The sequence below is a fragment of the Paramisgurnus dabryanus genome, chromosome 14, assembly GCF_030506205.2.
Source record: "Paramisgurnus dabryanus chromosome 14, PD_genome_1.1, whole genome shotgun sequence".
NCBI classification, from domain to species: Eukaryota; Metazoa; Chordata; class Actinopteri; order Cypriniformes; family Cobitidae; genus Paramisgurnus; species Paramisgurnus dabryanus.
The window spans coordinates 37,571,521-37,715,699 of NC_133350.1; the positions used below are offsets into that span (position 1 = coordinate 37,571,521).

The 144,179-nt window shown below is 39.2% G+C and overlaps 3 protein-coding genes and 2 long non-coding RNA genes across 10 annotated transcripts; 4 read left to right on the plus strand and 1 right to left on the minus strand.

Moving 5' to 3' along the window:
- The first annotated feature begins 14,856 nt into the window (after positions 1 to 14,856).
- LOC135758158 (kinetochore protein Nuf2-like) lies at positions 14,857 to 53,342 on the plus strand. Of its 4 annotated transcripts, none has more exons than XM_065273018.2 (14): positions 14,857 to 14,988; positions 15,424 to 15,554; positions 15,857 to 15,931; positions 16,059 to 16,135; positions 16,224 to 16,285; positions 16,398 to 16,495; positions 16,690 to 16,763; positions 16,896 to 16,989; positions 33,255 to 33,317; positions 39,366 to 39,503; positions 39,657 to 39,797; positions 43,755 to 43,930; positions 48,234 to 48,369; positions 52,286 to 53,341. In XM_065273018.2, the coding sequence occupies exons 2-14, from the start codon at positions 15,432 to 15,434 to the stop codon at positions 52,391 to 52,393; spliced, it is 1,365 nt and encodes a 454-aa protein (XP_065129090.1). In that variant the 5' UTR covers positions 14,857 to 14,988; positions 15,424 to 15,431; the 3' UTR covers positions 52,394 to 53,341. The 4 variants fall into 4 exon arrangements, with proteins under 4 accessions (XP_065129090.1, XP_065129091.1, XP_065129089.1 ...); XM_065273019.2 differs by having other exon boundaries at positions 14,870 to 14,988; positions 15,430 to 15,554; XM_065273017.2 differs by having other exon boundaries at positions 14,973 to 15,075; positions 15,430 to 15,554.
- A 5,883-nt stretch (positions 53,343 to 59,225) lies between these two features.
- Positions 59,226 to 70,647, minus strand: LOC135758151 (ras-related protein Rab-43-like). Of its 2 annotated transcripts, none has more exons than XM_073811773.1 (3): positions 70,371 to 70,647; positions 61,042 to 61,219; positions 59,226 to 59,521 (listed from the first exon to the last, which is right to left on the minus strand). In XM_073811773.1, exons 1-3 carry the CDS (start codon positions 70,557 to 70,559, stop codon positions 59,268 to 59,270), a joined length of 621 nt encoding a protein of 206 aa, XP_073667874.1. In that variant the 5' UTR covers positions 70,560 to 70,647; the 3' UTR covers positions 59,226 to 59,267. The 2 variants fall into 2 exon arrangements, with proteins under 2 accessions (XP_073667874.1, XP_065129083.1); XM_065273011.1 differs by having other exon boundaries at positions 61,042 to 61,225.
- Positions 70,648 to 82,909: 12,262 nt separating this feature from the next.
- On the plus strand, positions 82,910 to 85,273 carry pdrg1 (p53 and DNA-damage regulated 1). 2 transcript variants are annotated; one of them, XM_065273013.2, is made up of 5 exons: positions 82,910 to 83,411; positions 83,480 to 83,552; positions 83,751 to 83,825; positions 83,911 to 83,966; positions 84,161 to 85,273. In XM_065273013.2, the coding sequence occupies exons 1-5, from the start codon at positions 83,154 to 83,156 to the stop codon at positions 84,197 to 84,199; spliced, it is 501 nt and encodes a 166-aa protein (XP_065129085.1). In that variant the 5' UTR covers positions 82,910 to 83,153; the 3' UTR covers positions 84,200 to 85,273. The 2 variants fall into 2 exon arrangements, with proteins under 2 accessions (XP_065129085.1, XP_065129084.1); XM_065273012.1 differs by having other exon boundaries at positions 83,265 to 83,411; positions 83,911 to 83,991.
- Positions 85,274 to 89,827: 4,554 nt separating this feature from the next.
- Positions 89,828 to 92,594, plus strand: LOC141280729 (uncharacterized). Its single transcript, XR_012335056.1, has 3 exons — positions 89,828 to 91,211; positions 91,398 to 91,634; positions 91,821 to 92,594. It is a non-coding gene; the product is annotated as an uncharacterized lncRNA (long non-coding RNA).
- Positions 92,595 to 100,757: 8,163 nt separating this feature from the next.
- On the plus strand, positions 100,758 to 112,263 carry LOC135758166 (uncharacterized). The gene is made up of 5 exons (XR_010536472.2): positions 100,758 to 109,644; positions 110,178 to 110,268; positions 110,615 to 110,725; positions 111,086 to 111,356; positions 111,975 to 112,263. It is a non-coding gene; the product is annotated as an uncharacterized lncRNA (long non-coding RNA).
- The last annotated feature ends 31,916 nt before the right edge of the window (positions 112,264 to 144,179 follow it).

Below are 144,179 nucleotides of genomic sequence, written 5' to 3' on the forward strand. Positions count from 1 at the left end.
GATGGCGCGGATTACACATTGCACTTCTCCTGTGAGTCTCTCTGTGTCTGGTAATCATCGTGAGGAGATTGTGTTGCACGTCCTTCATGCTTCTCTATCTCCTATTATTTTAGGGCATGGATGGTTAGCGCAACACAATCCTCACGTTGATTGGCAGCATAGTATTATCTTGTCTTGGTCCCAGTCTTGTCATGTGTCATGTCTTGGTTCTGCTGTTTCTGGTTCTGTTCTTTCTCTTCCTCAGGTTCCGGCGGTCGATTTGACCGGGGTCCCGGCGGAGTATGCGGATATCGCGCAGGTGTTTAGTAAAGCCCGGGCCACCTCCCTGCCTCCACACCGGCCATATGATTGCGCTATTGATCTCCTCCCCGGCACTTCTCCGCCTAAGGGTAGACTTTATTCGTTATCGGGTCCTGAGAGAGAGGCTATGGACCAGTATATTAATGATGCCCTGCGTGCCGGTCTCATCCGTCCCTCCACCTTGCCCGCAGGGGCGGGGTTTTTCTTTGTTGGCAAGAAAGACGGCTCCCTGCGCCCTTGTATTGATTATAGGGGCTTAAATGACATTACTGTTAAGAATAGGTACCCCCTTCCCTTAATGTCTACTGCGTTTGAGCTCCTGCAGGGGGCGCAGTTCTTTACTAAGCTAGATTTACGCAACGCCTATCATCTGGTGCGAATAAGAGAGGGAGATGAATGGAAGACAGCCTTTAACACCCCTACCGGACACTTTGAGTACTGCGTTCTGCCGTTCGGCCTTTGTAACGCCCCCTCTGTCTTCCAAACTCTGGTTAATGATGTGCTGAGAGACATGGTTAACAAGTTTGTCTTTGTGTACATAGATGATATTCTCATCTTTTCTCCCTCTATGCAGGAACACACTCAGCATGTTCGCCGAGTCTTACGCCGGCTGTTAGAAAATAAGCTGTATGTCAAGGCGGAGAAGTGCGAATTCCATCGTAAGTCAGTTTCGTTCCTGGGTTTTGTTGTTGCCCCCGGTGAGATCCGTCCCGACCCTGCCAAGATCAAAGCGGTGGCCGAATGGCCAGTCCCCGACTCCCGTAAGGATTTATTAAGATTTCTGGGTTTCGCCAATTTTTACCGGCGATTTATCAGAAATTATGGTCAGATTGCTCAACCTCTTACTGCTCTCACTTCCACTAAGGAGAGGTTTGTCTGGAATTCCAGTGCTCAGGAGGCCTTTGATATTTTAAAGTCTCGGTTTATCTCTGCTCCTGTTCTCTCTATTCCAGATCCGGCTGCTCAATTTATTGTGGAGGTGGATGCTTCGGATGTCGGGGTAGGCGCCGTTTTGTCTCAGCGGTCTGCTAAGGATGGCAAGGTGCATCCCTGTGCCTTCTTCTCCCATCGGTTAAACCCAGCAAAGCGAAATTATGACATAGGCAATCGGGAGCTGCTGGCGGTCAGACTGGCTTTGGGTGAGTGGCGTCACTGGTTAGAGGGGACCTCGGAGCCCTTCCTGGTCTGGACGGATCATAAAAACCTCGAATACATCCGTTCAGCCAGGAGGTTATCTTCTCGTCAGGCTCGTTGGGCGCTCTTCTTTGACAGATTTAACTTCACCCTCTCGTACCGGCCCGGTTCCAAGAATACTAAGCCCGATGCTCTCTCTCGTTTGTTCGAAAGCCCCGGTTCCGCTGGGGACGAAACCATCCTCCCGGAGGGGCGGGTGGTGGGTGCCCTGCGCTGGGGAATAGAACAACGGGTGAGACGGGCCGGCCGGGAGGGGGAAGTGCCAGAAGGGTGCCCAGCGGGTCGATTGTGGGTTCCGAATGCGCTTCGCTCCGAGGTCATCCGGTGGGGTCACGAGTCCAAGTTTGTTTGCCATCCGGGGGTTCGGAGAACGTTGGCTACCGTACGTCAGCGTTTTTGGTGGCCCTCTATGGGCCCCGATGTCAGACAGTTTGTGTTAGCCTGTCAGGTTTGTGCCCGTAATAAGGCCTCTCATCAAGCCCCTATTGGTCTGCTTAAACCACTACCCATTCCCTCTCGTCCTTTGTCACATATCGCCATCGATTTTGTAACCAATTTGCCTAGTTCTAAGGGAAACACTGTAGTTTTGACCATTGTCGACCGCTTCTCCAAGGCGGCTCACTTTGTCCCTTTGCCCAAGTTGCCCAATGCCAAGGAAACTGCCCAGGTTATGATCGAACACGTCTTTCGCTTACATGGTCTGCCCACAGACGTTGTTTCAGATAGGGGTCCTCAGTTTATTTCTCGTTTCTGGCAGGAATTTTGTAGACAAATAAGCTCCACAGCTAGCTTGTCTTCAGGGTATCATCCTCAGACCAACGGGCAATGTGAACGGGCTAACCAAGATTTAGGTAGAGCTCTCCGCTGTCTGACATCGCAATATCCGAGCTCCTGGTGCCAACAGTTACCCTGGGTTGAATACGCCCATAATTCTCTCCCTGTTTCTTCCCTTAACATGTCCCCTTTTGAGGCGTCCATGGGGTTTCAGCCACCTTTATTCCCATCACAGGAACCCGATGCGGTAATTCCGTCTGCGCTGGCTTTTGTCCGTCGTTGCAAACGCACCTGGAGAAAGGCTAGATTTACATTACGTCAGGTTTCCAGACGAACCAAAGCCGCAGCCGACCGTCACCGTAGAACTGCGCCCCGTTTTATCTGTGGGCAGAAAGTATGGCTTTCGTCCAAGGATTTACCTCTCCGTGAGCCTTCTCGCAAGCTGGCTCCACGATTCCTTGGGCCATACAGCATTGTTAAGGTCATTAATCCCGTGACGGTTAGGCTCAGATTGCCCCCAGCACTCGGTCGGGTTCGTCCAGTTTTTCATGTGTCTAAACTGAAGCCTGTGTATTTTTCCCACCTTAACCCTGTTCCCTCTGCCCCCACCCCTCCCACCCCTCAGCTTATAGATGGTGCCCCTGTGTATTCGGTTAAGTCGTTACTGGATATGCGTCGCCGGGGTAGGGGATTTCAATATCTCGTTGACTGGGAAGGATATGGTCCGGAGGAGAGGTGTTGGGTACCGGCCCGGGACATCCTGGACCCTGGGCTGATAGAGGATCTCCGCCGGCGACGGGGTGAGCCCCCTCATGGACCGCCCGGTGGCGGTCGTGGGGGGGGAGTCCTGTCATGATTTCGGTCTTATTGGCCGCTTTGTCTTTGTTTCACCATGTGTTGTGTTGTGTTTATGTTTTGACAGCTCCACACGTGCACGCCTTCCACCTGGTGACCTCATTATCTCCGACTCTTCTCACCGGCGTCCCACACCTGATCCTTATTATTTGCCCATCCGGTTTGATTTAAATTCCCCTCGTTTCCTCTGTTCCTTGCAAGTTCGTCTTTGTGTGTTCCTGCCCGCTAGCTCTGTCTAGTTCTTGTCGAGTCCAGTTCTTGTTGTGTCTAAGTTTATTCAGTATATTTTCACCGTGCTCTCTGCTGCCTTTGCCCCGTTAGATTCCCCGCCCTGCTGTCACTCTCTCTCGTTTGGTGTGGCATCTGTCAAGTCTTCGGATACTCTCGGTCAGAGGAAACTCCTAGCGATATCTACACCTTACGCTGTCCAGCCGCAGTGCGCTCATGTGCGCGTAATTCTGCTGAAGACGCTGACAGCCGCAGTGCACTCTTGCGCGTAATTCTGCTCTTCACCCTGACTGTCGCAGTGCGCTGTCCAGCGCGCGTACTGCTGAAGACTCTGACCGCTTCTCTCTCTCTCTCTGTGCCCCGCCAGGAACTCGTCTATGTTGACGGACTATTGTGGATGTCTTGCAGTCCGGCGGAGTTTTCCCACACCTGAGCCCATCGAGAGGATATCACTGTGTTTCACCTCTCCAGTGTTTCCAGTTCCCCGCACCTTTTCACATGGACACAGAGTGTTTTTCTCTTATACATTTTGCATAATATCTGAAGTCATTGAGTGTTTGTCTAATATACATACTATTAAAAACCCTCTGCTCTGGGATTCCCCGTGTTGTGTAGTTCCTAACAGTATTATGGTGCAAACAACAAAACGTGATATCACACGGTGTACAGGGAACATGCATGGTATGAAGTTAATCACTGTTCAATGTCAGTGCATTACATATCGTAATGTAATGCACCAATAATCTTTTTTTATTACTTGCACAGTTATAATGTAGATTTGCACTACTGGTCCGTTCAATACACTACTGGACTGTCTATTTCATACTCCCTGTTCATTTGCACTGCTGGACTACTTGAATTGCATCGTTTACACCCCTGTACTATGTAGTGAATATTAGAATAACTATTCACTGCACAATAACTTATGCCATTGCACTCTTAACTGACTAGTTACAATCCAAATTCATTCATGCACTACCTAAATATTAATTTCACTCCTGTTCTGTATAGTTTAATTTATTATGTATATATCCATTTGTAAATTTCTGTATATTATGTTCATGGTACCACCCATAGTAAGTTTTTACATCGTATTACATAATCCTGCACCTATGCAAATACTGATATCCTGCACTTTTTATACTGCTTTTGCACTTCTGGTTAGACCTAAACTGCATTTCGTTGGCTTGTACTTGTGTAATGACAATAAAGTTGAATCTAATCTTATCATATAGCCCACACAGCTATGTATTGTTATGTTCTTATATATTTCACGTTACCTTCGAAATTCAGTCGATGTTGTGAGGAACTCCGACACCTTCATAAACCTCCACAGCCTCGATGCTTCCTTGTGTGTTTACCTGTTCCACGTGCTCCACAAGACCATTTTGTGCTTGAGCGCCACCAAGTCGTGTTTTACTGGAACTTCAGCAGCGCCAGGCACGTGAACAAAAGCGGCAATCTCATTGGTAGGCCAACTTTTAACGCGCCGCGTCAAACCAAAAAACGCGTCCCAGGCGATTTTCTGAAAATGACGCATTTGTGCCTCGCGTTTTACGCGTGGGTGTGCGCACTCACATTGGCGCACATTCTTAAGTCACGAAACATTAAACGTCGACGATAAACGCGCACGAAAAACGTCCCGGTGTGTAAAGACCTTTAGACAACTGGAGGCCTATTAGTCTTTTAAATAATGATGGCAAAGTATTTGCACATATATTTGCTAAATGACTGAAGCATGGGTTAAATGACATTGATGAAGAACAAAATGGATTTATTCCAGGATGAAATATTAGTGATAATATTAGACTTGTACTAGATATGGTAGATTATAATGAGTACATTTTGGATAATAGTCTTATGTTATTTATTGATTTTCTTAAGGCATTTGATACATTTTTGTTTAAAGAGCCCCTTTCATGGATTTCAACTTTTTAACTCTAGTTACAGTATAATGTAGCAGTTTTGAGCATAAAAGGGATGTGCAGAGTTACAAAGCTCACAGTCCAATTCAAAGGAAGATATTCCCTTTAACCGAAGGCATTTTTAATATACTACAGTAAACGCCTGAGATGTAGTTCTACAGTTATTTCCGTGACCTGATGACGTGGACGTGTGCATTTGAATAATGCCCGCCCACTAGCTGCTTATACCCGCCCACTTGCTGTTGTCAAAGAGCCCAAGTCTGTTTGCTAACGGTATTGCGGAGTTATTGATTCATGTCTAGAAGAAGCTGTTTTTTATGTGAGGGTAAAATAATATTGTACAGTATGAAGAGTAAGTGAAATAGTGGTTACAGTTTATGCAATAAACAGTTGCAATGCAATTCATTCGCACTGTAACCAGAAACTATTTCTCCTCTCGTCATTTTTGTGATCACTGCTTCCTTAAACATGTAGAGGTCAAGGCTGTTCCTAATTTGTAGTGCTTTAGGATCACATTCACAACCAGTATACATTATTATGTGTATATTTATTAGTTGTGTACGATCGCATTGCTGTGGAAAATATAACAAATAGTTAAAAATAATTAAATAAACTGACATCCTATATGTGAATTTTTCACGCGTATTTGCGCCATGATGTGTGGATAATTCATTAAATCATACAAAACTATACAATGTTACAATGTAATCGTTTCAAATCATGCAGTGTAGTGTTACATTGTAAACTTCAGACTAGGACTGTAAAATAGATCGTCTCTTGTGCGTGCACGTTAAATTAAGCCTTTTAACGTACTGTAGCCTGCTGTATGTCTAAACTCAACCGCTGTTTAAACCTGTATAGCTCTAAATCGACAAGCAAATGCATAAACAATTCGTTTTATTCGGTGTATAAAACGAATGAAGCAGTTCTCGCTCGCTTATACAAACTCATTTGACAAGAGCCGCGTGCCGCGGTAAAAGTGTGAGTAGTAAGTGGAGAGAGACGGAGCTTCTATAAACCTCATAACAGCTCTTACATTTATACTCAGTGCTGTGTTTCTCAATAACGTTGTTTTTAATTAAACATAGCGTGCTATGAAGACTTTAAAACCTTTTTTACTTACGATTGTTAGCGGCTGCTGTCCATGGGAATGGTGCTGAATTGGTAGACAGCGATCTTTCTGGATCCATATTTCAAACAGGCATGTTTATACATATATTCATACTTATTTATAGATAGATTGTCTATTTAAAGAAAGTAAAAAATATTTTGTATTCACTGCGCCTTTTTTGCAAGAAAGTATTTGGCTACTTTCATAATAAACTTGACGTTGTACAACAACAGTAGGCGCGAAACTATCTGCACGTTGTGTTAAATCCCATGCGCAACACTCAGATAAATGTAGTGTGTTTACACGAGAGAGTTTGGTCTGCGCTGCGGAGAACGCGTGTATGGTATTTTATTTGAGCTGTTTAGATGTTTGGTGTCTGGACATCGACTGTGTTTATTATTATAAAGAAATTCTGCACCAAGGTTTGCCGTCATGCTTTTACACAGTGAACGAAAGTAACAGGTTATTATGTGACAGACAACTAGTCCAGTTCTCTTCATTAGGCTACAGCAGAGCTTCACCGAAAATTACAACAAGTGACCACGATCAGACTAAAAAGCCCCGCTGTGACATAAAGCGGGTTTACATTACAGACACTAAATATCTATTATATAGCCTATGCAGACCCTTAAATGAAGAATTGTAATACACTGATTATTTACTCAGGGGGTTTACCTTTATTTCTGAATATGGAAAAAATTACAGAGGTCTGAATTTTCGTGACCCTGTTGTTGCAGCCACAACACAGCCGAAGTGTAAGGTGGTTACAAATGTAGCATTGTGAAGCATCCTGCTCAATTCGTCCTTGGGAAGGAGTATCTGTTAGATTTGTTTCTTTCCGCAAACTTTCTAAATCTGATTCAGGCTCAAACTGCAAGGCAATAGCGATGCAATAGCCTACTAGAGGCAGTTTGATTAATCTGTACACGCATGAGAAGCCTAAACCCGATATGGTAATGCTACAAGGATTGACCAATCACAATCGTTTAGAATCCCTGACCAATCAGAGTATACTTGGCGTTTGTGGGGGTGGGGCTTTGAAGAGACGCCCTGCAATCAAGCGTTTTATAGAGAGATGTTGCAAATATCTATATTATGAGAAAAATAATGCGGTTTTTTGAACTTTAATTCAAACAACAGTATTGTGGTAGACCACAACAATAAATATATAAACTTTTTTGTGGTCATTTTAGTGGCTCTTTAAAACAATTGAGTTTTTTGGATTCTGCGATTATTTTTTAAAGGCTGTTAAAACATTATATAAATGATGCAACAGTTCTGTGAAATTGGCACAAGGAACATCTAATAGATTTGATATTAGCAGAGGAATAAGACAGGGGTGTCCGTTTTCCCCTTTTTGTTTGTATTAGCAACCCAAGTAATGGCTAATCATCTGAAGAAAGGATATTTTCAAGGTATTACAACTATGGGGAGGGAATTTAAGTTGTGTCAATTTGCGGATGACACAACAGTGCTTTTTAAAAGATACACATGAAGTCCATAAAGCTGTTAACTGAATAAATAAGTTCTCAGCTGTATCAGGATTGCGAATGAATCCGAGTAAATCTGTTATTTTTCCTTTAAAAAGCTGTAATTTATCAGATATTTGTGGGATTCCAATCAAGAATACGGTGACTTATCTAGGAGTAATTATATGTAAAGATGAAAATACGCGTGGTAAATTAAACTTTGACCCAATAATTAGGAAAACTAACAATAGATTCAACATGTGGTTACAAAGGGATTTATCATTACAGGGAAGAATCCTTTTGTCCAAGGCTGAAGGAATCTCCAAATCAGTTTATGTTTCCTTGTCACTTGATATGCCCTCTAAAATAACTAAAGAATTGGACAAATTACTTTTTGATTTTATTTGGAAGAGGAAAGCACACTACTTGAGGAAAGAAATATTGTGCAATTATAAAGATAATGGAGGCTTAGAGGTATTAAATTATGATACACTAAATAATGTATTTAAAATTAATTGGATAACACAATACTTAAAAAAAGAAAGATAAAATGTGTGGAACGCTTTCCACAAATTCTTGTTTAAGTTGGTGGTCTGGAATTCTTGTTAAAATGTAATTACTCTATTGATAAAATTCCAGTAAAACTTGCAAGATTTCATCAACAAGCTCTCATGGCATGGACATTTCTTGACACAGAGTTTCTTGACAAATTTAAAATTCCAATTAGACCCAGAGAATATGCAATTGTAATGGATGCTGTACCTAGGAAAGTATTATTTCTTCTTAAAAATGAAAAGGAAAACCCTTACTTTGAAAATCTAATGAATACACTGTTTGTTGGAAATAATAATATATTAAAAGACAACATTTCAAATAACTCTATTAGGAACCTATACATGATGTTACATATCCTCCAGCTAGATTTTTTTGGTCATCAATATTTGGAGATTTAAATTGGCGCAAGGCTTGGAGAATGGTTGATAAATATTTGGTTAATAACAAAGTAAAGCAAGTTTCATTTAAAATAATGCACAGAATTTACCCAGTAAAACATGTATTAGAGAGGTTTAAATTAAATATTGACTATTCATGTGAATTCTGTAATAATGAAGAAGAAACAATTTTTCATTTATTTTATCATTGTATTTATACCAAGATATTTTGGGTTGATATTGAAAATTTTATTTCAAGAAAACTTAATACAGCTGTTAAATTGGATGGGCCGGATATAAGACAGCGCATCCGATGACTTTCTTAAAAAGAACAAGATGTACTTCAAAGAGGACCTCACGTTTAAAGACAGGGCTACGCGGAATCTCATTTGGCCTTCGATCGACAGAGCACGGAAAGAGGGTAAAAAGGCCTTCTTTGTGGGAATCCAGGCAATCGTAGATGGTAAAGAAATTAAAATGTAAACCTGCACTACTCTCTTTACTTTGTGATCTGAATCTTAAATGACTATGAAATGTGTTGGAAAATGTGTTGGCTTTAGGCTTTTATTCTTTAAAGACTAAAACTAACTATACGTTTATTTATATTGCTTCTATTCATTAGTACACAGCAAAATCAAATCAAATCACAGCAAGCAGGATTTTTTAAAAATGACTACGAATGTGACTGATTTTCGAAAAGATGAGAGTAAGATTATATCCTTTATTATACACTCTCAACACTTTCAACCTTAATTTGCTTATTGTTCACCTTATTGTTCTATTAAGGTGTTCTTTCATTCTTGTTCGAGTTCATGTCAATAACAATATTTTTAGTTAATGCCAGGGGAATACGAGAGATGTTAAAAAGAAAAGCTCTGTTCTTGTTTTGTAAGGGTAAAGAAGCAGATTTTTGTTTCATTCAAGAAACTCATGCCTGCAAAGATGACGTTCTTTTTTGGAAGAATCAATGGGGTTCTGACATTTGGTTTTCTTTTGGTGCCTCAAATAGAACAGCAGGGTTCGCTATTTTAAAAGACAAACTTTCAGGGAAGGTTCTAAATCACAAAACAGATAATCAAGGTCATTGGGTTGCTTTACTTATTGATATTAACAAAGTTAAAGTTATTATTATAAATATATATGCCACTAATAATAAAAAAATAAACAAGTTGATTTTTCAGGATATTGAAGGCCATATTAATCATTTACATTCGAAGTGCCCCTCTGCTGAGATCATTTGTGGTGGTGACTTTAACACAGTGTTTGATGGACAACAAGATCCATGGCCAGGGGCGTAACTATCGGTAAGCAGGGTAAGCGTTACTTACGTGCCCGGACCAATCAGGGGCCCGCCCGACTGGAAGAATTTGATTGACAGTCGGCGGGCCTATCACATATTCGTTACTCTCCGCTATTCCCAGGCTTTCTCATGGGTTTTCAATAGGCTTGTTCGACTTCATGCGGCGCCACAAGAACCCGCAGCCGGATGATGTCAAAGTTCCGCGAGAGCAATTTAAGAGCAAACTCCTCCGTATGGTTTCGCGAATCACTTTCGCGGTAGTTTGACGACACCCGGCTTTTTTTGACTGCGTATACTCAAAAATGTTTTGGGTAGATGTATCTAACTTCATTTCTAGGTTGTGTGAAATATGTATACAAATTGATCTATATGATGTAGTTTTTTCTTTGTACAGGACATTGTTGATTCCAAAAGTAAGATGTTTTTCCTTATCGAACTTTTTATTTTACTTGGAAAATATCATATTCATGTAAAAAGCTGGACAAAAGCTAAGCCAAACTTTGAACAATTTTTAAAAGAAATTAAACAATATGGTATTACACTGGACAAAATCAAAAACAAAAAGGCAAGAAAAACCCATAAAACTCTTTATTATTTTAAATTGTTGTAACTTACCACTGGCATTTTTTCTCTCTTTCTTTTACTTTTTATTTATTTCTTTAACTACTTTATAATCATAATCTATGTTTACTTGATCTTCAATTGTTGCGAGTTATATATTTTTTATAACTCCTTGTATACTTTTTGAATTTCTGAAAAAAAAAATTGTTTATGACAACAAGAAACGACTCTTTTGAAAGGACGGAGGAGACGAAGTATTAAGTGTAATGATATCCTCTTTTCTTTCTCTCTTTACAAAGTTTATTCTCTGCTATTAAATTATCAAGTGCATTAAAAAACCCAAATATTTAATAAAATAAAGTTAAATACATACTTGAGTTATAGTTCATATCCTTTCTACATTAAAATCAAGACATTCTTAAAAGTGCTGTAAGATTAATATATGTGTCTATACCACTGATCATTTATAGATCGGTGGTTTAAACATAAATATTAAATAAAGAATCTGAAACGAGTCTACATTTACAATAATTTAATGATTAATAGCATGATTTATGTGTGTTTAATGACGACGTGAAAGGGGGGGGAGATTTATCCGTGCCTCAGGTTTAGTTGATAAAACACTTCCGCATAGTATACATGATTGTAGCTGTGTCCCAATTCAGGGGCTGCGACCTTCTAAGCATGCGACCTTAAATATGAGCACTCGGTCTTTCAAGGTGGCAGCCTCAGAAATCCGCGAAGAGAACTGAAATGAGACGGTCTAACCTTCGGACGACCCATAATTGGCGTCACCTGCTGCGCCTGTCAGCAGGACATAGCGGAAACGTTTCTGACTTATTAAAATAAATATGAAATCAGAAAAATATTAATTTAGTTTAGAAAATATGACACGTTGATGTAGATTAAACTATTCAACAGTATATTAAATTAAATTAATCAACCTTAGAAATATATGCATCATAAAAATAATAATATTAACACAAAACATAACTTATAATACTAAAACAGTGACAAACTTTTTTTGATAAATACACACTTTTATTTAATGAAGGTTTTAATTGTTTATTTTAGAATATCCAGCTGCCGTTGCAGCCGCGCAATGAATCTTGGGATATCCTCGGCTGTTAAGGATCCATTCGTTCTATCCTTAACAGCGCGGAGAAATGAGGACGCATTTTGAGGCTTCATTAAGCATCCTTCGAATTGGGACGGCCTTACCAGCCTGAAGTCGCGCTGCTGTGACGCAATCGGTCTTAAAATACGTCCTTAGAAGGTCGCAGCCCCTGAATTGGGACACAGCTTTCGTATCATTGCCAAAGAGTATAGAAGCCCAAGAGGTGTAACTAGTGATGGTCGTTTTCGAAGCACTGCTTCATGAGGCTTCGAAACATTTACGAATCTTTTGTTTCGAATCAGTGGTTCGGAGCGTGTTTCAAACTGGCCCAAGTCACGTGATTTTAGCAAACGAGGCTTCATTACGTCATAACTGTTTCGAAACGTTTCGAAAATCCGATGTTTCACCACTAGGGGGAGTTGATCACATGACCAGTGTCTAATATGTTTCGGTGAACTCGGGTCAGTTTTATTATAAAAGTTCATAAAACATTTATCCTTCTGACTAATTACACTGCCATTTTGTCTATTTATTGTTTATAGACAGATTTAATGACAAAAATGTCCATAATTAAAAGGGTAGTTAGTTTTAATGATTTGTTTGCCCTAAATAAAACAAAAAACACATAATACACTTTTAACTATGTCTTAATTAAGTTAAATAATTTTTTTAAACATATTTTAATAAAAATCTTGCTATTTTTTGTAAAAAAGTCTAAAATGTTTGGCCATATCTGCTTTACACTATTTTGACCAGCAGGGGTCGCCAGCATAGGTCGCCAGCGTGTGTGCTGTTTCGAACTGCTTCGAAAAACTGAATCAATTTTCGAAGCAATTGGTTCATTTGATTCGAAGCTTCGAAAAGCTTCGTTTCTCCCATCACTATTTACGACAACAATTATATAATATGATGTCGTCGATATGAACAAATTAGTTTCTATAATTTAACGTCCCAGTTATTCAGTTGGGGTGTGCAGTAGGTTTGGCTCCCGCGAAACTGACGTTTCGACACTGTGTCGAGATCCCGAAGCGTAAATGTTTCGAAATACTGCTCCGAAATGTGATTCGAAACACCCATGTCACGTGATGAAGTGATTCGAAACACCAAGCGGTGCATTTCACAAGTATTTCGAAAGGTGGCGTACCTGTCGAATCTGCTTCGAATCTTAAACTGACAGGGTAGAAAACAAAACTGACAATACCTCATAGATGCGTTTTTGGCTAGATCAAATACTATAAATTACTGAAAAGAAGTAATTTTTCCTCATAGGTATGTAACACTTAGGCTACTTACAAAAAATGCATGCCAGCAAGTGTCCCTTGTGTGAGAATGTTTTCAAAGGCTGGAGAAATTATATGTAAAAAAGTAGCTGGTTGAGTTTATCAACACAGAACAATTTATATATTTGAATAAAGATCTTTATATATAAACAATGTGGCATATTATGGCTTGATATATTTTATGAATCTCTTATTATTTATTTGGTATATCTCTATTCTATTTTTTTTTTCATTAAATAGACCCGAATAGCCTATAGTTATCGACAATTGTGAGCCTAAAAGCTCATGTAGTTGTCAAACAGATGTTAAAACAACAACAAAACTATTTTATTATGATGACGTAGAGAAAACAGGATACGCACATCCAAAAGTCTTGACCAGGTGCCAGATCAAAAATGAATCAAAGAACAGAAAAAGATCTGCACACTGTAAAAAAGTCCCTTTATTTAAGTAGTTAAAACTGCAACGTTTCGGTCAAAGACCTTCGTCAGGCAAACACACACACACACACAAACAAGGATCATTATTAAACAAGAGTTCACAGGTTCAAACAGTTTCAATTAATGTTTTCAATTAACATTGGTACATCCTAAAATCTGATCCTCCCCTTAGTGATATCTTTGAAAAAACACCAAGATTTGTGTATAAACGCTCTCCCAATATACGTGATCATCTTGTAAGGGCTGATGTCAGTTTACCTGAACAACCCACTCACTTTTTATCTATCCCTTCGGGTAATTACAGCTGTGGTCGTTGTGCCCAGTGTAATTTTACCATCAAAACAAAGGTCTTCTCTCATCCCCATTCAGGGAAGGAGTTTGAAATTAAGGGTGTCATCACTTGTACCACCAAAAATGTTATTTACATGATTAAATGTCCATGCGGGGTGGCGTATATTGGTAAGACACAACGAGCTTTAAAAACTAGAATTGCAGAACATCGAAGTAGTATACGCACAAATGATCAAAAAAAACCAGTAGCAGTACATTTTAATTCAAAAAGACATAATCTTTCTACACTTAGATATATTGGAATTGAACATGTCCAAGTGCCTAGAAGAGGTGGTGATGTTAACAATCTCCTATTAAAAAGAGAAGCTTACTACATTTACACACTAAATACTCTTTCTCCTAAGGGATTGAATTTAGAACTTGATTTTAATTCATGTTTCTAATTGATATCTTTTATACCTATGAGTGAGTTTTTTTTTTTTTTTTTTTTTGATTTAAGTATTGTTTAATCTTGTTTGAAGCGTATATCAGAAAGATGATGGGAGAATGTTTGGGTGCTATATGATGTTTTGAGGTGTTACTTCAATGAGACTACTTTAGCAGCTTACTTGAGTGACCTTGATTGTTAACAGGTGTCATTAATTGAAACTGTTTGAACCTGTGAACTCTTGTTTAATAATGATCCTTGTTTGTGTGTGTGTGTGTTTGCCTGACGAAGGTCTTTGACCGAAACGTTGCAGTTTTAACTACTTAAATAAAGGGACTTTTTACAGTGTATTATGATGACGTAGCACATACATTTCCCAGGTTCGATCCTAAGATCTACGAATGAGAGTCGAGAGCACCATCCACTCTCCCATTCTATCACTTGTGTGTCAATCAAACAACATGTGGGATACAATTTGTCAGCGCTCGTCTAAAATCTTGTCAAGGCTGCTTCATGTAAAGACATGCAAACGACCGCTAGGTGTCACTGTGGAGGCGGTTTCGGATTGATGTTTCGAAGCCTCGAAACATACGGTACAATTGATTCAACTGTTTCAGTGTTTCACGAAGCCTCGCTCGCTCTGCCCACCACTAGTGTGCAGCATGAAAACTTTATCCTAAAACGTGACGTAAGCGAACGACATCCGTTTGCCGGAAATGACGACGGAGGCGCTAAAAGTTTAAATTTGCTCCAGCTGACGGCGAAGGACGAAAGCGTAAACCTGGTTAGTGAAAGTGTATTTTGATTTCGTTTAACTTTACAGGCTTTGTTACATTTTCAGTAATGGCGGCGCAACAGTATGAAAAAGAGGGTAATTTAATTTTCTGTCGTTGAGGTTCACGCGTTCGTGTAACGTTCAAGTGTTTGTTTTTACAGCACCGTTATGGTGTCGCTTTGGCTGAACACTGCATTAAACCTAACGTTATTTGATTTTCCTCTATATTTTAGTCTATCTGACTGAACGTGAACATGCATGTCTAACATCATTGAATCTTTTAATATTATCTTTTTATTCTGTTCGCAGTTAATAACGAACGGTTTTGTTGCTATGCAAACATGATGGAATGCTTGTACTCTTGTTATTGCATGTAACGTTAAAGTTATATTTGGTTTTGTTTTGTCTTGTAGAACCTTTGTGTTTATTAATTTATTTTTCAAGCGGCAGGTATGTCTCGAAACACTTTTCCGGTGTATAAGGTGGATGCCATTGTGCAGTTCTACCGAACTGAAGTTTTGACCGGACAAGAAGCCAAACATTTGACAAAAAATGATATCACTCCCAATCCAAAGGTAAATTATACTGTCTACAGTCTGATGTAAATAACCTTAGTTTGGTCATTGTTAGGGTGAATAACTAAAATAAATATTTTAGTGATTTTTTTTAGTATGGTTAAAGTGCTTTTTTTGTGTAAAGGCAGAATTTCCTTTCCTTTTTTTGCACAATCGGCCCCCATGTATTTATATAGTAGGATCAGTTGAAAATAAAATCAGTTCAGTCCTAAAATATTCAACTGAGAGCATTTTTCTTTGTAAACTGTTGTAAGTACAATAGTTAACAGACATTTGTAAAATTACCCTGTTTTCAATTGCAGGCAGAAACTATTCAAAGACTCTACATGAGAGTATTGGAGCTTATTTTTCGGATTAAGCCCGAGTGCTTTTACGCAGTGAGTGTTGCTGATCTGCTGAGTCAACGTTTTATCAGATGTTTGACATTTACCAGATGGTTGACATTTAGCATCTTTAAGTAGTTTTTGTATATTTTGACATAATCATTTTATAAACTTTATACAGATGCCATTGTCTGAAAATGTTCAGTACCCGATGCTCTATGAGTGGGTTACGCCAATCATGAATGTATACACGCGCATGTAAGTATTGCAGTTTTTGTCTTAAGAATTTGGTAAATTACATAAATGTCTATATCGTGTCACTGTGTTTGAAATTTGTTTCTTTCAGGTGCCAGTTCTTACCGATTTGTCACGTGTATGACTTTTCTTTGAATGATGTGATTAGCCCCAGTAAGCTTTTATTTTTCATTTTCAAAGTATTGAATAAGCATTTTTAGCGATTAACTACATTGACGTTTAGTTTATTGTGAGTGATGCAAAATGATTTTTATCACTCTGGCAGAGGCAAAGCGAACAATCATCATACTGAGTGCAATCCAAAATTTCTTGATCTTCAGAAAGCAGAGGTTGGAATCAACTGCTGCCCAACAGCAAAGTTTTGTAAGATGCATTTTATCTTTATTATTTAAAGAATGTTAATTATATTTTCTTTTTTTAAGTAGAAAATGTTTGTTAAACCTGTTATCTCCAGTTGTATGAATAGGGTTTGATTACACAGATTTAAATTTCTTTGTTTCTGCCACATTTCTCTCAATTTTAACATTTGTGTATAAAACATTTATTTCTTTTCCCAGAGGTCAGATTTGGAAAGACTTCAGGCATACACAAGAGAAATAAAAGAAGCTGAAAAGAAGATTGAGAAACTTAGGTAAGTCCAATACTTGTGGTGTTTTAATTTCAGTTTAAGTGATGCAAAGCTTATTATAATGAATGCTTATAATAATGAATTATTAATATAATAATTATTATTATAATAATAAAACCTGTTTTCTCTGTGCAGTATCATTCCTCCTGAGCAACAAGCAGAGGCTAAAGAGCTGGCTGCTGCCCTGACAGAGCTGACAACTAACACACAACATGAGTATCAGGATGTGGTGAGCTCGCATTTTTAGTAACAATGACCATTTTATCAGCTTAAATGTCCAAATCAGTGGTTTTTGACCTTTTCAGCTCCATTTTACAAATTTAAACATGAGCAACAATACTAACAACAAAAACAAACGGCTTTCGTGAATCAAACGTAACGTCTGTTAAACTTCACAACAATGGAGTAGTTTATCAACCAAAGTAAATAACTAGGGCCCGGTTCCCCAAAACGTTCTTATCGCTAAGTAGTTGTTAACCTATTCCTTAACCTCTCTCTTAACTCTATGGCATGATTCCCAAAACGTTCGTACGCTAAGTATATCTTCTGTAAGTCACACTTTCGTAAGGTTGATCTGGACCATTCGTAAGCTCTCTCTTAGCGTTGTTTGAGCGCAAAACGCTATCGTCGCAGTCTTTAGAAATCAGCGCAGCGCAGTGCAAGTCAAACTATGGTATGCTGACAATGATTTTATGTTATGGACATTTTTAAGACTTTAAGACTGTTTTTAATACAGGACTATTTATGCAGTTGACTTTATTTGGTATAAGAACTAATGAATCAAAGACGGCGCCGGTGTTTGTTCCTCATTGAAGTCTGTTCCCTCTATGTTTATAGCGTTTTCATCACGTTACATTTATAATTTATTTAGAAAGATTAAAGATTTCAATTGGTTATACTAAAAAGCAATAATATCATGTATTCTATTATACAATTTATTAAATATTTCATATGTGACAGTTTTATGTCTTTTAACATAGCCTGTCTTTTTCTTTTCTTTTTTTCTCTCTACTGTTTGTTTTAAAACTGTTATGTTTCCAAACATAATAAATATATATTATACATATAATATGATTCATACTGTAAAAATAAATGACTTACAATCAAGAACAGTCAAGATACATTACATAAATGCACACATATACATCTCAGTAGCCATTAAAACTTTCAATGTATATAAATAATAAACGTATAATGTGATAAAAATGCTATAAAATCAAATCAATCAAATTCTTTTATTCAGCCATGATATTGTTACAAACACAAAATAATCTCATACACAACTAAATAATATCTTCTAATGCTGAATAGGAGCATGAGGAAGACATCGTCTTATAAATTCATGCCCCTTTTCCCAAATATCTAGTCTAGCACAGAATATATAGCTCGTATTGCTCCCATTCTCTATATCAAAGTGCAATTTTACTTCGCATGTGTATATAATTAACAATTCCATATTTATTATAAATTGATTTTTAAATTTCACTTTCTTCATATTTTCGAAATACCTTTTTTATATATATTTTTTTAAATTGAACAATCGTATAGCATGATCTTTCCTCATTATCCAAAGAGTTCCATAAATTGATCCCAATTACCATAAACCCTTTTTGTTTTTTTGAGGTACGTGAATATGGTACACAAAAGTTGCCTTTTCTTCTATTTTTACTATCTATAATTAACTTAAATTTATTTTGAATATGTATTGGCACCATATTATTTTTCACTCTCCACATAATTTGCAATATTTTAAATTTGACCAAATCATAAAATTTCAAGGTCTGCAATTTGATAAACAATTCTTATTGCTTTCTTCTGGAGTAAGCACAACCTTTCTGTATAACTGGTGCATGCATTACCCCACACCTCAGTACAATAAGTTAAATATGGGACAATTAAAGTTAAATATAAAAGCTTTAATGAGGCTTCATCCAGTATATATTTAACTCTGTAAAGAATACCAATGTTTTTACTTATTTTACTTTTGATAGGATCTATATGAGACTTCCAACTTAGTTTACTGTCTAAAATAACCCCTAAGAATTTGATTTCTGAAACACGTTCAATGTTTACATCTTGAATAACTAAATTTGTACATTCTTGTTTTCCCTCATTTCCAAAAACCATATAATTTGTCTTATCCCAATTCAAAAACAATTTATTATAATCAAACCATTTCTTTAATTTTGACATTTCTCTTTCAATAGTAACCATTAATTTATTTAAATCTGCCCCACTGTTGTGTCATCTGCAAACAATAAAAAATTCATGTCTTTGGAGGCCTCAAATATATCATTAATAATATAACAATATAAAAAGCTTAGGACCAATTACCGAACCCTGAGGAATTCCACATACCACCGTTTTATGATTTGAATTATAGTTTTTAAATTGTAGATACTGACTTCTATTACTTAAAGGAACAGTATGTAAAAAAATTATATAAATCAATCATAAAATGGCCCTGATATGTCACTAGACATTAAGAAATCATTTTCATTTCAAATACTTATATCACTGACAACAGTGGTCCGGCCAGGATATTGTCTTTTAAAAAGTGGAGTTGCAGCCCTCAACTGATGTTTATGTCATGTTGTGTATTAGCCACCAGTTGTGTGATTGCAGTACCAGTTTTAGCCACAAGTTTTGTGATTGCAATATCAGTTTTGGCCACAATCCTACATACTGTTCCTTTAAATAACTTTCAAGCCATTTATATACCCGACCCCTTAATCCATATTGTTGTAATTTTGACAACAATAAATTATGGTTGACAGTATCAAACGCTTTCTGTAAGTCCATGAATATACTTACAAGATACTGCTTTTTATCCATTGCAGCTAGAATTTCATCTGTTAAATGAATTAATGCAACAGCGGTAGATCTATTAGAACGAAATCCGTATTGATACTCAAACAGTAAATTATTTTTTTCCAAAAATAAATCCAATTTATAAATAAACCATTTTTCTAATATTTTTGAAAACTGTGAAAGTATTGAAACCGGTCGATAATTAATTATTAAACTCGTGTTTGTCACCCTTCTTAAAAATAGGTATTATCTTCGCAGTCTTCATCTTTTGAGGAAAAACACCTGAACTAAAGGAAAAATTAAAGATATAAGTTAAAGGTTGGAGTATACAATTTATTGTTTTTTTTTACAATGGTTCTATCTATTCCATCCCCATCACAAGAGGTTTTAGTTTTACACTTCCTCACAATGTCTAAGATTTCAGTTTCAGTTATTTCGTCAAGAAACATTGACTGTAAGATTCTACTACCTCCTGTCACACTATTACCTACATGATTGGAATTTTCAATTCTTTTCGCAATATTTGATCCGACATTGACAAAGAAGGAATTAAACTCATTTGCAATATCTATTCCATTTTTAATAACCTTACCCTTGTGCTCAAAATACTCCGGTAAATTATTGTTCTGAAAGTTTGGCTTCATAACCTTATTTAAAATTTTCCAAGTTTCTTTAATATTAGTCTTGTGTTCATACAATTAATTTTTATAATAAACTTTTTTTGCCTGTCGCATTATAGTTGTTAACTTATTCTTGTATCTTTTATATTTAAATTCATGATCACGAGACTTATATTTAATAAAATCTAGGTATAGTTTGTTTTTCTTTTTACAGGCCTTCTGTAACCCGCTTGTTATCCATGGTTTTTTTTCAAACTTATTTACTTTACCCATTTTTAAGGGGCAATTTTTATTATAAAGGGTTACAAATATATTCAAAAATGCCTCATAAGCCTTATTAACATCCTCAACCAAAACTTTACTCCAATCATAATTAATCAAATCCTTCCTAAATGAGTATTTCCTTCTCTGTCCGACTACGAATATATTTAACTTTATCAACCTCTCTTGTCTTCTTACCAAGTTTTAGGTCACAGACCATGAAAACTGGTAAGTGGTCACTAATATCACATAAAAGCAGACCACTATAAAAGGTAATATCAATATTATAAAAAAAAATATTATCAATCAATGTTGAAGTTGTCCTTGTCACTCTACTGGGTTGTATTATAACTGGAAACATACCTTTACTATACATTTCGTTTAAAAAATCATTAGTTGCTGGTTGGCCTTTTGTCTTCATTAAATCCACATTAATATCACCACATAGTCTTTTTTAACATTGAACAATCCACAAGTGCAGTGAGTTTATCCTTAAATACTTCTACATTTGAACCTTGTGCTCTACACACAAGCGATAATTATTCTTTGCTTTGTTTCCAACTCTATCTCCACTGCTACACATTCTAGAAGTCCTTCTATAGCCACAGACATTCTTTCAACAATCGTACTTTTGTATGTTTCCTTAACAAACACTGCCACACCTCCTCCTCGTTTTCCCGGTCTGGCAACATGATACAGACTATATCCTTCAATTCCCAAATCATAACCTTTGTCGGCATTTAACCATGTTTCTGAAAAAGCAATAACATCAAACTGGCTTTTTAATGTATTTAAATAATCTATAATTTTGTCAAGATTTGTATAAAGGCTTCTGCAATTAAAATGGACAAGTGAAAAATGATTGTCTAATTTCACTTTAATTAAATTCATCCTCACTATAATATTTGCATGAAATTAAATTTTGGTTTCGTACATGCCTTCCTGAATCTAAATCTACATCTAAATCCTATATTTTGTATTCCCCATTTCCTCTCATCTCTAATGGGTTAATTTGTTCAACCATTAATCATTAATGAAATATTCAAACATAAATACACAAGACGAAACTTAATTCTCAGCATTTCCATTTTTCTTGTCAAATCAGCCCCTTTAAAATAAAAACTTAACCTTGTGCACGCAGTCCCTTCTTAATTTCATTGTCCATAATTGCCCATTATCCCAATCTTGAAATGCTCCGAAACCCCATGTCTTTAACATGTAGTTCCTGTTAAATGAGTATTGTCCAACAGTGATTTAACAGCATCTACTAAGTCGCACACCGCCGTTTTCCTTCTGCGAGGGCCAACCGTTTGCCAACCTGCCGCACACAGCGTTGTCTCCAGATCTCGTTCCTCCTCAGGTAGGTTCATGGTGATACCAAACTCAGATAGGCCTCGCATAGCTGCCGCTGAGTTTTCAAAGGTTTTTGACATTACCGTCTTCACAAAAGATTTTCAATTTAGCAGGGAATAATATGCGATATTTAATCTTCCTCTCGCGCAACAGCTTCCGCACATCTTTATATTTCCCCCTTTCCTTGTAGACAGCTGGAGTAAAATCTTCGTCAAAGTAAATCCTATTACCATTCACTTGTATGATTTTCTTCATCCACGCTGCCTTCAGCACACTCTGTTTTGTGGCATATCTTTGAAATACCACCACAATAGACCGGGGACGCTCGAGTTGCCCAGGCCGCTTTGGCACGTATATCCTGCGCGCACGTTCAATGCGAAGCTCTGCGGTAACACCAAGTTGTTCCTGAATCAAATTCGACACAAAGTCAATCATATTAATTCCCTCACTTTTCTCGGGCACTGAGTAAATCCTGATGTTATTCCTTCTTGAACGACTTTCCAAGTCTTCACATTTTTCTTTGAGTAAAACTTGTTGCTGTAACATGTGAATCATTACTCGCGTAATATTCCTCTCACTGTCAGACATCCTCTGTTCTGCAGTGTCCATTCTTTTTTTAATATCTCCAAGTTCATTTCGTAAGTCGCTCACTTCTTTCCTCAGTGCCACAAAATTTCCCGACGTCTCAATGCGAAATGCTTTTATTTCATTAAGTATTTCCGCCATGCCAAACATAGCTGCGTTACTTTCCTCATTCCCATTGTCTGTATCAATTTGTTTGGTTTTACCTTTTGGCTTTGTCATTCTCAATTTTCCAGCACAATTCCCTTTATTGGGATGTTCTTCTTGGTAAAACACTTAGATTCTTATCCAAAATACACTTATCACAATAATCACTTCAATTCAGAGTCGTTTACCAGCCATATACTCCGGCGGCCATCTTGCTCCATGCTCCATGGAAAAACACTACACTAAAGGGAAACATAGGGGAAACAGACTTGCACACAACACCGGCCGCGTAACTGTTAAGTCCATGCAAATTTATTTATTCTTCAACCCTTAAACCTTTTGACATTTTGCCTGACGAGGCTAAATAAAAAAATCGCCTTCCAAGACAACTCATTATGGAGCTGCTAGATCTTCTTAGACCATATTCTCTATCTAACTAGGTTGCTTTTTATTGAAAACATTAATGGTAAGCAATAGCCTACCGCATTAAACAGAAATACTGCAATCAATTCTGATTCTTAAGTACCTTAACAGTCGTATAAAAGTGTATTACATATTTTTTTAAAGTCAAAACCCATGTCAAGAAGCGGCACAAGTGGCACAACGGGATAAGGAGGGTGGATAAAGAGCGAGGGATACCCGGTTCGTCTACCCGTATTACTGACAATTTGATCATTTAATTAATTGTCTATATTTTACGGATAACTTAAACTATGTTAAAATAAATGTGACTGGAATAATTTGAGTAATGTTCCATTTGTATAGACAACACGTTATTTCTTAACGTCGTAATGCACCTTCGTGTGAAGTGGAAAATCGATCCCTGAGTGATCGATCGCAAATAATTCAGCACCTTCACTTGGGACAGCGCCATTGTACGTCGTTCTTAGAGGCAGCGTGTTAAGAAGCTTCTTACAGGGTTCCCGCGGGGTCTTAAAAAGCCTTAAAAGCATTGAATTTATGAATTTGGAAATAATACCTTAAAAAGACTTTAAAAAGTCTTAAATTTTGATGTCTGGGTCTTAAAAATTGTGCTGTATGTAACTTCTCCATATTTTTCCTTAAAAGTTTTTGTCAACCACATTTTGATTAAATCAGGGATGCAAACACATCGCTTTTCGGCGCCTGCGGCTTTTTATTATTAATGGCATTTTGGTTGCGAGCACATCGTGTCTCTCCCGATGAGTCTGCTGTACGTTCACGTGCTCGCTGTTTCTCGATGAATTGGGTGCGACATGAAGCGAGTTCAGCGTCACATGTTTCTGAACTTGAGCAGAGTTGTATTCATAGAGGTTTTCACGGAGGACCAGGTCCGATTAACATTGTGTAAAACCCGAGGCGATTGGAAAACGGCCGTGATCCGAGTCAGTCAGCGCTAATGTTCACGTGCAGTTTCAAGCTGCGTGCCTCCGTTTCTATTGCGATAACAACTGGCTTGGTTTGAAAGTCACGACCACGCGCTTTCTTTCTCCGTCCCTTTGTTTAATAATATTATTATTAATGAATATCTAAAAAGTTTATATATATATAAGATCACAGAGATGGTAGCAAAAAAGAATTGTGAATGTCAAGCCCATTGCACGAGCTCAAGCTGACTCTAGATATAATAATCTTTTTTTTTTTTATTAAGGACACTCTGTCTTGGTACATAAAACAACAAACAACAGATATACACACATAGACACATACAGTTACACTTACTCATGTACATATAAACTAAAACGCCAATGATTCCACATCCTTGAAAAGAACCTGACTGAACTCTGTGCCAGGTTTGTCAATAATAAAACTCACTCACATAATATAAAAACTCACTGGGACAGCAAGTAGACTTTTGAATCTAAAATAATAAGTGGATAAAGCTCTTTTAATCCGCAAGAGAGGAATTAAAAGAGGCACTTTTACTGCTTCTGCTCTATCTAAAAAGGAAAGAAAACTACATAAACCATAACACACCAATTACATTTATAATCTCTAGACCTGCACTTTCTATCATTAATATACTATACATATTATTGTATTCAAAAGAGTTTGATAAAAGGGGTCATCTACACAAGTATTGCTTCATATGTCAGTGCAAAAACAGTAAAGTGTTTTGTGATGCTTTGACAAACATTGTCAGCTTTGTTCATTTATGGTTGGATTTATTAAATATAATGTGAAATTAATATAAATTAATGCAGCCAGATGGAAGGCCCTGGTTACGTTGCAGGAGGTGGCCAGGAAGACGAGGAAGGAGTAAAGCAAGAAGAAGTGCTAGATAGTTCAATAAGAGTTTTGGTTTAACATAAAAAAATAAATTGAATATTCCAAATTAATGTCGGCGTCTTTTGATTTTCGAATTTCATTTTACTCTATATACCTAGTTTGGTAGGGATGGCAGGGGTCGGTGGCAATGTAGCCTAAGTATCTGGATATTTGCCTGGGTGTGAGGGCATAGATTACCTTTCTCTTTTTTGAACATACATGTGTTTGCATCTCTGTTTGTTTAATAACGTAGTATAAATAAAGAGTGGCGGATCCAATAATTGAGAACGCAACACAGTCCCGGGTCACAGTACAAAATACTGCGAACACGTGATACCTTCAGTAAATGAAGATCACCACAACCATAGACTGCAACACAACACAGCAACAGGCAAAGGAGAATTTTTTTTCACACCTGCTTGGCTTATCATCTTTTACCCATTTCACATCGGAAAAATAAATGAACACAAGTTCAAGGATTTTAGTTTTTCTTTGCTGGTAGGGACGTGAAATGGGTATTAATTTTTTATATAAATGGTCTTAAAAAGGTCTTAAAAAGACTTGAATTTAACTTGAAGAAACCTGTAGGAACCCTGTTCTTAAGAGACACTTCGGGGAACACACTTAGGAACATCAACAACTTTGGTAAGATATATCTTTTTGAGTCTTCTTAGCACGCTAAGAGTGAACGTTATCGGGGAACCGGGCCTAGTATATTACCTTAGTATGAGTCAGGGTTCTGTGTCTCTGCAGAGTTTAGCTCCATTTTATACTTGTGTGTATATAACTAAAAAATACCTCGATGAAAATGAACCATGCTTTTACTATAGTAAAAGTGTAGTAACCATGTTTCTTTGGTTGGACTAATGAAGTTAACATTTGTACAGACACAAGCTGTGTCCCAATTCAGGGGCTGCGACCTTCTAAGGACGTATTTTAAGACCGATTGCGTCACAGCAGCGCGACTTCAGGCTGGTAAGGCCGTCCCAATTCGAAGGATGCTTAGAATGAAGCCTCAAAATGCGTCCTCATTTCTCCGCGCTGTTAAGGATAGAACGAATGGATCCTTAACAGCCGAGGATATCCCAAGATTCATTGCGCGTCTGCAACGGCAGCTGGATATTCTAAAATAAACAATTAAAACCTTCATTAAATAAAAGTGTGTATTTATCAAAAAAAGTTTGTCACTGTTTTAGTATTATAAGTTATGTTTTGTGTTAATATTATTATTTTTATGATGCATATATTTCTAAGGTTGATTAATTTAATTTAATTTAATTTAATTTAATTTAATATACTGTTGAATAGTTTAATCTACATCAACGTGTCATATTTTCTAAACTAAATTAATATTTTTCTAATTTCATATTTATTTTAATAAGTCAGAAACGTTTCCGCTATGTCCTGCTGACAGGCGCAGCAGGTGACGCCAATTATGGGTCGTCCGAAGGTTAGACCGTCTCATTTCAGTTCTCTTCGCGGATTTCTGAGGCTGCCACCTTGAAAGACCGAGTGCTCATATTTAAGGTCGCATACTTAGAAGGTCGCAGCTCCTGAATTGGGACACAGCTACAGTATTACTACAAATAAGTCAGTGTGGTTAAGCTCCTCCCTCCCGCACGCAATGGTTGTGGGCAATATTAGCCGTTAGAGTGTGCATTGATCTGCACTTCGAATTCTAACCGAAAATAGTAGACCATCCGGGTATCTTTTGGGTAACTCATTTCAACATACTACGATTTGGGACGTACTAATTCTAGTTTCGCATACTATTAAGGATGGATAGTATGCGAATTGGGGCTCAGCATGAGTCTTCGGTATTGGATCAGCTGAAATTAGTTAGTTCAATTGACTCAGAGTTAAAGGGACACTTCACCCATTTGCATTAAACTTAGTATAGTAATAACCCCAGTCATGTTTTTGAATGGTCATGCATCATTTCCTTAGTTGCCGCTGAGACAGGAGAAATACAGATTTCAGTGTTGCACTTCCTTCTTTCAATGATGTAAAATCATCATTTTGCATCATTGAAAGAAGGAAGTCCAATATCTTTGTAGACGGAGTGAGACTACAAACACCATTTTTCTCTGTCAAATAGGCCCCAAATTTTAAAATGTATGTTACATTTTGATTACAAATATGACACACTTTCAATAAAGATTAATGTTTCTATGGGTGAAATGCTCCTTTAAGTGCGTACACAGCCACTATAAAAAGCCATCATCAATGGAGCTCCGATATTATGATTCCCCATGGCAACAGCATGTTAAATAGAAGTCTGAATCCTTTTTACTACTAAAATTGAAAGTGTTACTTTAGTGTACAGCAACACTGAGCGTATATTTTAAAGAAAAAAGGTGTTGGAAATTGCTAATGCATACATTAAATTTTTCATCACAGTTAAAATATCAGAAGTAAATAAATTGAGGAGGGCTGTACACTATGCACATTATACAGGGTTCCCGCGGGGTCTTAAAAAGTCTAATATTCAGAAAGTTCAATTTAAGGCCAAAAAAATCTTAAAAACGGCCAGATTTTCATCCTAGGTCTTAAATTTAATTAACCCAACTCTTACATTTCTTACCTCAGTTTTTTTCCCAAAAGCGTTGTCCGCAAAAATAAAATGGTAATTTAAAATGCTGTAGAACTAATCAGTGACGGAGGAAGAAAGTATTTGATGGGCGGGCCTTCAAAGAAAAGTTCTGCACTTCGTGCGTCACTGAATTGCACTTTAATCCAGTTTTTAATCATAATTTTATAAAGAGGATACAAATGTAGGCTATTATAATCCACGCAATTCATGCCATAAGCTATATTTCGGGTGATCTGACTGTATACTGAAGTTTTTGCTAGAAACAAACCTTAAATGCAGTTTTGTATAAGCAAAAATCTTTTCTGTGTTAATTTAACCAACTAGCCCGTGGCTTACCTGAGCATTTGCCAGGTTCTGAAACAGAGGACCCAGAAGCGAAAAAAATCAGCACTGCTTTATTGAAAATCCACTTAAAGCGTAACTAAACCCTGAACCAACTTTTTTTAGTTAATGATCTGTAAGAATGGGGATTTATTAGTGCTGTTCATTAGTTTTAGTAAGTTTTTTTGACATTTGGATATAAAGTGTTTCAATACTACAATATATGGTGTAAAAACGTCTGCCCTCTTCAGGTTGAACTGTGGCTACTGCAGTTGAATTTTCCTATTGGATGTTGGGTCCAAAAAATGACTCGTGACGTAAGGAGGTTCAAGATCACCACGCCCTTGTTACTATCTCACCATATATTGTCCCCTATATCTCCTTGGGATCTGCCCACTTTTCTTGCATTTTTCAAATATTGCCAGTTGGTGGAGTCAGGCTCTGACCAGGGGTTTAGTTACGCTTTAAACAGTCAGGCCGTCGAGTCCCGAGCCACCAACAATGAGTCAACTTTAGTGTTACACAGTTTTTACTTAGGAAGCTTTTGTTTACCTCACTGCTCCATGCGCGTTTACTCCCTAGACTTTAATCTGCTAATCTTGATGACATATACAGCCTACAAATGCAACCTCTGGAGGCTACAGCCTTCAGATTTAGAAACGGCCTTCTTAGCAACACACAACAAACCACGAACAGCCTTTTAATTGTAAATTTCATTTTCATTTAATTAGAGAGGTGAATAAATGCGATGCGGTATAGTGCATATTTATGCATATAATGTATGGGTGGAGAAAGTGTAAAACATGTAAACAAGGCACATATCATCAGCTGACCATACTGATCTTCCCATATCAGTGGATTTTATTTGTCAAAAAAAAGATATAATAAAATAAAAAATGTTTTGAGAATTTCTGAGATCATTGTGTCGCCTTGGTCTTAAAGTCGCAATGAAAAGTAAAATAAAAAAACTAATTTGTTTTGTAATATTGTGGTATTTTTTTTTTTTTACAAATTATTTATCTGTGAGCTTCATTAATTTAAAAAAATGAATGTGCCCTCATAATCTTTAATCAAAAATGCAAATCTCCTCCCCTCCTAAAAACGATCTCTCTTTACTTCCGGTCAAAATGTATGGCAGGTGGGCGGGGTCCGGGAGAATATCGCTGCGATTAGCAATTAGTAACACGACTCAACTTCAAATTATCCAGTCAGATCTCGATGGACATATTCAAATCCAGCCCTGCCTTTTTTCATTCAGAGGGCGGTTTTACTCTGATACACGTCACCACGGGGAAAATTAGGCAATTGATACTTCCGTTTCATGGCGACTTTAAATTTCACTCATAATGGTCTTAAAAAGTCTTAAATTTGACTTGGTGAAACCTGCAGCATATTTATTTTCATGCAGATACAATCCCATGGACAAAAAGATGACAGCAGCAAAAAATGAAATTAGGCCTAAGACTTGCATAAAAGGCTATGAACTTAAATGTTTGTCATGAATAAAACTGAAATATGCCAAGCCAGTATTCAAACTCAGATAGTACGTCTGCCCTAACCCCTGCGCACAACACTACCCACTAACCAGCGACTCTGATGAGCAGATTCATAAGAGAGGCTGAACTGTTCAGATGTAACCGCACAGCCACAAAGACTGATATTAGTCATGTAAGGATATTTATATAACTAAAATGACTAAAGAAAAGTAATACCACTTACATAAACGCAAGTGGATATGACACAAAGCACTCTGGGTCTCAAAGTCCTCTCGCAACATAAATCTAAAAACTTCCTACAAATGAATGCAACATCATCATCTACAGGATCCTCTATAAAAGTACATGACATTTTAAACACTTAGACGGTTTTATGAAATTAATATAAATGTTCAATATATCAAAGTATTGGGTTGTGGTCACGCATAACTAGTTGTTTGTCACACGTATCAGGGCTCAACATAAAGGACTGCCCGGTGGCCCGGGGCAAGCGTGAGAGACTTTCGGGCCAGTAAAAAGTATTGTCACTTGCCCTATCGGGCCAGTGCTTCACCCTCAGTCACTAAAATATATGCTGTGACTGTCAGTTTACACTTAAAGCAGAAAAGTTGGGAGCCTTTTTTCGTTGGAACATGTCTGTTGTATATGTATACAATTATATTTGACTTTTGAATTATTATTTTTAAATATGTGACATTGACACTTTTTTTTTTATTGGGGCCAGTGAAATTTTTGGCAGGGCAAATGAAAACCTGAACCACTGGCCTGACTGGGCCAGTATAAAAAATTATTTGCGTTGAGCCCTACGTATAGTAGACAATGGTTAATGATTGCCTTTTTCATCGTCTACCACCACGAGTACATTTCAGATATGTGGGAATTGGGAAACACTGCTTACTAAATAGCCACCAAGTAGGTCTTGTACTTTTAAACTATTGGTTAGACGGCGGGCGCAAAGGTGAACCTAGCACAGTGTTTCCCAAGTGTGCCGTGGAAAATAACACTACCACAGTGTTTGGAAAAAGTACTTGAAACTAGCTAACAGGTTGCTGAGTTGGTCACAGCTGCGATGACACTGTCATCAATTCTAGCCAGGATATCATTTGTGTTCATCAAAACAAGATCAAGTTTCACATTAAGTGTAAATACTACGTTAAATACAGTATAATATTCCAGTTTATCAAGTAATTTAAAGCTCCACTGTGTACTTTTTTGAGTTAATTCTTAGCAAAAACCCATGTTTTCTTTCAAAAGTATGTGCTCATTTATGTGTAATTACTTCCACCCACTAATCAAAGTATTCTTGCAAGTGTAGAATCTGCTATTTAAAATACATACGGTCGAGTCCCTCGACTGGCTGAATCCATGTTGTGCTCCGTTCACAGCTCACCCCTTGCTTTTGAAATGCATAGAGAAGCTACGGTAGCCACCACCAGACAAACATGTCATGATTGGAGACAACGTAATAAAAAAGTTTGTCCGTTAAGACTGTAGAAACATGGTGGCACAAAATGGCGACTTCCATGGAGGGGGACCCTCGGTGTATGTAGATAAAAACGTCTCATTCTAAAGTAATAAAAACATAACGGTTCATTATGAAAGGTCTTTATACACCCCTGATAATATAGTTTTGTATATTATTTTGCATTTCTGTCAAGAGATCCTTCTAAAAATTACACACTGCACCTTTAAGCATTGCAATACAGGTTTGTGCAGATCTTTTAATGCTTATTGTGAAAGTGGTGTGCTGTATGATTTTTTTTTTTGCTTATCAAAACTGTGCCATGGCAGAAAAAGGTTGGGAAACACAGACCTAGCGGCTCAAAGCAGAGAGTGGAAAATAAATATGGCAGGAGTTGAGACGAGCGGGGAAACGTCAGTGACCTACTTGTGCCTAAAAAGAACAGTACATCTGAAATATATATTTTTAGCTTTAATTAGGCAAGGCAAGGCAAGTTTATTTGTATAGCACATTTCATACACAGAGGTCATTCAAAGTGCTTTACACAGAAATGAGAAAACGATATATAAAAAAGAAAATGTAAAAATAAGAGCTACACGATAAAATCACAATAAAAACAAAGATATATATATGAGAATTTAAAATAACAATTAAAGAAGATAAATGTGATTTTAATAAAAACCTATAAATTAGACTTAATTACATCAGAAGAATATGTATTGATGCTATAAAATAGCGTTTTTTCTAGGGAAGACGTATTGCAAGACATACCGTTATCACAATATTCAACAGCAGCATCGCATAATGCATATTTTCTCAATATCGTGCAGCCTTATTAACAAGTTCTGATTTTGTGGTTGTTTTAGTTTGTTGTGATTTGACAGCAGCTTAGCTTAGCCAGAGATGTTTGAGCTTAGCTGGCGACTGGCGTATTCCTGTGCAGGGTTTCCCACAAAAAAATGTGTTATAGGTGGTAGGGTTGGGCGGGGCCGGGGGCGTGGCAATTAAAGGGTTGAAAATTATGATGAAAATTAAAAAAAAAAAATTTTAAACACTCAAATAAAACTTCATTTTGAAGAAACTATGACAGAAAATCAACACATACTAGTTTATTAATGAATTAAATGTTTTTACCTCTAACAGGAATAGCTGCGTGATGAAGTGAAACTAAAGGGTTAATAAACACAAACTAAAGCAGATGTTGTAGAACGTCTGGCGAATGATGATGGATAGCGCAAAAATGGTAAAAACTTATTATTTCCCACAATTAATTACATTATCTTAAAAGAGCGTAACTACTGTAGCATGTAAAAATGCACATAAATGACGTGAGCAGAACGCACAACAATTACAGTTAATCAACAGGCAACCTAGCTAGCAGGTTGCTCAAACAACAAAATCAACTGCTAACTGCTAACTTACTTTAAATTTGCAAGAACTAATACAATAACAGGCTTAAATAAACCCAAAACATAAGTCCACTTACAGTTCTCACGGACACGTGTTTTATCAACTGGCTATCCTCCAGACATGACGGACCACGTCTTAATCTCATTTCGGTCGTGTGGTGTGCGTGCACACTTGCGGTGTGAAGCGTGTCCACGTTATTCTCAGAGATGTTTTATCAACTGGCTAGTTATCCTCCAGACAGTGACTGTCCGGGCCACATCTTTCTCATTTCGGCCGTGTGGCGCGTGTGCCCGCCCGCTCGCGATGTGAAGAGCCTCTGTGCTATTCTCTGAGATGCACTTGACTGCCTTTTTTGCAGCTTTTTTTAAGGACCTAGTTAAGGCGGTAGGTTTCCCAGTTTAGGCGGGCCGTCCGAACTGAAAAGTGCTGCAGGGAACCCTACTGTGTGGACGGAGTTTAGTCAAAAACTCCTATATTGACGTCATATATCCAGAAAGTAGAGGGCTGCAGTCCAAAAATAGCCATTCTCTGTAGTCGTAAAAGCGAATTCTGTTAAAGTATATCACTTGGCATTGAACTTTGAGCTTTAACATTTTGTAGACATTATTTATGCTCTAACATCACGAAAAACGTCAGCTTTATAACAATTTGAAAAATGAAACCATCAGAGCGGCGCGTGAATGCCAGAGTTACTCTTGCTCTGACGGTAGCTTATTTTGCCAGAGAAAGCTAATATGGTAAATTAATATTTCTTCAGAAGAATTGCTGAAACGTATTACTTTACTGACGTTTCATTAGTCCTACAGCTTCCATGCCATGTCTACTTTATTTTCAGATGTTGAGTACTTGCAGTAAAAAATTCCCATTCCTAATATTTCTGTGTACTGTGTCCAGTTGCATAAACTGCTTAGACTTACAATTTAATAATCTTCTTTCTTTATGACTAGTCATATCTTTTTACAGTCAGGTAGTTACATAAAAGGTGGACTGGCTTAATTTGAGTTTGCAAAGTATGATTGATTTGCCCTAACTGTGTTTATATGCAACTACATGTTTATTTGTTCTAAAGCAAGAAAATATACCTGGACCAATTCACTTAGACTTCTTTCCTGCAGGTGTATGTTTGTCACAGGTGATGTTTTTTTTTTTCCATGTCTGATTCTTTCTGTATTTGATTTTGATCTTTTTTAGAGTGCAATGAATGAAAAGGTCGCACAGTGCAAGACAGGAATTGCAGAAATATCGCAGAAACTGGTATGTATCAGTACATATGACTATTTATCAGACTTTAAAGGTCACATAACGCACACTGTTTCTGTTAATCTTATGTTAGTCTTGAGTACCTATAGGGGCGGTTTCCCGGACCAGGATTAGCTTAATCCAGGACTAGGCTTTAGTTGAATTAGGAAATATAACTAGTTTAAACAAACATGCCTTACTATAAACATTACCTGTGTGCATTTTAAGGTAAAACAAAGGGCACTGATGTATTTTAAGATATGTAAGTGCAAGTTGTCTTCCATTTGGAGAGCTTTTAAAAGTGTTTAAGTCTAGGACTAGTCTAATCCCTGTCCGGGAAACCGCCCCGTAGAGTAGAATTGCATCCTCTCTTTATTCAAAGAGTTTTTAGTTTAATCAGATTTATAAAAGACAGTTCCGCTGTACTGCTACTTTCTAAAAAATAGCTGAGCCCCCTGTAGGCGTACCATGGGCGGAGCGACGCACGAGCATGCAACACACAAAACATTATCCCACTATCTCTGTATAACTTATGACTCACTGCATGTTTGTGTCGTTTATATTCTATTCACTTTTGTGTGGCCTGCCAACAAAACAGAGATTTGAAGCAGTTTTACTTGGCACCTGCGACTCATGAACTAGTTGTTTTATCACTGGGACCACCCCATTTTAACAAAATCCATCTTAAACACACTTGCACAACTCCACTCCTACCCAGGATAAACCAACCGTATCTCAGTGTTTCCTCTAGGATTTTTCCAGCTATGGCAGCAGGTGATTAAATGTACATTATATTTTTTAAATGTAGAATATAGGCTACAGTAAACTAACATGTGTTTTTTTTTATCATTTTTATGCTGTCATTTATTATTCCTTAAATTTAGCATATTGCTTTTTTAAGTTTGTATTAAAATGCATTTTCTTTAAAATACGTTTTACTACATATCTTCGTATGCATCTTTCAGTGTAGTTTTAATGTTGTGTGCAAGTTCGTGCTCGTGTTTAGCGTTACAGTTCCCTGTTGCAAAGTAATGCACAGTCCTGTTTGATCATCCGCAGTGATTGACAGAAAACCCGACCAGTTATCCGACATCAGCAGCTATTTTATTCCACACCCGGCCCGTTTGACAAAGACTGTGACCCTGACCCGGTCACATCACCAAAAATCGCACTGTTACATAGAAACCTTTAACCGTCTTCAGACATATCTTAAACACAAAAGGCACAGGGCCATTTAAAAACTGATCGGAATCTAGTCGAAATGGTTTTGGATGTTAGACCCGTCCACTTGCCTATTGAGTCCCGACCTACATCTACAACTAAATGACATGTTAATATTATTACACCCGCGGGTACCCCGACTCTGCTGTTCCGTCTGAAAACATATGAAACACAGTCTCACCGTCTGGCTCAAATTGTTATTACCAACGTCCTTCTTTCCACAAGAAAAATGTATGTTTCCTTTCAAACAGATTAATGTAGACTATTAATGTCTTGCAGTCCCATGTAAGTATTATTCAGTTGTCAGCCCACCTTTTGTTTTTGGACAAATCCTTTCATTTAATGAGTGTCGATCTGAAGCACAGCAAGATTGACAGCTGAATGGTCAACCGTGCGCTGTGCTTATAGCCTATATTTTGAATAACTAATAGCCTGATAACTTGATTATGAGTACAGCGAATACAAATTAATGTCCAAAAAACTCGTAATATGTTAAATCAAAATTATACTGTCTTTTCTCGCAGCCCTGCGCTGCGTCCGTGTATATGCGCCGATGAACAGCATACGTGTGATGAACTAGTTGCACCTTAAATTTCCCTAAATTTATGGCCATACAGATAAAAATAAAACAACATTCTAAAGGGTAAATTATGTACTTTTATTTGTGTACACTTACAATAAGGGGAAAACGCTGTGCTTATTTAAAATCATCTAAAAACATGACATGCTTTCTGCTGCTTTGGTTTTAAAGCGTGTCACAAAATAACAGAAACTTAAATACTTTATTACTTGTTTTGTCCATCTGCTAATTATTTAAGTGTAACATTTCTTGTTGGCTTATTTAGCCTAGTTTGTTTTTCTCCAAACAGAGAAGTAGCCTAATCATCATGTTCTGTTGATTTAAATCTATTTGTATTTGCGCATGAAACTAAACCCCTGGGGAAAAATGAAGGGTTGTTCCAATACCAGTATCGGAAATGTGACCGATACCACAAAAAATTCTGGCATTGGAATCGGTGAGTACTTGAACCCATGTACCAATTCGATAAATTTTTATTAAACCTAGTAATGGCCGTTATAGCTAAAGCTAACGCTGCAAAGCGAAACTCCTCTCTTCACTGCTCTGAATGCAATCACCAGGAAGTAACCACACGCGTGACATAATCACTGTTTACTTAGTGGCGAAGAAATGAAAGCGCGCAGCAGTATGACCGCTGTTTGTTAGTATTTCAGACTAATAAAACGTTGACATGTCTCGTATGCCATGCTGCATTCTCAATGGGTTGCACAAGTATTAATAACTTTAAAACAAGTAATTTATTATAGCATTTGAAGACCCTTCACCCCAAAGACACGATGGTTACACTCAAGCGTCTTATTATTTCACTACATTGTGGCTAAACTAGTGTTTTTAAAGGAGCTTTATTTTGCTTTTGTTTTTAAAAACTGAAATGCCTTTTGTTTAACAAAACTGTTTCTGGACTTAAGTTTTAAACTGAAACTAAAATACCCTTTGGTTTTACGGTGTTGGTCTAACCCTAACCCTTAGAAAAAATAAATATTACTGTCAAATGTCTTTCAGATAATAAAAATACTTTAGTTCACTGTATAACTTGTTTTATACAGGAATAAGTCTAAAGCACATCATAAAACCGTTATATCCATTCATACAGGGCTAGTAGTATGTACAGCTGTATATTATACAGATAAACACCCAGGTATCGGATCGGTACTCAGTTTCGGCCGATACCCCGAGCTCAGAAATCTGTATCGGGAAGAGAAAACCGTTATTGGAACATCTATAGAAAAATGTGATATTTTAGGAGATTTATTTATAAATTAAACGCAAATCCAGAAAGGAATGTATTTCTTTAAAACAGCCAGTCTGGCAGGGTGGACATTTTGGTAGCTTTATTTTGCGAGGGTTTTGTTTAGAAGGGATACAGCAAATGCAGAAAGTTAGGATTAGATTTGAAGGTAGGATTAGGAGAAAACAGCAGTCCTGGCTAAATGAGATACAAATAGACCCTAAATCCTGTTAAATGTTGTGTGTAGAGTTAGGTTTGGGTGAAGGGTTAGCATAAAACAGTAGGCTACTCAGCCGAGATTTCGTTTGCTGTATCCCTTCTATTCACAACCACAGGGGTGGCTGGAATGTTTTACTGACCATCAAGCTATCCGACATGTTGGTGACTTTTAATGCAAGTCAATAGATCTGCGACTTTGAGAACTCGATAGCAGATATAGATGTGATCCTTTGTGACTCCTGGTGACCCAATAGCATCTTTGTGAAGCAAATTAATTTTTTTTTTTTCAAGAAATGTAATGTATTTGACAATTATTAAGCGTTAATGCGGTCAAGCCTCTAGCCAACACGAGCGCAAACTTCTTGTGGGGTTTGGTGATAGAAGCAGTGAAAAGCAAAGAAAATCGACGGATAGCACAACATGATGGCATAAGCGGCTAAATTTGCAACGGCTATGAATCAACATTATAAGCGAGCGTATTAAAAATGTAACGTATAGAAGAGGGTGCTAAGTTGAGCCCAAGAAGGCTGCCTCCTCGGGTTGAAAAACCACATAGGAGAAAAAAAATCCTGGGCTTTTTAGCCGGGGAAATAAAAGTCCTAAGAGGGAAAAACCCTTGGGAGAATATACATATACATGTAAACGGAGATTAAGCGGGTTCTGCCGGTGGTCAGACATCACCTGGGCATCACGTTGAAGGACGGCCAGTAGATCAGAGGCGTGCCAACTTTCACATTTACCGGAACTGGGTCTGTTTGTCTCATTGAACTTTGAGTTGAGGACATGATTTTTTTTTAGTTTAATGCACTTGATTATTTGAAACCGATAAAAAACATTGTAAGGAAAGAAGATATAATTTCACTTAATATTTCGTCTCCTCCGTCCTTGGTTCTTTCTTCGCTTGCATCCTAGGAGGGTGGAGCTAAGACGCAAGGAAAGGAAACGAGGATGCACAAATAAGAACTGAAAAGCACCCCTTAACTGCTTCACTTTAAGTGTGTGTACATGTGTACGTACCTCAAAGTCCATATTAATGAAATTTGACTTCATGAAGGTTGCATTAATGAAGGATTGTTTACAAAGTGTAGTTGCCAGTTGGTTTACAAAAGATGTGTTTTTAAAGTAACACACCCACTTTTTGGGAATTTCCCCATATCCCCCAGAGTAAGAAGTCAATATATATATACCTTTCTCATCTCCCTGCCTGCTGTTCCCCTGTCTGACGCAGCCCCAGCTAGCTTAGCTTAGCATTAAGACTGGAAGGGAATGGCTCCAGCTAGCATACTGCTCCCAAAAAGTAACAATAACGCAAACATTTTCCTATTTATGTGTTGTGATTTGTATAGTCACACTGTCTACAAATAACAAGGTCATATGAGAGACAGCCATCTTTTAATAGTATACTGCGCCGCCCAAGTAGCAGTGCTTCGCCTTCTTAAAATATAGTTCCCAGTATGTATACGGTATGTAAAGGAATATTCTACTTTCATAAAAATAAAATCCCAATAATTTACGATGTGTTTAGTCGAGAAGAAATTAAGTGTTTTTTGGTTTTTTTATTTATTTATTTATTTTTTGAGGAGAACATTCCAGGATTTTTCTCAACATAATAGACTTTATTGGAGTTTCAATGCAGTTTTAAATGCAGCGCGACCTTTGGTCGAAAGCATGTGCATCTCTCATGTGAAATGCACATTTGCGTATCATTTTAAACAATAAACTGACACAAAGACATTTAATTCATATCATTCCACATACAACAATGTCAGAACGATCCTCTTTCTCCACACTTGTAAACATTTTGGTGGTAGTGTAGCATACGTCATGGGTGACCTTTCGTCATGATTATGCGATATGTAAGTTTGCGCTGGCGCGTCACATGAAGTTGTGGTTTAAAATCTCGTTTAGAGCCTTTTGAAGCTGTGTTGAAACCATAAACTTGTCCAATAAAGCATATTAAAATGAGAGAAATCCTTCCTCAGAATGCTTTCCTTAAAAAAATATAATTTCTTATTGACTGAACAAAGAAAGACATCAACATTTTGGATGACATGGGGTTGAGTTGTTTACCAAATTTGCACAATAAAAAGGTTGTGTATTTAATCAAATACAGTAACAAATGCACTGCTCACGGTTAGTTTATGTTCGTTAATACATTAACTAATGTTGACAAATGAGACCTTATTGTAAAGTGTTACCACTTTCTGAGTTGCTAACACGTTAGAACCACTGGGCAACACCACCACTTTCGTTGCTAAAATGCATCTGCAGGTTATTTGATCATGTGCGCTTTAAAATGGTTGTTTTCTTCTCTCAGTCAGTAGAAAATGTGGTTAACATCCGATCATGCATTTAAAAAAAATCATATAAAGTAAAACTGGTATAAATTTTTTGGTCCTACTACCCAGCACTACTGAACAAGCATACATTTTCCTCACAAACACCACCACACTTATTTGATGATGTTGGTTTGGTGTCTTACAGTCCTTTGTGTATGCTTGCTGTGGTTTCGTGTGTGGGAGTTTTTTTGCCTTTTTTTATTTGATCTATGAGGGTAAAAGTCATTGCAGAAATAAAGGGCTACAAAATGTAAAGGGATAGTTTTGTAGTGTACATCGAGGCATGTGCACCGTCAGTCCTAGCGTTATAGAAGAAACATGTTGACATGGAATGTATAATCATCCGTCATTATTTTCCAACAAAGTATGCACACAGCACGGTAGTATTTCATGCATTTATTATGGCACATGCATTTTTATTTTTATTTTTTAATGACTACACTTGGGATATTCCACATGTGTTCTACACTCTACAGAGTCAAAGGAGAGTGGAAGTGGCAACACTGAAAGATGAGATTGTCAAGCTCAAATCTCAGATTGTGGAGTCACCTGAAGAACTTCGAAATGAAATGGAAAGGATGAAAGAGACTGTGAAAAACATCAAGACGTCAAAAGTATGTATGACTTACAATGCAAAACAGAAGGTTTAGTAAATGCAAGTGCTGAAGCACAGTAAGCCAATCAATGCAAATAAACCTCTAACCCCTGACTGATTTCTAGTAGTAATGGATTGATTTGTTGCCTGTCTGCTGTTGTGTATGTGATAGGACCTGGCTGATGAGAGGCTGGTGGAGCTCCAGATGCGGGTGCAGTGTGCGGGTCAGGTGGAGGCAGAGATCCAGGTTTTACTCAAACAGCTGCAGGACCTGCAGGACATCATTTGTCAGACCAACCAGCAGAAGGAGAAGGTGTGAGGGGTTATATACATGTTTTAATATCAGTAATCAATAAAAGGAATCAGTTGTGAGTCAATATCAGTAAAATTGACAGAGTACGGGGGTGTCAAAGATTGAAATCAAACTTTAATGCTCCTAATCTCGTCATTAGATTATGAGACTAAAACCTGGGCAGGGGCACATTATTTTTATGTATTCTATAGAAGGTACAACAATTATAAAAGATTAAAACCAATCACAACCATGTTTACCTCTACTGATTTAAATCATTTTTCATAATGATTAGTATTAAAATCTAGGGTTTGTTTTGAACTAATAGTTCAGTATAGCTTTTCCAAAGTCATCCTGAAAGCTGCTAGTTATTTTACATTGAATGTATTATGGAGAAGTAAAATGTTAACTAATATTAATTTCTTATTTGTGGTTCATGACTAGGGTTGTATAGGTATGAAATTTTCACGGAATGATAATCGTCTTCGAACGCTATACAGTATTAAACCATTATTATCATCATCAGCTACAATGACCCTTAAATGAATGAAAATGGATAGCATTTTTGGTTAAACTTATGGTTGATTATATCAAACCTTGTTTTTTACTTTGGGTGAAAAAAGAAAATAAAGTTGCACATTTCCCATTTGAACAAAATAAGGAATACTTTATTTCTCTTTAGAGGCTTGTTGTATTGTATTGTTTTGTTTTTATAATATGGCCTATAAATAATCAACTTAAAATTGACTTGTAATATAAATCACTTAAAGGCGCAAAAGAGGATGTTTTTCGCCGACTGAGAATCCAAAAACGGTTACTGAGTTTTTTAAATGAGCGCATGCGTAAGAACAGCCTCCCTCCTTCACAGCTCATTTCAAGGGAACTCCTTCCAAAACTCGTGCACGAATATTTGAACGAGTGTTTGTTTACCACCGGCATATGCTGTGTCGCGTCAGTGGATTCATTATGTGAAATGATATGATAATAAACACACAAGACGTAACGTTAGATCAGTCGACGCTACTCCCATTTCAACAAACATGTAGCAGACTGGTCACTGCCTTGCAACTACAGTACAAGAACAACGTCAATATACCTGAATAACAGTACAACAATAATTATTCCCCAAAGAAAGAATAATCACTGTTACCTGTCAGGAAGAATTTTGCGAACTGCGCGTCTGTCTTGACACCTCTCTGTTCCTTCATTGCTCTCCAGTGTTGAAATGTTTCTCCAATAACGACTCTGTTTACATTACGTTCTTCTGACAATTTTCTCCTATTCCCAGCGGCTTAAAAAGTCTTTCTTTTGCGTCCTCCTTCGCGTTATGCGCATGCGTCACTCGTGTAAATTTACTGGAGCGCGCACGTCTCTCACAAGGATCGTAATAGCAGTGATTGACAAGCCAGAGGGCCAATCGCTGATGCGATGACCGCATGAGCAATTGGCTGATGTTTTTAAGGCCCTATCTTGTGCACAGATGACGTATATTAGTATTATTACTTTCAGTGCACCTAATAAATAGTCTTTTATCATTTAGTAAAGACAGTTTCAAGTAATATTGCAAAAATGTATTAAACAAACATCCTCTTTTCCACCTTTAGATGTGCTTTATGGGTTCGTGAGAAAGAGATTGAGGGTGAGAGAGAGAGAGAGAGAGAGGGGTTAACAGAGAGACCATGTAAACAAAGCAGCCATACTGCGCTTTATCAGGCACTTTAACTTGAGAAAAGTCTTGATGGCAGTTCCCTTCAGAGGCGCATTCATATAACAGCTTTGTGTCCATAATACAGATCGGCCGGAAAATAAACACAACAGATCTGATTTATGGCTGATTTTCATAACTGGATTTCAGATTTCTGCATCACGGAAATAATACTGCTTTAAATTATAAACGGAACACACCTTTATCTGCACAGAGGGATGGTGTTTGTGAACGTGGTAGCACATGTTTGATGTATTTCCTCCTTTTGCAGCCACTCTTTGTTCACATTTCTTGAAGGATATGCATCTTTAAGGACAACCCCTCAGTTCGTTTTTCGGATACCCAAAGTATTCCCATACTGCAGATTTTAACTTCTTTTTTTTTCGGTGGGAGATAGAGATTAGAATTTGTAGTCGCTGGCGCTGACATTTTCTCTGCTGTACATAAAAATCTCACCTGCGCATATGCAACTTCATTCCATGTGACTGCTAGCCTCCACTCATTTGTTTCAAAATTGTAGATAAGCAAATGTTCACGGTATGATAATCGTGTAATACCCCGATATACTGGTATACCATTACAAATCCTATTCATGACACATTCGGTGTATTCATGACTTATAAGGGTGCTCTAAGCCAGGGGTTCCCAAACTTTTTTTCCTGCGCACCCCCTTCTATGTCCCAACCGGGTTGGCGCACCCCCAATCCCCGATCAAAAAAAAAAAACCCGCTAAAAAGATTTGTTTTTAAAGACTCCTGTTTAATCATGCGCAAATAACCAGGGGCCGGTTGCAACAGCCGGACGTTAAGAAGTTGGGTGTAAAGCCCGTCCTACGTTGAGCTTAGCTACGTCTGACATTGTGAAAAATATTTACGCGTGTTGCACCATCTGAAACTACGACCAGACGCAGCTACGCTCAGCGTAGATGATGCGCGCCCCCGTGTATGCTATTAACCACTGTGATATTTAGATGCCATTCAAGTTTACTATGGTAAAAAACGTACACTTACTGCCGTCAGCTAATAGATGATATATGAGAGGTTTCCTCATGTTTACCAGTGAATTACGTGCAGACCCATCATTCACGAAAGCCTTTACTGTTCGAACAAAAGGTGTATAATAGTTTGCAGATTCGTTATAACAGCTCAAGTTTAAAACAAAATTAAATGAAAGCTTTTAATAAGTTCCCTACAGTGTCTTTTTCAGTATTTATGTATTTTATTATATAATTCATTGGCGGTCTCTTTACCATGCATGAAAACACAATGCTCGTGTATCCTGTGCATTATCCTGCACCCATCTCGTCACATTTCATTATTTCTATTTTTGCCATAAAGTCTCTCTCTCTTGGTCCCTCTCCTCCTTCGTGACTAACAACTTTATCATAAGACATCCCACACTTGACAGTTTCCCTGATTTCAGCCAGTTAAGCATATTTATAATATATGGAATGCATGAAACGAGTTGGCACGCATAGCGGCTGCAGTGCATAACAGAAGAGCAGTGCGTAAAAAAACCCAGCAGCTGTCTTCTACGTTTCTATCAAAAACTAATTAATTATAGTTTTTTATTTAAAATAAAAGCGATTACAAAGGAAATTTTTTTATTTATTGTATGGAAAATCCCACTTAAAGAAACAGACCGCCATTACATATTTCCTCTCGCGCACCCCCTGGTGGCAGCTCACGTACCCCTGGGGGTGCGCGCACCACACTTTGGGAATCCCTGCTCCAAGCGAATTCACGCATTTTAGGCCATAAAACATTTTTTGTTTCATACAGTAAACATCTCCTCACTATCTGCTAGCTGCCAGTCCCCTGAACACACTGTAAAAACGCGGTCTCTGTAGACAGCCCAGGCTCCACAAACTGCAACAAAAACAAAGTGGACAAACCTACCACCACGAAACATAAAGTGTTCCAGCCAAGAAACGACAAAAAGGATTTGGGAGTGGGGGATCCCATGACTCTTTCAGAAAGCACAGAAGGAAGGATATCAAATGAAAGAAAAGAAAGTGTCATTCTACCTTCATTTGTGCTGTTTTTATGACCCCTCAAATATGGGTCGTTTCCTTGAAAAATACAAATATTTGAGCAAAAAGCTAAGATAATTGGATTTTTGTGAAAGACTTCTGATAGAAATCAGATTCAGAGCGATGATCAAAACATACACTGAGTTTGAATTGTTTGATGTAAGGATATAGTGTGAGCTTAGGATCTAAAGCTGTTTGCTATCAGCTGTGCCAAATGTAATGCTGTTATTATTCAATGCAGATCCAGGACTTAGTAGCTCTAAATGAGGCACTACAGAAAGAGCTGAGGAGTTTAAGCACTGAGGAGGCCCAGCTGAAAAGAGTTCTAGCCATGAAGCTTGACAAGGAATCCAAGCAACAAATTCGTCGACTGAAAAAGAAAGAAGTAAAAGATCAGCAAGTCAAAAACATATATGGGTAAGGGAAGAGCGATCTAAAAGCAAAGAGTTTTTACTTCACAGAGTGCCTGTGCTGTTTGATACTAATTTCCATTTGCATTTCCATTTCTCAAAAATAGTACAGTCTCTCTACCATTTAATGTACATGCATATTTACATCACGCAGTCAGTCGAAAGAGATTTTTAGGGTGCAATTCTTTAGATTAGATTGTGAGTTTCTGTTTAGTAATTGTTTAACTGGACTGAATGAATTCAAGGAAATTCAGGCATTTTCATCACAGTAAACATGTTAGATAATATCAGTACTGTCTGATAAAATATATTAGTTTAAAGATGATTTTACAGCTTAATATACTGCTGAAAGTTAAGTAAAATATTGCTGCATGGGTAAGTAATAATGATGAGTGAACTTTGAGGACTAATTGATGTGATGTTAACAACGGGGTTATCAGGACCCCGATGCAAAGTGGATTATGTGGCGACTTGCCACGAGTAAACTACTGGACACGAAACCTTGATTAGAAATATTTTATTAGCTTATTTTTTGCTTGTCTCCGCCTATGCGTTTAACTGCAGTGATTGAGACGCCATTTGCGTTACTATTTTAAAATTAACTTGCTGCCATCAGCTAATAGATGACAAATGAGACTTATCCCTCCTCTCACACGTTTGCCAGTGCACTCTCCCTCAAGATGCGTGCGTCACGTGCAGACCCTTCAAAAACAAACCTGCCCTTGAAGCATTTCTAAACCATAACTAAAGAAGCATTTCCCGTTTGCACCATATAGGTAAAATTTGCTGGTTATCATCGTAAGTTCTTTACTCTGTCTTTGGAAATATCTTCGTATTATATGTTACTTAATAATTTATTGATGCGGTCTCTCTCTATGCCATGCATGAAAGCACACTGCTGTTGTGTCCTGTGCATTTATATGAGCTAATGTCTCAATAATATTTTTTATATTTTATGGCAAAAATGTCATTGTTTTGTCTCAAGATGCACACCAGTAATGTATTTTGTAAGGTACATTTCTAAGAAACTTAAATGTCCTAACTAGGGATGCTCAGATCAATTGGCCGCAGATCAGTATTTGGCGACAACGGCATTTAGTTTATCAGTACTCGCTAATGCGCTAAAATCTCATGAAACGATCTTTCTATTTACTTTTGTCATCATAGGGCTCCTGAATGCGGCTGCGATTAGAGATTGTTTTTTACAGTGCAAGCATTTGAAGAACTGATTGCTCATGTGCGACCTGCAGATTTGGATTTCTCTCTCTGCCTTAACAGAGATATGTGTAGTATCTTTTTATGAGGATGCGGTCCTAACAGCATGATGTGTCTTTACATCCCTATCAAACAGCGTACACAACACTATCGCGGACATTGCATCTTCTTGACGACGAGAGTTTATTTGCATGTCTTTTTAAAGTTATGACCGTTTAAACTTTAAGCTGCTCTTGTCTGTATTCATTGACGCGCATGCGCACTAGGGGTGTGACGGTCATTATATAACCGTGAGACCGACGGTTATAGTTGAACACCGTCATTAGAACTCTATAACCGCCAAAACCGTGTTATTAAAATAAAATTAAATTATTAAAAAAAATTTTATCAAAGAATTTTTAAATACTAATTAAAAACAATTGTTAACAGTGTGTTATACGCCCCCTCACGTTCTCACGCAGTGAAAAATACAGAGCGGAGCAGACACTGACAACGCGCTGACATACAGGACAGACCAGGTTACTTTTCGGTTACTTTTGAGATTTAACATATATTTAACAAAGTCTCACCTTTCAAATCATCTCTTCCTTCTAGTTAATTTATAGCATCAAATAAACATGAATGACCATGAGAAGGAATGTTGTTTTAACCGCGGAAAGGCGTCAGTACACTCCGCTTTTCAAGTTCAAATCCTCCCATGCTAATCTACTAACTCTCTTGAACGCACATTCACTGCTAGTTGTCTTGCTGTTAATTTTAAAGAAACGTAGAGCAAGTAGCTAATCAGTGTCTAGTTTATTCAAACGCCGGGTGAGCACTGTGCAGCGCGTCTGCGGAGAGTGTTTGCTGCGCGTGGCCATTGTGCTTTTACACCGGCTGCGTTTAATAACAATCTCAAGTTCATATTACTTTCTTTTACCTGCGCTTTTTTTTTAACAAAACCTCTTCAATACGCTTTTAATCCACATTGTTTTCGTGCTGTTCTGGTCCGTGTAATGACAGATATAGACACAATTGCAGACATAAAAAGCCCAATGCACAAATCTGTTTCTCCGAAGATTATTAAAATAGATGATAGATAGAGGATTAATTTATGCTGGGCAGAGAGTGACAGCGCAGTCTTCTGGCAACAGTGTGTTTTTTTTTTTATATTTCATTGCTTTCTGTTAAATTGTTCAAAGTTATTACTGTTTAAAACACACTTGGCATCACATTCATGATTTTATGGTAAAATGACACTTTCCCGTCAATCCACGAGCATTTAAACGAGCAAAACGCCCCCCCCACTGACGGTTATGTGACGAACCGTCACATTTGACTCCCGTCATAACCGTCATCACCAATTCTGAAACCGGCACACCCCTAATGCGCACAGAAGTTTCTCATTCAGCGCACGAGTACAGGGCGATATCTTGCGTCTTAAAGCTACAATCTGCTACTGTTGTACTTTATACAAATGTGTGTATATTTAATTCATACACTGAAGACTGTGAAGTGTTTTATTTTCATTAATTTTAACAGGCATAAGCCTTTTTAAAGGCATATTAAATTGCTCTTTGTAGAAGGAATATTTGTTGTACATATTTATTTGATTTTCTATTAAAACAATAATATAGGCTACCTAATTACTGCAAGTAATATAACAAAGGTAACATCTGTGCTATTACTTTATCTAGAAAAAATATTAACAGTTACAGTCATCAAAGAGCTTGCATAACAGCTTGAAGAATCCGTATCGGGCATTGGTATCGGCCGATCATGAAGACAACAAATCGCTACTTTGCTTTGGCTGCAAAAATCTTGATCGGAGCATCCCTAGTCCTAATAAAAATAAGACCTAGTCCTGGATTAATATAAACCCTGTCTGGGAAACCTCCCCCCATATATTTTAAAATTTTGTTGTTCAATAAAACCATGTGTTTATTTGGTTTTGATACTTTATTTAAACCAATTATTGTCTCATCATTTTTTGTCTTTTAAAATGCTTTTGCCCACTTAGGTCTATTTTTATCAACAAAAAATCTGATTACTTCATCATCAATTAACAAAATAATTGTTAGTGAAAACCCAAGTTTGGTTAAAACATTTAAACCGTTAAATAAGTCACAAGTTTCATCATTGAGTATTTCTTAAAACTTCGTCCTGAAGTCTCAAGGTTAAAAAACTTGTATAGTATCAACATTAGAGTGCTGTGAGTCATCTTGATTGATAAAACCTGCAGATGTATTTGAAGGTCTCCACTAAGTCAAATTTAAGACTTTTTAAGACTATTATGAATGAAATTTAAAACCAATATCACAAAAATGAAATCTAATTTTACAGTGAAAAGTGAAAATGCGTCCAGTTTTTTATAGTCCAGTGTACATGCGTACATGTGTTTAAGACCTTTTATCTTTCATGACAAAAAACAAGATTGTTTGTACTTTGTTAACATTTGACTCACTTTTATGCTGCTTCTGCCTAGCCATTCATTTCATTTGTACAGAGAGTCTGGCCACGCTCCATTGCAAAGCGTAACTTCCGTTAAGGAGGGTGTTGAAGTTTAAAATGATTGGATCTGCCCAGAGTCACTCTGAATCTGCCATAACCAATCGCTAAAGTTTGGTCGTGACTCGTGAAGTACTGTCGGTGCTGCGACGGCAAAAGCCCAATCTCCTTTTTGGTGTAAATGTGTCCTCTGTATTTTCAGTAGGTTATTATTTGCTGATCTCAAAGTACGTCCGGGCTGATGTTCAACTAAAAGCTCTGAAAGATAGGCCGGTGTCAGTCCATGCAAGGATTAATACACCAATAAAAGAATTTTCAAATCAATTCTGTAATAGACTGGAAGCCAATTTAAAGAGATCCAGGTGGGTGTAATATGCTCCCGATCAAAATGTATTCTATCAAAATTAATTGCAGTGAAAATTGCTGTTTGTCAAATATGAACTGAAAAATCTACGGAAATTGATTTGAAAAAGTCATTATTAAATGGTGGGTCTCAGGCCTGTAGAAGTTTTGTTTGTTTTTTAATACTGGTTGAATCATGCTAAATGTTACTGTATTGGTAAAATTGTGTATGAACTCTGGTTATACTAAAATACATTTTTCCTTAGGCAATATGACAAAATCCACGAGAAGCGGGAGGAAGTTGTGAAACTAATAGAAGAAAAAAATCACGAAACTAAACAGTTCAACGAAAAGATACACATGCTGAAAGAGAAGTGCAGCCAGCGTACACAAAAGGCCCAGGTGTGCTTTCCTATTAGTTACTGGAATGGACATGTTTTTTTTTTATATTGTGTGTTACTTGTATTAATCTTGTGGTAGAGAATTACTGCATAACTCAAAGGGAACCTATTATACAAAATCCACTTTTACAAGGTGTTTGGGCATACACTCGCTTAAAGGGTCATTAGGAATGCCTGTTCAATTTCTCATTAATGCGATTATCTAATCAACCAATCACATGACAGTTGCTTCAATGCATTTAGGGGTGTGGTCCTGGTCAAGACAATCACCTGAACTCCAAACTGAATGTCAGAATGGGAAAGAAAGGTGATTTAAGCAATTTTGAGTGTGGCATGGTTGTTGGTGCCAGACGGGCCGGTCTGAGTATTTTCTCAATCTGCTCAGTTACTGGGATTTTCATGCACAACCATTTCTAGGGTTTACAAAAAGATGTGAAAAGGGACAAACATCCAGTATGCGTCAGTCCTGTGGACAAAATGTCTTGTTGATGCTAGAGGTCAGAGGAGAATGGGCCGACTGATTCAAGCTGATAGAAGCGCAGCTTTGACTGAAATAACCACTCGTTACAACCGAGGTTTGCCGCAAAGCATTTGTGAACCCACAACACACACAAACTTGAGGCAGATGGGCTACAACAGCAGAAGACTCACTTTTGTTCACCAAAATTGGATAGTTGAAGACTGGGAAAATGTTGCCTGGTCTGATGAGTATCAATTTCTCTTGAGACATTCAGATGGTGGAGTCAGAATTTGACGTAAACAGAATAAGAACATGGATCCATCATGCCTTGTTACCTCTGTGGTGGTGTTGTAATGGTGTGGGGGATGTTTTCTTGGCACACTTTAGGCCCCTTATGGCCCTTTTCCATTGCATAGTACGGACGGTTTAGTTTAGTTTGGGTCGGGTCAGCTCACCTCACTTTGGCGTGGTTAGCTTTTCCATCGAGCTTGGTATCACTTCGTAGTGGGAGGGATTATAGGCGTGTCCAGGGTTCTAAATTACACCCGCCAAATGCCGGTTAAAATTCATTTTGGCGGGTGTTAATAAACTTACTAGCCAGTTTGGCCGGTGATGCATGAGGCATTGCATGCAAGATACATAAAGCTTCGTTCTCGGACATTTATCCCTCTGGCAGTACTTCCTACATTTCCCATGAACACTGTGCCTTTGATGTTGATACGCCAATTGGCTGCGCGCAGTTTGCAGCGAAACCAGCGTGAGAAACCATGGAAACGAACTGAGCGCGTCCACCAGAAAACAAAAGGAAGGAGAAGAACAAACGGGCAGAGCATTGAGGATAGACTAAAAGACAGCGGTGTCCCCACACCCCTTTACTGGGGCATGTGCTCCAGTGTAAATCTTTTGTGCCCATGTGTAAATCTCAAGTTTAAATTTTAGCAGTTAACTAGTGTATTCCTTAACAAAGATAATAGCGGCAAAAACAGATCTATATGCAATGCAGTTACCCAATTTACGCTTGTAAAGCGACGAAGCAGTCGCTCTGACGCGTGCACGCATGTATCTTTGTCCACGCGCGTCTTTGCGTTCCTCCGCGCGCGCAACTGCATCCAAAAGGGGACGCCACGCGAATGTGTAATTATGAAAACATGACGAGAAGTAAGTTTCTAAATCATAATGCTAATCTTATTTTTACTCGATCAGTATTGGCTTCTGTAGATGGACATCAGAAATGTTTTGTGCAAAGCAGGGATAGGGAAGCAGAAAGGAGAGATGATGAGTTTAAGGGAGGTAAGACAAACTACATCCTCACCCTGTCAGGTCTCAAACATCAGAGGAAAAATCTTAGGAAAACCTTTTGTCAAGTCTATAGGATTGCATTGTTGCTGAGAAAATCAACAGATGTATGTGTTACACTGTTCTGTATTTGCAGATATGAAATTAATATTTAGTTTACTAATATTTAACTCTAGTACACTACATAAACAGTTAGCAGTAACTGTGACTGAAATTATTTAGCATAGCAGTCATAAAATGACTGGTTTCTTAAAATATTCTTGTAAAAATAAGTTATTAATCATTGCTATCATTGTATAATGTAGAAATTATTTCTCTGCTGTCATTATTTTCAAACATGTTATGCCAAGTATGCCTCCAAACATGTTAATGTTAGGTATGATGAAGATTACACTTAAATATTTTTAAATACATATTTATCTTTCGCAGTACCTGTTGCACTGTAGAATAGTGGGTTAAGCAATGGACATTGTATAGAAGTGTTGCACACTTCTTGCACACAGCAGGCTTTCAAAAAATGGGGGGCCTGTGCCCCAGTAAAGCTTTATGTCTATCAACAGAGAAATTAAGAAAGCTTATGTTTCATCACAAAAATGTTGTCATGTTTTGTCAGGATTGTTGCATGCTCGTGAAAGAAAAAACGAATAATTGTTGGATTCAGTGGCACACATAATTTCTCTTATTTTCACCGGAAAAAATTTGGCTAGTGGAAATGCTGATTGGCTGGTGACTTTAGAAAGTGACCAGCCACTTTGGCTGGTGGTCAAAAAAGTTAATTTGGAACCCTGGGCGTGTCGTTTTATTTTTGTGCTGCCTACTGCTGTGACATAATACAAGTGAGAGCATCGTTGTACATTCCCATACATTTATTTATTTCTCAGTCTGCCACAAAATTAAAATTGGCCACCACAAATAGATGTTTGCTCATCGCGTTTTCACGTCCTCTGTCTCACATGACAATTTCTGTTCAAACACCCGTGGGGTCAGTAGTTGACGCACTCCGCTGAGCCTCATTAAAGTTGCATTTATATATAATATATAATTCTAATATATAATTCTGACATGCTTGTCACAAATGTTCCGCCACAAACTGCAAGTTTGGGAAAAAACTGTTATGGTGTCCCTGATTCTCAACCTGTGGATGTTTTTCATCTCTAAAAGGGAGTTTGGGAACTTATAGCAGAGCACTGATGACAACATGTTGGCTCGAGCGCAAGCTAGCCCTTAGGTAAAGCTAATCTTTACATTATAGTGATGGCGCGTAGTGACGATTCTCTCAGACCAATCAGTGATCTACTGTGTTTTTGCGTCAGGTTTGGTTTCAGCTTGGGTCGCTTGGAACCCCGAGGTGGTACGAAAAAAGTATCGGGTACCACGTACTGCACCTAATGGAGAAGCTCCCAAAAGTAATCTGACCCAAACTAAACCAAACCGTGGGGTACTATGCAATGGAAAAGCGCCATTAGTGCCGATTATTTGGCATTGTTTAAATGCCACGATCAGAAACAATTCTCAGGTAGGCCATGTCCATCCCTTTATAACCACCATGTACCCATCCTCTGGCTACTTCCAGCAGGATAATGCAACATGTCACAAAGCTCGAATCATTTCAAATTGATTTCTTGAACATGACAATGGGTCTCATTCACTAAGCATGCGTACGCGCACATTTGTTCGTGAAATGTGTGTTCGGACGTTTTAACTAACAAATCATGATTCAACTGAAACTTTCATACTAAAATGTATACAAAAAAAAAAAAACTTAAGAACAACTTAGACCACACAAATGCAATAATCATGAACAAGGAAAAATGTATAAAATATATAACACCGATATATATTGTAGGGTTCTTTTTCCTTGTTTGTGATTATATAATGCGTATGTGTGGTCTATAATATATATCATTGTTATATATTTTATATTTTTTCTTTGTACATGATTATTGCGTACATGTGGTTTAAGTTGTTCTTACGTTTTTGCATACATTTAAAATAACGCGTCCGGACGCACATTTTACGAACAAATTTGTCCGTACACATGCTTAGTGAATGAGACCCATTTATACAAGCGCACATATTATGCACATCTATTATGGTGAGCTCCTGCTGTTCTCATAAACTCATATGCTGTGTTAAAGCACTTGTTTGTTTTTTTTCTTAGGAGATCTATGATCATCTTCTTACTACTTTGGAGCAGTACAACAAGCGAATTGAAAGCATTGTTCTGGAGACCAATGCTGATATCTCAAAAATGAAATCCAATTTCTAGACTGTTGCATTGCTTTATTTTTGTTAATATTGAAAGTTTATAAATAAAAGTTTTTTGATGTGTTACTCTGAGGGGGTTCAGATTTTTGGCATGTACTGACATACAAAAATTCACAAAACAAATTAGCTTATACAACAATTTTATTTTTCACTCAGTGCTTATATATATGTGACCCAAAGAAAATGAATAAATTGAAAGTCAATGGGATGAAGTCCACTTAGTGTTTCAATGTTCATTTTTGGAGTGATGATAAAGATGATAATGAGATGAGGTTTAACTCCACAAGGATATTTGAGTGCGATGCAATGTTGATTATCAGCAGTGAGAGAACCAAACAAGAACCTCCAGCTTGCTTTACACTGGGCTTTGAGCTCTCCCAGCAGCACTAATTACGAACACCATGATGAGACATAAGTGACATAAGAAAAAGAATAATACTGAAAAGTCCTTTCTAGAAAAAAACAAATAACTAACATTAGTGTTATTTTTACACAAACAAAAGAGCAGAAAAAAACCCAATCCATACTTACAGTTGAGCAGAAACTCAAAAGTTCTCAACAAGGACTCAGTAAAAATGGAAAGATAGCTTGAGTGGAAACCATGAGGCTTCCCTCTACCAAACAAATTCACTTCTTCTATGGTAGCTCAGCTTATATGCTGGTTACCTCCAGGCACTAGCAGCGCCCTCAAGTTGCTCCTAGAGGTACTACACTACTTTGCAGCTATCCCTAAGAAATCCCCAAAAATAAAAGAAGCAAAAATAATACATAAAAAAAACAGGTAACATCTTGTCTGTTACAACTGTTTTGAGTTTCTTGAAGTTTGTCAAATGTCTTTGTTTTTGTCTTAAGTCTTTTTCCTTGTAAAGTAATTTCTTTAACTATAACCATAATAAATAGAAACACTTAGTAAACTTCCCTAAGTATGCCAACAATTGACTTTTAACACCAGTTTTATACACCTTAGAGCCATGGTTCTTAACGTTATTCCTGGAGGCCCACTGCCAGGGCTGGACTGGGACAAAAATTCGGCCCTGGCATTTTGGCCCAAACTGGCCCACACTACATACACTGCAAAAATTGATTTTCAAGAAAAATGTTTCTTAGTATTTTTGTCTTGTTTTCAGTAAAAATATCTAAAAATTCTAAAATTAAGATGCTTTTTCTTGATAAACAAAACGACCCAAGAAAATAAGTCTAGTTTTTAGACCAAAAATATCAAATTTAATTGATTTTGTGCATTAAACACTAAATGCAAGAAAAATGTGCTTACCCCATTGGCAGATTTGTTTTTGCTTGTTTTATGCACAAAATCACTTAAATTTAAAATGTTTGGTCTAAAAACTAGACTTATTTTCTTGGGTCATTTTGCTAGTCAAGAAAAACCGATTTATTTTAAGAATGTTTAGATATTTTTACTGAAAACAAGAATACTAAGAATTTTTTTTCTTGAAAATAATTTTTTTGCAGTGTATAATTACAAATACCACCCATCTTTGCACGCCTTTAAATATGTATAGCAATAGCAACTCCAATTCCATAAAAGCACTAAACCCATTTAATAGCAGGAAGAAAAGAGTGAGAGTTGACACAACAAACACTTCTAGAACGTGTTATTTATTAATGCAATAAAACTGTATAATCCACCCTTATGAATCCTAAAACAAGCTTCATGCAATTGGCAAAATGTGCCATTGGATTGCTGACTTATTACAAAATACAAGTGCTGCTTACGTTATACATTAATATTGAAAACTGATTATTACTTGCAGTACTTACAGGAAAGTATGCACTACATTCACTGAAGAAAACTTGTGTGATTATTACAGTAATAGAGATTTTTAACATTATCTGTCAAGTGTGTTGTTATACAATAAATATATATCTTTTTCTGTAAGCAGATCTCCTGGATTGTTTGATTTTGCTTGAATTATACGTTTTGAAACAGACAATCAACGAAAAATCTACTAATCAGATACACTCTCGTAGTCACAGAGCAAAGAGTGCAATTATTTTATTGCAGCTTTATCACCATATTTTGTGTTTTTGATTCAGTTTTATCAAGGGGTACCCATCTAAACTTGTGTTTTGAAAGCAGTTCTGCTTACCGCAGTCACTACACTCACTTCTCCCTCGTCTCTCTCCCTCTCCTCACTGAGACTTTGCGTGCTGATGCTGCCAGTGCCACCACCGCCACCATCATCGTCATCATCATCACCAGCGACGCGAGTTGAAGGTCCTGCTGCCGCAGAAAATATTTGTGTTTTTTAACACATTTTGCAGCGTCTGCCTGAAGAGCCTGCTTCTTTTTGTCGCGCAGTTTTTGTGCGCCTCCATTGCGTTTTTTCTCTCTCTCTATTTTGACACGTGAACTGACCGACGATGCACGCTCGCTTGCACAGAGACCAAAGCGGTGATTGGGCCAGCTTAATGTCATTCAAAAAAAAAAAACAATGGGCTGCTGCTTAAATGTGAGTGGGCCGGTCTATCTAGGAAAAGAAAGGATGATGACTGTGCTGGTCAGTCATTGGGCCAGCTTAATGTCGTTTAAAAAAACAAACAACCAATGGGCTGCTGCTTAAATGTCAGTGGGCCGGTCTGTCTAGAAAAAAAGACGTTAACTGGTCTGCTCAGACAAATTATGAGATGTAACGGCCCAAAAAGTACGTCGGCCCACCGGGAAACTGCCCGGTTTGCCAGATGGCCAGTCCGCCCCTGCCCACTGCCCTGCACATTTTGTATGTCTCTTTTGTCTGACAGACTCCGTTCAGTTCATGGAGATCGCTTCTAATGTGTGAAGAAGGTGTGTTAAATAAGGGAGACATACAAAATGTGCAGAGCAGTGGGCCTCCAGGAATAACGTTAAGAACCACTGCCTTAGAGTACCCACTGAATTAGTGGATGTAGATTGTGACTTTCCTGGAAACTTAACTTGCTGTAAAATGTAATTCCAACTGGACAATGTATATCTGTATTAGCTGATTGTAGTTTTACTCTGTTTGTGTGTGCAATATATAAATAAATCTCAAGGTAAATTATGATATTGACTAAAGTGAAGAGAGAGAGTTGACCGGGGTCAATGGGTACAGTATCAAAAACTTCAAATACCTCTTGTTACGGTCGTCCAGGGTCTTTGGCCTAAATGTTAATATAAACTAATTTATTGTATCTTATGGGAAAGCTTTTAGCAGGGTTCCCGCGGGGTCTTAAAAAGTCTAAAATTCAGAAAGTTAAATTTAAGGCCATAAAAAGTCTTAAAAACGGACAGATTTTCATCCTAGGTCTTAAATTTAATTAACCCAAGTATTAAATTTCTTTCCTCTGTTTATTCCCGAAAAGCGTCGTCCGCTAAAAATAAAATATTAATTTAAATTTATTTTTTTATTTATTTGATGCAAAATTCATCAGTTTATTGGAAAAAAGTACGTTTTAAAAGTATGTTCCATGATGTTTTCTTTTTTTAACACAATGTTCGTATACCTTAGCCTACATTATTTGGCAATAAACATGATCTATTTCGAAACAGCCTTGTTAGCAACACAAAACAAACCACGAACAGCCTTTTAATGGTAAATTTTCATTTAATTATTGTGGAATTAGAGAAGCGAATAAATGCGATTGCGGTATAGTGCATATTTATGCATATAACGTATGGGTGGAAAAGTGTAAAACATTTTAACAAGGCACATATCAGCAGCTGACCATACTGATCTTTCCATATTAGTGGTTTTTATTTGTAAAAAAAAATGATATAATAAAAATAAAAAATATAATGTTTTGAGAATTTCTGAGTTCATTGGGTCGCGTTGGTCTTAAATTTTACTCATAATGGTCTTACAAATGTCTTAAGTCTTAAATTTGACTTGGTGAAACCTGCAGCAACCCTGTTTTAGACTCTGATCAAACCAGAGCATTTGGCGTAATGTCAAATAAACCAATCAGAACGTCATCCAACATTCCCTTTTAACGCAAGTGCGCAAGTTCCATGGCGGGTTGGTATTATTATGACGGATTTACCAGGCGCACGCCAGGAGCAGTTTTACAGCCGAGGAGACCGACATTCTTATAAGAGCAGTCAAAGACAGAGAAGTTGTTTTGTATGGGGATAGGAGAAACCCGCCCAAATCAGCGTAGGTTAAACAGGCATGGGAGGAAATAGCCGCAATTGTCTCATCAGCTGGCATCCCCAGGACGTTGCGCCAAGCGCTTCAATGATGTCAGGAGACCGGGGAATCCCAAGCTTGCCAGCATAAATCGGGCACGCCGTGTAACGGGAGGTGGATCTTCCTCTACACAGATGCCAGCAGAGGACATCGCTGCGTCCACCTTCACCGCTGAAAGCCAAGAAACGCAAGCAGTCCAACCCCAAAGTACTCTTACAAATCATTAATATACATTAAGGTTTCTTATGAAAACATTTTAATTATTATTTACGTAAAATAAATATAATACAGCCACACAACAAACTTATGAAAATATTTTAATCGTTATTTGCATGAGAATTTTGTAACGCAGCCACACAATAATTAAAAACTATCACCACGATGCTCAATACAATGATTTCCCTTATCTCGTGTATTAACATTAAGTGTAACAATTTATGATTTGCAAAAATAACTCTTGCATCTGTGTAGATTAGAAAGCAAAGTGTGTGCGCGTTGTGCACGCTATAAATTATGGTCAAGCATGCGCCCTTGAAATTGCATAATGAACAACGCGCCACTGACTTTAAACTTTTTTTGAAACTGCAAAATAGAATCAGGGATGGTTTGCGCCGGAACACGCCTCTTTTTGCGCTGAACCGCCCAGGAAGTGCAAGGTCATTCCCTAGTTTGCCGACGTGCGTCTGTGGAAGGAAAAACCCGCTGTGCGCCGGTGCAAAATACGAATGAAACATGTGTCACTGACAAAGTCAATTGCGCTGGGTGCAAGATAGGGCTAGATTTTGCACTGGAGTGTGAACCGAATGATCTGCCACAATGGGTAAATGTACATTTATGGTTGCTGGCTTGACAATCCTGAATATAAAGACTGACTGGCTAAGGATCCCAAAATGGTAACGAAAGCTAAATGCAAACTTTGTGTAAAATCCCCAACATGGCTGAGACGGCAATTGTAAGCCATATGAAAGGGAAAAAGCACGGCCTCTTGTTTGCAGCATTAACAACATTCATGGCCCAGACCATGGACATAATGCAGGAAGGCAGTTTTGAAGATCGATAAAGGTGTAAAAGACCAATGGAGATTTGACTTGGCTAAGCGAAATTAGGAAGATTTGCAAGCCTTTCAGTTCGTGGGCTAAAAAAAATCAAACAGCCAGGTAACTTGCATGTTTTTGCAAAGACGTTTTACAACTGTATTTTGGGGTAACATTAATTGATTTGTCCCGTAAGTAAACGTTTTTGACTGCTACACTGATCTAACCACTGGCTGATACAACGGGTTTGTTAAACTCACGGGTAAACTTCATGTGGCGCCACAAGAATCTAGAGGCAGGCAGATGACATCAAAATCCAGTGAGAGCGATCCGAGAGGACGGTGCGATCACGGTACTTTGATGTCATCCACCTGTCGTTCTTGCAGTCGCATGTTTGCACGGTCACAAAATCTTAACGTTTGTACATGTTTGACCGCAGTTTAATATAAATCCATTGAAACACAAACAACTGTGCTTTGTGAGGCCCTACAATGGATAGAAATCTGAGAGGAAGAGTTTGTATGAGAGGAGGTCGGGGTGGTCAGCGAAGACAAAAATTTTTTAATATCTGATGAAATCAGAGCTACTGTGATTGACCATGTTCTGCACAAGATTTCTGTTTTGTCTTTTTGTACAAGTGCTAAATGCACAGTTTTTTTGTTGTTTTGCAACATGCATTTAGCCTACAATAAACATTTCTCAAGCTTCATGTCCTGAGCATTGTGTTTTCTATTTTTCTGGGTAGTGTTTAGTGACTGTTCCGTAGTGTGTTTAATTTTGATTGAATCCATTTTGACAAATTTCTGTAAAAATGGGTTTTCTATACCAAGAAAGTGACGAGATGAAAACCACTATTTTCTGTTACAAACTTTCACATAGCATTTCATATATATATATATATATATATCGGATCGAATAGGTAAAGTATTCCTGAGATTAACTAATAAGTTAAATTAAATAGATAGGAACAAGATAGCAAGGAAGAGAGGATTTTTCATGCAAGCACATTTAACCCTAAACAACACAATCTCCATTCACCTCCACCATCTAGACCAGTGGTTTTCAACTCCGTTCCTGTAGGCCCACTGCTCTGCACATTTTGTATGTCTCTCTTATCTGACAGACTTCGTTTAGTTCATGGTGAGCTCTACTAATGAGCAGATGATTTGAATCAGGTGTGTTAAATAAGGGAGACATAGAAAATGTGCAGAGCAGTGGGCCTCCAGGAATAACGTTGCGAACCGCTGACAATCCCGAACATCTTCAATACGCCTCAACTTCACCATCCATCCCTCCCATCGGGAAATGGACCGTCGCAGGTTGGAGACAAGCTCTGACCAACTCTGAAGTTAAGCTCAACTTAACAAGCTTTACATTTCTTTGAGAAAAATCAACATGTCCATCTAAAGTCATCTTCCAAATCAAGTTTCGGTTCCCCTCAAGCTTCAAAACTTAGCAGACCATCAGCAAGTCTGGGCCACGGCCTAGACTCAGCCGTCTCTCACACTGCACTGCCTTTCTTCTCCTTCCAGCCAATCAATGCAAGATCTTTGTTTCCAGCAATCCAATCAGCTACAGGCATGATTTCTCAACCCTCTGTTTTTTCTCTGGCTGCACACGCTGGCATAAGGATTTACATGACCAAAGCTTTTATTGCTTCATGAGAATGACTAACTAATCAACAGCCACATCCCCATCCCTCACTGGTCACATCCTTACTGTTCAGTTTGAAGCTATCTGTTACGTTTTCATTGAACATGGGCCCGCCATGTCGGAGGATGAGCTCTGTGGCCATTTTGTTAAATGCCTCTTCCACATTACTAGAGTCCTTGGCTGAAGTCTCGATGGCAGTCACAAAATCCAGCTGATGAGCCATGGTCTGTGCATCTTCAGAGGGCACTTCACGCAAGTCAGTCAAATCCGATTTATTACCTGACATGCAAAAAAAGATTACATATGGTAAATGATTTAGTCATGACGACATTCTGTCATTTGTGGGTCAATTAAATAATGCTTCTAGTTGAATAACTAGTAAAAAAATTCAATTTAATCCAACACATATTTGTATTTTTGTGGAGATTAAAGTAAAACTTGTTTAGGGCTAGGTGCTGTAACTGTCCCGAGAGTGTTTTCCTGTAGCTCAGTTGGCAGACCATTGCATTAGCAAATTACATGTTCAAGTTCAAGGTGACACACATAATGATAAAATGTATAGCCTGGATGCAGCAGAATCAATGAAAAAATGAAAGCTGTCTGCCAAATGTAAAAAATAAATAAAGGACAAGATTATAGGCATGCAAACATTACTGATACTGGAAAAGAATTTGGTGAATTCAGGTAGACATATCAATACTGTCAGTCCAAATCCGATTTTAGTGAATTTCAAATTGGAATCCAATCACATTTAGAATGCGTGAATGGCCACAAAAAATGCATGAAATCCATTTTTTTCTAAGATGTTTTAGGCTACATCCAGAGGTTCCATCCATTTTCGAAAATCCATATCAGTCTGAACGCTCTGATCGCATTTGTGTAGCTTTTTGGTTACGTCATGTTGTCACGTCAGGTAAACGGACACAACCTCAGGGCAAATTTCTGACTAAATGATAGGGGTGTTTGGGAGAGTCCATTTATTGGGGAATATAGTTTCTACAATGTCAGACGTCGAGGCAGATTGTCGTTCCAGCACAATGTCATTGCCATAGAAACAGTGCAGATATGGACTGACGGTGTGAACAACGAGGCTGTTTACACTTGGCATTAACATGTGTTTTCGTTGATCGGATCACAAGTGGAAGACACTGCATCTTGGCGCATCTCTAACTCTCGCCCATGTGCAGAGAGCTGCGCTCTGTCCGAAGTCAGATCACTAGGTAGTAATCCTGTTTATGATATGCATTTCAAAGAGTTGAAGCAATACAACTTAATTTCGATCGATTTATATCTCACAGCACTTTGTGACAGTCAGGAAATATTTTATTTATTTATTTATTTATTTATTTGTGTTTATGGGCACGGTTTTCCTCTTTTTTCGTGTTGCTGAGCACACCTTTCAATTTGATGTATTTCTAAACTAACTTTAAGGGTCGGGGTTTGGGTTAGGATGTATGAAATCTAACAGTAAAAAAAACCTATGACAAAGAACCTGAGACACAGAAAAAAACATATGCAAAAACACAAAAACAAATTAACACAAAAAAATTGATCTCAATTTCATGACTATATCACAAAATGAGACTAATTTATGAATTTTGCTTGTTCATGTCAACTAATGCAGTTAAGTAATGTTAAAAGAATATTATTGTGATGTGGTTTTTACTTGATGGTAACAATCATAAATATTTTAATATGACATATGTAGATATTTCAATATACAGTATAAAATCAACACATACACTAATAACATGCTACAACATACATTCTAAGAACTCTGAAAATGTGTTTGTACTCACCAATTAAAAGAGGAACTATGTTGGAACCACCATATTTCTTCACATCCTCCATCCACTTGGGCACAGACATAAAAGAGGATCGCTTTGTGATATCATAAGTGATGATGGCACCATTGGCACTGCGATAGTAACTCTGTGTGATGGTGCGAAAACGCTCCTGTCCAGCTGTATCCCATATCTGTAACTATAACACAAAATCATAAACAAAACATATCAAATTTAAAGTATACCTTGAATGTTACTTTGAATAAAATTGCCATTTCTGGACCGTTCTAAATACCATTTATGTTACCATTATGCCTGATTGCTCGAACAGAGACTAACATCACTGCATCTATTAGGGATGTGCATGAATGTCATTTATTCATTTCGATTCATCCATAGGTCTGAAAAACTAGTACTCGATTAACTGGGGGCAGGGCAATCACATGTGCGTCATGGTGAAAATAAAATGATTTTATAAAAAAAAAACTCAAATAAAACTTAATTTTGAAGAAACTATGAAAGAACAATGAACACATGCTAGATTATTAATGAATTGAATGTTTTACACAGAAACCTCTAACAGGAATAGCTGCGTGATGAAGTGAAACTGAAGGGTTAATAAACACATTCTGAAGCGCTTTCTTTATAACACATAATATTAAGTCCAGGGGCGCCACTAGCAATAGGGCTTGGGCGCCGCGTTGCATTCTGGGACGTGGGGGCCATGTTGATGGCCTCGCCAATGTAAACATACAGCAAGTCGAACGAGGAGAAGCAGCAGAGTTGGGAGAATTAAAAGAAAGAAAAAAGATGTTAAAATCCAGAAAAGGATGTGGAATTTACTGGGATACGTTAAACAGGGAAGCAGGGACCGGTATGTGGACAAAATCGGAACAATTAATGGTTTGGATCCATATGAAGAAAGAGTGAATAAAGAGCCTTTTTAAGATAACAGTGTGGTTGTTGTAAGAGCACGATTTCATGCCAATATGTAAGCAAAGTCACGTACGACCTAGCTTCACAACTAGTATCAGATAATGCAGTAGTTTTTGTAGTAAAGCTGTTTTTGCTGTCAGCAGGGGGATAGCAACAGAAAGATGTTGAAATTTTCCCGTATTTTGGGCGAGTAAACTGGGACATTTCCCTTATTTTCAATGTTCAATAATGACTTAAACTATATAAATAAATATTCAGATGTTATACTTCACTGTCGTATATATAAATGTCATTTTTATGTCATGTATGAGGTATACAAATTACTGGGGGTTGAGGTTAATGTTTGGTTTCCCACATTGAATAAAACATAATCAAGTGTTGTCCTTATCTGTCATTTTTAATGTAAATGACTTTTAATGTGTTACTATATACAGCAACGGTTTACCATGGTTGAAAAAATAACGAAAAATTAATCAAATTAAGACACACGATTGAGAGAAAGTATGTCTATAAACAGAGCGCAGCAGTCCGAGTAGCAGTAAAGGAGGCAATCATCATGGCCGCCATGACAAGTAATGACGTCACAATGCCCAAACCTTATTCTGGGCCCTATGAAAGAATATGAGGTTGGGCCCCCTATCACTCCCATTTCCAAATACAAGCCAATCTAGCTATCTAAAATCTTTGTCTGCTGCAAATTAATAATGCAAACCTATTACGTTTGCTATTGTTTTTCAACACTATAATCAGTGTTTAGTCTGACATAAAACGAGTAGACTATAAAGTACTGAGTAAACACGACCCAGTCACACCTCGTGTTTAATCCAACCAGCTGTCCCTTTAACTCTGGTGAGATCCTGATACACATATTATATTTTTATATTAAAATGTGGCCACGTTTAATTAATTCGTTCCCTCGTTTAAGTTAAATCGTGGCCACGTTTTATTAACTCGGTCCCTCGTTTAAGTTGAATCGTGGCCACGTTTTATTAATTAGTGCCCAGAATTTCATTTAAACCATCGGGAAATTAACACAATGCTAACACTAGGCCTGTTGCCTAGGTTTATCATGGAATGTAGATTTCCTGATCTTTTGCTTCATTAAAGGGATGGTTCACACAAAATTAAAATTCTGAAAAATGTTGTTCTAAACCTGTACGAATTTCCATTTTCTGATGAACTCAAAAGAAGATATTTTGATAAATGATGGTAAGCACACAGCTGATTGTAACCATTGACTTCAATAGTAGGAATAAAAACAACATGATGGAATTCAATGGATATACCATTAATTGTGTGCTTACCAAAATGTATCAAAATATCTTATTTTGTGTTTATCAAAATAAAATAAACTTATACAGGTTTAGAACATAAGGGTGAGTAAATGGTGACAGAATAATCTTTTTTGGGTGAATCCCTTTAACAGAAATACAGCAGAAATGTTTAAAATTCACCCTTATTATGTTTACATCCTAAAATGCATTCATACATGCTTTCTTGATACACAGTTACACATAATTTTCTTTCATGGACTATGGACCCCCTGAAATAGCTTTGGCCACCCCCTGGCCTGAAATCACTGATACATCCTTTAAAGTATATAATTAAGAATGTTTTTGGCATTTATTTGAGATACATTATGTTTTTTATTAATCAAGCAACAGAAACTAATCATTCAATTAATCGTCAGATTAGTCGACTAATCGGAAAAATAGTTGACAGATTAATCGTTTAATAAATAGTCGTTTACCCCAGCTCTAGCTAACACATCTATTAAAAGATTAAATTCACTATACACATACTGAAGCTTATTGCAGCTCAATGCATTAATACATTGCTATTAAGGATAACATTTATACACCTTATGTATAATTAAAAAAAACACATCGGGACATTAACATGACGCTTAACGCATAAATACAGTGCTATTTTAAGATCAAGTTTGCCTTAACACAACCTAAGGGACATTAACATGACGCTTAAAGGCGTTCCAAGCGAATCTGTGTGTTGATTTTTGAAATTAGTTTTCAAACAAACTGAGCGTAGTTAACTCTTCCCCCTCCCCCTCCCTTCCGTGCTTTCATGAACACGCCCAAACCCAACCCCCAAATCCTTCTTGGCATTTATTGGTTAGAATACTTTGTTATGGTTTCTGCTGTAGGTTCGGCCAGTTTGTTATTATTGCAGTTTGTGGAGGCAGGGCTGTCTACAGAGATTGCGGTATTTTTACAGTTTGATCAGCGGACAGGAAGCAAGCAGATAGTGTGGAGATGTTTGCTGTATGTAACAAGAAAATTTTTATGGTCTAAAACGCGTGAATTCGCTTAGAGAACCTTTAATGCATGCTAATGCATTAAACACAGTGCTATTAAAAGATCAAAATCACTATATACATTATTATTTAGTCATATACATATACGTTTTATTTATTCCTGCCCAAAATTAAAAAATATATTGGGACATTAATGTGATGCAGTAATTAATTAAACTAAATAATTCAGTGGCTTAAATATCACTAAAATAAATAATTAAAATAACTTAATGAAATCTCTTTTTGTCACTAGGGTGATTTTTTTGTTGGACAAACCAAAATAAATGACTAAAAAATAAACAGATATTTTGTGTAAAATGTACAGATATTATTTAGGTGTATACATCAAATAAAATAAGTATTTAACTAACAGATTGTTTCTAATAAATATACTTAATATTTGTTGTAAATTTGAATCAATATATTTGAAAATGTCACCCTTATATATTTTCGTTTTTAAAACTGTAATAATTGCTCATTTCAAGTTAATATATGTATTTATAATATATATAATATAATATATAACTAAAAAAAATTAGAAAGTTTAGTAAGTAAGTTTTCTAACTTATGATTTACTCAATATCCTTTAGTATAGCATTTTTATCACATTATACGTTGAAAGTTTCAATGCCTACTGAGATGTACAGTATGTGTGCATTTATGTCATGTATTTTTATTGTTCTTAATGGTAAGTTGATTATTTTTACAGTAATCATTTTATATGTATAATATTTATTATGTATGCAAACATAACATTTTTAAAACAAACAGTAGAGAAAAAAAAGAAAAAGCCAGCTATATATGTTAAAAGACATACCCTAATATAAAACGGTAACGTATGAAATATTTAATAAATTGTATTATAGAATACATGATATTATTGCTTTTTAGTATATACAATTCAAATCTTTAATCTTTTTAAATAAATTATAAACGTAACGTGATGAAAACGCTAATTTTATTTCCGCTGATTTCTAAAAACTGTTGCACAGTGGCGCCGCGATAGCGTCTTGCACTCAACCAACGCTAAGAGAGAACTTACGAATGGTCCAGACCAACCTTACAAACTGTGACTTACAGAAGATATACTTATCGTACGAAAGTTTTGGGAATCGTGCCATAGAGTTAAGAGAGAGGTTAAGGAATAGGTTAAGAACTACTTAGCGATAAGAACGTTTTGGTGAACCGAGCCCAGATCCTCATATAGCACTCTATCAATGAGTCAGCTCACGTTAATGTCCCAGTTTTTTTTATGAAATTCTGGGCAGGAGTTAATAAAACTGTATATACACGACCCATAAGGTGTATGAATTTTATATGCATTGAGCTGCGATAAGCTAGCCTGGGTGCCAGCCGATCTTAGCCCCGCCCACAACATTTTGAGGAACGGGAAGATCGGTCTGGAGTTTCACCGTTGAGTTGCTACTATGCTCGACCCAAAGCTGGTCGAACCAATCAAATTGTCAGGGCGGGCTTTATATGATGATGGACAGATGATCAGTAACGTAAATCAACCACGTCACCAAAGAGCGCGTGTGTTGAATCTGTTGTTTACAACGAAATGGCTGCCGCGGTAGAAATCAGATGTGTGGACTCTGACATTGAGTCTGTTCTAAAAGATATCGACAGAGCATTGATTTTAAAAGAGGAACAGAGAAACGCGAGCAAGGCATTTGTTGATGTTTTTGCCGTCCTACGGGATTCGACAAAAGTTGTCGCACTTATGAAAGATCAAGTTAAAGAAGCAACTAAAATGGGTATCACGGCGATGCAACTCGGTGTGCACGACGAGATGGATATAACAAGCAAACGTAATGGGTATCGTCGTGGATGAAGTTCAACTAATGTACAAATGGTAAGAGATAGTCTTACTGTATGACTTAATGTGATATAAATGAAATGTTGTAAACATAGTAGGTGTTGATGTACGTTCGCAAACTCAGACTTGTAGTGTGTGTCGTAGCGAAATAACTAGCAGTTCGGTCAAGCTGCAAATACGTCATTTCAACATACGTCTCACACCCCGTTGCTCTGATTGGTCGTAGGTCTATCCAATTGAGTGCAGAGGCATTTTTCGGTTGAGACACGCCTCATAATTATAGCTCAATGGAGCGGTATCAGACTCAAATTCTGACTAGAATTGAGTATGACAACGTCAGGCTAGCGATAAGCATGTTCCAATGATTTTAATGAAATTCTGGGCAGGAATTTATAAAACTGCATTTAGTATGCGTCAATTTACAACAAATATTAAGGATATTTATTAGAAATAATTTGTTAGTTAAATTTTTATTTTCTTTGATGTATACACCTAAATACTATCTGTACAGTTTACACAAAATTTCTGTTTATTTTTTAGTCATTTATTTTGGTTTGTCCAACTAAAAAAAAATCACCCAAGTGACATAAAGAGATTTTATTAAGTTATTTTATTTTAGTGATATTTAAGCCCCTGAATTATTTAGTTTAATTAATTCCTGCGTCACATTAATGTCCCAATATGTTTTTTTAATTCTGGGCAGGAATAAATAAATGTATATGACTTATTAATAAGGTATATAGTAAACTTGATCTTTAAATAGCACTGTATTTATGCGTTAAGCGTCATGTCAAGCAAGAAAATAATTACAAGAAAATATCAAAACGACGGTGAAAGACGGTGTCGCGGTGGGCAAGTGATCTAACCGGTGAAAGGCTGAAGCACCGGTAATCACCGTTTCACTGACTATCGCAACAAGCCTATCATCAGTTATTCTCGTGTTGTAGGGCTGTGCAAAAAATCGACTGCGATTATCATGCGCGTGTCATCAGTAAAGCCGGTTCCGTGATTAGAAGTAAATCGCCATCAGCTGCTTTCAGATGGAGCGGCATTTATTAAACAGACCCGTAGTTCACCGAGAAGCTAGGCAAAATCGCATAGAAAATCGGAATCGATTTTCCTCGATTATGAACCCGATTTTGCCTAGCTTCTCGGTGAACTACGGGTCTGTGTAATAAATGCCGCTCCATCTGAAAGCAGCTGATGGCGAATTCATACTAATCACCGAACCGGCTTTGACACTGATGACACGCGCATGATAATCGCAGTCGATTTTTTGCACAGCCCTATCGTGTTGTTACAAACATTTACAAATGTTTTCTTTGTTTTGCTGAACACAAAATAAGATATTTTGAGCAATGATTGTAACCATGTTTTTGAGCACCACTTACTTTCTACTATGGAAGTGAATGGTGCTCCTCTCTGCTTGGTTACAAATATCTTCCTGTGTGTTCATAAAACAAAGAAATTTATACAGGTTTGTAACAACTTGAGGGTGACTAACTAATGATAAAATATTTATTTTGGGTGAATTATTCCTTTAAGGCATAAAAAGAGGACTTGTGAAGACTCATTTTCAGATGAACTTTATTTGAATCATTAGTCAAGAGTTTTGTTGTCGCATCAATCAAACTCCCAAATCCCAGGCAGACCTATATAAAAGGGTCTGACTTTTAAAAATAATATAGCAACAGGACTCCAAAATGGGCTCTAGTTTAGATCAGAAATTGTTTATAGTTTGAATAACTGCTAAAAAAAACTTTGACCTCTTTATCGATCTCTTCAAGCATTTTCACTTGTATTTTCTCCACGTCATAAGTGCCAACGTTTAAAGTTAAAAGACCTGACTCCTCCCATACAAACACTTACTACGGTTACTACGGTTTTTCACAAATCAGTTCGATCACAAATGTTACTACTAGGAAAAATACCATGGTAACTTGTCACTATGATAACTTCGTATTGCCTTGATATGGAAAGGAAAGAATCCAGCTTAAAACTGTTAGAAAGCACAGTTTCTCTGCATTTTAATTACATTAATTTAATAACATGTGTTTTTACAATAACTGCATAAACTATAATGAACTGAAAAAAGTACAGAATATATAAAATTCTCTAGTTCATTTCTGTGTAAACTTTGTCACCAAAGTGCCGTAAAACTGTTAAAGGATGGTGATCTTTGCAACAGAGGCATAACATTTTAAGGCAAAGATTTGAAAGTGAATAAATGTTAACTAACTATACGCTGGATAGCACGGCCTACAGCCAGGGCAGGACTTAACAGGGTGGAGGCCCCTGGGCTTGAATAAATTTTGGGCCCTACACTATCAGAACAAAAGCTGTCACTGGGACGGTACCCTTTAAATGGTTCGTAATATTGACCATTTAGGTACAGATATAGGCACATTTGTACCCATTATATGCACTCTTTAGGTTACAAAGGTGTACTACTTGAAAGGGTACCACCCCAGTGACAGCTTGTGTAAATTATCTTCTGAGAGTGCACACATACAGTAAACAACCTAAAATAAAGAATATATCATAGAACTATATTTTAGGGAAGTTTCCCGACATGGTTTAGATTAATCCAGCACTAGGCCTATTGCTAGGTTATATTAGGGCATTCAAGTAGTTTTTACAAACAAACCTTACAAAAAACATGATTGGTGTGCGTCAAACATGCATTTTAGTCTGGGACTAGGATAAGACCTGTCTAGGAAACTGCCCCTATGTCTCTATAGCAGAACATAAACCCAGTCTAAAATTAAATCATGTATTTTTAGGGATGTTACAAATCCAGATTAATCATGCACATTAAAAAATACCCCATAACAACATTTAAAATCATTGTGTAAGAAAAGAATGATATGTCTTGATAAACATTCACCTTATTACAAACCATATAATGTTATAAACATAATCAACAAGTGTACTTTGTGCATATAGCCTAAGTGGTGCAGTGTTTAAGAATGAAAAACAAAAGATTTTAGGATGTTATTTAATAATTATGACAAGACCATCATGTAATATTAGACACCAAAAACCAAAGTGGAGAAGATGATCATTAATTAATTTTTGCGTCTGATATGAACGTAATACATTAAAACCTTGAACGTAGATATAAAAATGAACACTTTTCAGAAGTTTAAACTGTGATTCTGTTAGCAAACATGCTGAAAGAGAAACTACAGGAAAGTTAGGCTAGCTAGTGGATTATATCAAAAACCATCAGGACATCAACATGGCCATAATTTAGTGAATCCTCACCTCCAGATGAAGTAATAAACTGGACTGATGATATAAATGTTGACATAATCATGTGCGTTGTTAACTCTCCGGATTTTGTTATGTTTCGTAGCTCTGCTCCACTCGTTTATTTCTCCACAGGCACTGTTTGGTGTCGTGTGAGCTGCAGACTGCGAGCAGATTGGATTTCATTTGGCGCTACGCAGACCGCTTGGTGATGTCAAAGTACCGCGAGAGCGATTAGAAAGCAGACTTCTCTGTGTGATTTCTCGAATTGCTCTCGCGGTACTCTGATTTCATTCTTTTGGCTGTTGTTAAACAACATGAATACACCCGTCTGCTTTACAGTCACTTTTGCGATTTGATTTCATATGATGATCGGATCGCGCAGTGCCGCATGAAGTCACATGCACCAAATACCTAATAGCCGACTGTATATGAGGTTAAACCCGCCAAAGTAGCAAGTGAAGCGTGCGAATGGTGAGTGATTCAGATGTCAATTTATGAATGAAAGTGTCAAAGGTTTGTCACACACTGTAAGTATTTTCAAGCTTTTTTAAATGGGTATATGGAAATCCTTGACCATTAGTGGGTAAATTGCGTATAACGGCGTATCACGTTAGATTACTAACAAACAAGAAAAAACAGAGTTACAAGACCATAGCCTACTCTAGTAATCTTTTTCATACTGAGCGCTTCATTTTCGCGTTGCTCTTTCTCATTATCTGTAAAGCTCATTCATGACTCCCATTTCGCGTATTTGCTATTATACTAGCATTTATGGTTTTCAAAAGCGGTAAACTCAGCGCATCATATTCAGCACCAAGATGACTGACATATATATATTAACGAATTAAATGCAGCACCAAACAATTCCGCACCAACCAATAGGCTGTAAAATAAAAAATGAAAACGACTGAACAAATCAAACGAACGCAAGCAAGCAAGCACGGAGGCCCCTATTGGCCGAGGCCCCTGGGCTCAAGCCCAATCAAGCCCAATGGTAAGTCCGGCCATGCCTACAGCACTAACCTTCACCCTTTTCCCCTGTATTTCCAGCGTCTTCATAGTAAAATCCACTCCAATTGTGCTGCCCTGTTTCTCCATGAAAATGCCGGTCTTAAATCGCTGAACCACACAAGTTTTTCCGACACCGACATCTCCAACCAGAACTATCTTGAAAACAAAATCGTAGCTGTCATCAGACTCCTGTAATGACATAGCTGTGCGGTGAGCTGAAGATGATGACTGTGATTATTACTGTGACTGACGTGGAGAAACACACAAACACAGACAGCACCTGTAACATGCCAATGGGGGGGCTCAAGATGGCGGCGTGAGCAGTTGTGTGTTTTGGAGCTGAGAAACAAAAGTAAGGTTTACTCATTTCTAAAAACATAAAATGTTGTAAACTGGCAAAAATCAACTGATTAAAGCAACAACCAAGGTACAAGGCGTTTGTTGGAAGACATGGTCATTGAAAATTGACACAAGGTAATATTGGGATACGGTCGCGTGCTAACTTTGGAAAGACGATACAATGCAGGACTTTCTTGAAATTGAGATGGAGTCTGCTGCAAAGGAAAAGAGGCAATTACAAGACGCTCACTCATATGCATGCAAAGTGAAAGATGGAGGTAACTGCACATCTGACCCAAACACGCCAATTAAACAGTCAAAAAAGAAGTCCAGGACCAATGAAGGAAATGAACCGTCTCTCAGTGAACTACAGGAAAACATCATCCGAATCTTGACTGCGAAAATTGACGAGAGAGCTGATCAAACAGACAAGGCAGTGCAACAAAATACTCTCCAAATTGAAGGTATTAAGAAGTCACTTGATAGCTGCCATCAAGATGTAGCCAACTTAAAAAATGAAAATGCATGCCTCAAAGCACAGTGCACAGAATTTCAGAAAAAGATTTCAGAATTTGAGCAACAAATAAATGATGCTGAACGGTACAATAGACGATGGAATCTGCGCCTGTACGGGTTACTTCAGAAACCAGACGAAAACATCAAAGAGGTTGTGGAAGATACATGCAGAGAGGTGTTCCCAGCGGCACAACACAGTTCTGTAATCGAAGCCATAGATGTAGTGCACAGGATCGGCAGACTTCAAGATTTAAAGAACAGCAATGCCCCAAGACCCGTGATCATCAGATTTCTCTCCCGGTCTGCCAGGGATATGCTGTGGAAGCTCTCAAAAGCAAATGATCTCCTGTTCAAGAAGCATCTTCGTTTCAAGGAAGACCTGACTTTGGCTGATAAAGAGGCACGTAGAAAATTATGGCCACTTGTGGAGAAGGCGAGAAAAGAAGGAAAACGAGCGCATTATGTTGGTAACAAGGCATACATTGATAACAAAGAGGTCCGTGCAACCTAATGATAGACCGTAACATAATTTGGTTACCAAATGTAACCTAACATGTGAGATTATTGTCTTATGTTGCTGTTGCAATTTAGTTCAAGTAATAAGGTTATCTAGCTGTCTTACAGAAAATATAAGTTAGTTGATACTGTTGTTGTAATTACTGTTTATATACTGTTAAAAAATGAAAAGGTATTTTTGCAAAGAAAAGCAGAAATGAGTGACCATACTAGTTTAAGTCTCTAGTACTTACTAAGATAAGCGATTGTTTAAAGTTTATGTTATGTCTGTTTCAATTTTTTCAATCAATGCCAGGGGTTTACGTAATCTTTTGAAAAGGAAATCTTTATTTTTATACTGTAAAGGTAAGGGTGCAGATTTTTATGTTGTGCAGGAAACTCATTCATGCAAAGAAGATGAAAAGTTTTGGAGAAGTCAATGGGGAAATGATATTTGGTTTACTCATGGCAGCAACAGAGCAGCAGGGGTCGCAATACTCAAAGGGAAATTTAAAGGTCATGTTCTTAGCCATGAGAGAGATAATTCTGGAAGATTTGTGATATTGCAAATAAGCATTGATCAGTCACGGTATGTCTTGGTGAACTCTTATGCCACTAACAACAAACAACAAAATGCTGTGTTTTTTAAAAACATTGAATTAAAATTATTACAAATAAGGAATAAATTCACTGATACTAAAATAATATGGGGTGGGGACTTTAACTCTGTACATAATGGAATAATGGATAGATGGCCATCAAAACATGATGTTAATGCTGAAATAAGCAATGTGTGCTTTCGTTTAGGTTTAATAGATATTTGGCGCCGTAAAAATCCAAACCAAATTATGTATACATGGAGTAACAAAGATCAGTCCAAACAGTCACATATTGACTATTTCTTAATTTCAGACACACTGGAAGATTCTGTTCAATCTGTTTCCATAGAGCCTTCAGTCTTGACAGATCAAAAAGGAATAACAACTGACATAAATGAACATGGTTCAAGCAAATTTAAAACAAACAGAGGTTATTGGAAGCTCAATAAGACACTTTTAGAAAATGAAACATTTAATTTGAAAGTAATAGAAATTATTGATCGGTATTGGGCTCAGGCTAAAGTTATGAATACATTTGGTAAATATTGGGAACTCACTAAATATGAAATAAGGAATTTAGCCATTTCAATAGGGAAAACACTTGCTTCTGCTAAAAGACAGAAAGAATGTAAAATTATAAAAGAAATTATGGAACTCTCTTGTAAAGGAACCTTGAATGCCAAAGAATTATTAAAATTATCATCATTACAAGTTGATTTGGATACTATTTATGAAGAGAAAGCAAGAGGAGCATTTACAAGATAAAGGCAAATGTGGCTCGAACAGGGAGAAAAGAATACAAAGTATTTTTTTAACCTAGAAAAGAGAAATGGAGAAATGTCTTCAATTAATAGACTATTAATAAAAAATACCGTGTCAGAGGATTATAAAGAAGTATCCCAACATGTTACTCAGTTTTATAAACATCTCTACACCTCTAATTTAGTCACTAATGATATGGATACATTTCTGGCCAATGTGGGTCAAATAAAAACTATTAGTAAGGATTTCAAATTATTCTGTGATGAAGAAATACAATTGGACGAAATTAAAGAAAGTATTGGAAATTTGAAAGATAATTGGTCTCCAGGTAATGATGGACTTCTTAGTGAATTCTATAAGGTTTTTAGAGATAAATTAACACCGTTTTTGCTTGAAGTAAAGAATCTATAAATAAAGGAGAACTGCCAGACTCGCTAAGACAAGGTGTTATTACTCTTATTCCAAAACCAAATAAAGATATCCTTCACTTAGACAACTGGAGGCCTATTAGTCTTTTAAAAATGATGCCAAAGTATTTGCACATATATTTGCTAAAAGACTGAAGCATGGGTTAGATGAAATTATTGATGAAGAACAAAATGGATTTATTCCAGGACGACATATTAGTGATAATATTAGACTTGTACTAGATATGGTAGATTATAATGAGTACATTTTGGATAATAGTCTTATGTTATTTATTGATTTTCATAAGGCATTTGATACGATAGAACATACATTTTTGTTTAAAACAATTGAGTTTTTTGGATTCTGCGATTATTTTTTAAAGGCTGTTAAAACATTATATAAAGGATGCAACAGTTCTGTGAAATTGGCACAAGGAACATCTAATAGATTTGATATTAGCAGAGGAATAAGACAGGGGTGTCCATTTTCTCCTTTTTTGTTTGTATTAGCAACCCAAGTAATGGCTAATCATCTGAAGAAAGGATATTTTCAAGGTATTACAACTATGGGGAGGGAATTTAAGTTGTGTCAATTTGCGGATGACACAACAGTGTTTTTAAAAGATACACATGAAGTCCATAAAGCTGTTAACTGAATAAATAAGTTCTCAGCTGTATCAGCAGGGATGTGATTTTTCCGGATTAATCCGGAATTCCGGATTTTCCGACCTGAAAATGTGACCTACGTGAATCATGCAGATATGTAAAAAAAAAAAATAAGGGGGGAGGGGGGTATCTCACAGCCGTCGCCATGTTAACCAGGGAAGGAACCACAATCGCCGTCCCCGCGCAACAGGGCCACACCGGTGGCAGATGACAAAGAGATGCATTTTCCTTCCTTTCCAAGTATCAACAAGGACGTGTTTCTGAACGTTCGCAAATGGCGGATGGCGAAGTATGATTGTATTCACTAATTAGACCCGATCGTTTCTCTCTTCTCCTCATTTGCGACGTTTGGCTGTCACTCGCGTGACGCGAAACAAAGCGGCAAACATATACACGTCGGTTTACTTGGTGGATTTGGAGCAGCAATTTTCACAGAAATGAGAGGAAAAACGAACGCCATTGCATAAAATCCTGGTGGCGACTGAGAGAGGGACGATGCAACAATATTGGTTCCGAAAAAAGGCAAGGAAATAAGTTACCTCATCGAGCCTGGTTTAACCTAACTGAGCATTGCTTTACATTCGTGCATGAAACCTGATCGACGAACACGGAGGGGCGGGAATCGCGGGACGGAGTGGAGTCTAGTGATGTTTCTTCAGGCTCCGGCGTGAATATAAATGACAGACACTTCAACCGTGTTTTCATCACTGCGTTTTCTCTTCTAAAGTTCGGTAAAAACACATAAATGGCTTAAAATCTTGTTTAAGAATCTGTTTTATAATGAGAATCTCTCTTTCAACGCGCCTCTGTGTGTGTTTGCGCCGCGTGACAGCCGATTTTAATCTGACAGAGTTCGTCACTGTACAGGTACATTAAAAATCCCACACGAACATTACAGCGTAAATGCAAGGATTAAGATTGATTTTATATATAACAGATAATCTAGATACATTTACCCTAATAAGTTTTTAAAAACATGGTAATGTTTTAATGTTTTGCTTTAGTGTTTTAATGCCAGACAATCATTGAAATGAGGGAAAAATGAAGAGAAAGGCAGCAGATATAGCATTCTTCTTCAGAAAGAGTAGCAAGAAGCAGCCAAACAAATCTTAGTAAAATACATTAAAGTAGCCTTCAAAATTCACATGATTTTCTGGTCTCTAGTTTTTTCAGCAATGGGAGATATAAATTCTGGTTTCAAAGTAAATTTCAAAAGTTTTATTTGATTAAATAGTTTAAAAAACATGGAGATTGAATTATGACTATAAATTGTATGTTAATCTCAATTCATTTTAATAAAAATTAAAGTATTGTAGCAATTGTATCTTATACATTATTCTGATTAACACACTATAATACTTAAAAGTATTTTAAGGTTGGATGATAGAGATTTTATATGCCACCCCAGAGTTACTGCTGGCCCCTGCCTGTGGCCACCCCTATGAAAAATCCCTGACTCCGCCACTGATTAGCAAAACACAAAAAATACATTATATTATAAATCTTTACCCGGACAAGTGACTTTTGTGCATGGACAAGTGAAACACAAATTTACTTGTCCAAAGGACAAGTTCCTTAAAAAGTTAATGTCAAGCCCTGATAAACATATTACAACAATTTACGATTAACTAAGAATAATAGTAAACTTCATTATTGTTAATATTGTGACTCTTGATGAGTCTTGATGACGTATGCAGCTTAGAAATGCGACCTCCGGAAGGCTGCAGACTTAGGATTGAGAAACGGCCTCTGTATCATCGTTTGTTTCAAAGGTTTCGTGTGTTTAAAGTTTTAAGGTTGACCAGTTTGATTAAAATAAATAGCACCTGCACTTTTTTGTACAATTACTTCTATTTACCTTCTATTGTTCATGTTTAACAGCTAACAAAGTTACTCATCTACAGGGGTCTAAAATTAGAAAAAGAGACCTTTAAGACACTTTATTATAACTAATGGTCCTGTGTAGCACATTTTACAGATATTTGTATTAAAATAATACTCTGGTAAAAATAGAAGTACTGATTTAACTTCTTTACTCAAGTAAAAGTATCAAAGTACAGGCTTGGAAATTTACTTAAAGTATAAAATTAAAAGTAGCCATGCCTTTAGTTCTTTATAAGCCATTGCCTATATTTTATTTGGATGTCGGCAAAATAGGCCTGCTTTTGACATGAACATTTGCATGTTGCACATTTAGCTGTTAAAGTTGTGTAAAAATGCAAAACAAAAATAAGTTAAAACATATTTTTTATCATGGTTGTTGATATAGAGAGAGGTGGTGATGGAGCAGTGGACAAGACACTTGCTTTTGATTCTCACTGTTACACATCCACCAAATATGTTGTTATGTGTCATACTGTACAAAAAAGTTGCATGTTGCACATCTAGCTGTAAAATAAATTAAAATGTGTTTTTTTGTTCAAATAAGTTGTTATGGGTCCTACTTTACTATCCGTATAGATCCGCCACCAGTTTGATTGGCGTGTGTGTGGGGGGGGTCTCAATATATTTTCCTGCTTTTTTGTCCTTAGCCAATCACATGCCTGATCAGGATTGCGAATGAATCCGAGTAAATCTGTTATTTTTCCTTTAAAAAGCTGTAATTTATCAGATATTTGTGGGATTCCAATCAAGAATACGGTGACTTATCTAGGAGTAATTATATGTAAAGATGAAAATACGCGTGGTAAATTAAACTTTGACCCAATAATTAGGAAAACTAACAATAGATTCAACATGTGGTTACAAAGGGATTTATCATTACAGGGAAGAATCCTTTTGTCCAAGGCTGAAGGAATCTCCAAATCAGTTTATGTTTCCTTGTCACTTGATATGCCCTCTAAAATAACTAAAGAATTGGACAAATTACTTTTTGATTTTATTTGGAAGAGGAAAGCACACTACTTGAGGAAAGAAATATTGTGCAATTCTAAAGATAATGGCGGCTTAGAGGTATTGAATTATGATACACTAAATAATGTATTTAAAATTAATTGGATAATACAATACTTAAAAAAGAAAGATAATATGTGTGGAACGCTTTCCCCAAATTCTTGTTTAAGTCAGTTGGTGGTCTGGAATTCTTGTTAAAATGTAATTACTCTATTGATAAAATTCCACTAAAACTTGCAAGATTTCATCAACAAGCTCTCATGGCATGGACATTGGCATATAAACATAATTTTTCCCCTAGAAGATATTATATTTGGAATAACAGAGATATTTTATATAAACATAAATCCCTTTTTTTTAATGTATGGTTTGAGAATAACATAATATTGGTTAGCCAGTTGATGAATGGTGATCGAGCTTTATTGTCATACACAGAGTTTCTTGACAAATTTAAAATTCCAATTAAACCCAGAGAATATGCAATTGTAATGGATGCTGTACCCAGGAAAGTATTATTTCTTCTTAAAAATGAAAATGAAAACCCTAACTTTGAAAATCTAATGAATACACTGTTTGTTGGAAATAGTAATATCTTAAAAGACAACATTTCAAATAACTCTATTAGGAACCTAATACATGATGTTACATATCCTCCAGCTAGATTTTTTTGGTCATCAATATTTGGTGATTTAAATTGGCGCAAGGCTTGGAGAATGGTTGATAAATTTTTTGTTAATAACAAAGTAAAGGAAGTTTCATTTAAAATAATGCACAGAATTTACCCAGTAAAACATGTATTAGAGAGGTTTAAATTAAATATTGACTATTCATGTGAATTCTGTAATAATGAAAAAGAAACATTTTTTCATTTATTTTATCACTGTATTTATACCAAGATATTTTGGGTTGATATTGAAAATTTTATTACAAGAAAACTTAATACAACTGTTAAATTGGATGGGCCGGATATAATGATTTATTTTAATGACTGTGAAATAGAAAAGGACAAAGCATATGTTATTCAATTACTAATCTTAATGGGGAAGTTTCATGTACACAAAATGAAATGGTCTGGTGGTAAACCCAATTTCTTCCATTTTATCAACGAATTTAAGCAATATTGTAATGTTGTAAACAAATGTAAAAATAAAAAAGCTCTAAGGGCTTCTAATATTATCTGCAAATTTGATGTAGACAAGTAATTTGCACCACTTATGGGGGGGGGGTTGTTTGTTCTCTCTGGCTAACTTTGTTATTGTTTTATTTTGGATTACATTAATCATTTACATATGTTCACTGACAACATTTATGTACAATACATTGTCATAACTCTCTTGTTGTTATATATGTATGTATATATATATGTTAGTGATGTGACATCTGAAGCGAAGCTCCGGAGCTTGTGTCGAGCAAAAAGGGGCGTTCCAGATGAAGCCCCGATTCGAGGCTTGTATCGTTTCCGTGAAAATCACGTGACGATGACAAACCTGGGGCACGTTCAATCTCACACAGGTGCGCAACGTTTTGCTACGGTTTCCGGGTTGAACGACATGTTTCCTGGAAACGGTGTGCAACGGAATGCAACAGGTTTTAGAAGCGTTTTCTCTTGTTTGGTGGGTGTGTCAGAAATGTCGGTCCAATCAGCGGCAAGATGTATAAAACCACGCGATAGTAAAGAGACAGCTCGCTCAATGGGTTCAAGTTGGAATGTTGTCTTTCATTCTGGACAGCAAGGTCAGTGACTGAAACATTGAGGGTATTTTACAGTAATAAACACACATTTATAACAATTTCATCAGGCTTTAGAGACATTTAAAAAAGAACACAAAGAATGGCCTCTCAGCTACCGTAGTTGCAACTCTTGCGTCATCTCAACAGGGTGTTCAATGCATCACCGTTTCAGTTTAATAAACGTTGTGCAACGTTTTGTCGGGGCTGAACGCAGCCGAGGCCTCGTTTTCTGTTGAATACGTCATTAGGTGTGTTCGACTTCATGCGGCGCTGCGCAGACCGATCGGCGGCTGACTTGAAGCAGTGCATTCCGGTTAATACTTTTGTCCGACTTCAGCAGGCGCTGCACGCACGTGACTGTGTCATATGGTTTTAAAGTACCGCGAGAGCGTTTTGAGAGTAGCCGGCTAGCTCAGCCGGTGCAGCCTCTCCAGAGCGGCTGCCCGGAGTTGTGATGACGTAACAGCTTTACGTGATTGGTCGCCTCACTGATGACAACGATCACGTGCGTTTCAAGTTTAATCCAACCTTTAGTTCCACTAATAAACATTATAAATTCATGTTTTAAAACAGGAAAAAACACTTTAATATTCTTAAATATGTTATATTGTCTCGTGTAATAAAATAAAAATGACAATAACAAACTCTATTGGTATTTTAATAATATAGGCTTGTTTCCCGTTATTTTCGGGTATACAGTATAAGCAGCAATTAAAATATTCGATATAAAATGTTTCTGGTTGCAATTTTTTATTAAAAGGTTTGTTTTTATCAAATTCAGCTTTTAATTCACTTCATTTGCGATTAAAAACAAGGAAACACGGCGCACACGTCACTACGGCAAGCAGCAGGTGTCCGGCTTGACGGCTCCGTCTTCAGTTCCTCCCTCGACTGCAAGCGGCAATCCTCGCCGATCGGTCTGCGCAGCGCCAGATGATCTCGAACACACCTATTGCTTCACTCTGAGTATCGCCTCCGGATAAAAATGTTTCGAAACTCGCGCCTCTTGTGCGTTTTGCAGTACGTTGCATTGGTGTTGAGGTGTTGGTTGTACGTATGGCGAGTTTGTAGTGTGTTTGTAGTATAGTTATCATTATATATCATAGCCTGTATTATATATTATATTACACTTAGTTTAGACGATTATATTAGAGTAAATTATACATAGCCTAGGAAAGTAGATCATTAGAGTAAATTAGCATATATCTAGTTCTAATACCTATATCACGTAATTATTTTGCTATATATATATATTATGATATATATAGCCTATATTAGTATTAGTTTTATTATTATATATAGTATTGCTGTTATTATTATTATTATTATTATTATTATAAGACTAGACTAGGACTGAGGATCCATTGGGATATTGAAACAAACAGAAGCTCCAATACCCCAATTTGTATAAGCTGGCACTGACCGTCTTATGTTGTCCAGTAGTGATGGCCAAATGAGGCTTCCTGAACCACTGAGGCTTTCCAGCCCATTGGTTCGCCAAAAGGTTCAGTTACCCGAAGCCTCATGAACAGTGTGCTCTCTAGTGACAACTGCTGTGGAAAGCAATGTATTGCACACAAATCTATTCATTCTGAGCAACCAAATTTTCATGGTGTGGGCTTTATCTATTGCCTGTGTATTAAATAAAGTATTTTACTCTGCTTGTGTTAACCTATGTACACACAACTCATACAAAAACAACTTTGTGTTAAACTATTCAGTAGTTCTTTGGGTTATTGATAACCGTGAATGCCCCTAATGAGTGTAAATAAATTATTATGAGTGCAGTGCTGACTGGGAATGCAATAGTGCAATGCTTATTGAACTGAGGGGTGCAATAGTGCAATGCTTATGGGACTGGAAGTGTGAAACAGCAAACTGCAACACAGAAAAGTGTTTACTGGTTTTTATTTAAAACAAAAGTTTTTTAACAGTATTTGGATTGAAGCGGTTTCTCTTTTTAGAAAGCTCCTCTCAAACCTTAGAAAACACCCTTTCACAGGGCACTGATGATGCTGGACAATAGTGATGGTCGTTTTCGAAGCACTGCTTCATGAGGCTTCGAAACATTTACGAATCTTTTGTTTCGAATCAGTGGTTCGGAGTGTGTTTCAAACTGGCCCAAGTCACGTGATTTTAGCAAACGAGGCTTCATTACGTCATAACTGTTTCGAAACGTTTCGAAAATCCGACGATTCACCACTAGGGGGAGTTGATCACATGACCAGTGTCTAATATGTTTCGGTGAACTCGGGTCAGTTTTATTATAAAAGTTCATAAAACATTTATCCTTCTGACTAATTACACTGCCATTTTGTCTATTTATTGTTTATAGACAGATTTAATGACAAAAATGTCCATAATTAAAAGGGTAGTTAGTTTTAATGATTTGTTTGCCCTAAATAAAACAAAAAACACATAATACACTTTTAACTATATCTTAATTAAGTTAAATAATTAAAAATCTTGCTATTTTTTTGTAAAAAAGTCTAAAATGTTTGGCCATATCTGCTTTACACTATTTTGACCAGCAGGGGTCGCCAGCGTGTGTGCTGTTTCGAACTGCTTCGAAAAACTGAATCAATTTTCGAAGCAATTGGTTCATTTGATTCGAAGCTTCGAAAAGCTTCGTTTCTCCCATCACTAGCGCCGTTTCTCAAAACCAAGTACGCCGAACTCGGACTTGTGTCCTTCGTAGTTCGAACTTGCAAGTTCAGACTCGGAAGAACGGACTCCTGACGCGAAATGCATTCTGGGAAACTTCGCTCTCATAAGTCCACACAAGTCTCCTCTGATGCATCCTCGATAAAATGGGCGGATCAAGAACACATCCGGGGATTTTATGTGAACTTGGGCTTGATGCGAACTTTGAATTGGAACAGTACTTGGGCCGCGACTGATGACGTTTCACAAGTCCACAAGAACACAAGTACAGACAAGAACGCATATTGAGAAACGGCTTAGGTGTAACTCAATAGAACGCTCCATAGCAACAGTGGCCGCCATTATGGCCTGAAAACTGAAGGAAAACGCCGAAAAATAATGAGAGTCAATGGCACTGAACCAACTTAACATAACAAAAACTTGGCATAACTTATTTTTTTTCCTGGTCGTCATATCTAAATACGAAAACAACGTGTTTATGCATGGCCTAATTATCCTTAGGAAATAGTATTTTGGGACAAAATATTAATATAAAAGTACGATAAGACTACTATAGAAATACTATAGCGGCTCTAGGATATTATAGAGGTATTACAGAACATAACATACTTCTGTGATGTTCTAATACCTTTATAATATTTAAAGCTGCTATATTTCTATAGTAGTCTTATCGTACTTCTATAGTATGTCCCAAATTACTATAGTATTCCTATAAGATTACTATACTATTTTGTCCCAAAATACTATAAGATTCCTATAATACTTTTTCGTAAGGGTATGTCCCCCACCGAATCGGCTTCATTAGCCTACCACTAACGGTTTGCAAAGATACAATTATAAAATTACTGCAAACCTTTAATCTTTCAATATTTATGTTCTATTATGCATTTTCCTTGTTATATGAATAACAGAAATTCATGAAATAATATATAGGCAGACACACAATAATAAGATATTTATTCAAATGTTGATTTTGAAATGAGTGAATATCACCATATATATGATTTGGAAAAATAAATAAATAAAATTATAAATGAACATTTCTTAAGAGTTAATCTTTTACATAGAATATCACAAAAATATTAACAAGTTTTTTCAACATCTTCAGTGAAAGTGCACACAGTGAACGTTTCAATGGCAAGAACAAAAACAATCTGTGAATGTCCTATTACAGGCGGAAAGGTACAAAAAAGAGGTGCACACATGAACTATAAACAGTACTAAAATGGAGCCATAAGATCTCAGTAATTAATCAGACACCACCATCTTTTGTGTGAGCATTTGTGTATGAGAAGTTTTGTTGTATTTTTTTCTTTTTGTGAGAGAAGAGGCACTGACATAGAATAGAAGAGTGCGGAACAGTTGTGAGGCGCGCTAACGATTTCAGCAGCTTTCAGTCCATAATGGCGGCCGTGGCTCCGCAGCGCCATCTACAGACTGTTACCCATAACACAACAGAGTTTCGCCTCTTGGGCTTCTATACTCTTTGTCATTGCTTATGACTCCTCAGAAAGCCTCCTAACTCCTCGCAGTGCAATTAAAGAAATGATGGCGGAGGAACCATTGAGAAGCACCTCTAGTACTATTAGGAACGTAGCATTGTTCAGAACTGTTCTACTAAAATATTTTAAATGATCTTTAATTAGCATCATAATGAAACTGTTTATTTCTGTTGTTTTGTCTGGATTTCAGGGTATGGCGACGACTGCCATACCCTGCATACCATGCATTTATATTATTACTCCATACTTACCAAAAAAGCCAGTCAATTGTTGACGTACTTACCGCAGCAACGGGGCAAAGCGCTCAAAGTAAGGCGGAACGGAAATATAGCAGAACTTGTTTCCACGTTCAGTCGGACTTGTTATTGTAAAGCACACATACACACAGCAGCAAGCATGGATGAGAGTGCGCAGCGTGTATTGGAGTATCTGACAGAGGTAGAAGTGGCTGCAGAAGATATACTTGCAGACAGACAACAGGTGATGAGTTTAATGATTTTAAAAAAATCATGCTGGGAGACAAGAGTTTAATTTGATAATGTTTACAGATTGTGGATCTGGATCTGCGTAGAAACAGGAACCGAGAAGCACTCAATGCTTTACGAAACCATTCAACAAACGGCAAGTCTAAACTATGTTGTACTTTTCATAAGGACTGTTCTGTGCACTTAGAATATCTACATCACATATTTATGAATATGCATTTGCATTATGTGAATTGTTTTGTGTCCTTGTAGTCAGATGCTAACTGTATTTCATTCCTTCGGAATTTGCACTCAGCGGTGACCATTTTTAATGCAATATAATATTTTAATCTAGAAAATGTTAAGGTGTGTTTTGGAAATATGTTCATCAAATTCTCCCAAGAAAATAGCACATCCATGATTCTTAAAGGCAAGTATGTATTTTTAACAATATGATTAAATTGAATTATTTATGTACTTTCTGTGTTTACTGGTCCTCTATTTCTTCCATACAGACCAGGAGCAGCTTGACAAAGAAATAAATGATCTCCGCAAATGTCTAAAGGCAAAAGTAAATCGTTTAAATGTGTTACAAGGTAGAGCCTCATCTTAAGCCTGTGTCTTTATCATGTAGAAAATCTTTATATAATCTTTATATTATGTCCATTGTTGCTCCCTACTGCTTTCCAACATGTTAGTTTATTGTTTATTTATATTAGTAGATGTCTAGAATCTACACTGTTTTATAAAATGTTTTCTTAACAGGTAAGCCTGAACTCCGAGGATACAGCCTTTCTCCTCTGAACAGTGATGAAATGAAATCAATCAAGAGTCTCATTAGAAAATGACATGCACTTCAGACTGTGCAGTGTTCACAAACTCTCAGTTTTTTTTTGCAGATTTTATGCAACAGGGTACTTGATGTACATGTATATGTTTATTTGTTTCCTAATTTCAAAATTATATTGAAAGCTCACAAAGGCTTGGCCATCATTCAGTCTTATGTGGTTTTTATGTGTTGATTATGCAATATAAACTGGAAAAATTAAAAAGAGAAATTATAATGCAAAAGGTATTTTGATGGTTGTTACAAATTACAATAACATGTAACTCATATGATTATGTGCACAATTTTTTATTATTAAGCTTTTAAGCAGTTACTGAAAAATTAAAGCCCATGGGGCAGTTTCCCGACAGTGTTTAGGTCAATCCAGGACTAGGTCTTAGTTATTTTAGGACATTTATGTAGTTTTTACAAGCAAACCTTACAAAACACAATACTGGTGGTATGCATCTTGAGACAAAACAATAGCACTGATATATGTTAAAATTAATGTTTTAAAAGTTCACCTATTTCATTGCTAAAAAAACAACGTTATTTTGTGTATTTGGTATAATACAATGTGTTTGCATGGTTTATGGTTAAAAAGACACATTGTTTTCCACATGCCGTAGATTTTTGTAGCTCCAGATTTCCCTCTCTTCCTGAAACGCACAGATTTTGTACAAAACTCATTGATTTGAAAAGCGCTGTGTGTGATTGGCCAGCTAATCTTTACATTGTGATTGTAATCTGTACAATCCGTGTGTTTGTTGTAGTCCAAATTGTAATGTCTGCCTGCCATTTTACAATTAGGGCCCGGTGTGTAAGAGCCATATATGGGGTTATTCTGATTTTGTACACTAGGTGGAGTGTTGAGATTGGAATATGTATAAAATGGGTAAAGAGGAAATGCTGCACAGGTGCGGGTAATGAGCATACCAGTTTTGACCTTGAGATTGGAAGGGCAATGGAAAGCCATATGTAAGATTTGTATACTTTGTAAACTCTCTTTAATATTTAAACCATATGTGAATAAACAAAATATAAAACGTGAACGTGACAATATGGACATTGTTATTGGTACACGAGTCAAACAGCATTTGCCCACAACCTCTGTGAGTGACTGACTGGCAGTCACCACAACACACTTAATAAATATCCATCACTTTAATTTGAGTTTTTGTGTTAGGTGAACATAGAATTGTTTCTCTATAACATAGAGGATGACACAAACCCAATTTAGACAAAATAATAACATAAAATATAAACACATATAAAGAGTGCAAATACATGTAGAACATTTAAAAGATTTTGATTTAATACTCTTAACATTTTGATTTAGACAAAGCCACGGCTCAACTGTAATACCGTAACAGTCCACTAGGAGGCAGCGGACCACAGTTTGGAAAGCACTGACAGACACCTGTGGCCGGTTGCATAAACAGGTAACACTTTACAATAATGTTCATTAGTTAACTACATTAGTTAACGTGAACTAATGATGAACTGCACTTATACAGCATTTATTCATCTTTATTGATGTTAATTTCAACAATTATTAATACTTTAAATTTGGTTAACGTTAGTTATAATGCACTGTGAAATAACATGAACAAACAATGAACAGCTTTATTTCTATTAACTAACATTAACAAAGATTAATAAATACTGTAACAAATGTATTGCTCATGGTTTGTTCATGTTAGTTTATACATTAACTTATGTTAACTAATGAACATTATTATAAAGTGCTATGAAGGTATATTTGGTGCAAAACAACTGCACACCTGTGACAGTGGAATTTGTATTTGTAGAGATTATCCACACATGTGTATCAGTAAACTTGAAGTCGCAGAGGACGAGATGCAAACTTGTAGATTTTTTTTCTTTCCCTCAAATACAACACAACAGTTACACATTCACAAATCCTTCAGTGCAGCTGCACAAATCCCATTTTACAAATCACAGATTAAGAAACTCACAAGTTCACATTTTTTGCTACAATTGATGCAGTAAATATGGTGCATAACCTACTTGAACGCCTGCATCAAATAATGTGATGTCACACACAAATTTTGTACATTTGCAAAATCAGTTTGTGCATCTGTGCGATGAGACTTGCATGTGTGTACAATTTATTTTTCACAAATATTTTTTTATTTTTTTTATATTTTCTAGCCCAAACACAAGTACATAAATACAACTGCTTGAATCTGCTGCTACGAGTTTCAAATACTCTTTTTAGAGTGGTGCGAAAGTGATTTGTATACCTGTAGGCTTTGGCAAGCACTGTTCAGCACTGCCCACCAGGTGGCGCCCCCGACACTCACTGAAGCAGAGTTTATTAATTACCACCAATGTTTCAGCAAAGTAAATCGCCTTTATCAAGGTATTATTTTCACCAAGTGGAGAACAATATAAATGGGAGTGCTAATTATACACAAATGAAGGTAATTACATACAATACTCCAATGATTCATTAGTAAACAAAATATAAGTTCCATAAATTTCAAACCATCAATATAAGTAGATTAAAAAATACAAGCAGCAAATACACACATAGGCCTACATTTAAATAAGATACCAAATGATGTAAGTCCCATTCATTTTTAATATCATAAAACAAATTATTTTATTTTTCAGACTAATTTTTAATTCAAACAGGAGGTGGGGCCATGGAAAGAACGTTTGTGATTTCTTTTGCAAAATAACCTTTTTTTGAAGAAAAATATATGTATTTAAATCATGCTTTTTCTTCTAATATACTAATTTGGATGATTATTTCTGGCTTTTTGAATCGGGTTACTGAACAACTAAATTCTTTTTATTATTAAATAAACAGTTGTTCTGATTTCTTAACATTTACTTTGGATGCTAACCCAAATCAAATCAGCTTTTTAGACTTGTGGATAGCTCGTAATTGTTTATATAGGGATCCGATTAAAAAACCTACAGCTCGTAATACACTATTGAGAGTGGATTCTTATTGTCGTGAGCAGGGCCGTACGCAGGATTTTATAAATACCGAGGTCCATATGTATTTTTTTAGGGCATGCACGCCAGGAAAAAAATTCTTATTTCTCTGCTCTACATATATGACTTCTAACACATCAGAAAACCAAAGAATCGAATAACTATAGATTTCAAACCATGTCAGTATGCGCAAGACTTGTGTTGTTTATTAGTAAGACATTGAAATAATTATGTTACCATCCTGGGCACTGTCAGTTAAGTAAACATAAGCTAACTGAATATAGGATCAGTTTAGTGAATTAACTAAAGGCTATCAAGAATTTGTTTATTAAATTCATTCACAATATGCACACACTTATTATACACTTAATATGCTGAAATACAACATCAATATTGCAGTGGCAGAACTAGAATTTTATAAATGGGGTGGCCAAGGCTACTTTAGGGGGTCCATATCCCATGAAAGAAAACGATATGTAATTATTATAATACTTCACATTACCCCATATTAGATCAATATTCTTCTTGCCCTGAATTCATTACATGCATTATACTAACTGTAAGATACAAACATAATGCAAGGCTGAACTTGCATAATAAACCAATAATAAACCAACTTACTTCAAAGAGCAGAGCTCAACATTAAGGATTGTTGGCAAAAAAAGATATTTATTTAAAATTAAATATGGATGAATCTTTTTTTACGAAGTTACAGTCAGGACCAGTGAGTGATTTTCTCTTCTTTTGTTATTTAAGTAACTTAAATGACTTCGACAGGTACTGTTTTTTAGACTTTAAGACAGAATGTAATAAAATGTTTACATTCGGAAGACATATTAAGACATTATCAGTAGTTTACTATGATACTCACTAAAACAGTCCGGACCTCGATGGTGGGTACGGCCAAGGTCAAGAGTCCTGTCTGTGTCTGCCCTATTTCCCTCTTATTCCTTTGTTGCCCCGCCCCCTTTTTTGTTGCCATGGACATTAATTATGGACATTAATTCATACTCCACCCACTGCCCATCTGTTTCCATAGTAATTAATGGTTTCTGTTCTGTCAACTGCCTGTTGATTGCCTGTTTGTCAGCCGTTGTTTTATGTTGGTTGTTTCCTGTCATGTGTTACTGTTCGTGTTCTTGCCTGTGCTCCTTTACCTTTTTTGGATTTAATACACTTAAAAACTGCATTTGGATCCACTCATCTTGCCATGTCTTGCCTTCCTGTGACAGTTATCATCCGTTAACATTGAAGAAAAGTCTTCCTTAAGGTCAAATGTAATATATAAAGTCTAAAAATAATATATAAGGGACCAAATGATTTTATTAAGAATCTTAATGATATGGAAATATCTTTGGGATTCACCCCCAAACAAATACAAGCTTATTTATTTGATAACATGTCACTGTGGTAAATCATATGTAGGAAAAACAAACAGAGAGTATAAAAAACACATCGCAAAACATCAGAGTGCAATAATATGCAGAAATATGAACCTGGCATTAGCACTGCATTTTGTTGAACTTAATCATCCTATTACTTCATTATTGTATATAGGAATTGAGAGGGGATTTCCATCTAGAAGGTGAGGTGACTTTGACCAATTTTTACTTGGACAGAAGGCCTTTTAGGTATATTAAAAGTAAACATTGGCACACATGATTTAAAAGTAGATTTTGATTTGGGTTGTTTTTATTGTTATTATGATATTAAAAATGAATGGGACTTACATCATTTGGTATCTTATTTAAAGTTAAAATGTGTGTATTTGCTGCTTGTATTTTTTTAATCTACTTATATTGGTGGTTTGAAATTTATGAAACTTATATTTTGTTTACTAATGAATCATTGGAGTATTGTATGTAATTACCTTCATGTGTGTATAATTAGCACTCCCATTTATATTGTTCTCCACTTGGTGAAAATAATACCTTGATAAAGATGATTTACTTTGCTGAAACATTGGTGGTAATTAATAAACTCTGCTTCAGTGAGTGTCGGGGGCGCCACCTGGTGGGCAGTGCTGAACAGTGCTCGCCAAAGCCTACAGGTATACAAATCACTTTCGCACCATTTATCTCGAGATATTTGGTGCAGAAGAGAGAGCACACGAAAAAGAGTATTTGAAACTCGTAGCAGCAGATTCAAGCAGTTGTATTTATGTACTTGTGTTTGGGCTAGAAAATATTAAAAAAATATTTGTGAAAAATAAATTGTACACACATGCAAGTCTCATCGCACAGATGCACAAACTGATTTTGCAAATGTACAAAATTTGTGTGTGACTTCACATTATTTGATGCAGGCGTTCAAGTAGGTTATGCACCATATTTACTGCATCAATTGTAGCAAAAAATGTGAACTTGTGAGTTTCTTAATCTGTGATTTGTAAAATGGGATTTGTGCAGCTGCACTGAAGGATTTGTGAATGTGTAACTGTTGTGTTGTATTTGAGGGAAAGAAAAAAAATCTACAAGTTTGCATCTCCTCCTCAGCGACTTCAAGTTTACTGATACACATGTGTGGATAATCTCTACACATACAAATTCCACTGTCACAGGTGTGGAGTTGTTTTGCACCAAATATACCTTCATAAGTGCTACCCATAAACACGCCATTGTTTCCCTGAGAAAGACACTTAACCCCTAGTTGCTCCAGAGGTGTGTGACCTCTTAGCAATTGTAAGTCGCTTTGGATAAAAGCGTCAGCTAAATAAATTAGTTACATGCCCTCTTTCTCTTGAGCTCTAAATGGTCATGTTCATGAGGAAATTTTGACGCATATGTGTTTTAAAGGCCAAAAAAGCGACAAAAATGCTCACGAGCTTAATGAGCAGCGGATACGCGACGTGCGTGTGTCACAAGGTGACGATCTTTCAGGGCGGAACCAAAAGTTGAGGAAGTTTGGTTCCGCCCGGATGTTTCCGTCCAGACCGGAGAACAGAAACACCGGACATCCGGCAGCTTCGCGAAGGCTGTAATCAGCCGATTGGGCACAGCTGTGCCTAGTTAAAGAGATCGCCGGGCAATTGGACAACTGGAGTACAGGGAGGAGTATAAAAAGCCCAGTTAGATCACAGTTGGGGGTCGTAGTGTGTGCTGAGGGACGGAGCTGTGCTCATTGTTAGACGTGGTGGCTGTCTGTATTTCTCTCTCTCTCCCTCTCTCGTTGTAGTTTACGGTGGACCTGCTGGAGTAAACGGAAAATCCTATGGGTAAAAAGGAACCTTGGTCTAACCAGTACTTTTGAAGGAGTAAAGCAGGAAGAAAATTGACCTTGTTGTACAACGTAAACAAAGGCTATCCGCTGTGAGTATACCTTTTTGGTGTGGAGTAACTTGCAGAAATTAACCTGTGTAACCGTTGGAAACCTCCAGGAGAAGGAGGGCGGCCCTACCCCTACAATAGTGTGGTGGGCGAGCCGTTAGAAGTGTAAATCCAAACAGCCACAGCAACGAGACTTTATTTTGGTCGTATTTCCATCGCCCCTATCTCAGCCCAAGCGCAGTGGAGGACACCGGGCGTTTCCCTTGTTGTGTTGCACTTATAGTGTGGTGTGTGAGACTTTGCAATTAATAAGCTTTTCACGTTGGAGTGGTGCTGTGTATTTGCTGTGGGTTGCTGTGTGTCTTGTTAGACGAAGCCCCGCATCATCCATTTCTTCTACTGGGCAGAGGACGGAGAGGCTAACGACCTCAGAAATTACTGCTACCATACGCAGTGTGCTGTTTCGGAGTGCGAAGGGACGCAGATCAAGAGCTGTCAGTGACTGTGAGTACAATATTGGAAATATTCGTGGTGCAAACTTACCTGTGTCTGTCTTTGTCGCAGAGTCAGAGGCGAAAGGGTCCGCCGCCCCCGCGGTCTCTACAAAGGGGCGCCCCTGTCCAGGATTGGATCACCCTACGGGCAGTGGAGATAGGGCAGCGCTCGACCCGGTGAGGTGGTGTGTGACCTTCGCCCCTCTGCTGACCTACGGAGGAAACCATACCTACCCAGAGAGCTGTAAACAGCAGAGCCGGTGAGAAATACTCGAAGTCCAAGTAACAGTGTCTTTGTGTCCTAGTGGCCACCTGTGGAGAGAGAGGAGAACGAGAGTGAATAATTGAAGAACAGACTGTGAACGTGATACCTACCCAGGGAGCTGTAAACAGCAGAGCCGGTGAGAAATACTCGAAGTCCAAGTAACAGTGTCTTTGTGTCCTAGTGGCCACCTGTGGAGAGAAAGGAGAACGAGAGTGAATAATTGAAGAGCAGACTGTGAACGTGATACCTACCCAGAGAACTGTAAACAGCAGAGCCGGTGAGAAATACTCGAAGTCCAAGTAACAGTGTCTTTGTGTCCTAGTGGCCACCTGTGGAGAGAGAGGAGAACGAGAGTGAATAATTGAAGAACAGACTGTGAACGTGATACCTACCCAGAGAGCTGTAAACAGCAGAGCCGGTGAGAAATACTCGAAGTCCAAGTAACAGTGTCTTTGTGTCCTAGTGGCCACCTGTGGAGAGAAAGGAGAACGAGAGTGAATAATTGAAGAACAGACTGTGAACGTGATACCTACCCAGAGAGCTGTAAACAGCAGAGCCGGTGAGAAATACTCGAAGTCCAAGTAACAGTGTCTTTGTGTCCTAGTGGCCACCTGTGGAGAGAAAGGCGAACGAGAGTGAATAACTGAAGAACAGGCTGTGAACGTGATACCTACCCAGAGAGCTGTAAACAGCAGAGCCGGTGAGAGATACTCGAAGTCCAAGTAACAGTGTCTTTGTGTCCTAGTGTCCACCTGTGGAGAGAAAGGAGAACGAGAGTGAATAATCGGAGAACAGACTGTGTAACGTGATACCTACCCAGAGAGCTGTAAACAGCAGAGCCGGTGAGAAATACTCGAAGTCCAAGTCCAAGTAATAGTGCCTTTGTGTCGCAGTGACTGCCCGTGGGAAACAAGGAGAACGAGGGCGAACGGACGACGGGGAACGTGAAGGCACGCGGGGCGAGGACCCCCTGCCGAACAGAGGAAAGGTACGCAGACAGCGGAAAATCTCCTTACCAGTCACCCTGAATTTGTTCTGCCTCCAGGAAGGAAGAAGGAGGGCGCCACGGTTAGCAGGGTCCAGGCCGGAGCCTGACGTTTCCCCTTTCCCCCGGCTTACAGTGGGCTGCATCCCTGTTGCCCTTGCCCTGTCTGCCCGTGGTTGCAGTCTCCCTGGAGGGAGGAGAAGAAGCCCATTAGTTTTAATTCCCCCTTCCCCATTCCCCAGTTCTTTTAAATATTTAAACTCAATAAAGCTTGTTTTATATTTTACTTACCTGGTTCCGTGTTTGTCTGATCATTGGGTTGGCTTTGGGGACCTCCTCGAGGTGGGAGTTGAGAAGGGGCGTGGCTTTAGTCTACATAGCCAGCCCCTGGTGGTGACACGTGCTCCTCTCACACAGAAAAGGCATGCGCACATAGCACTGTTGTGTTTCAATCCTGTTTCAATAGCTTAAAATCACTTGTTTTAAAACTGCGGCACTTAAATATGTGTACAAACGTTAAGTTTTCCTGGCCACACGCACAGCAAAGTGACGTGGGTGCGTAACCGAGACGATAGTCCAAAATCTCTACTGGTTTACAAATCACTGGACAAGAATCACTGACAGGAAAAAATAAGCAGAAAATGTAGTGACAGCAGGTTGAGAGAAAATAGTGGAGTAAAAGTACAGATACAGAACTAAAAATGTACTCGAGTACAAGTAAAGGTACACTGTTTTAAAATTACTTCATAAAGTACAATTCCTGAAAAAAAAAAAACTCAGTAACAGTAATGAGAGTATTTGTAATTTGTTACTTTACACCACTGCATAAACATAGCCGTGAAGTTAATACTGTGTCTTAAGAATGAGTCTGACTAAATAAGGGATAATGTAGAGGCAGCCGGTAGTTATCGGGAAATAAGCCCCGACAGTGTGATCAGATTTGTATCACACTGAAGGGGCTTATTTCCCGATAACTACCGGCTGCCTCTACATTATCCCGCTTATTACACGGCTACTTGTCACATAAGAAAAAAACCGGACATGAATATGAATTTGAAACATTTTATTGGCATATTTGTTTTAAATTAACATTTTTATCCTTCCGCGAAACTTTGCACAGATGCATAAAATGATCGTAATACCTTATTAAGATCCTCTGCTTCATACTTGTCTGTCTCCATTTTTTCTGTTTTAGCCAGTCTTTGAGAAGTTTTAATGCCCATTCTGTATTTTTTTTGTGTGTCATGCTCTATTTTGTTAAGTTCAGTCTCAGTAAGCTCTCTGTGTCTGGTCGTTGTTCGTTCTTCTATCCACTGTTTAAATGTTTTGATTTTTTTTTTTGATGTTTTGAATTGTTGTTGTCCAGTGTTTGACACAAGATGGCGCCAAACAGTAGCCTAATCTTTGTTGGTGCAGAGGGATTTTAAACATACAAGTAGTCCGGCTATGCATTATTACTTTGGAGCGTTTATTATTTGAAAAGAACTAACCTGCAAATGTCTCAACTGACCAATCAGAATCAAGCATTCCAGAGAGCCGTGTAATAACTAGCAATAAGTTAGGGCTAATCAGTCTTATTATTTGGATTTAAATTAGACCAATCTACCTTTCTATGTAACTTTAAACAGTTATGATCAGTCTTGAAGAAAAAAATCATGACTAACTTAAACGTGCTCCAGTTGCCGGTTGCATAAACGTCTAAGTTCAAAACGGTGCGTAACGTTTTGCTACGGTTTCCGGGTTGAACGACATGTTTCCAGGAAACGGTGTGCACCGATGTGCAACAGGGTTTGAGATATGTTTTCTCTTGTTTGGTGGGTGTGTCAGAACTGCAGTCCAATCAGCAGCAACATGTAAATAAACCACACGGTACTAAAGAGACAGCTCGCACAGTGCTTTCAAGTTTAATGTTCTCTTTCATCAGGCTCTGGAAACATTTAAAAAAGGACACAAAGCATGGCCTCTCAGCTATCGTAGTTGCAACTATTGAGTCATCACAACAGGGTGTTCAATGCTTCACTGTTTCTGTTTAAAGAGGCCCTTACACATTTAAGGAGGCTGACAGGCTCTGTAAGAACATACATCACAATGGGGGGTAAGCTGTACCCCTGGGGTGTAAGAGGCCCCCAAAATTTCCCATTGACTTATAATGGGGCAGGAAACATGCCCATATAAGGGAATAAAAGCGTCCCAGATGGAATATCTTCACTTTAGAGTGTCGTAGAGACACGGGGGTTGGCTCATTTTACTCAGTCATCCAATCAGTCTCTTAGGAATGCCCCAGAGCTATTAAGTCACGCCCCTAGCAACAATTTTGGGTACCCTAGCAACATCTCCCATAGACTACCATTATAAAAAGCCCAGATGGATATCTTTGCACCAGAGTGTCATAGAGACATAGGGGTGGGCTCATTTTACTCAGGCATCCAATCAGTCTCTTAGGATTCCTACTGAGGTATTAAACCACGCCCCTAGCAACCAATTTGAGCACCCTAGCAACATAATAAACAAAGCCTTATATCTCTGGATCTGAACATCTTAGAGACGTGGGGGTTTGGTCTTTGGGTCATGTTAGCTTCATGCTAGCTCCATGCTAAGTCATACTAGCTTCATGCTAGTTTCATGCTAGCTTTATGCTAATTTCATAATAAATCTTGCTAACTTCATGCTAACTTCATGTTAAATCTTGTAAGCTGCACGCAGGGATGGGCAGTATTTCAAATACATGTATTTAAAATACGTATTTGAAATACAAAATAGTATTTTGTATTTTAAAGCCTTTGAAAAAAATGAAATGTAATTTGTATTTAAATACATTTAAGATGAGTATTTTTGTATTTTTTAAAAACTCAAAATACTTTGAGCCAGTCAACCAGTCAGGGCGCTGTTTTCATGCATCAACTAGTTCAGACCAGACACCAGAGTTCAGGTAAGCAAATAGCTATATATGTGCAGCTTTTAGTGGGCAATAAATTTAATGTTGGAGTGGGAAAAAAGGAAGGGCGATTGCGTTATTGGGCGTGATGTGATTTGTGTTATTATAACTGTCGCGAAAGAAAATTCTAATTCACACTTGCACATTGGCAGGCAGTTAAATGCACGACTGAGAGAGTGTGAAACGCTGACAAACATGCCTACACTTTTGACTTAAAGGAAAACCACCATTTTTCAATATTTTACTATGCTCTTACCTCAACTTAGACAAATTAATACATACTATAACTATCTTTTTCCAATGCATGGAGAAAGAGCACTTAGTTTGCAGCATTTCGACCTCAGCGCGCAGTAACATCTTAACAGGAGTGATGATGTTACTGAGCCAGAGGTCGAAGTGCTGCAAACTAAGTGCTCTTCTGCCATACAATATAGTTCTCATTTTTATCCACTTAAAAATCACCACGTTTTATTTTGTGCCACCATACTTACTCGTGTAACTACTCATGTCTTTAAATAGGGAAAACATGTAAGTGTTTGGTGGCTTCTAAATTCTTCCCTGTTTAGATCCTAAGGAATAAATGGGACTAGGCTAAATGCTAACACATTCATGACACGCTGTGCAAAGATGAAGTCCACATATTGAAAAAAGATGGGTATGTATTCATTCATCTAAGTTGAGGTTAGAACATAGTAAAATATTGAAAAACGGTGGTGTTTTACTATAAAGGCCCTTTCACACATGACGCGGCAAGTGGTGGAATTAGCACACAGTTGCTGATTTCTTTTTATCTTTGTGCAGTTGAAGCCTTGTTTACACTTTTGCAATTCGCATGGCTCTACTGTATGGCGTGAACTTGCTGAACCTGCGGGCTCCTCAGTAAACCTACAAGGCTTTTATGCTTGACGTGCTCTCCGTTGTATAATTCTGTAAATGACAGAGGGCGACTCGTGAGTAATTGTTCTCAAAACCATCAAAAAGCAGCGATGAGGGGAAGTAGTTTGCCAAATAATTTGTCAAACACTCGTCTCGTGAGAAATTTGTAAATACGTGGATTTCTTCACCTGATTAGGTTGTGGGTCATTTTGACGACACATGAAAAAGTTTTTATGATGTTTTTATAAAACATCACTTTACTTGAATGGGTGTTCATAAGGCTGACATGAGACGTGTCATATGAAAGAGATTTTATGTTTATGACTACTGTCATTAAGTGTCATTTGTTCAATTATGTCATTTTTATTGCAAAGATGACATTGTTTGAGATGTCTTTGTTATGACAACTTGACATTACCAAGACAACATAACTGACCACTTTTTACCAGTGATACAAATTGAATATGTCATTAAAATGTCATTAAGTGTTAATACTCTGTAAAATAGTTTTATAACAGCATCATGAATATTCTTCAGTTCATAATGTTTATTTGACCGGGTATTAATAATATTTGACAAAATATTAACACTTAATGACATTAAAATCACAGTTTAATGTAATGTTAACCCACAAAGCTAGGTAGTTTCTTAAGTTTGATAATTATTGTTTATGATTTATAACAAGTTGTGTTGTATTGGTTTATGTCAAGTTGTCATAACAAAGATAACTCAAACAATGAGGCATGTAAAATAAAACGAAAGTTTCTAAGCAGTTGCACACATCTAAATGCTTTTTGGCATTCAGAAATAGACCCAGATAGATTTCAGCATAATAGGGATACTTGCACTGAATCACCAATTTCACATAATACACAAAATACTGTATTTGTATTTAAATACATTTTTCCACACAGTATTTTGTATTTGTATTTGAAATACATTTCCATGTATTTATGCCCATCTCTGGCTGCACGCTAAATAGTGCTAGCTTCATGCTAATCATGCTAATTTCACGTTAAATCATGCTAGCTTCATGCTAACTTCATGCTAACTTCATGCTTATCATGCTAGCTTCATGCTAATCATGCTAGCCTCATGCTAGCTTCATGCTAATCATGCTAGCTTCATGCTAATAATGCTAGCATCATGCTAGCTTCATGCTAATCTTGCTAGTTGCATGCTAGCTTCATGTTAATTATGTTAGCTTCATGCTAGCTTCATGTTAATTATGTTAGCTTCATGCTAATCATGTTAGAATCATGCTAATCATGCTAGCATCATGCTAGCTTCATGCTAATCTTGCTAGTTTCATGCTAGCTTCATGTTAATTATGTTAGCTTCATGCTAGCTTCATGTTAATTATGTTAGCTTCATGCTAATCATGCTAGCTTCATGCTAATCATGCTAGCTTCATGCTAATCTTGCTAGTTTCATGCTAGCTTCATGTTAATTATGTTAGCTTCATGCTAGCTTCATGTTAATTATGTTAGCTTCATGCTAATCATGTTAGAATCATGCTAATCATGTTAGCTTCATGCTAGCTTCATGCTAATCATGTTAGCTTCATGCTAATCATGTTAGAATCATGCTAATCATGCTAGCTTCATGCTAGCTTCATGCTAATCATGTTAGCTTCATACTAGCTTCATGCTAAATCATGCTACCTTCATACTTAAACATACTAACTGCCAGATAGCCTACTAAACTAAACTTCTGTCAAACCGTTTTAAACGTTCAGGCTACGCTTTTTCAAGCCAACATAAAGTTTGTCTTCAAACTTTAATATCTAGTTATATTTATGTTGGCTTGAGAAAGCCAGCATACTGTTGTTGCACTTAAACTTATTATTATTCCCTCTTCTTTTCTTCTGAGACTAAAATTTCTAACTCTAACTCCTCCTAGAGCTTTTAAGCTACTGCCACCAAACTTTGCACAGACCTTCAGTCTGATCTGAGGAGGTGTGCTATATCTTTTCTAAGGGATCGGACTTACGGTTCTCCTAAACCGTCCGATCAAACATCCCAAAAAAGTCCCATAGACTTACAGTCATAGAATGTTTAGGCTGAGTGTTAATTTTCAAATTCTAACTGTCAACTCTAATTCATACAAATACATTACATCATCTCTCAATCTCTCTCAGTCTATCTGTCTCACAAAACTCACTCAATAGCACAAACACACACAACTAGACACACACACACAACCACACACACACACACACACACACACACACACACACACACACACACACACACACACACAACCAAGTACACACACACACACACACACACACACACACACACACACCTCCCAAAGACACGGGCGCATAAACACGCACACACATAAACAGACAGGATGCACACACAGACACAAGCGCGACTCTGTGCTGCTCATGTGACATTAGATATAAACTTACTCATACACACCTAAATGTTTATTTCTGGATTGTGTATAAGAACCTTTGGATGTTAAAAACAAAAATTAAGATCGAATAGCTTTTGTCATAAAAGACACATGGGCGCTTCATTTTAAAAACCCCACATGTTTAAATCAGAGGCGTTCTAAAACTAAAATGCGGACAGAATTGCGTTTGTTGTATAATATACACTTAGAGGTTGGGATCCACAGTGGATACAAAACCAGAAAATGGGGTCAAAATGTCTTAAACTTTAAAAAGTTTGTTTTTAAAACCATAGATATGTGAGTGCATGTGCTTATTGCTCTATACCAGAAATTAGATAAAATGTTTCTCTTAAAACGACAGATATGTGCACGCATCCGCGTATGTTCTCTATTGTAACCATCTGAGACCGATCTTTGATGTCATGAACAGAATACTGTTCATGAAAATGTTTCAACATTTATTTAGTTTAAAATAAATAGACTTTAGTCTAAAGATCGACCACCGTTGGTTTTGGTACAGTTCATTGCTTAAATATATACGTACTGAATATTTCATTAAATAAATTTGTAATGTTACAAACTTTTAGATCCTGCAGTGTCTGCCCTAAAATAGGCTCTGGTGCTCTACCTAAAATCTAAAATAACCCCTTTTACTTTTTGTCAATGTGGGCTGAATTACATTTATTTTAGCAACACTAATATTTAGAAACAGTACGGTCCTCTGAACACCATCGCTGTTCAGACACACTGGGGCCACTGGGTGATAACGTATGTTGAGAAGGAGAGACTCTCATAAAAACTGTCCGTCCAGAAACGGAACGACCAAAACAACAAACTTTTTATTTATTTTTTTACATCAATAAATATGACGAGCACTCGCAAGACAAGAAACACACACTGGAATAACATGTTCAAGAAACCTTTTATTTTGACAATGCGTACCTTGTTACATTTATCATAAATACACATGTACACACATGGATATTAGATGACTTTAACACTCTGGGGTCGGCTGCAGCCATTCACTGCTGTGTTGAGTTTTAATCCGAGTGCTGGAAACATGACATCTACTTGTTTACTCGTGACTGTAACTAAAGTTATCTCCAGACGCGAGTGTGACTCTATCGACGTCCAAACGCACACACAAACACACAATGCCTCATATTTGAAGCGCTTTGTGGTATCATTATAAAAGATGCGATTGCACACCTCACATACTTGTTTACTCGCGCCTAAATCTCCAGACAGACGCGAGTGTGTGTGCTTCGTCAGTGTGACGGGATCGATGTCTGACATATAAATCCTTATTTACTTGCGGATGTGTGTCAGTATCTCCAGACGCGAGTGTTTTTTTTGTCTTCCGTCAAACAGCTGAGGCGACGGGAACGCACATACACAAACACGCGAGTCAGGAAACTCGACGCGCTTTTTGGTATTCTTATAAAATACGCGATTGCAAACAGTACAATCCTTATTTAGTTGCGTCTAAGCGCATATCTCCGCACAGCAAGTTTATTAAACACAGGATCACTCGCATGTGCACACATTCACTGCTTTCATGATCAACACGTGAGGTAATGGCGGCGGCTGTAAACAAACATTGATAAGTTTATCACGCGTGTCCCTGGTTGTGTTTCTACTATAATGATTACAAAAACACAAATAGGAGTCCAGACAACGATAGGCAGTTGTTCTTTTGAGCTTTTTACTGCACAAAAGTAAACCTCTCGCTGGCCAACCAAACACAAACCCTGTGTTCACTTTATGATGGCCAAACAGTACCTTTACCATGATTAGGCTACTATGGTTTTTAAAAGGTAACTTATACTTGTGATATTAATAGAAAATATTTCAATAGAAATATATATATATATACACACATTATATATATATATATATATATATATATATATATATATATATATATATATATATATAATGTGTGTGTGTGTGTGTGCGTGTGTGTGTTTACATTATATTGAAAAGTAAACCTTATCATTGTTTTACTACAGAGAAAGTTACATTCCTGTTGAACATCCCCACAAGGCTTATTATGTGGCTCATTATTCAACTCTTTTGTCTCTCAGCTGTCAATCACTGATTATTCAGGAGCTTTCCCGCCTCCACGCATACAGCCTTTCCCAAGCAAAAGTGTCTTAGAAATTGTAAATCAATTGTATTGCTTTATGTGATTGAGTAGGCCATATGATTTTCACATCATTTTGAAGAAAAAACTCTAGACTACTAGATCCTATTTTGAAAAGTCTTGGGAAAACATGTTTAGAATGAGTTTTGTGGTGTTATATCAGTGACTTAAAACTTTTGCTTTTTCAAAAACCACGCATAAACATTTTTCTCTCAAAAATACAAACATGTACATACATGTTGATTATATGATATTGTAGCCCAGTTTGTGATGAACACAGTGTTATGAGACTTTTGCCATTAATATGTTTTCAAGCAACTGAAAAAAGCACAAATGTCAGTGCATGTCAAAACTTCCCCAGGGCCCTAAAAACCCCTTAGACCCCAGAGGGTTAATGAATTCAAACCAGAAGAGGGGTTGAAATGTCTTAAAACGTTTAAAAGGTTCTTAACGCCAGATATAAGAGCGCATCAGCGTACTTTCTCTGTCAACGGTGGTGCGCGCATTCACATGTTTTAATCAGAGACTTGATTAAAGAAATCCCTAAATCTAAAATAAACCTTTTACTTTTTGTCAGAGTGGCCAGTATTACATCTTACCACCCCGGTTTTAAAAGACACTAGTTTACAATCCGCCCCCTGCTGTGAATTATCTCGCACACGGGAAGCCTCCAGGAGCAGCTCGACAAATAAATATTTGTGAAAATGGCAAACAAGTGTAAATGGCAATTGGGCACATTAGCGACTTAACGAACACGGCAAGGAAAAGTCTGACGGTCTCGATCTTTTCGTATGTCACGCGGGGAGCGAGGAAGTGTTGGAGCGTGACGTTCCACACTCCCACGTGATTCGAAAGCGCACGACCCTCCGATTCGAAGCCTTGTCGAAAGGGTCTAGGTGCGTAAGAGCACAAGACAGCTTTCAAGAGGTTTTTGATGTTTTTTGCCTCAAATGTCGCAACATCCCCTTTTCGGCACCTGGTGTCAATATGTCGTCAATAACATTCCCAGAAAAAAGCCGAGTTCAATTTACGGCCATTCTCATCCGTAGCGGCTACGCTGACGCGCTCCGATCGTTACGATTTTTGAGTATGTTTATCGTCAATAGTCCCTGATGCGCGATGACGTTATCCTGCAACCTTCCTTAGGCGCCGCTATGGCCGAAAAGATTGACAAAGACTGCGAATGCATACTGAGATTAACCTGCACGGGCAATCTCCCGCGCAGGCGAGAAAGGACACTCGACTCCGAAACTCCCCGCTCCCGTAATGTGGCACGCCACTGTCTATGTGTCAAAATTGTATTGGTGCAGGGTTTACCTGAGCCGAGTTGCCAACCCTAGCCCTAACCCTAGTTATAAGGCTACATGCAATTTATCCCTTTGGCCTAGCCGTTCTGGAAAATGCATTGGTTTAATGGGGGAATAGGACAGCTCCCGTACAGGCCCGCTCGGTGGTACTTGTACGAAATCGCAGGAGCTGGCACATCAAGGGCCTGCGGTGCAGCACCCGAAACGGTTATGCTCTAAAGTCAATTGCAATTTAACATAGAAATCAGGTTTTTTGTGAAAATGCAATTTTAGCAGAGTCCATGCATGGCAAAAATTAGGAGTTTTTTGGGGGGTCTCTGAAACCAGCCTTGCGACGCACGCATTTGTGCCTCAGGGGCATGAATCGGGGGCCCCGGGGGCCTGACCGTGTTCATTTTTGGGGTCCTGGAGACTTTCTAAGGCATAGAGTTTTGTTGGAAAGCCTACCTCGACTTCCTTTCGCGTTAGGCAAGGCGTGATTTCGGAACATGTGTCAGAGACCCCTGACGTAACACCGTGCATGATTTCGCGACATCAGATCGCTCTGCCTTTTTCCGGGTCGACGACTGGGCACCCATTATTTTTTCATTTAATAAATTGCAGATGATCTGCGAATGTTGAAATTCCACATCACGTAGGCCACAAAAAGGATTTTTTGTTACCACGTAGGCCATTAACAGATTTTTTGTTACCATGTAGGCCACAAAAAGGATTTTTCTACCACGTAGGCCACAAAAAGAATTTTTACACCACGTAGGCCACAAACCATGTTTAGCTGTCTTTTGTCCCATTAGATAGAGCATTTAATCTTAATTTGCCATTTTCCCTCAAATTTGACCATCTCCCCATTCGCTCAACTTCACAACTCTCTATCTCCATCTTACAAACTCCTTTAACGATGGGCATCAACCTGTGTCCCCTGTGCCACAGGAACTATGCACAGCTCAGCCAGCACCTGCGGGTAACCCACAAGGTTACGAATGTGACGGCGCGCAAGCTACTCCTGGCCCTGGAATCGGTAAGGGTGAACGTGCGGGTTGGTGTTTGCGCCATTCCGGGATGCTACCGGGAATCGAATAGGCTCGACCGGCACTTAAAGAGCCACACGGAGTTGTCGGCTACAGCGCGGAGGAACGCGATGGCGGCCTGCAAACCAGAGATGCTCACAAGTCTCTGAGCTCAAGTCCGAGTCAAGTCTGAAGTCTTTCAGCTCGAGTCCAAGTCAAGTCTGAAGTCTTTGAGCTTGAGTCCAAGTCAAGTCTGAAGTCTCTGGGCTTGAGTCCAAGTCAAGTCTCAAGTCTCGTTTTAACAAATAAACCTCTAATAACAAATAAAGAAATTACAAACATCTATAAAAAAGAACAAAGTTGCACATTAAGAAAGGTCTAAAAGTAGCATTAGGTACAGAAATTAAATGGATAATAACACTGTCTTTATTGTACAAATTAAATATTATTATTATTATTTTTAGAGCAATAGAAATGATTTTCTGTTTGTCTTGGGTTGTTTGATTAACATAAATGACACAGACTTAAGTAGGTTAAATTAGGTTACTGTCTCTTTAAAAACAAATAAGCCCAGACTGGTTTCTGACTGGTTTCTTAAGACATAAACAAAAATGTTTTTATTAGAAAAAGAATACTGTGAGATAATTTTGTGTGTATGTGCCCCAGAGCCGGCCCAGCCACTAAACGACACTTGCAATTGCAAAGGGCCCCGTGGCCAGCAGAGGGCCCCCTAGAGTCACTGCCAGCTAGTGGTTGAAAAAAATATATACATCAAAAGTAACATAAAATAAATATAAATAAATTAATCTACAGCTCTCTTTATCAGGCATCATGATAAGCACAGTTGTTATTTATTTAGTTCTTTATTATGGCGAGTTCCCCGCTAATCTTGACCCTGACATACCCTATGATGTCACTCATCACCTAATCATTGTCTGTCAGACTAGGCTTGTTTGAGATGCAGCTTGCCTTGCCTGAAATTTAGACGAGAGCAGACGGCTGCAGTAAGGGGAGGAGTGAAAAAACTGTAGCAGGGTTCTTGCAGGTTTCAGCAAGTTAAATTTAAGACCTTTTTAAGACCTTTTAAGACCATTATGAGTAAAATTTAAGACCAACACGACACATTACTAGAAGCATTCAAATGATCTCAGAAATTCTCAAAACGTTCTATTTTTATTGATTCAGTTATAGAAAAATATAAAATGAACGCAGTTTTAACACAGATAATCAAAATACATGGAAATACATTATGCTTAACTCTATTAGACTGCGAGTGTTGGCACCGACAAATTTTACCCATAGCCCTTTAGGAAGAGACTTCTGACAATAGAAGCCCTAAAATTGCTCATAGTGAGCCATTGAAATACATTGAGTTAGAGGCAAAGAGCTGTGATTTTTCTTAATTAATAGTCAAGAAATGCATTGATTTACAATATTTATACATCACACTAAAATGTGTAAGTTGTATTTTTATAAAATTCTATCAACAATGTTTTTTGATAAATACAATCCACTAATATTAGATCAGTTAGTATGGTCAGCTGCTGGTTTGTGCCTAGTTTTACACTGCCTAATACAACTTTAAAGCTTTAAAATGCATCACACTGTGTAGTATGTAAGCTTATAGGGGAGGCTTCCCAGACAGGGATAAGAGCTTTCCAAACTTGAAAACAGTTTGCACTGACATATCTTAAAATACATCAAAATGCACACAAGTAATGGTTTTTGTAAGGCATGTTTATTAAAACTAGTTATATGTCATAATTAAACTAAGGCCTAGTCCTGGTTTAAGCTAATCCCTGCCCAGGAAACCACCCCATAATGTTTAATGTACAACTGACTGTGTGCTGTGTATATATCTTGTGCCTGTTTATAAATATACAAAGAACAAAAGATCACTTTCAATTATTATCAATCCCTAAAAGCATTAATATATGCATTTTATTAATACAAGTTATTAATAAATTAATGTATTGCATTTAATTGAATACAGAATCACAGAGCCAAAAAAAACACTCCACCCATACGTTTTATGCATAAATATGCACTATATACCGCCATCATCTTTAATAGCCTCTCTAATTACACAATAATGGATGAATCTGCATTAAGAAAATGAAATTTACCATTAAAAGGCTGTTTGATATGTGTTGCTAACGTTATCCACTAAGACCGTTTCTCAATCCGAAGGCTGTAGCCTCCGAAGGGTCGCATTTCTAAGATGGATAGATGGTCTTATTTCAGAAAATTAACTTTGAAATTAACTTTAAAACATTGCTTATTATTCTTAGTTAATCGTTAATTGTTGTAATATGCTTATGACTTGCGAATGTAATGCTCAGTTAACTTAAATAAACCAGGCGATGCCGTATGCAGCAGCCTGCCTATGCGAAAGGGCTCTGATTCTACCGCTGTTCATTTAACCGTAACTCCTGAAGCATTTGCGCAATCAAAAAGTTTGAATTGTTCCTAAAAGACGACAATTGCACTTTTTTGAAATATATGGTTTATTACGGTACTTTCTTGCTTTCCGTCTGCCAATCGCTGATGTATGTGGAGAGCTGAAGGGAAAGCGCGTTAGGTTCGAGTGCATTGCAGCAGAGAGCAATATTAAAGTCTAAAATATAAAACTGTGTAACACTAAAGTTCACACGCTGTTGGTGGCTCGTGACTCGACGGCCCGACTGTTTAAGTTGATTTTCAATAAAGCAGCATTGATTTTTGTTCGCTTCTGTGTTCTCTATGTTTCAGAACATGGCAAATGCTCTGGTAAGCCACGGGCTTATTACCCCGAAAAAGATTTTTGCTTATACAAAACTAAAGTTAAGGATTGTTTCTCGCCAGACCCCACAGTATTATACAGTCAGATCACAACACCTGAAATATAGCTTATGGCACGATTTGCAAAGGGCGGAACGTTTCTTTTTAGAGACCCACCATCATATACTTTCTGCCTCCGCCATTAAGTTAGTTCTTCAGCGTTTTAAATTACTATTTTATATTCTGCGGACAACGCTTTTTGGGAATGAACAGAGGTAAGAAATTTAAGACTTGGGTAAATTAAATTTAAGACCTGGGATAAAAATCTGGGTGTTTTTAAGACTTTTTAAGGCCTTAAATTTAACATTCTGAATTTTAGACTTTTTAAGACTTTTTAAGACCCCGCGGGAACCCTGTGTAGGCAAGCCGGAGGCTTCATAAATCTCGCTGTGTTGTGGACTGCAAACGTCAGCAATGGAAGAGATCGCGTTCGCGTATTTAATCACGGATTAAATAGATGCAACTGAAATACCAACAAATGCATTTACATTAAGATGTTTATAAGGAGAATCAACAAAGGTGAATTGTTCATTACTGGAAAAGGCTACTTAGTAAATGTTGGGATGTAATCTAAGTCTAGTGGTAATATAAATTCGTTTTTGTGTGAAATATAAACAGCTCACAGTACAAATAATTCAACACCAATACAAAAGTTTAAAGGAATTCACAAAAAATATGAAAGTCAAGAACAAGTTGAAAAACGAATCTCGCGCTGATCACCGGTGATCGGTTATGCGCAGATTTAGCTAATCTCAAACAAGCCTATTAACTTTTGTTATGCTATTTATGTAAGGGATAATATATAGTGAGGCGGTTGTTAGCGAATGTTAGCTACTATTAATCTTGTTTGTGGTGTTTATATATTATTGTTAATTTTGTTTATTTGAAAAATTTTAACATTTAAGTGTTCTGTTTATTATTTTATATAATATTTTATTTAAATGTTATTCTATTTACTCTATTTCATTCAAATTATATATAGGCTGTTGTTTGTGCCTCTTAAACTCTGGTGTCAATTAAAAATGTTTCTTTGATGGTCAGTGAAAATCACTTTATCAGTCTTTTTATTCAGCAAGTTCATCAGTGTGTGTTTGTTGCACTGCACTGCCATTCTGTTCAGTGGTATCATATTTTTCCTGTTAGACATCAAACATGGAACTCAAATCAAGAACTCAAGGGGGCAGTTTCCCTGAAAGGAATTAAACTAGTCCTAGACTAAAATAAAAGTAGGCTTAGAGCTGTCCAAATTGAAAAAAGCTTGCACTGACATATCTTAAAATACACCAGTGCCCTTAGTTTTGCCTCAAAATGCACACAAGTAATGTTTTTAGTAAGGCATGTTTGTTAAAGTTAGTTTATGAAGATAAAATAAGGTCAAAAACACTTGCATGCGCAGGATAAAATTTGTAAGAATGTAATTAACATTGCAAGCGTAAAATAAATTTGCATGTGCAAAAACAGTTTTGTAAAGGTGTAAATCAAGTTGCAAACGTAAGAAAACAAGTTTTGCAACATTGTGCTGTTAATCGTAAGCGTAATTCATGTCTTGTAAAAGTGAAACTTCATATTTACGCAAATAAGTATGAACTGTATTCTTCTGACTTCAGTTTTTCCGCGCTTACACTTTTGGCACGGTTTTTGTGCTGAAATACTGCCAAAAGCATTGTAAGTCTGTAAACAGAGGTGTGCAGGCAAAAACATAGTGTTATGAACTGCAAAACGGATTCATCGCGCAGAATCCGTCTCTGTGTGTAAAATAAATCAGTTTCAAAAGTGTAAATGACTTATACATGCTGCATACAGAGAGAAAAGCAGTTTCTTGAAATCTACAGGTCCGTCTGCGCTTTAGTTTTGTCACGATTCTCTCACACTCATTCAGTTTGCAAGCGTGAGTGGGAAGGCGGGGCTACCGTTCTTGTGACCAATCAAATGGGGCTCCCGGTTTCTTTCTTCTGATTGGTTCAATAACGCGCCAGTCGGCACTGCAGGCAGACGTCGGTAGTTGTTTTTCACACACAGTATCATCCACGAGGCTGCAGGCATAGACATGGTACTTTATTGCATACACACACGGACAAATGTAGAAACTTAATATATATGTATACGATCCTTTAAGCTGTCTGATACGTGTTGATACTGAATTTTAAGATGGCGTTTTGTTAAAAAAAAAACGTATTAAATTACCACTAGTGTGGTAATCAATTATGTACATCAAATCTGATAACAACATTGAACTGACGCTTTATTTTTGTAATGGTAAAGTATGTTAAATTAATCTTAAAGTGTCAGGTAAAATAAGAGATTCATATACACATCGATTGTCAAAACATTTTTACTAGGTTATTTTTGAGTTATCCTGACACATTTGAGAATCTAAAGAACAAAGCAAAAAAGGCTTAACTATTGTAAAGTCTGTTGTAGAAATATTTTTCCCATTATTTGTTATCCCGTGTATTTAGTTTGTTGTGTGTGTGTGTGTGTGTGTGTGTGTGTGTGTGTGTGTTTTTCTTTCTCTGAAGTTATTCTTCTTGTCATTGATATTAATTTTCCATTTGTATTTTGCATTTGTTATTAATAAAGAATACATAAATATCGAAAATATGAGTTTCTACTGTTCTAACATTTAGCTTTTATAACCAAAGATGTTATCTTCGCTAGTACTGATAATAACAATCATACCAAATTTGTATATCAACAACAGATGAATAGCACTGTTATCAGTGCAATTTTTATCTAAACGTATTGGTAATGCAGATACAGGGTAGCAGTGTAGAAGTTGGCATGCTTTCCAGTGAGTCACTGTAAATGCTATGACACAGCAGTGGTGGCTAGAAGTTCGGTCCTCCCGTCTTTAAAAATATACTTTCATACGTTTAAATGTCATTATGGTATTAAGTGTGGAGTATAAGTTATTTCTATGTAACGTAAACAAGCATCAACAAAATTTGCTGTGTTATTTTGGCTGTTTGGGCAACCGACGGTCCTTAATATCATAGCGCTCTATGACTGGCGGAAGTAGTCCAGCATCCTGAGATAGTCAAGCGCTGCCGTGCATAGAGTCCATTCTTCTGTTTCTCAAGGAATTGGTGATGAATATATTGGATAGGCTCCATTTGCGGCTGTCCCACCTGCTTAATCGGCCACCTATTGATTTAGATTTTTTGGAGTTTACATGTTCCCAGGAGTTAGTTTTTTTAAGTGCACTCTCAAGCCAGGAATCTTTTCCACATGCTGTAATAGAGGGACTCAGAGAGGTTTTTCAGATTATTGGTGAGATCAACCAAAACCAACAGTGTACACACACTGTGGAATTTGAATCTGGAAAACTTGGGCGACCAAGAATACTTTTATCAGAAGAACGTCTTAAAGAACTAATTTCCATGTCCCTACCAGTGCCCTGTGTTGCAAAAATGCTAGGAGTGAGCACAAGGACCATTCAACGCAGAATGTCAGAATTAGGACTGGCAGTGAGAGACACATACAGTAGTGTTTCAGATACAGAGCTGGATACATTAGTATCAGCAGTGAAATCCAGACAACCTTATGCTGGATACAGAATGGTAAAGGGTTTGCTGCAGGCTGAGGGGCATAGAGTGCAGTGGGAAAGGATTCGGGCCTCCATGCATCGAGTGGACAGTGCTGGAATTATCTCTAGATTGACACAGTTGGGATGTGTTGTTCGTCGGACATATTCTGTGCCCAGCCCAAGAGTATTGATGCACATTGATACCAATCACAAGCTTATATACGGTATGCATATCCGTATCCTAATTAGTTAAAGTATTCTTATTAGCTAAACTTTATTTTCATTGTTTGGAAAAATACATTTAAGATTTTTGTAAAAACTGTATATATTACACACATTTTCATAAGTTTAATTTAATGTGTTGTTTTTTTAAACAGGTACAACATTGTAATCTTTGGAGGCATCGATGGGTTTTCGAGAAAGGTATTTAAGTATGAAAAAATGCTAATTTTTACCACCCAGCTTCCTCAGAATGTTTGCATAGGCCGTTTAGATGTGACCCATGTGAAATCTACATCTGATAATATTAGCATTAGCAAATGTAGTTTTAGCCAAAAATAGGTAATTTGAGTTTAACTATGTACATTTAAAAATATATAAAATATTGAAGGAGACAGTATCCACATTTAAATATTAAAATCAATAATTTGATTGACACTACAATTGATAATTTTGCACAAAAAGACTGAGGGATAGGTTCCCGGACAGGGATTAGCTTAAATTAGCTTAGATTCTATTGGGGTAGGGGCGTGTATGTTTAGGTGATTTCAAATATCAACATTGGCTTTCAAACATTGTGCACTCTGCCTTTAATTATATAGAATGAGTTTATATAGAAAACAGCAAATTACAATAAAAAAAATGTAACTTGATTTCAACAAGTAGGGTCACAAATTTGATATTTTGTACTAATGTCTGATGTAGACTGATTCTATTTTGGGGTTGGTTTTACACAGATCATGTACCAGATGTTGCAACCAATAATCTGGCATCAACCACCCTGTACTTCTTTCAGCGTTCTGTTGAACGATTTGGTCTTCCACTCAGGTAAATATTACCTTTAATTAATTTGCTTTCTTGTTGGGTATCAGAGAGCAGGCTATCAAAGCCTGCTCCAATATATGTTGTCCTAAACATCTGCGTAACTGGTTGAATTGTGTTTGACAAGTGGAGGTAAAACTAGTCTGTCCATGAACAAGCTTTTACATTCCCAGGTAAATGTGTACTGATGTCTTACTGTCGAAAGAGTTGACAATTGCAATTGGCTTAACAAGACAAATTATATTTTATACAAAGTTTTTATTTAATTTTTGTAGGAGTATTAACAAACTATTTTTATTAAGTAGCCATATTTAAACTAAGCCATATTTTGTGGCATGTACATCATTTTTAGGGTCAGGGGAGACCAAGGGGTTGAAAATGTAGACGTGGCTCGTATGATGTTCTCTGTTCGGGGTACAGGAAGAAGCAGCTTCATTGCAGGGAAGAGTGTCCACAACCAAAGGTGAAACATACTCTATTGCAGTGGTTCTCAAACTTTTTCAGCGTGCGGCCCCCTTTGTGTACGGTGCATTCCTTTGCGGCCCCCCAAAGAAAAATAATGACAAAAAACAGTTCTAAAACTTCACATTTTAATTAAACAAAACATTACATTATACAAAGTAGTGCTGCCTTATTTTTTTTTAGGTTTAATTTCACAGAATTCATGATAAATTAATGTATTTTATAAAATGTCATAAAACTGGGGCCCCCCTGGCACCATCTCACTGCCTCCCTGGGGGCCCCGGACCCCAGTTTGAGAACCACCGCTCTATTGCACTTAACAATGCAGTGCATTGTAACAAAATATTTTATACATTATCAGAATAGAGAGGCACTGGAGAGATATCTGGGTTGCAGTCACAAACATCTACTACACTGTGCTTCATCAACTGGAGGAAGAAGGGCTGTTGGATATGTCTAATCGTATGCATCTCTTCTGTTGCCACTATGTGCTCATCCCATGACTGCAAGCTCATTTGGACACTTTTCGTGATGGATGGGACAATCACCCTCTAAGTACAGAGGGAAATCTGACTCCAAACCAGCTGTGGGAGCTGGGAAGACATCAGGTCTCAGGTTTTCCAGAAAATGAGGTGTTGTATGTTATATAAAAGGTCAAAAGCCCTTACAAAATTGACTATTCTCTTCAGAATTTGTGTATTTAACAATATACAATGTAAGTTCTTTTTTAATCTTGCTTTGTGCATAGTGCATTAAAGGGATAGTTCACCCAAAATGAACATGAAGGAAGATATTTTGAGAAATGTTTGTAACTAAACAGTTTGTGGACCCCATTGACTTCCATAGCAGGAATAAAGAATATGGAAGTGAATGGGGTCCACAAACGATTTGGTTACTAACATTTCTCAAAATATATTCCTTCATGTTCATCAGAACAAAGAAATTTATACAGGTTTGTAACAACATAAGAGTGAGTAAATACATTTTCATCTTTTTGGGTGAACAATCCCTTTAAGATTTGTGCTCATGAAAATAATATTTGTGTGTGTATATAGATACATATAAAATGTATACATATAAACAGTTTCACAGCTCAGTACAAATTAGGTACTCATGACGGGATAAAAGAAAAATTATTGACCATCCAGGAAGCAAAATAAAACTAGGTCATGGAAACTTTTGAATAGGGTAATATCAGTTATTATTGTGATGTCATGGAAGTTAAAATATGCATTTTCTCTCCTTGATAGGAAATTGAAATTCCATTAATTGACTGGGAAAGCAGTGGCCTAGCAACAGAACCTAACTCAGGCATCCAGGTACCAGAAATAGAATGCCCAATAACTCCAGAGGCAAAACAGGAACTTAGGGCTGCAATAGACCCAATGGGACCATCAGATTCTTTTGGCTATGATATTTATATATCCACTGTAGAATATCTGCAACTTAATTTCTCTGTTTATATGTAAAAATGGCAATACAAGAGAAAATCTGGCAGTTTTTTAAACTGTAAGATTTAGACATCTGTGTAATGTATAAATGCACTCTTTAAATAAAATGAAAGAAACTGGTGTTTAAAATGTCTTATTTTATTTAATCAATTGTGATTTACAACACATGAACATTTATTCATAATGAAAAGCAGCAGGGAGTCAAAGAAAAATATTTTAAGAAATTCTTAGATCTGTTGATTCTCAGTTACCGATTGATACGTAACAGTATTACGTCTGAGTTTCTTTTTAATTCCATCTCAGAACAATTTCTTCCTGAACAAAAGGGATCCAACCCATCGGGTCCAGGCGCCTTTTTAGGGTCTATAGATTTTAGTGAATTTATAACATCCTTAACTTGTAAGGCTTCGAAAACAAAGGACAAATCAGAGATAGAAGATGAACTTAGTGGCAAAAAATCTGTTGAGGCATCTATTGAAGTTGATGAAGACTGCTGATCAAATAGATGACCTGCCTTCTCAAAGTGTGCATTAAAAGCATTTAAAATGTCACTTTTATCTGTGATAGTCATATTTCCAATAATCAGTTTTTGGGGAAAGTCTGAAACCTTCTTGTTCTGCAATACTTTAATTGTTTTCCAGAATTTAGAAGGATTATTGAAATTTTCAGTAGTTGCATTAAGATAATAGTTTGATTTAGAGGCCCGAATAGCTGAGGTACATTTATTTCTCAAAGCTCTAAAACGTTGCCAATCTGCATTACTGCTGGTCCTCCTTGCGAGGGACCACTGTTTATTTCTTAATTGAATTAACTGGGCAAGTTCTTGAGAAAACCAAGGATTATCCCGATTCTTTATTCTATGTTTTTTAAAAGGAGCGTGTTTATTGGCAATCAATAGAAACTGCTGCTGAAAAAAATCAACAGCTTCGTCAATAGTGGAAATTAATGCAATGTGATCCCAATTCAATTTTGCCAAGTCAGATAAAAATGCCTCCTCTGAAAATTTTTTAAAATAGCGTCTAGAAACAGTGAGACCCTTAAATTTGGGTATTTTGGTGTTTCTAATACACCCTAAAGTACAATGGTCGCTTAGGTCGTTTGCAAACACACCTATCGCTGAATACTTATGAGCCCTATTGGTGAGAATGACAAGTTCACGTTCATATTGTTTTGTAACTTGTCAGGTTATCTGTCAATCACTCTAACTGCACGTTACATGGCTGCTGATTGGTCTGTGGTAACTTACCGTGAAATAAAATATCAGACGTAACAGATTTTTCTATTCCGCATAATGTAATTAAGTGCGCGTTGTCAACTTGGCATTCCTGCATGTTAGACTGAGTGTGACAGAGAAACGGGAAATAATCCACCAACAAATGAAAGAGTAATTTCTGAAATTTCATAATAAGCACTGAGGTGCAGGTCTCTCTCTCTTTCGCGCGCGCGCTCACTCTCTCTGTGCTCGTGCAGCTGAGTCTCTGGCATGCAGAAGTCTCCAACTGTGCGCAAGATACTGTGCCGCGGCCGCCAAATAAAGAAAGGAGTTCCCGCACATAATGCTGTTAGTTGTTATAAAGTTTAAGTTTACTCGCGTTTATATCGGTGACGCGTGCGCAGCTGGAGTGCTGTAGTTTGACGCGACGTTAGCTCACAGTACACATCTGTTGGTTTAGAAAGATGAGGCAACGGTAAATGTGCAAGTCAAAGCGCAACAAGACCATCTCAAATGATCATCCCCTGATCGCACCATTCATATTTATTATCTCCTTATCTAAAGATCTTATATACAGGTATGTTCCCTGTCTGTTTTGTGCATATTCATACGTGTTCGTTTTACATGCGTAGTATGCATAAATACTAAATACAATTCATACTATATCTTCAATAGCCTACAAAATAAATAACTGATTAAAAAACAAGATTCTGTTTATAAAGACTTATCTTTTGTTAACATTAATGCATTTTCACTTTAAAACTAACTTTAAATTCTTATATTTTTAAAACTGTGCTGAGCATTTAGTTAGTGAGTGGCAATTTTCTGCAAATTTGTATATTCCAAAAACTATATAAACATAAAGCTTATAAACATTATACTCTCACACATTTTTGTTTTATTTTCAACACAAGTTGCTGTGTGTGGTTGTTAAATAAAGTGTCTTGTGTTTATGCTCAAGTGGGCTCAGTGATATGTTAATAAACATATATGGATATGATGGTGTTTTCTGGGTCAAAGAGGGAAAACTCACTGTTTTATGTATTGAAAGAAACTAATGCATTATTTGATGTAGATTACCTAGATATTACATTTTAATTAGACTATAAATTGAGGGTATGGGGGGCCTCCAAAACCTCTCAGCCCCAGGGCCTCACATTAGGTTAAGGCGGCCCTGCCTATAACAACAGTGTCTGGCGATTACCAAGACCTGAATGACTCCGAATCACATCTTATTGCTCAAGTCCAATCCATCACTTCCACCTGGATTGTTTCACAAAACTGATATATACATCAAGCGCAGATGGAAACAAGTACAGTATCTAGCAGATCTGTTCTGGAAAAGATGGACTAAAGAATACTTACCTTTACTCCAGGAAAGGCAAAAGTGGACCAAAGTCAAGCCTGACCTTCAAAAAGGAGATATAGTAATGATTGTGGACAGTTCAGCACCCCGTGGTTCCTGGCCTCTAGGAAGAGTGGTGGAAGTTCTACCTGATGCCAAAGGATTAGTGAGGATTGTAAAAGTGAAGACAAAGACTTATGCTTATGTTAGGGATGACAGACACAGGAATCCCAGCGGTATTTATTCAATATGTATAAAAAATGACACTCAATGTAATCAGGTAATATATATATAAAGAAAACACAATATGACTGTCAATATGTATAGAAGAAAAACACTCGATGTCCTTGTGAGAATGACGTGAAGAATAGAAAACACTAGAGAGACAGGGCACAGCGGAATCCTTTCGGGAAAGTCACAGAGTGGGAAACACCGCACATCCGTAGGACATCCACTCGCACATCCAAAATCCCCACTGAAGTAATTCTGGTGGGGCACAGAGAGAGAGAGGTAAAGGCAGATGGTGCATCAGCAGGTGTAAGCGCTGGACAGCGCTCAGAAGAGGATAGCGCTCAGGGGAACCCTTTAACAGGAGAGACGCTAGCTCGGCCGTTGCCACTCCAACCGAGCGAGCGAGTGAGCAGAGACGTGAGTAAATCCAGCGGATGGTGGGCGAAAGACTGGAAGCCAATCCTTAGGGCAGTGTGCAGCTGAACAGGGGATCTGGGAGAATAAAGGCAGCAGAGAGCACGGGTAATATTAGCAAACGAATAACACGACTAGACATGAACTAGACAGAACTAGATGGGCATGAACATACTGAGACGAACTTGCAAGGAACAGAGGAACCGAGGGGAATTTTAATCAAACTGGATTGGGCAATAATAAGGATCAGGTGTGGGACGCCGGTGAGAAGAGTCAGAGATAATGAGATCACCAGGTGGAAGGCGCGCACGTGTGGAGCTGTCAAAACAAAAACACAACACAAGTGAAACAAAGACAAAGCAGCCAATAAGACCGAAATCATGACAGGACTTCCCCCCCACGACCGCCACCGGGCGGTCCATGAGGAGGCTCACCCCGTTGCCGGCGGAGATCCTCTATCAGCCCAGGGTCCAGGATGTCCCGGGCCGGTACCCAACACCTCTCCTCCGGACCATAGCCCTCCCAGTCAACGAGATATTGAAATCCCCTACCCCGGCGACGCATATCTAGTAACGACTTAACTGTATAAACGGGAGCACCATCTACAAGCTGAGGGGTGGGAGGGGCGGGGGCAGAGGGAACAGGGTTAAGGTGGGAAAAATAAACCGGTTTAACTCTTTCACCGCCAGCGTTTTTAAAAAAAGTTGCCAGCCAGCGCCAGCGTTTTTCATGATTTTCACCAAACTTTAATGCCTTCCAGAAAATGTTCTTCTTTAAATATATAAACATACAATATACCAAATGAAAGAACAGACCCTCTGCTTTTAAACAAAACGTTTCATCCTACCTTTAGTGGTGACGGACTTTTCATAGAGATCCCATTCAGAGCGATCTTTAAAACAGACACGGACATGCAGCAGCTTGCCATAGGGCAATACTTCCGGTTTTAAAAAGTTGTGGAAGGGCGCCACCTGGTGGATAATAGCGGTATTGCGGAAAGACAGAAAATCTCGTCATTGGCGAGGAAGCGTTTTCTCTTAATTGACGAGATATCTCGTCAATGGCGGGGAAAGAGTTAAGCTTGGAAACATGAAAAACCGGGTGAACTGACCGAGGGCTGGGGGCAATCTGAGCCGCACTGTCACGGGATTGATAACCTTCACTATGCTGTATGGCCCAAGGAATCGTGGAGCCAGCTTGCGAGAGGGCTCACGGAGAGGTAAATCCTTGGACGAAAGCCATACTTTCTGCCCACAGATAAAACGGGGCGCGGGTCTACGGTGACGGTCGGCCGCGGCTTTGGTTCGTCTGGAAACCTGACGTAATGTAAATCTAGCCTTCCTCCAGGTGCGTTTGCAACGACGGACGAAAGCCAGCGCAGACGGAACCACCGCATCAGGTTCTTGGGACGGGAATAAAGGAGGCTGAAACCCCATGGATGGGGGGATATTCAGTGAAGACACGGGGAGAGAATTGTGGGCGTATTCGACCCAGGGAGACAGCGGAGAGCTCTACCTAAATCTTGGTTAGCCCGTTCACATTGCCCGTTGGTCTGAGGGTGATACCCCGAAGACAAGCTGGCTGTGGAGCCAATTTGTCTACAGAATTCCTGCCAGAAACGAGAAATAAATTGAGGACCCCTATCTGAAACTACGTCTGTGGGCAGACCGTGTAAGCGAAAGACGTGTTCAATCATTACCTGGGCTGTTTCCTTGGCAGTGGGAAGCTTGGGCAAAGGAACAAAGTGGGCCGCCTTGGAGAAGCGGTCCACAATGGTCAAAACTACAGTGTTTCCCTTGGAACTAGGCAAGTTGGTCACAAAATCAATGGCGATATAAGACCAAGGGCGAGAGGACCCCCGGATGGCAAACAAACTTGGACTCATGACCCCACCGGATGACCTCGGAGCGAAGAGAATCCGGAACCCACAATCGACCCACTGGGCACCCATCTGGCACTTCCCCCTCCCGGCCGGCCCGTCTCACCCGTTGTTCTATTCCCCAATGCAGGGCACCCACCACCTGCCCCTCCGGGAGGATGGTTTCGTCCCCAGCGGAACCGGGACTTTCGAACAAACGAGAGAGAGCGTCGGGCTTCGTATTCTTAGAACCGGGCCGGTACGACAGGGTGAAGTTAAATCTGTCAAAGAAGAGCGCCCAACGAGCCTGACGAGAAGATAACCTCCTGGCTGAACGGATGTATTCCAGGTTCTTGTGATCTGTCCAGACCAGGAAGGGCTCCGAGGTCCCTTCCAACCAGTGACGCCACTCACCCAAAGCCAGTCTGACCGCCAGCAGCTCCCGATTACCTATGTCATAATTTCGCTCTGCTGGGTTTAACCGATGGGAGAAAAAGGCACAGGGATGCACCTTGCCATCCTTAGCAGACCTCTGAGATAAAACGGCGCCTACCCCGACATCCGAAGCATCCACCTCCACAATAAATTGCGCAGCAGGATCTGGAATAGAGAGAACAGGAGCAGAGATAAACCGGGACTTTAAATTATCAAAGGCCTCCTGAGCACAAGAATTCCAGACAAACCTCTCCTTAGTGGAAGTGAGAGCAGTAAGAGGCTGAGCAACCTGACCGTAATTTCTGATAAATTGCCGGTAAAAATTGGCGAAACCCAGAAACCTTAATAAATCCTTACGGGATTCGGGGACTGGCCATTCGGCAACCGCTTTAATCTTAGCTGGGTCAGGACGTATCTCACCTGCGGCAACAACAAAACCCAAGAACGAAACTGACCTACGATGGAATTCACACTTCTCCGCCTTGACATAAAGCTTATTCTCTAATAACCGGCGTAAGACTCGGCGGACATGCTGAGTGTGTTCCTGCATAGAGGGTGAAAAGATGAGAATATCTTCTATGTACACTAAGACAAACTTGTTAATTATGTCTCTCAGCACATCATTGACCAGAGTTTGGAAGACAGAGGGAGCGTTACAAAGCCCGAACGGCAAAATGCAGTACTCAAAGTGTCCGGTAGGGGTGTTAAAGGCTGTCTTCCATTCATCTCCCTCTCTTATACGCACCAGATGATAGGCATTGCGTAAATCTAGCTTAGTAAAGACCTGGGCACCCTGCAGGAGCTCAAAAGCAGTAGACATTAAAGGAAGGGGGTACCTATTCTTAACAGTAATGTCATTCAAACCCCTATAATCAATACAAGGGCGCAGGGAGCCGTCTTTCTTTTCAACAAAGAAAAACCACGCCCCTGTGGCGAGGTGGAGGGACGGATGAGATTGGCTCGCATGGCATCATTAATATACTGGTCCATAGCCTCTCTCTCAGGACCCGATAAAGAATAAAGTCTACCCTTGGGCGGAGAAGTGCCGGGGAGCAGATCAATAGCACAATCGTATGGCCGGTGGGGAAAAAGGGAGGTGGCCCGGGCTTTACTGAACACCTGAGCGATATCCTCATACTCCGCCGGGACCCCGGTCAAATCGACCGCCGGAACCTGAGGATGAGAAAGAACAGAACCAGAAACAGCAGGACCAAGACAAGACACATGACAAGATTGAGACCAGGACAAAATGACATTTCGCTGCCAACCAACGTGAGGATTGTGCTGCGCCAACCATGCATGCCCCAAAATAATAGGAGAAAGAGAGGCATGAAGGATGTGCAACACAATCTCCTCACAATGATTACCAGACACAGAAAGACTCACAGGAAGTGTGCAATGTTAAATCCGCGCCATCTGCTGCCCCTTAAGGGACCAGACATCCAAGGGCGACTGGAGAGGGACAACCGGGACACCCCAGGCGCGGACCAGAGCCTCATCAATAAAGTTGCCCTCCGCACCAGAATCGAGAAGGGCAGTGGACGGATGATCACGCCCAGCGAAGGACAACGTGACAGGGAGTTGGGTACTGGAAACAGGGGAGAGTTTAGAAGTGACGCCCACCAGGACTCCCGGACTCACTGATGGGCAGCGGCTTTTACCGGGCAGGTTTTCGCAAAATGTCCGGACTTCCCACAATAAAGGCACAGGGCATTCTGGAGGCGTCTATCTCTCTCTCTCTGTGAAAGGCGCATACGCTCCACCTGCATAGGTTCCGACTCAACTGGTGGTGACGTCGCAGAAGAGGAAGAAGAGGAAGTCTCATCCGTGAGTACTCACTGGCGCAGGGAACGGCGCTGACTGCGAAGCATCCTCCGGGCTTTGATCCGGAGAGCTTAGTCAATGATGGCATCAAGAGAGGGGGGAAGATCATGCACAGCGATTTCATCTTGGAGACTGTCAGACAAACCTTCTACAAACTGCGCTCGGAGAGCCGCTTCGTTCCAATGGCAGGCAGCCGCTAGGGTTTTTTCTAGGGCGTCCCCGCGTACTGAGCGGTCAAAGAGCTTTTCCATCTCTTCGCGAAAATCATCAAATGATCGGCGGCAAGGATCGTGGGCATCCAACACGGCCGTAGCCCACTCGCGAGCCTTGCCAATCAGCAGGGTAATCACAAACGCAACCCGGGTGCGCTCAGATGAATAGCAACGAGGCTGGAGGGCAAAGACCAGGGAGCATTGTGATAGAAACGCTCGGTAGGAGGCTCCGTCTCCAACTGCTGACTGGTTTGAGAGGTGTTCTGCCGAACCTGATCAAGATGGGAGGAAAGGTAAGACATGTGGGAAGATAAATCCTCGACCTCTTGAGATGTGGTGGTAAGACGGGCAGAGTGTTGGCCCAACCATGAACCCTGCTGGGCGAGAGCAGATCGGAGGGCGTCAACCTCAGCAGGATCCATAATGGCAAGTTCGTCCTGTTAGGGATGACAGACACAGGAATCCCAGCGCAGAGGTATTTATTCAATATGTATAAAAGATGACACTCAATGTAATCAGGTAATATATATAGAAAACACAATATGACTGTCAATATGTATAGAAGAAAAACACTCGATGTCCTTGTGAGAATGACGTGAAGAAAAGAAAACACTTTAGAGACAGGGCACAGCGGAATCCTTTCGGGAAAGTCACAGAGTGGGAAACACAGCACAGCCGTAGGACATCCACTCGCACATCCGAAATCCGCACTGAAGTAATCCAAGTCACAGAGTGGGAAACACAGCACAGCTGTAGGACATCCACTCGCACATCCGAAATCCACACTGAAGTAATCCTGGCGGGGGCACAGAGAGAGAGAGGTAAAGGCAGATGGTGCTTCAGCAGGTGTAAGCGCTGGACAGCGCTCAGAAGAGGATAGCGCTCAGGGGAACCCTTTAACAGGAGAGACGCTAGCTCGGCCGTTGCCACTCCAACCGAGCGAGCAGAGACGTGAGTTAATCCAGCGGATGGTGGGCGAAAGACTGGAAGCCAATCCTTAGGGCAGTTTGCAGCTGAACAGGGGATCTGGGAGAATAAAGGCAGCAGAGAGCACGGGTAATATTAGCAAACGAATAACACGACTAGACATGAACTAGACAGAGCTAGATGGGCATGAACATACTGAGACGAACTTGCAAGGAACAGAGGAACCGAGGGGAATTTAAATCAAACCGGATTGGGCAATAATAAGGATCAGGTGTGGGACGCCGGTGAGAAGAGTCAGAGATAATGAGATCACCAGGTGGAAGGCGCGCACGTGTGGAGCTGTCAAAACAAAAACACAACACAAGTGAAAGAAAGACAAAGCAGCCAATAAGACCGAAATCATGACAGCTTATTGCTGGAAAATAATGAAACGTGATTGAAACACTTGGAAGCTTACCCACGTTGATTGAACAGACTTAGATAAGTATTATAATTTTCTATGTTCATAATATTGTAAAATAGAAATAATTGCTCCTTCTTTATTCACATAATGTAATTGTAATTGTGTACACTTACAATTAGGGGCCGGTGTGTAGGAGCCATTTGTTTGTGTTTATGTAACCTAATTTTAGTATTATTATTTAACTTTAATTAAATTGTATTTCTTTATTTCAATGTATTTATATTTAACTTAAGTATCTGTGCTGATTTGAGTCTGTGCTCCCCCTGTAGGTAAAACGTTACCACCAAGCCAACAGGTGCTCTATAAATTAATGACAGATTACAGACCAATCAGAGAGTGGGGGAGCAAGCAGAAACAATCATTGACCGTGCTCACACACTAAAAGAATGATGATAGTATTTGCTTTGTTTTCAAGTTTATTTTGCATGTTGTTGACAAATAAATATCAAGATCAGAACAAACATTGATGGAAACGAGTGTTGATTGAACATGAGTCAAGAGGAAGCTCCCAACTGTCTCAAAGACTAAAAGTTTGCCAGAACAAGTTACTTTCAGATGGCGTGGGACAAGATGGGGCTGATGGGAATCCCCACTTTCACTGACCTAAGGAGCGCCATTGCCACACACTTAAGTGGGGCAGGCTTGGGAGCTCAATTGGGTCGGATCAGTTTGACGTGTTTCACATCTGTCTTTTCTTTTTTTACAGGCAAGGAACTCCCACGGGGTGGACGCGCGGCTGAAGATCTCAAAATTCATGTGCCACGACACATTAACAGCTGACAAGTTTTATCCGGTTTATCTAAACTGCTCTCAGGCAATGGATCACCGCCGCCTTTTTGAGGTGGCATTGGAGGGACCGGACACCTCCCCAGACAAGGTGGTTGATAAAAAGAGAAAGGTGGTGGACAAAGCACCTTATTCGAAGCGCAAACGCAGCTCTCCCTGCCGCTCCTTGAGTCCTGGGAGCACCAATACCGAAGAGGAGGAGCCAGTTTACCAGGAGTCTGGCGTGTCGTCACTAGACGAGGATGGGGTGAGTTTCGATCATGTCATGTTCCTATGGCGTTTTATCTCTCTGGCATCTCAAAACATTCTAACTTTTCATTTCTTTTACTTTTTCACAGGACTTGGAGGAACCCCAGCCCACACCCAGGAGAATGCTGCCAAAGAACAAGAGGGCCATGGTGATCCTTAGACCTTTCAAGTTCTGTCCCCGGGCTATCCTGACCTCCCCGGTCAACAGCACCGGCAGCAGCCGCCGTTCGCCCCACACCAAATCGTCCAGCCTTACAGGCGTCGCATAAGAAAAATGTACACACCGCTGGGCATCGCCAAAGCCACGAAGGCTAAGGCAAGGGTCCAAAAGGCCCTAAAGACTCGAGCTAAAAAAAATGCCAAGTAACGGTTGTTCACCGGCAAATGATCAATTGTTGTGCGTTTTCATTGTTGTGTTTTGAAATTTGTTCAGACATGTAAATAGTTAATTGTTCCTGATTTTGCCTAAATGTTTGATGTTTTCATGTTGTGTTTTTAAATTGTTCAGATGCTCAATTGTTCTATGATATTTCATGTTCTGTTTTTTTTTTATTTGATTCAATTGTAAATAGTTTAATTTGAATCCACTTTATGTTTAAATTGCTGCTTGGTTACTTTTTGTTTTAATAAATGATGGCCTGTTCATTTGAACATTCCTCTCATGTGTGATTCCTATCTTTAGATAATTGACTTGGGTTAAAAAACTTAAAAACTTTAATTCATCTTTAACTTAATAATTAACTTTCAATGCCAATTCATATTTATTAACATGGTAAATTGTAGAACAATAAACACTATGCCAAAGATAAAGCATTATTAACACTGTGACCTTTAACCTCTATGATCTAAAGTGATGAAAACATTATTAATCTGTGTCATATGTGCTTAATGTGCAGACAGGGCCTGTGAACACACTGTGACCTTTAAACTCTATGATCTAAATGGATAAAAGCATTACTAATGCGTGTTGTATGTGCACAATGTGGATGCAGGGCCTGTGACCACACTGTGTGTCATATGTGCTTAATGTGCAGACAGGGCCTGTGAGCACTCTGTGACCTTTAATAATGCTTTAATCCCTTTAATCATAGAGGTTAAAGTGTGTCATATGTGCACAACGTGCATGCAGGGCCTGTGACCACACTGTGTGTTATATGTGCTTAATGTGCAGACAGGGCCTGTGAACACACCGTGACCTTTAACCTCTACGATCTAAATGGATAAAAGCATTACTAATGCATGTCATATGTGCTTTATGTGCAGACAGGGCCTGTGAGCACTCTGTGACCTTTAAAAATGCTTTAATCCCTTTAATCATAGAGGTTAAAGTGTGTCATATGTGCACAATGTGCATGCAGGGCCTGTGACCACACTGTGTGTTATATGTGCTTAATGTACAGACAGGGCATGTGAGCACACTGTGACATTTAACCTCTATGATCTAAATGGATAAAAGCATTATTAATGTTTGTCATATGTGCTTAATGTGCAGACAAGGCCTGTGTGTGCACTGTGACCTTTAACCTCCATGAGCTAAAGTGATAAAAGCATTATTAATGTGTGTCATGTGTGCATAAGGTGCATACAAAGCCTGTGTACACAATCTTTGTCATATGTGCATTATGATACTTTATGATTAGACATAAGACATTAGATTAGTACATTAGTACAATTAGTACATATATAAACCCATGTAAAATGCATTGTTTTCTGATGCACTAGAGTCTGGAAAGAGTTAAAAGTTTCTCCGAGCAAATGTTTGTAAATATGCTGCCTCTGGCAGACGTAACAGATTTGTGTTGAAGCACATGTCATTTGAAGTGCTGCAATCATGCCACATGTAAGTCTCTTTTAAAGGAGACATATCATGCTAAATCCACTTTCTTAGCTCTTAAATGCATTTTGTTGTATATTTGTAGTGTTTATAAGTACAACCCCAAAACAGAAAAAGTTGGGACATAGTAGAAATTGTGAGTAAAAAAGGAATGGAATAATTTACAAATCTCATAAACTTATATTTTATTCACAGTAGAATATAAATAACATATCAAATGTTGAAAGTAAGATATTTTGAAATGTCATGCCAAATATTGGCTCATTTTGGATTTCATGAGAGCTACACATTCCAAAAAAAGTTGGGACATGTAGCAATAAGAGACCAGAAAAGTTAAATGTTCATATAAAGGAACAGCTGGAGGAGGACCAATGTTTAGGAATAGGAATGTTGTCCTATTCTTGTCTAATGCAGACTTCTAGTTGCTCAACTGTCTTAGGTCTTCTTTGTCGCATCTTCCTCTTTATGATGCACCAAATCTTTTCTTTGGGTGAAAGATCTGGACTGCAGGCTGGCCATTTCAGTACTCAGATCCTTCTTCTAAGCAGTCTTGATGTTGTAATTGATGCAGTATGTGGTCTGGCATTGTCATGTTGGAAAATGCAAGGTCTTCCCTGAAAGAGACGACGTCTGAATGGGATCATATGTATCTAGAACTTGGATAAACCTTTCAGCATTGATGGTGCCTTTCCAGATGTGTAAGCTGCCCATGCCACACGCACTCATGCAACCCCATACCATCAGAGATGCAGGCTTCTGAAAAGAGCGCTAATAACAACTTGGGTTGTCATTGTCCTCTTTAGTCCGGATGAAATGGCGTCCCAGTTTTCTAAAAAGAACTTCAAATTTTGATTCGTTGGACCACAGAACCGTTTTCCACTTTACCAAAGTCCATTTTAAATGAGCGTTGCCCAGGGAAAATGCCTGTGCTTCTGGATCATATTTAGACATGGCTTCTTTTTTGACCTACAGAGTTTTAGATGGCAACAGCGAATGACAAGGTGGATTGTGTTCACTGACAATGTGTTCTGGAAGTATTCCAGAGCCCATGTTGTGATTTCCATTACAGTAGCATTCCTGTATGTGATGCAGTGCTGTCTTAGGGCCCGAAGATCACGGGCATCCGGTATGGTTTTCCGGTCTTGACCCTTACGCACAGAGATTGTTCCAGATTCTCTGAATCTTTGAATGATATTATGCACTGTAGATGATGATAACTTCAATCTCATTGCATTTTTTCTCTGAGAAGCTCAGAAAACTATTTTTCGCTGCAGCATTGGGGGAATTGGTGATTCTCTGCCCATCTTGACCTCTGAGAGACACTGACATTCTGAGAGGCTCTTTTTATACACAATCATGTTGCCAATTGACCTAATAAGTTGCAAATTGGTCTTTCAACTGTTCCTTATATGTACATTAACATTTTCTGGCCTCTTATTGCTACCTGTCCCAACTTTTTTTGGAATGTGTAGCTCTCATGAGATCCAAAATGTGCCAATATTTGGCATGACATTTCAAAATATCTTACTTTCAACATTTGATATGTTATCTATATTCTACTGTGAATAAAATATAAGCTTATGAGATTTGTAAATTATTCCATTCCTTTTTTACTCACAATTTCTACTGTGTCCCAACTTTTTCTGTTTTGGGGTTGTACATAAAAGTTGAAATTAGTCTCTTCAGGTGCTTTGTTGATATCTTTATATTCTTTTTTGGTCATATTTTTCAACCTGTTCTGATTTTTCTATTATCTATTACGTTTTTTGAACAATTATGTCACAGTATTTGCAGCGGAACTGCCAAATAAGGACATCGACTCCCAGCCCAACACTTCGAGCAATCCGCCATTTTTTATTTCTCGCTGCGATATCGTTGTCCAAGCTCAAGGATGCAGAAGTTACGAGAGAGTAAGAAATGTACCCATATCTGTGGGTAAAGTCATTTTTGTGTGCCCGAAGCACTTCAAGGATAACTAATTCACCAATCTCCGCCAGTATAAAGAAGGATTTTCCGATAGACTTTGTCTGATTGAGGGGTCAATTACTTCTATCTTTGGAGACGACGAGCAGAGCACTTCGGTAAGCTGTACATAACTTTAAAAAAGTAAAGTACACGGTGGTCATGGTTTAGCAGTGCCGTTTCTCAATCCGAAGGCTGCAGCCTGAGGAGATCGTTTTTTGGTCATCAAGCCTGGTTTAATTAAGTTAACTGAGCATTACATTTGCAAGTCATGAGCACATTACAATGATGATGTATGCAGCCTACAAAAGCGACCTCAGGAGGCTGCAGCCTTCGGATTGACAAACAGCATTAACACACCATTGCGAAACCTCCATATAAAGACGTTGTTCTGCAGGTTTGTCCTCTTCATGTTCATCTCGCTCCGTTTCCGAGTTTGGCTCGAACATGTAAGGTTGGATGGACAAGTCTTTCGTTGTTGACATTTTGTGAATAACGAGTGAATAAAACGTTTCTGTGCCGCTAGATAATAGTATCTCTGCTATAAAACTACAAAAATGGCCGAACGGGGTGGAGTTTAACTGAGTGTCACCTCTGCAACCTGGAGAGGGGGCAGGGTATGACGTGCATTTAAAAAGACATCACCAAAACGAGTTGCTCTCAGATGCACATCAGAAAAGGGGTAAAAAGGGGGCCTGTGGAGCTATAATAATGAGGAATTCAGACCCAAGCATTGCAGTTCCGCTTTATATAGACCTCAAATAGATGATTTATATATAAAAAGGACAGACTTAAAAGCATAATATGTCTGCTTTAAATCTCTTTCAAATGTAATGTTCTTAGATGATTAATAGTTTGATTTTGCACTAATTAAAGTTTTTTTTACATCATGTAATGTGCATGTACATGTGCCATCCACAATTAACTATGTGCTTGTGTCTTTTACATGTGCCATCCACATTTAACACTCTCAGATGTTAATGCATGTGTGTTTGCACTCTCACTTTTGTATTTTACAGCATCGTTGGCAGGCCTGCATCCATGTTAACTGACTTTGACATTTGCATGGTACCTATGTGCTTGTGTGTTTTGCAGATTTTATTCACATTTAACACTTTTAGATGTTAAAGCATGTGGGTTCGCAGTCTCACACTTGTCTTTTACATCGTCTGTGGTAGGCCTCAAATCCACGTGAGCTGACTTTGACCTCTGGCCTTTGCATTGTACCTATGTGCTTGTGTCTTTTACACGTGCCATCCACATTTAACACTCTCATATGTTAATGCATGTGTGTTTGCAGTCTCACTTTTGTATTTTACAGCATCAGTGGCAGGCCTGCAACCATATGAGCTGAATTTGACCTCTGGCCTTTGCATTGTACCTATGTGCTTGTGAGCTGAATTTGACCTTTTAACTGTGCATTTTTAAGGCAGACGCATCTACACTGTCCTTGTACTGCTTTTACATGCTTAATTGACAATGTCAAGTGATTTCCTTACTCTTTTGTTTTCTTCACCAGACACCTAAATCTGAGTGCCCTTTGTGCAAAAAGCACATCATCAATTTTAAACAGCACCTGCGGGTCAGCCATAAAATTGCAAATGTTGAGGAGCGCCAGCTGTGGCAAAAGTTGGCAAGGGGCAGGGTTGTCCTTGGTGGACAACCCTGCAATGAGAAGAATCAAATTATTAAAAAAATGGCGTGGGAGGTCACCTTGATGCAGCTGGCGGCCAGCAAACCTGCCATCCCCATGGTGACCTTAGTGGAGCTGCAGGAGAGTGCAAGTAGGTCCTAGATTTTTACTGAAGTCTTAATGCTGCTCCACAACTCTCCTATCACATGCAATTAAAATGATTTGTGTCTCTCTTGCTTTTCCAGTTGAGCAAAATGATGATTCCCCTGCCTCCACCACTCCAGCTCCCCCTCCATGTCCCATCCCTGCCACACCTAATGTCAGCCCCACATTCACCTCCCCACCTGCCACCTTTTCCCTCAGCCCCACAGTCACCTCCCCACCTGCCACCTTTTCCCTCAGCCCCACTGTCACCTCCCCCCCTGCCACCTCAACCAGCCCTGATTACAGCATATCTTTCTCCCCCTTCCCTGAATTCCTTCCCACTTTCTCTCCTGCTCCTCCAACCCCCTTCTTTACCCCGGCCTCGATGACCTTGTCACCATGTGACTTTTATATGGAGAGGATCCCCTCCCCTATTACAAGGGAGGAGACAGACCTCATAGAGGAGCTGTTGGGTAAGTCTTACGTGACAAGTGTAATCTTAGTGAGGGTACAATGTTCCATTCTAGCCTAAAAATTAAACCATTGCTTTGTTTTATTGAAGGAATTACTTGTGATGTGGGGAAGCTGGATGACGAGATCGAGGAGCAACCACGTAGGTGTTCAAATGTGGACTCTGTGTTTCCGCTGCATGAAGAACTCAGTTGCATAACTAACTTTTCTTCTTCCTTGGGTTTTAGTTTTTTAAAGGACCTGGGATTTTAATTTAATTAATTTAATTAAATGTATTTTAATCTGTGTTTTTTATTGTAAATAGTTTTTAATATTATTATGTTCTTATTTTTTAATGTTCTTGTTTTATTAATTATTCATTAATGTTAAAGTTTTAGTGTTATTCTTAATTAAATTTTGTAAATAGTTTTCATACAGTAATAATTTTTATAATAAAATAAAATTAAATGAAATTTGTTACGACAATAAAATTTGATCAAATTAAAAAAAAAAATTATAAAAATAAAGCCTTGTCTCTTTCATAGAACTATCATTTAAGTGATAAGTAATCTGCATATATATCAAAAGCACATGAAAACCGTATAATAATTATGTAACAACTATTAATAAATTGCCATTTGCCAGAATAGTGGTTATAAATTGCCAGTGGGTAAAATAAACTGTCAGTGCACAACATCACTTGGGGCCCCAAGGGGCCAAGCCCAGGGGTCCTAATTTTTGCACAGTGGTAGACATAAAGTATTTCGGGCCCCCAGTGGGCCTGGGGTACTCAGGCACTTGGGACCCCCAGAGCCTGGGGCCTTCTGTGTCATTGGGCTACCAGGGGCCCTTCAGAGATATAAATGGCCAATGGGCAGTTTAATTTGCAATTGGGCAGAGAAGGGGGCGAAGAGTCATTGCATAAGTTGCCAGTGGGTGAAATAAACTGTCAGTGGGCAACATAACTTGGGGCCCCAAGGGGGCCGAGCCCAGGTGCCCTAGGTTCTTTGCCCAATGGAAGACATAAAGTATTTGGGGATACCAGTGGGCCTGGGGTACTCAGTAACTTGGGGCCCTCATAGCATTTGGCCACCTGGGTCATTGGGCCCCCAGGGGCCCCACACAGCAATAAATGTCCAATGGGCAGAATAATGTGCCGATGGGCAGAATAGTGGGCGAATGGTCATTGCATATAGGGGCCCATGCCTCTAAGGGTCTTGATATTTTGCGCAGTGGCAGACATACTTGGGGCCTTCAAGGTCTTGGACCCTCTGGGTCTTTTGGACCCCAGGGGCCCCTCAGATGCATAATTGGCCAGTGGGCAGTATAATGTGCAGATGGGCAAAATAGTGGGCGGATGGTCATTGCTTAAATTGTCAGTGAGTGACATAAACTGTCAGTGGGCAATGACAACTTAAGTGGTAAATGGGCAGAATAGCGAGTTCTGGGACATTTTCACCAACAGCCCTTTCCTGCCAAAACTTATTTTATGACCCCCTGATTGCAAGTGTCTAGTTTCCGGGTCAGAATTCAGACGTCAGCGAATCCATTATTTTTCCAAATGTAATAAATTGCAGGATGACAGTCCATTGCTCGCCTCCGTGAAGTGGTAGGACCTGGAGACGAATGTCCCCGTTCAAGCCCCAATGCGCTCATTCGGAATCCTAAGTTAGGAGGAGATCAGAGAAAGTTTCAATGAAAAATGGTCATTGTATATAGGGGCCCATTACTCTAGGACCCCAGGGGCCCCAAGTTATTTTGCACAATGGCATACAATGTTTTTTGGATTCCCGTTGGGTCTGGGGTACTCAGGGACTTGGGGCCTTCATAGTCTTGGATCCTCTGGGTCTTTTGGCCATCAGGGGCCCCTCAAAGGCATAACTGGCCAGTGGGCAGTATAGTGTGCTGATGGGAAAAATAGTGGGTGAACGGTCATTGCATATAGGGCCATGGCTCTCATGGTCTTGGGGGACTAGGGGCCTCAAGATATTTTGCACAGTGGCAGACATAAGGTTTTTGAGATCACCATTGGGCCTAGGGTACTCAGGGTTTGGGGCCTACAAGGTCTTGGACCCTCTGGGTCATTGGGTCCCCAGGGGCCCTCAGAGCCATAAATGGCAGGTGGGCAGTTTAATGTGCTAATGGGCAGAAAAGTGGAGGAATGGTCAATGCATAAATTGCCTGCGGGTGAAATAAATTGTCAGTGGGCAAAATAACTTGGGGCCCCAAGGGGGCCAAGCCCAGGGGCCCTAATTTTTCCCATTTGCAGACATAAAGTATTTCGGGCCCCCAGGGGGCCCTCAGAGACACAAATGGCCCATTGGTAGAATAGTATGCCGATGGGCAGAAAAGTGGGCAAATGGTCATTGCAAAAAAAAATTGTCAGTGGGTGATGAAATATACTTTCAGTGGGAAACATAACTTGGGAGCCCAAGGGGGCCAAGCCCAGAGGCCCTAATTTTTCCCAGTTGCAGACAAAGTATTTTGGGCCCCCAGGGGCCCTCAAAGCCATAAATGGAAGTGGGGCAGAATAGTATGCCGATGGGCAGAAAAGTGGGCGGATGGTCATTGCAAAAATTGTCAGTGGGTGATGAAATATACTTTCAGTGGGAAACATAACTTGGGGGCCCAAGCCCAGAGGCCCTAATTTTTCCCAGTTGCAGACATAAAGTATTTTGGGCCCCCAGGGGCCGTCAAAGCCATAAATGGCAGTGGGGCAGTTTAATGTGCAAATGGGCAGAAAAGTGGGCGAATGGTCAATGCATGAGTTGCCAGTGGGTGAAATAAACTGTCAGTGGGCAACATAACTTGGGGCCCCAAGTTGTTTTCCTCAATTGCAGACAAAGTAATTGAGCACCCAGTGGGCCTGGAATACTTTGGCACTTGGGGCCCCCGGAGCTTGGGGCCCTCTGGGTCATTTGGCCCCCAGGGGCCCTCAGAGCCATAAATGGCAGATAGGCAGTTTAATGTGCTAATGGGCAGAAAAGTGGGCAAATGGTCAAAGCATTAGTTGCCAGTGGGTGAAATAAACTGTCAGAGGGCAACATAACTTGGGGCCCCAAGGGGGCCAAGCCCAGGGGCCAAAAGTTGTTTTCCTCAATGGCAGACAATACTTTGGCACTTGGGGCCCACAGAGCCAGGGACCCTCTGGTTCATTTGGCCCCCAGGGGCCCTGAGAGGCATAAATGGCAGATGGGCAGTTTAATGAGCTAATGGGCAAAAAAGTGGGCAAATGGTCAATGCATAAGTTTCCAGTGGGTGAAATAAACTGTCAGTGGGCAACATAACTTGGGGCCCCAAGGGGGCCAAGCTCAGGGGCCAAAAGTTGTTTTCCTCAACTGAAGACAAAGTAATTTGGGCACCCAGTGGGCCTGGAGTACTAAGGCACTTGGGGCCCATAGAGCGTGGGGCCCTCTGGGTCACTGGGCACCTAGGGGCCCTCAGAGCATTAAATGGCAGATGGACAGTTTAATGTGCTAATGGGCAGAAAAGTGGGCAAATGGTCAATGCATAAGTTGCCAGTGGGTGAAATAAACTGTCAGAGGGCAACATAACTTTTGCCTTAAGGGGGCCAAGCCCAGGGGCCAAAAGTTGTTTTCCTCAATGGCAGACAAAGTAAATGGGCACCCAGTGGGCCTAGAATCATTTGGCACTTGGGGCCCCTAGAGCTTGGGGCCCTCTGGGTCATTTGGCCCCCAGGAGCCCTCAGAGCCATAAATGGCAGATGGGCAGTTATTTGCTAATGGGCAGAAAAGTGGGCAAATGGTCAATGCATAAGTTGCCAGTGGGTGAAATAAACTGTCAGTGGGCAACATAACTTGGGGCCCCAAGGGGCCAAGCCCAGGGGCCAAAAGTTGTTTTTCCTCAATGGCAGACAATACTTTGGCACTTGGGGCCCCCAGAGCCTGGGGCCCTCTGGGTCATTTGGCCCCCAGGGGCCCTCAGAGGCATAAATGGCAGATGGGCAGTTTAATGTGCTAATGGGCAAAAACGTGGGCAAAAGGTCAATGCATAAGTTGCCAGTGGGTGAAATAAACTGTCAGTCGGCAACATAACTTGGGGCCCCAAGGGGGCCAAGCCCATGGGCCAAAAGTTGTTTTCCTCAATTGCAGACAATACTTTGGCACGTGGGGCCCTCTGGGCCAATGTGCCCCCCGGGGGCCTCAGAGCATTAAATGGCAGATGGGCAGTTTAATGTGCTAATGGGCAGAAAAGTGGGCAAATGGTCAATGCATAAGTTGCCAGTGGGTGAAATAAACTGTCAGTGGGCAACATAACTTTCGGCCCCAAGGGGGCCAAGCCCAGGGACCAAAAGTTGTTTTCCTCAATTGCAGACAAAGTAATTGGGCACCCAGTGGGCCTGGAATACTTTGGCACTTGGGGCCCCCGGAGCTTGGGGCCCTCTGGGTCATTTGGCCCCCAGGGGCCCTCAGAAAAATAAATGGCAGATAGGCAGTTTAATGTGCTAATGGGCAGAAAAGTGGGCAAATGGTCAATGCATAAGTTGCCAGTGGGTAAAATAAACTGTCAGTGTGCAACATAACTTGGGGCCCCAAGGGGGCCAAGCCCAGGGGCCAAAAGTTGTTTTCCTCAATGGCAGACAATACTTTGGCACTTGGGGCCCACAGAGCAGGGGCCCTCTGGTACATTTGGCCCCCAGGGGCCCTGAGAGGCATAAATGGCAGATGGGCAGTTTAATGTGCTAATGGGTAAAAAAGTGGGCAAATGGTCAATGCATAAGTTTCCAGTGGGTGAAATAAACTGTCAGTGGGCAACATAACTTGGGGCCCCAAGGGGGCCAAGCCCAGGGGCCAAAAGTTGTTTTCCTCAACTGAAGACAAAGTAATTAGGGCACCCAGTGGGCCTGGAGTACTAAGGCACTTGGGGCCCATAGAGCGTGGGGCCCTCTGGGTCACTGGGCCCCCAGGGGCCCTCAGAGCATTAAATGGCAGATGGACCGTTTAATGTGCTAATGGGCAGAAAAGTGGGCAAATGGTCAATGCATAAGTTGCCAGTGGCTGAAATAAACTGTCAGTGGGCAACATAACTTTCGGCCTTAAGGGGGCCAAGCCCAGGGGCCAAAAGTTGTTTTCCTCAATGGCAGACAAAGTAAATGGGCACCCAGTGGGCCTGGAATCATTTTGCCACTTGGGGCCCCTAGAGCTTAGGGCCCTCTGGGTCATTTGGCCCCCAGGGGCCCTCAGAGGCATAAATGGCAGATGGGCAGTTTAATGTGCTAATGGGCAGAAAAGTGGGCAAATGGTCCATGCATAAGTTGCCAGTGGGTGAAATAAACTGTCAGTGGGCAACATAACTTGGGGCCCCAAGGAGGCCAAGCCCAGGAGCCAAAAGTTGTTTTCCTCAATGGCAGACAATACTTTGGCACGTGGGGCCCTCTGGGCCAATGTGCCCCCAGGGGTCCTCAGAGCATTAAATGGCAGATGGGCAGTTTAATGTGCTAATGGGCAGAAAAGTGGGCAAATGGTCAATGCATAAGTTGCCAGTGGGTGAAATAAACTGTCAGTGGGCAACATAACTTTCGGCCCCAAGGGGGCCAAGCCCAGGGACCAAAAGTTGTTTTCCTCAATTGCAGACAAAGTAATTGGGCACCCAGTGGGCCTGGAATACTTTGGCACTTGGGGCCCCCGGAGCTTGGGGCCCACTGGGTCATTTGGCCCCCAGGGGCCCTCAGAAAAATAAATGGCAGATGGGCAGTTTAATGTGCTAATGGGCAGAAAAGTGGGCAAATGGTCAAAGCATAAGTTGCCAGTGGGTGAAATAAACTGTCAGTGTGCAACATAACTTGGGGCCCCAAGGGGGCCAAGCCCAGGGGCCAAAAGTTGTTTTCCTCAATGGCAGACAATACTTTGGCACTTGGGGCCCACAGAGCAGGGGCCCTCTGGTTCATTTGGCCCCCAGGGGCCCTGAGAGGCATAAATGGCAGATGGGCAGTTTAATATGCTAATGGGTAAAAAAGTGGGCAAATGGTCAATGCATAAGTTTCCAGTGGGTGAAATAAACTGTCAGTGGGCAACATAACTTGGGGCCCCAAGGGGGCCAAGCCCAGGGGCCAAAAGTTGTTTTCCTCAACTGAAGACAAAGTAATTAGGGCACCCAGTGGGCCTGGAGTACTAAGGCACTTGGGGCCCATAGAGTGTGGGGCCCTCTGGGTCACTGGGCCCCCAGGGGCCCTCAGAGCATTAAATGGCAGATGGACCGTTTAATGTGCTAATGGGCAGAAAAGTGGGCAAATGGTCAATGCATAAGTTGCCAGTGGCTGAAATAAACTGTCAGTGGGCAACATAACTTTCGGCCTTAAGGGGGCCAAGCCCAGGGGCCAAAAGTTGTTTTCCTCAATGGCAGACAAAGTAAATGGGCAACCAGTGGGCCTGGAATCATTTTGCCACTTGGGGCCCCTAGAGCTTGGGGCCCTCTGGGTCATTTGGCCCCCAGGGGCCCTCAGAGCCATAAAAGGCAGATGGGCAGTTATTTGCTAATGGGCAGAAAAGTGGGCTAATGGTCAATGCATAAGTTGCCAGTGGGTGAAATAAACTGTCAGTGGGGAACATAACTTGGGGCCCCAAGGGGGCCAAGCCCAGGGGCCAAAAGTTGTTTTCCTCAATGGCAGACAATACTTTGGCACTTGGCGCCCACAGAGCCTGGGGCCCTCTGGGTCATTTGGCCCCCAGGGGCCCTCAGAGGCATAAATGGCAGATGGGCAGTTTAATGTGCTAATGGGCAAAAACGTGGGCAAATGGTCAATGCATTAGTTGCCAGTGGGTGAAATAAACTGTCAGTGGTCAACTTAACTTGGGGCCCCAAGGGGGCCAAGCCCAGGGGCCAAATGTTGTTTTCCTCAATTGAAGACAAAGTAATTAGGGCACCCAGTGGGCCTGGAGTACTTAGGCCCTTGGGGCCCACAGAGCGTGGTGCCCTCTGGGTCACTTGGCCCCCAGGGGCACTTAGCGCCTTAAATGGCAGATCGGCAGTTTAATGTGCTAATGGGCAGAAAAGTGGGCAAATGGTCCATGCATAAGTTGCCAGTGGGTGAAATAAACTGTCAGTGGGCAACATAACTTGGGGCCCCAAGGAGGCCAAGCCCAGGAGCCAAAAGTTGTTTTCCTCAATGGCAGACAATACTTTGGCACGTGGGGCCCTCTGGGCCAATGTGCCCCCAGGGGTTCTCAGAGCATTAAATGGCAGATGGGCAGTTTAATGTGCTAATGGGCAGAAAAGTGGGCAAATGGTCAATGCATAAGTTGCCAGTGCGTGAAATAAACTGTCAGTGGGCAACATAACTTTCGGCCCCAAGGGGGCCAAGCCCAGGGACCAAAAGTTGTTTTCCTCAATGGCAGAGAAAGTAAATGGTCACCCAGTGGACCTGGAATCATTTGGCACTTGGGCCCCCTAGAGCTTGGATCCCTCTGGGTCATTTGGCCCCCAGGGGCCCTCAGAGCCATAAATGGCAGATGGGCAGTTTGATGTGCTAATGGGCAGAAAAGTGGGCAAATGGTCCATGCATAAGTTGCCAGTGGGTGAAATAAACTGTCAGTGGGTAACATAACTTGGGGCCCCAAAGGGGCCAAGCCCAGGGGCCAAAAGTTGTTTTCCTCAATGGCAGACAATACTTTGGCAATTGGGGCCCCCTAGAGCTTGGATCCCTCTGGGTCATTTGGCCCTAGGGGCCCTCAGAGCCATAAATGGCAGATGGGCAGTTTAATGTGCTAATGGGCAGAAAAGTGGGCAAATGGTCAATGCATAAGTTGCCAGTGGGTGAAATAAACTGTCAGTGGGCAACATAACTTGGGGCCCCAAGGGGGCCAAGCCCAGGGGCCAAAAGTTGTTTTCCCTAATTGCAGACAATACTTTGACACGTGGGGCCCTCTGGGCCAATGTGCCCCCAGGGGTCCTCAGAGCATTGAATGGCAGATGGGCAGTTTAATGTGCTAATGGGCAGAAAAGTGGGCAAATGGTCAATGCATAAGTTGCCAGTGGGTGAAATAAACTGTCAGTGGGCAACATAACTTGGGGCCCCAAGGGGGCCCAGCCCAGGGGCCAAAAGTTGTTTTCCTCAATGGCAGAAAATACTTTGCCACTTGGGGCCCCCAGAACCTGGGGCCCTCTGGGTCATTTGGCCCCCAGGGGCCTTCAGAGGCATAAATGGCAGATGGGCAGTTTAATGTGCTAATGGCCAAAAAAGTGGGCAAATGGTCAATGCACAAGTTGCCAGTGGGTGAAATAAACTGTCAGTGGGCAACATAACTTGGGGCCCCAAAGGGGCCAACCCCAGGGGCCAAAAGTTGTTTTCCTCAAAGGCAGACAAAGTAAATGGGCACCCAGTGGGCCTGGATTCATTTGGCACCTGGGGCACTCTGGGTCATTTTGCCCCCAGGGGCCCTCAGGGCCATAAATGGCAAATGGGCAATTTAATGTGCTTATGGGCAGAAAAGTGGGCAAATGGTCAATGCATAAGTTGCCAGTGGGTGAAATAAACTGTCAGTGGGCAACATAACTTGGGGCCCCAAGGTGGCCAAGCCCAGGGGCAAAAAGTTGTTTTTCTCAATGGCAGACAATACTTTGGCACTTGGGGCCCCCAGAGCCTGGGGCCCTCTGGGTCATTTGGCCCCCAGGGGCCCTCAGAGGCATTAATGGCAGATGGGCAGTTTAATGTGCTAATGGGCAAAAAAGTGGGCACATGGTCAATGCATACGTTGCCAGTGGGTGAAATAAACTGTCAGTGGGCAACATAACTTGGGGCCCCAAGGGGGCCAAGCCCAGGGGCCAAAAGTTGTTTTCCTCAATGGCAGACAATACTTTGGCACCTAAGGCACTCTGGGTCATTTTGCCCCCAGGGGCCCTCAGAGCCATAAATGGCAGATGGGCAATTCAATGTGCTAATGGGCAGAAAAGTGGGCAAATGGTCAATGCTTAAGTTGCCAGAGGCTGAAATAAACTGTCAGTGGGCAACATAACTTGGGGCCCCAAGGAGGCCAAGCCCAGGGGCCAAAAGTTGTTTTCCTCAATGGCAGACAATACTTTGGCACGTGGGGCCCTCTGGGTCAATGTGCCCCCAGGGGTCCTCAGAGCAATAAATGGCAGATGGGCAGTTTAATATGCTAATGGGCAGAAAAGTGGGCAAATGGTCAATGCATAAGTTGCCAGTGGGTGAAATAAACTGTCAGTGGGCAACATAACATGGGGCCCCAAGGGGGCCAAGCCCAGGGGCCAAAAGTTGTTTTTCTTAATGGCAGACAATACTTTGGCACTTGGCTGGGTCATTTGGCTCCCAGGGGCCCTCAGAGGCATAAATGGCAGATGGGCAGTTTAATGTGCTAATGGGCAAAAAAATTGGGCAAATGGTCAATGCATAAGTTGCCAGTGGGTGAAATAAACTGTCAGTGGGCAACATAACTTGGGGCCCCAAGGGGGCCAAGCCCGGGGGCCAAAAGTTGTTTTCCTCAATGGCAGACAAAGTAAATGGGCACCCAGTGGGCCTGGAATCATTTGGCACTTGGGCCCCCTAGAGCTTGGATCCCTCTGGGTCATTTGGCCCCCAGGGGCCCTCAGAGCCATAAATGGCAGATGGGCAGTTTAATGTGCTAATGGGCAGAAAAGTGGGCAAATGGTCAATGCATAAGTTGCCAGTGGGTAAAATAAACTGTCAGTGGGCAACATAACTTGGGGCCCCAAAAGGGCCAAGCCCAGGGGCCAAAAGTTGTTTTCCTCAATGGCAGACAATACTTTGGCACTTGGGGCCCTCTGGGTCAATGTGCCCCCAGGGGTCCTCAGAGCAATAAATGGCAGATGGGCAGTTTAATGTGCTAATGGGCAGAAAAGTGGGCAAATAGTCAATGCATAAGTTGCCAGTGGGTGAAATAAACTGTCAGTGGGCAACATAACTTTCGGCCCCAAAGGGGCCAAGTCCAGGGACCAAAAGTTGTTTTCTTCAATTGCAGACAAAGTAAATGGTCACCCAGTGGGCCTGGAATCATTTGGCACTTGGGGCCCCTAGAGCTTGGGGCCCTCTGGGTCATTTGGCCCCCAGGGGCCCTCAGAGCTATAAATGGCAGATGGGCAGTTTAATGTGCTAATGGGCAGAAAAGTGGGCAAATGGTCAATGTATAAGTTGCCAGTGGGTGAAATAAACTGTCAGTGGCAACATAACTTTCGGCCCCAAGGGGGCCAAGCCCAGGGACCAAAAGTTGTTTTCCTCAATTGCAGACAAAGTAAATGGTCACCCAGTGGGCCTGGAATCATTTGGCACTTGGGGCCCCTAGAGCTTGGGGCCCTCTGGGTCATTTGGCCCCCAGGGGCCCTCAGAGCCATAAATGGCAGATGGGCAGTTTAATGTGCTAATGGGCAGAAAAGTGGGCAAATGGTCAATGCATAAGTAGCCAGTGGGTAAAATAAACTGTCAGTGGGCAACATAACATGGGGCCCCAAGGGGGCCAAGCCCAGGGGCCAAAAGTTGTTTTCCTCAATGGCAGACAATACTTTGGCACTTGGGGCCCTCTGGGTCAATGTGCCCCCAGGGGTCCTCAGAGCAATAAATTGCAGATGGGCAGTTTAATGTGCTAATGGGCAGAAAAGTGGGCAAATAGTCAATGCATAAGTTGCCAGTGGGTGAAATAAACTGTCAGTGGGCAACATAACTTTCGGCCCCAAAGGGGCCAAGTCCAGGGACCAAAAGTTGTTTTCTTCAATTGCAGACAAAGTAAATGGTCACCCAGTGGGCCTGGAATCATTTGGCACTTGGGGCCCCTAGAGCTTGGGGCCCTCTGGGTCATTTGGCCCCCAGGGGCCCTCAGAGCTATAAATGGCAGATGGGCAGTTTAATGTGCTAATGGGCAGAAAAGTGGGCAAATGGTTAATGTATAAGTTGCCAGTGGGTGAAATAAACTGTCAGTGGCAACATAACTTTCGGCCCCAAGGGGGCCAAGCCCAGGGACCAAAAGTTGTTTTCCTCAATTGCAGACAAAGTAAATGGTCACCCAGTGGGCCTGGAATCATTTGGCACTTGGGGCCCCTAGAGCTTGGGGCCCTCTGGGTCATTTGGCCCCCAGGGGCCCTCAGAGCCATAAATGGCAGATGGGCAGTTTAATGTGCTAATGGGCAGAAAAGTGGGCAAATGGTCAATGCATAAGTTGCCAGTGGGTGAAATAAACTGTCAGTGGGCAACATAACATGGGGCCCCAAGGGGGCCAAGCCCAGGGCAAAAAGTTGTTTTTCTTAATGGCAGACAATACTTTGGCACTTGGCTGGGTCATTTGGCCCCCAGGGGCCCTCAGAGCCATAAATGGCAGATGGGCAGTTTAATGTGCTAATGGGCAGAAAAGTGGGCAAATGGTCAATGCATAAGTTGCCAGTGGGTAAAATAAACTGTCAGTGGGCAACATAACTTGGGGCCCCAAAGGGGCCAAGCCCAGGGGCCAAAAGTTGTTTTCCTCAATGGCAGACAATACTTTGGCACTTGGGGCCCCCAGAGCCTGGGGCCCTCTGGGTCATTTGGCCCCCAGGGGCCTTCAGAGGCAATAATGGCAGATGGGCAGTTTAATGTGCTAATGGGCAAAAAAGTGGGCAAATGGTCAATGCATAAGTTGCCAGTGGGTGAAATAAACTGTCAGTGGGCAACATAACTTGGGGCCCCAAGGGGGCCAAGCCCAGGGGCCAAAAGTTTTTTTCCTCAAAGGCAGACAATACTTTGGCACGTGTGGCCCTCTGGGTCAATGTGCCCCCAGGGGTCCTCAGAGCAATAAATGGCAGATGGGCAGTTTAATGTGCTAATGGGCAGAAAAGTGGGCAAATAGTCAATGCATAAGTTGCCAGTGGGTGAAATAAACTGTCAGTGGGCAACATAACTTTCGGCCCCAAAGGGGCCAAGTCCAGGGACCAAAAGTTGTTTTCCTCAATTGCAGACAAAGTAAATGGTCACCCAGTGGGCCTGGAATCATTTGGCACTCTGGGCCCCTAGAGCTTGGGGCCCTCTGGGTCATTTGGCCCCCAGGGGCCCTCAGAGCCATAAATGGCAGATGGGCAGTTTAATGTGCTAATGGGCAGAAAAGTGGGCAAATGGTCAATGTATAAGTTGCCAGTGGGTGAAATAAACTGTCAATGGGCAACATAACTTTCGGCCCCAAGGGGGCCAAGCCCAGGGACCAAAAGTTGTTTTCCTCAATTGCAGACAAAGTAAATGGTCACCCAGTGGGCCTGGAATCATTTGGCACTTGGGGCCCCTAGAGCTAGGGGCCCTCTGGGTCATTTGGCCCCCAGGGGCCCTCAGAGGCATAAATGGCAGATGGGCAGTTTAATGTGCTAATGGCCAAAAATTGGGCAAATGGTCAATGCATAAGTTGCCAGTGGGTGAAATAAACTGTCAGTGGGCAACATAACTTTCGGCCCCAAGGGGGCCAAGCCCAGGGACCAAAAGTTGTTTTCCTCAATGGCAGACAAAGTAAAGCCATATCACCCTGTAGCCCAGGGACCAAAAGTTGTTTTCCTCAATGGCAGACAAAGTAAAGCCATATCACCCTTTAGCCCAAGACAGCTTGCCCATGTTGTGGTTTTCTTTTTCCTCAAATGAAACAATCTTTAGTCTTAGGTTTTGATTTCAAGAGATAGACTTTTATTATCCGGACAAATAAAAAGCCGAGACTCCCCTGGTGAATCCCCCCCAGAACCAGAGTGTGGTCCTAGGAGGGTCCTCCAAAATCAGTCTGGCCCTCTGAGCCATGGCCTGGTAATATATAGGTTTTGGTTCCCTCCCCTCCTCCATGCTTAAAACAATATGTTTCTGTTCAGGCAAAAACCACATGACATCCCTCAGACCAGTGTCTCCTTTCCTTGACCTATTTGACCCTTGGCTATTTGCTAATACTAAAACCCTTTGTGCCCTGAAACATGAATACACACATCTGTTCCACACAGATGGCTTTTACAACTCCTACCACATAAGGCCCATGTTTTTAAACTCCTGACTGACCCACCCCCAGCATAACACCTGACATAATGCATAACTTCATGGTAAACAAATTGCATGTGATTATAAAGGTAAACTCATATTCATGTAAATTGGGATTAAAATAAACTTCTTCATAATCCCCGCTCTGAGGCTTAATTTAGCCTCACTTTTCATGTTTATTTTAATCCGGAGTGCAGTTTCATAATTCAGCCTTCTCATTTATTACTAACTTGTGACTAAAGAAAGCCACCATACATTACCAATTACCAAATTATGCCACAGCACTTCGAACTATGGACAATAAGAACAAACATCTTTCCATTCTCATTTTTTCCTGAATGTAAAAGTAAAAGAACTTAAGTCTATAAACAATTTTTTGCGCAGTTGGTTCCACTCCTGCTATTGGTCATCACCATTATGTAGAATATATAATACAATAAAGTAAAAGTAACCAAAATAAAGACAAAGAAACCCAAAAAGCAAATAAAACAAAAATTTACTAAGAATAAAAACAAAAAGTAAATCATTCATAATACGAAATATTTGTTTCAATACAAATACAGCTTATTCCTCTTCTTCGTCATCATCATCATCATCAAAGGTACTTGAATATTATCTACCAGTTGTAAATTCAATACTATTTTGTAACGTAAGTTCTGATACCATTCTTGTTGATTTAAAATTAATTTTTCCATCCTCCTAATATTTTAACTTTTGTTTGATTTTTCTAAAAAGATACCTACACCTTATTTACCCACTAACTTCTGATTAAAATGTATTCAGAATATGTCTTGTATTTCTACTGGCTTCATCTAGTTGTTTTCCTAAGATAAATTAATGCCTTATTGGTAGTGTTGTGCCGATAGACGATAGTATCGTGTATCGACGATCGTCCGACATATCGCCAATGGCAGGCTTTCATGGCGATAGTCATGACGATAGTTGGCGAATGGTTGTTATTATCATCATCATCATAGTTTTGCATGCTTTTCCTCGCATGAGGGTTTGTGCTTCACTTTACGCGGAGAGCTTGTAGAGAGAGAGTTCCTTCTTGCACGCAGATGCACTTAATGCGCGCGTCTCGGACTCGTTCTAGCACCTAAATCCAGCGCGTGGATGAGCAGCTACGCTTCCCTCTGTCTCACATGCACGCGCTCTCGCATCTGTCCGAAGTCTAAACATAAACTGAAGTAGTAATCCTTATGTATTTGTGCGGTTTAATGCGTTTCATGCGAGCTGAGGCAAACTATTCCTTTTGTTTAAAATATAACCCGCTGCACAGAGCTGCGCTCTGTCTGAACTTGAAGTCAGATAGTAATCCTGTTTATGATATGCTTTTCAAGGAGTTTTAGCAATACATCCCTCGTGTTTAAAATATGATTGTGTTCCGCTGGATCAGTGTGTTTAAAAAGGCACCTCTGAGAGCACCACTGCTTGACACGTGTAACCTTCTGCAACAGCACTAAACAAATGCATTTAATTATTTTTATGTGCGCTGCGTGTGACTGCGCAGGTGCATGTTTTTACAGTCATTAAGTAATCGTGTTAAAAATCAGGATTATGATTTTTCCCATAATTGAGCAGCCCTATCTCTGACATTTCCTTGCACTAGAGAGGTTGTTAGCGCGCAGAGGGTTAAAACCAGCGCGTGTCCTGTTCTCCCTCTCTGGCACGCAAAGAGCGTCTGGGCTTTAATGACGCACTCAGATTAATGGCATTAGTTTTAAGAAAGATGCATTCATGACGGTGTTGCTCTTGTTCTTTTTTCCACCAATCAAGTCTAGTCATAAATGAACAAATAAATAAATGAGTAAACTACTGCCCCGCCCCCCGATACTATCGTGTATCGCTGATCTCACAGGCTGACGATAGGACGATCTCAAAATGGGGCATATCGCCCAACACTACTTATTGGTAAACTTAATAATCTACTTTTGATTGTAGTACCGTACATAATTCATTTATTCTGTATTTTTATTCTGACAAAACTTTACTAAATTCCGTATTTAGCTTAATCCCATACCTTAATCTAATTTGGTACCCATTTGGTTGATTGACAGAATCTACATATAATTTTATGATTAATTGTTTTGTTCATCCTTTTATAAGGATTCTAAATACCCTTCTTTTGTAATGATTTCCTGTCTCCATCATATTTAATAACCTTTTTCTCCCTCCTAATGATAACGAGGTTAAACATTTTCTTTTTTTACAAATCCAAAATAATTTTCCAATCGATATATTTGATCTTCAAATATTGCTCTGATTTGATTATACTATTCTTCTTATAGCATCTCTCTTCTCACTTTTACACCTTAAGCTAGACTCTTTGATGTCTTCATAATATATCTAGAGTTTTATAGTTGATTCGTTCAAGATTCCTGTTATAAAGCATTTCATATTGACTTTTCCTAATTCTATAATTCCATAAGGTTTACATTTTCTTGTATGTATCATTCTGAAATTTCTATCCTTCCTGTTCCTATTTTTAATGTTTTGTTACTATACCATTGACACAAATATCCAAATTGTGGCCTGCAAAATGTATTTTTAAACTCAGATTTTCCCAAATTCTGTTACGATTAGTATTTTCACACATTTTGTTAAGTATGGCTTTGATGATTATTCCTTTTCTATACCTTTTTATCTACCATCCCTTGTGATTATAGATGAGTCAAATTTTTCTTCCCTCTTATCCGTCAAATCAGTTTTTTCGTTCTTATCACAACTCAAAATCTTCATTCTTATCACGAAACAAATACTACATTTTCATTCCACTTATTCACCCCATGTACATCTATGATAATAATATTTATGACTGAGATTTTTCACTTCAAGCTAAAAAGATCTCCTGACACTCTGAGGCCCTTTTTATCTTCCACCTCTGTTTGCCCGTGCCGGCAACATCAACTGTTTTCCTGTGAGCCTATTAGTCAATGACAACCAATCACTTGATCAACCATTTAGCGTTAATCAACCAGGCTAACCTCTCCACATGTTGGAATACTAGTTCATCCATTCTAAACCTGTATAATATTTTCCCTTATAATTAAATACGTAAATACA

Bases quoted from the DNA above. Each gene is read 5' to 3' on its own strand.
- LOC135758158 (XM_065273016.2), top strand. From the start codon at position 15,048: ATGGCGGCGCAACAGTATGAAAAAGAGG. The intron at 15,932-16,058 runs GTGAGTGTTGCT...AACTTTATACAG, and splicing joins AGCCCGAGTGCTTTTACGCA to ATGCCATTGTCTGAAAATGT. The intron at 39,798-43,754 runs GTGTGAGGGGTT...TATTCAATGCAG, and splicing joins CCAACCAGCAGAAGGAGAAG to ATCCAGGACTTAGTAGCTCT.
- LOC135758151 (XM_065273011.1), bottom strand. From the start codon at position 70,559: ATGTCATTACAGGAGTCTGATGACAGCTACGATTTTGTTTTCAAGATA. The intron at 61,226-70,370 runs GTTAGTGCTGTA...TTTGTGTTATAG, and splicing joins TACAGGGGAAAAGGGTGAAG to TTACAGATATGGGATACAGC. The intron at 59,522-61,041 runs GTGAGTACAAAC...TTTGCATGTCAG, and splicing joins CATAGTTCCTCTTTTAATTG to GTAATAAATCGGATTTGACT.
- pdrg1 (XM_065273013.2), top strand. From the start codon at position 83,154: ATGCATTTATATTATTACTCCATACTTACCAAAAAAGCCAGTCAATTG. The intron at 83,553-83,750 runs GCAAGTCTAAAC...ATTTTAATCTAG, and splicing joins ACGAAACCATTCAACAAACG to AAAATGTTAAGGTGTGTTTT. The intron at 83,826-83,910 runs GCAAGTATGTAT...TCTTCCATACAG, and splicing joins CACATCCATGATTCTTAAAG to ACCAGGAGCAGCTTGACAAA.